Here is a 137,374-nt window from a genome sequence, read left to right as displayed (position 1 = left end):
GGAAGCAGGCTCCCTGCTGAGCAGAGAGCCCGATGTGGGACTCCATCCCAGGACCCTGAGATCATGACCTGAGCCGAAGGCAGCGGCTCAACCCACTGAGCCACCCAGGTGCCCCACAAAAAACCCTTTTAAGTGGGTATTTCATAATGAGGATAGTCAAGATGTGTATCCTTAAACACCCACCATGCCCTGAGTGGTGCCTCTGATGCTAAGGGTTGTGATTTCTTCTGGATTTATCACGCCATGTCTCAAGAGACTAGTGACCCTGATGATAGCGAATGGGAAACTTTTTTAAAGTCAAAGATTCATCTTCAGGATAAACCTGGAAGAACCCAAGATATGAAAGGCTATTTGAGAGCTTTTTACGATCACCAAATTTCTTCTAAATCCAGGTGAAGCAAAGAATCTCGATGTCATGGTTCTTGTTACCGCAAGATCATTTACTTTCATATGTTCATATTGTGATATGTTGCTGTTATGGCATATTTCTGGTAGTATTACTATTTTGAGTGCTACAATTCTATATAGAAAGTACTGTATTTCACTGAAAAATTGATTTTGTTTGCTACTTTAATGTAATGTTATCAAACACAGAGGCCCGAAGTGTTTTCTGGACATAGCACCCCTTATTCTACTCACATTTCTTCTCAATGGCCACCTCCCAGGGGTCAGAGATAGAATGTTGATGGGTCCTAGACTCCCCCTCCGACCTCCTCTCTGTGCTACCTCCTTGTAGTTCCCTCCTTCACAGCTGCTTCCAGTTGGTCCAAATGCCTCACAAAAGTCACTTCCCGGTGGAAGGGAATTTGGTGGTACAAACTCTATTTAGTTAAGGAGTGCCATAAGGACGGCCTCCTGTTTTTAGTTGGTCTCAACAGACTCCACATAGTGACTTGTCCCTTCTCGGCTTCTCTGTTGTCATACCCCTTTACATCATAAGCCCTTAGATCCTAAGACTTGAGGTAACAGCCTCACCTCCAACACACACACACACACACACACACACACACACACACACACACTGATATACATGCCCTCGGCCCATCCAAACCATTACCCTTAATCTGGCACTGTTTCTCAAAGTATCAAAGTATGCAGATCATTTGTATCAAAAAACTTTATGGAGTAGGAAGACTTGTTAAAAATGCATATTCCTGCCAAGCAACCCCCGCCCCCCGACAACTGAAACAGAATCCACAAAGATGAGCCTAGAAGTCTGCATTTGTTAACATGACCCCCATCCATCCAGATGACCCTTAAATGCACGAAAATTTGAGAACCCCTGATTTGGAAGAATCGTTTCCCCTCTTATTTGAGACCTGCTGTTCTCAGATCTAGATTCAACTTCTTTTACATCCATTTTACTTATCTCTGAGGTCAGCATTTCCCTGTCTTTTCCCAAGAAATGTTCTCTCCTCTCTCTGGGCCTTGCCAGTTGATTATCTCTGGGCTCTTTCCCAGCTTCTGCAGTCTACGTTAGCAAATCTTTAATACCCAGCCAGTCACTCCTTTCTCCTTCCTGAGCTGTCCTAAAGAAACCCCCTTGTGGGGCACCTGGATGGTTTAGTCGGTTAAACTTTGGACTCTTTGGTTTCAGCTCAGGTCATGATCTCAGACCCTGAGATCTTTCCTAGGATCCCTCCTAGGATGGAGCCCCCCACTGGGCTCCCAGTTCAGCAGGGAGTCTGCTTGTCTCCCTCTGCCCCTCCCCCTTCCTTCCCCATTCTCCTCCCCCTCTCCCTGCTCATGGGTGTGCATGCTTGCTTGCTGTCTCTCTCTCAATCAGTCAATCCATATTGAGAAAGAAAGAAAGAGGAAGAAAGAAAGAAAGAAAGAAGGAAAGAAAGAAAGAAGAGAAGGAAAGAGGAAAGGAAGGAAAAGAAAAGAACGAAAGGGACCCTCTTATTATCCACCACTCCAGACTGGCTGGGTATAAACTCCCTTTATAACATTTAGCCCAGAGAGTCCCATACCTGCATGTCAAAGGCAAACCACATCTGGACCACAAAACTCATAGTCTTCCCAGTCAAATGTTAAAACTGCTTAAGATCACTTATTTACAGGCCCTCTCCATATTTTTTAAATGCACACATACTACTCCAATAAATGCAGTAAAAACAAAATTCTATCATTTCACCATACTAACCCACTAAATGCCTGCATTGTTTCACCCCACATTTAATCTTCCTTCATAACAAAATCAGAATATAAGTTAAAATTTTAAACCTGTTTTTCTAATCTAACACCATACCAAATATGTTTTCATAACTACCACAAAGTCATTACCTTGAATGATTACAAAGTAGTCCACGGAATTAATGCTCAGAATCATTATTCCTTAGTCAGGTTATGAGTGACTACGTTCCTGCATGTTATCGCTTCCTTCTTTGAATTATTTATTTAGAATAAATTCCCAGGGATAGAATTAAGGGATCAAAATGTATGAGCATTGTAACAGTTCTTTTTTAGAATTAAGGGATCAAAATGTCTGAGCATTTTAACAGTTCTTAACACATATTGCCAAGTTGCCATATTTGTGTTTTCCACAGTTCATTGATGTTATACTGATAAGATGTTTAACCGCCTCCCCTCAAAACAAGTGCGGGGAGCCTGATTTATGGTGTTTGCCAATTTCCGTGGTGTAAACACTCCTACCATGTCCAGGTTCAAGCTACAAACTTGGATACAGAGTTGGAAAGAGACGTTCAGTAGCATATTATTATATGATATTTCTATCAAACAGGTAAGTTGAAATAAGTTCAAGAGCATCGATAATAGTACAGTGTAGTAAATAACTAGGATCAAATGTGTTCTGAGCATTTCCTACCTTTATTTATTATAGAACTTATTGAACTGTAAGTTACAGAATTTCATCTTTAACGGCAGCTGTGCTTAACAAAATTGCAAAATTTCTGAAAATATTACAATCGGCTTTTGCAAACAAGCACAGGCAGGCTCCCTCACCCACTGCAAATACCTCACATGAATATTTTGCAAGAGCACGTCTTTTTTTTTTTTTTTTAACTGAAGCCATTGAAAAGTCACCCTATTCCCATCTGCTGTCACAAACAATAACCATGCTTTTAGGTTAGCAAGTTATGCAAATATATAATGAATAAGGAATAATGAAAAAAATAGAGCAGGAGGTCTATCTGGGCCAGTTAATTCCACCCACCCTCTCCCAATTTGGACAGTAGTCTCTTCGTGCACTTACCCACTAGGGTCTTTTTCATGGGGTCACCTATAATAACTACCCAATTATTAATTAACTCAAGCAATGACTGAGTGCCAGTTCACGCGCAGTTCTCACGGCAAATGTGATTAGAAACCATACTGCCTGTTACTTAACCACTCTCTTCTTTTCTACGAAATGGGGAAGAGGTCACTGCTGACTACAGTATTACAAGAATCTAAGCGTGGAGATAAGAAGGCTCCAACTTGGGCTCTAAGAAGCAGTTGAGTGTTCTACAATGTTTTGAAATTTTCTTCCAAAGGTAATTCATTAGTATTCTGTTTTACTGGAAAAGAGAAATGGAAGGGTGATTTGGCACTTTCTCCCCTGAAAGCAAATTCCATTCTATGGGCTTTCCCTGAGTAACAACAAACAGCCTCTCCGTGTATATATGGTCTTTTTAAAGCGGCGCCTTAGCACTCGAGTGTTAAAATGTAAATATGGTTGATGAAAACTCTAAACTCAAGTCATCCCACCCCCAAGGAATTCACCTAAGAAATCAATTCAAAACAAAGGAAAATACTTTTATATGTCGACATGAATCACAACAAAGAGAAGACCATTTGACCTCATTTCAGCGCTTAACTCAACTTACCATCTTGGTGCTTGGGGCCCCGTTCGAAGAGTTCTGGATTAATGGCTCTCAGATGCTCATCTATAGATCAACTGCCTCCAAGTCATCTGGGGGCGAGGGTTTGCACTGATTATCACACAGATTCCTGGATCAAACCCCAGGGCTGTGAGGCGATTCATGAGAAATTCTAGTTTCTTTAATTCCCCAAGTGGTCTTGATGTCCAGCCAACTTTAGGAATTATGATTCCAGGCCAAAACTGAACAAATCAAATCATCTTTGAGCAACTGTCCACATCCAGGGAACAGTACATCTTCATACACAAAGCAACAAGAGGTTGCTTGGGGCCTCAAGCAGCTGCTTGAGTCAAAGGACCAAACAGCCACAGAGAAGGCGACTGTTTCCAGTGCCCAGCCCCCTGCCTCCATCCACCCTCTCCATCTTGGACACCCTCATTGCCTGCACTGCCCACCCCAGCACCCACTACTGTTGTTCTGTCTTCTGTTACGCCCCAGTTTGGCACCCTATCCTGACTTGGGCTCACCCCTTCGCATACACAAAGCCCCAAACTTCTTGCCTCCCTCCTGTTATGAGTGGGGTTATAGAAGAAAAACGATATTACTATTTGACTAAGGTGATCTGCACATAAAATTGAGCCATCCCTGTATAATGAACACAATGGCCATATTTACATTTTTTTCCAAAGGGTGCTTACTATCCCCCCTCACACACACACCCCCCAACACACACAAAAATCTCTAGTTTGGAGAATGGAACAGGAAAACAGAACGTTTTTCAATTTTGGCTCATCCAAGACCCCAGCATCTAGAACCTAGATAGGCACTTTGGGCACTCCTCATCAACACGGTCAATGAATAGAAATGGATTTTTGGCTATGCCTCGCTACTAATATTACTAATATTAAAATACCATAAAATTACTAATATTAAAATACCATAAAATAAAATAATTTAATTTCAGCTGGCCGGGGAAAAAGAGTCACCCTCTGCCTCTTCCTCTAATGCCAAAAACACCTCTAAAATCCTACCCGAAGCATTCAGAGGGCAACATCAGCCCCAGATAAATAACAATAACATGATATATAACACAGCAGTCCCTCGGAGAGTTCTTTTCTGAGTCTGACAATCAGATATGGAGAGGCTCCAAAAAATCCATTTCTAATCTTGTTTTCCTTTTTTCACATATATTATTGCTATAAAATACCTAACCCTGTGCCTATCCCATACTTGGTGCTCAAAAAAAACTACTGTTTTTCACCCACTAGCCCCCTTTTTCCTTTGAAAGGAACCCTGGCATTAAGAGAGTTACTTACAGATACTTGTTCCCAACCGGGGACCATACGGGCTTCACTCTCATGTCCCCACCAAGTCCTTAACAACAACCGTAATAGCTACATTTCTTGACAGTTTATTTTATGCCAAGCACTAGGCTAAATGCTTTACATACTTTTTATCTCAATAGGTATTTTCAGTTATTAGAGCTACTTTACAGATACATGTTCTTATTCGGAGGATTGAAGAATGTGTGTCCGAGGATCCCACAGCTCAGAAGCAAAAGCACCAGATTCAACACAAGGTAATCTGGCTCCAAGCACCAGATTCTTGTTCACCATACTATATTTTTGTTATTAGGTGGATGCAAATTTTTCACAGTTCAGAAAAAAGAAAAGTGCTCTGAATCACTGGGGGGAAAGTACCAGCTAATCAATAACATCTCATTCAGATATGCAAAGGAAGCAACAGATTTCATGGAATTTTTGGACTGGTTGTTGAAGACTAGAGGCTCACTCAGTCAAACAAATCATCCTTCCAAGAGGAATGCCACTTTAATACTGGATGCTGGACATGTAAGGCCCAGCGATGGAAGTCTTACAGGAACCCCCAGCCACACAAGCCTTTCTCGGCATCAATGGTGTAGTAAGGGAAGCCAGCAGAAGGAAGGCAAGTGGAAGGTCACACACGTGGGGACACATAAAGTAGCCCCCAAAATGAGGAGGACAGGATCTCTGGGCTCCCTGTCACCTGGAATTCTGTGAGACCTGTGAGACCTGAGAAGAGGAGCCTGATGGCCTAAGAAGACCAGAACACTATTGAAAGGCATCTGTTCTGCCCAGCAGCCTCTCAGGGTCCTCTGCAACCTGTCTACACCCGAGTTTTTCAAGCTTATTTCCTGACAATGTATAAAACAATCTTTGCCTCTTTGGGGGGCCCAGTCTCCTCCACTGAACCGCTCATCTCATCAGTCTCACCTGTGGCTCTTTGTTCACATGGTGCTCCCATGCTAATTAACCTCCCCTTTCCCACCTACTCAAATCTCACATCTTTCCAAGGCCATGTCTTCCAAACCTGCTTTAGCTTACCCTCAGACCCCCTTCTTGGAACTCCTTTAACTCACAGCCCACATCACCCCAGGATTCACACAATTCCCACCTTGCACTGCTTCCTGAATTTCACATCTCACCACGACTACTAGATTATAAGTTCCTTGGGGTGGAGGATTCCTTATATGTGTCTTATATCCTCCACACCAGCTTGGAATCATTAAGTGATTATTGACTATTCATTCCTTGCGTGAATATTTTACTGGCAGTTCTAGTTTAGGGAAACACCTAAAACTAGCGATTTTCCTAGTTTTATTTAGCTACAACCCAGGCTATTGATGGTACCTCACAGCACATCTTCAAATCCAACCACCTCAAAAACTAAATTTAATTTAATTCAATTTAAAAATAAATACTTGGACATCATATGCCGCTTGTAGAAAGAGGACTTGAGCATTGACAATAGGTGAAATCAACAAGCTGGGAATTCCAGATCCAAATCCTTATCATCGGGATCTTGGTTGGTTTCTTTTCTGATTTAGAAAAGTTTAAAACTCTTATTTGTACAGGGACACCTGGGTGACTCAGTCAGTTAAACATCTGCCTTCAGCTCAGCTCATGATCCTGGGGTCCTGGGATCAAGTCCCATGTTGGGCTCCCTGCTCAACAGGGAGCCTGCTTCTCCCTCTGCCTGCTGCCACTCCCCCAGTTCGTGTTCTCTCTCTCTCTCTGACAAATAAATAAATCTTTAAAAAAATTCTTATTTGTACAACTGAGAGGATCTTTATATTTACTTATCAAACATAGGGTGATATTTCAACTACCCAAATATTTGAACTCAGTCACAGTCAATCACAAGGGCTTGAATTCTCTAGGAAAATATCTGAAAAAAAAAAAAAGCCAACTATTATAACTTGTAACATTTCAAAAACTACACGCATCTTGTCAGGATGGTGGGGGGGTGGAGTTGGATACCAGAACAACTGCCCTTTCCCCCATAAAACGGTTTCACACTTTACAACAGGTAGGGCAAGATCATTATTGTGTCTAGCCTAAAGTAAAAGCTACTTAAATTGGAGAGATTTCTTGTGACACCGAGGAAATATTTTTAAAGAAGCCAGAGTCTTACCTGTTGTAGATGCCGAAGAAATTTCTTGACACCAAAATGACTGACTCCGGAAGTTAATCTGTTCAGGGCAGGTAAGCAGAAACAAAATCTGCCCGAGCCCTTTCACCGTTCCGATTTCCTTCTGGGATCATCGTTTCCTTCCTCCCCAAGAATATAACTGATTCGCATTGGAAGAACAAAGATGTAAAAGTTGAGCTGGTAGAGAATCCAACCCCAGACGGTCGGGTTTCATGTGCGCGGTGACTGAGGTGGCAGGAACAATCGGAATGTGACGATAGAGATTAGCAAGTTCCTGTGTATAAGTCAATTTCCTGTAGCTGGCTTCTCTGAAGAGGGGATCTCATTTGTGTGGGTTTACCCGTGTGTGTGTGTATGTGTGTGTGTGTGTGTGTGTGTGTGTGTGTACGCACACGTGCATTTCTCTCCGTGACAATATGAAAACTTCCCCAGAGAAGAGGCCTCTCCATTTCCCACCAACAAATTGCCTATGTAAAACTGAGGAAAGGAAGAGTGAAAAACACAGATGATTCCTTAAGGAAGTGAAATAAAACAGAAAAAAAAAAAAAAAAGAGGGGCGCCTAGGTGGTTCAGTGGGTTAAAGCCTCTGCCTTCGGCTCGGGGCATGATCCCAGAGTCCTGGGATCATGCCCCGCATCAGGCTCTCTGCTCAGCGGGGAGCCTGCTTGCCTCTCTCTCTCTGCCTGCTTGTGATCTCTGTCTGTCAAATAAATAAATAAAATATTAAAAAAAAAAAGAAAAGAAAAGAAAGAAAGAAAAAATGTCCACTCCTCTAACTGGTCTTAGTTAATTTAAGTTTAGGGGAGAAAAAAACACCTTAGAACATACATGTCAACTTGGTGAACATACTAACTATGGAAGGAAAACAGTAGGTCGGTGGTTTGTTTTTCTTTGATTTATTAATAACTCTCACATAATAATTTAGAAAGAACTGACTCAGCCAGAGCGAGAGCTCAAGCAGCCCCACCATGAATTCACCCTTTTTTGGACCAGCACCTGTGTTGTGAGGTAGTTGACTGAGTTGTTTTCAGACTCCTCACAGTTTCATTATTTGCCTCCAAACACAAGTTACTCTTTTTTTCCTTCTGTGCAATCCAGGTGTAGAGACCATCTGTATCTAGGCTACGGTGAGGTTGCCTAGACCAACAAATTGAACTTTTATGACGTGTTCACAGTTCCCCGTGCCTCCAAGCCCTGAATAATGACAGATGCTACTGTCCAGGGTGAAAACTTTGTCAAAATATCTATGTGCCAGAGAGACAAAAGAAACTCCATTCAAGTCAACAATCATCTCTAGAGGCCCTACTATGTGTAAGATTCTGTGCAGGGTGCCAGAGTAGGGTAGGAACACGAAGATCAACAAGATGGACTCCCTCACTCAGAATGGCTAAAATCAAGTGAAGGAGAAGGACATGCACATAAAAGAGATACTCTGAATCAGGATTCATTACAGATCTCACTGGAAAAATCCTGGGACCCAGGAGTCAGGTAAAATTTTACCATTTTACCAGTTAAAATAGCCACTGAGCCTTGACATGGATTCTCTTGGATTATTTCAGGGAGACTCACTGGCTTCCCGGAAGCCCCACAGAGCAGTAGCATCGTTTGAGGACCATCCTCATCATTGTAGACTCAGAATCCTGTTACGCACCTCACACTGTGTACTGAAGAGAAGCACAAAGACCGAGACAGATAGATTTCCTGTTGTCACATCACCTATGTCTTAGTTGGGTGGGGGGAGGGGGGAACAAACAGAACCATTCAAATGAATGCACTAATTACAAATGGTAGTGATTATTACAAAGGAACCAGAGGAGAAGCTGAGGTGGACAGCAAGAGGGTATCTGTGTCCTAGAGGTGGCCCAAGGAGGCCTCTTAAGAAGCTAACATTTAAGCTGAGATCTGTGACTCTCAGCCCTGGCTAAAAATTAGAATCATTTGGGAAGCTTAAAAAAAAAAAAAAATACCGGTACTAAGGCTCTGCCCCTAGTTTAATCTATCTGGGTTGGAGCCTGGGTATTAATATACTCTTCTCCCCCCCAACCCCACAACCCAATCATTCTAATGTGCCCCTACAGCCACTGCTCTAATAATGAGAAAGAGAGGCCTGGAGAGAGCAGGAGGAAGGGCCCTCCAAGCAGAGGCAGTTGTATGTGCAAAATCCCTGAGTCAGAAAGGAGTTTGCCATATTCAAGGGATTGGAAGAGGATTACTATATCTAGAGTGCAGCTATGGCAGGCCTAAAGGGCGGAAGAACAGCCTTCTCAGGGAGGGGCACACACTCACTAAGCCCACAAGAGACTCTTACAGGAACCCAAGTGTCAAATTGTTAATGGGCAGGAAGAATTCAAACTGCCAGGTGAAATCCTTGAGCTCTCAGACTAATACATTATCCCCTTCTAGAAAATTCCCTGTGGAAATCCAGATCACCATCATGATATTATTAGATAAGCTGAACACAGGGCTTGTGGATCCTTTAGTTATTTACTTCTGGCTTTGTTCATCAAAAGATTTAGGGCAGCTTATAAAAATATACACGCCTTAGTGAGAGCAAACCAATTAAAAATGCGAAATGAAAAGATGACATCTAGAGAAATGAAGACAGAAATTCTAAAACCAGGGGTAAGGTTGATACAGAAAAGATGTGTCATGTGGTGCTAAGCCTTTAAGCCACCATATAAAACATCAAAAGTTAAATGCCCCCTCAGTAAAATAACTGTATCATTGCTCCGGATGCCGAGACTAGAAAGGAACTTGGCCCCTGGCTTCTCAAAGAGAGGACATCATGGCTGAAATGAAACACTGTCCTTACCCAGCCAGCGACAAGTTTTGTGCAGTGGTCCGTTGCCTTGTTTCTCAGCGTAAGCTGATTTCATGTCCCGAAAGAGTTGACTAAAAGCTACCCCGGGGGGTGGGGGGGGGCAGGAGGCAAGTAGGAGACGGTGTGCTGGAGGTGGTAGTTAATACAAGGAGTGTTACCCCTCATGCTGCTGTGAGGGACCAATTTAATGGAGAGATGAAGATCAAGTTCAGATTTTCTTCAGAAAATGGGGGCTGGAAGAGTTTTCTCATCCATGCTTCTGAAAGATTGGGGGCAGCAAAGGGTTCAAAATTGGTCATACTTCCAGCAAAAGACTCGGGGGTGTTCTGTGTCCCAGCATCCCTTGAGAGAGCAGGGGAGGCATCAGGGCCGGCGGCCTGTGTGGACAGACCCCTCCACCTGCCGTAGAAGGTGAGGCAAGGCTCTGTCCTTTGTGACACAAAGTAAGAGGGGCTACAAGGAGAAGGCCTCAGGCCTTGTGGCTTGTCTCCACAAAAGGGCACACGTACTCCTTGGGTCAGGCTAGGTGGGGTGTGTCCAGAGGTCTAAGCACTCCCAACATTCCCCTTTGCCTCATGGCTGCTGGCTGACCTCTCTTCTTCTGGCGGCCTGGCTCACTCTGTGTACATGAGTATCGTTTCTGGTGTTCTCCTGTAGACTTCGTGCTTCCTCCTGCTCCTGACTTGAGAATGTCTCTCCTATTGCCTCTTCCACACATCTAACTTCCATACACAGTTTAATCCCAGAGGGGGTTATCTTGCTGGGGGGTGGGAGCAGGTTGGGGACAGCAACCTAACTTCCTTCCTTTTCTCTCTTTTTGGTTCTCTCCCAATCTCTCTCTCTCTCCCTCTCTCTCTCTCTCTCTGTTGCCATCTCTCTCTCTCTTGCTTTTGCCCCCTCGTTCTGTTAATAGACAGGGGTCGTGTTGAGGGACGAAAGCAAATGCCTTCAAATACACGTACACATCACACACTCACAGACACACACACACACACACACACACACACACCCAAACCTCTCAGGGTGTCGTTCTTAGGCCACATAAACCGGCTTTGAGACCGAGGTGGGGGGAAATCCTGGGGAATTCAGAGTGACAGCCGGGAAGGAAGCTACGGGTATGAGGTTCCTAATAGGGAACTGACCCTTGTTAAAAGTCACATTCTGGGAACTCATCTTCCATGAGCTCCCACACTAGCCTTGTTGACCCTGCCACAGACACACACCACCCCCCAAATAGCCTCGTGAAGCCCAGTTCCAAGGCCCATGAGCCCCAGGCCTAGCCCTGCTCACTGGCGTCTCTTAGGCATTGACTAGTCAGTCACGCGAGAACCATTTGCTGAACGACAGATTGGTTCTCTCGTCTAAGTCTGGCCATAGCTCTATGTGCTAAACATTTTAAAACATGCTCTACAACCAACGAGACCTCAGCGGGTTGACTGAAACTCTATGACCTATGGAAAGCAGAACTAAGATTTACCCCATCCTCTGTCCTGGTTCTTCACACCACTGTCTCCCAATGGGGCGAGCTGGGCCAAGGTGGGGAGGGAGGGTGTGGCCAGAGCTCCCCCCCCCTACTGGGGGCCACCAGTCCATTTTCTGTGTCCAGGGTGCCCCTCCTCTGAGATTCCCAGGCAAATACCATCCAAACACAAAGCCAGGATTTGCTGTCTAAAAACACCTTCGTTTGAAATGCCCTTTGCTATGGCGAAATGTGGTTTATTTTCTCTTTAACAGTCTCCTAAGAACAAGGACCTTCTTTACTGAGGATTTTTATTTAAATAATAAGAAAGCGGTCTGTGCACCCGGGACTTGTGCAGAAGTGGTATTCTCGTCCATTGCAAAAACATCTTGCCATTTATTCCAAAGAGAACTCTTAATAACTGGTAATCATAACCAACAGTAAGGTCTTGGGAACCTTGCGATTAATATCAATCATTTGCTAAATTATTTCTCCCCTGGGTTAGTAAGATGCCTCCCCCTTCTTCTTACTATTAACATATTAACTGAAATGATTTAGATTTAGTGGGTAGCTTTTAAAGTTTACACAGACCCCCCTCTGGGATATACCACCTAATAAGATAAAATATTGCGGTGGGTTCTGAAGATGGAAAATATGTACTAAAACCTTGTCTGAATGCTTCGAAACCCAGGGCATTAGTCATACTGTAATTATGCTTACCCAGCTCCCCACTGCGTGATAACCGTATTAAGCCAAAACACACATTCCTTCTGAGCGAAAGATTTCATGACGGGGATTGTAAAATGTTAGCCCTTTGTAAGAGAAAGAGCTTAATCCTGCTATATGATACGTCGGGGCAAAATACATTCATGTAAAACGCCATTTAAAATTCTGAATATTAAGCCATCTTAGAAATGTCGTGGGGCTAGACATCCCATGCCCAATTTCTTCCTGACGTGTTTTAACTTATTATAAACAACAGCCGCCCTCAGCCGATAAGAATATCATTTCAAACATCTCCTTGCCTCCCGCTTATTGCCAGAACCATCACTTCCCCCGCCGCTCCGCTACTCATCTATCTTCTCTTCGACTGTTTTAATGCAACACGCTGCCTTTTGTTTGAGCGACTGGGAGGTTCTCAGAATTCTCAACTGCCATTTTTATCCGGGTTTGTGTGCTCTGTGTAAACTGTGTGTCTCTAGCAAACATTGACATCCTGGTTCTTTTTATTGCAGAACCACTGTTCACAGCAACGCAGGGCCTCAGAAGATGAGAGCACCCAAAGTCGTCCTACAAGCGGTGGCTCGAAAGTTACGGGTTTTTTCTTTTTTTAACCATCAGAATAGAGTTCATTTGTTCAGATGACCATTGCCCTTCAAGGCAGTCCCTTAGCAGCTGGACCATTTGTCCGCCCCTGCAGGCATTAGCCACAGCGCTTCGAGAACGTTTGTAGAATATCCCTCTGACCCGGTTTAGTGCACCACAGAAGAAACCCAGAATCACTACGCTCTATTTGCAATGTGTTCTTGACTCCAAACATCAGCTGGCTTGGTCACCCACCTTGGTCACTGGATGAAGTTCCGAAGGGCTGTCTCTCCAAATCACATCCTCCTGAAAAGGACAAAGATGGGCTATCCTCGAAGAGAGGTCAAAGAATGCGCCTCGGGCTCAAAGTAAAGCCAGAAGAAGAGCATGAGACATGAGGTCAGAGCAGCGTCTTGGGGTCAAGTGCATTAAACTCCCAGGGGACCCCTGCGAAAGGTGCAACCTTCACTCTGATGCAGAAACGCTGGGTTGTTGAGAAAAGAGGAAGAAGGAGAAGGCCATCACGGCTTCTTCTCACATTCATATTTGCCTTGATAGGGATCTTCAGTTCGGGTGCAAACATCACAGCGTCTAACTGCAGCTCAGCACACCTGCCCAGCGCGGGGGTTGCAAACGTTTCAGTTATAAAGCAGAAAACGGAGAGTGCTAACTTGCCCTCTCTTCAAAATAACAGATCTCCTGCCCAGTTCTGGAGGGAATGGGTTGAGGCCTCTACCCAAAAGCAATCTGAAATTTTGGAGAAAGTGTCAATTTGAACTAAGACAAAGAAGGATTGAAATCCCATCTCCATTTAATTCAAAGGATGTGGCCCTGATCTTCCTTTCCGGAAGATGGGTATAGTAATATCTATCTTGGAAGGATTTTGTTTAAAAAAAAAAAGAAAAAAAGCTGTAAAGTCCTTGAAATATAGTAGATGGCTCATTACATAGCGACTATTAATAGTCAGACCTCTTTTGGACTTTTGCCTTCTGGAGTTTTTTTCCTCCACCACTATTATCTCTTTGAATAACAAGTGTTAAATTTCATAATTTGAGAAGCTCTGTCAGTGCCCAAATTCTGACTGAATAAAGTCATACAAGTTTATACATCATACATAGGATTCTAATGTCATGTGTTTATGGTCTCAACAGTTTAAAAAGGTTCTAAAATTTCTTAAAAGTAATCTCTACCCCCACCATGGGCTCGAACCCACAACCCTGAGATCGAGAGTCACATGCTCTACCAACTGAGCCAGCCAGTCATCCGAAAGATATAGAAATTTTAAAATCAATTTCCTCCTTTTTTTTTTTTTTAAGATTTTATTTCTTTATTTGTCAGAGAAAAAGAGAGAGAGAGAGAGCATGAGCAGGGGAAGCAGAAGGCAGAGCGAGAAGCGGGCTCCGACTCAACAGGGAGCCTGATGCAGGATTTGATCCTGGACCCTGGGAACATGACCTGAGCCGAAAACAAACACTTAACCGGCTGAGCCATCTGGGTGTCCCCAAAATCGAGTTGGTTTTTTTTTTAAAGATTTTATTTATTTATTTGACAGAGATCACAACTAGGCAGAAAGGCAGGCAGAGAGAGAGGAAGAAGCAGGCTCCCTGCCGAGCAGTGGCTCGATCCCAGGACCCTGGGATCATGACCTGAGCCGAAGGCAGAGGCTTAACCCACTGAGCCACCCAGGCGCCTCCTAAAATCAAGTTCTTAATGGCACTTTATTTCTTATGCATAATCAGACAATCACAGAATCTTCCAACATGCTTCCTGAGGTCATCTGTTCGTACACTATGAACACCTTAAGATAAGTGAAATTTGTCCTTTCTCTTCTCATCCAACAAATATTTATTGAACTCCTGCTGTGATATTTATCAAGCACTGTGCTTGGCCTTGGAGAGATGGCAGTGAACAATCACAACCGCAAAAATAAAACAGCCTGCTCTCTCCTGTGAGTTTGCGTCTGCGGGAGAGCTATGCAATGAACATGATAATCTAGTAATAAAAGTACGTCACAGTGTGCTAATTGCTAAGAAGAAAAAGCAGAAAAGAGGGATACAAAGCTCGGGCGAGATGCATATCCACATATGAAACTGGAGAAAATCCTCACTGAGAAGAAGAGGGAGTTAAATGATGTTTCTTTTTTTTTTTTTCCCTGTAAAGATTTTATTTATTTATTTATTTATTCGACAGACAGAGATCACAAGTAGGCAGAGAGGCAGGCAGAGAGAGAGGAAGGGAAGCAGGCTCCCCGCTGAGCAGAGAGCCTGATGTGGGGCTTGATCCCAGGACCCTGGGATCATGACCTGAGCTGAAGGCAGAGGGTTTAACCCACTGAGCCACCCAGGTACTCCTAAATTCTGTTTCTAAAACACCCAATAGCTATTTCAATGTTCAATGGTCCTTCACATTGGCAACCCCAGGTTTAATGAGCCCTTGCCTTCTGCTCGATGCTGAAATTTCGCCTTCCTAGTGTGTCCCCCATGGGACAGGGGAGCTGATTGCCCATCTCTGGGAGGCAGTTCTCTCCAGCCAGAAGAGGGGGTTCTTGTAGGTGCTCCCCTCGGCCCCAGACCTCCACTCTGCTTCTTTCGCCACCTTTCTATCCTTTCTGAGTCTCTTTGCTAAATCCTTGTAAGTCATTTCTCGAAAGACTACTGACATCTAGAGAGAACTACGACCGAAGCTAAATACCTAATGGAAAATTCCAGGGTGGTGGGTAGGAGCTTTTCAAGACAGTGCCACCAAGCTGCCTTGTCCTCTGCTTCCCTGTTTGTTTTAACCAGTTCATGATAGTAACTAAATAATATTATTCACACACTGGTCTACCATTTATTGAACATTTAACATGTTCTGGTTAAACACTTTATATGCATTTTTTTTTTTTTTTTACTTAATCATCCTAACAAGCATGAGGTAGGTACCATTGTTCTCTCCATTTACAGAGGAGGACACTGAGGCATTGACAACTTGAGTATCTGGTTCAAGATTGCAGAGGCAGTAGATGGCAGGACCTGACTCCATAAACCATTTTTGCAATGGGAGCGGGTGAAATTTTGCAGGTATCTTCAGTACCCTTAACCGCAGGATATAGTTATATCATTTAACTGTTAGTTATCGGGACGGTCGCTCGCAACACATGGGTGGCCCAGGCTGGTATCCGGCCTGTTTGGCTGAATTTCACACAGCTTATTGAAGAAGAGTGATTCTTCAAGAGCTGTCATTATTCTCATCCAAAAAACCAGAAATATTTTCCTCTGCCCTCTCCCTATTCCTGGTGCTTTTAAAGAATGGTTCTTTGCTCCTTTTGTCTTTTTCCAAGACATCTCTCATTTCTTGCTTCTGTGAATAGGCATGAATTTTAGACACGTGCATTTTTAGATCCTGTTTTTATTAACTATTGCCACTATCCAAATAGGCCAGAGGAATTTCAGCCACTACTGAACAGTGGTGCTGACAATGTGAGTGTAAAAATGCCTTCACATACGCTCCAGAATAAAGTTCTGGAAGCCATTGCTGATACACACTGATTTATAGAAGCAGCATGGTCCTGTCTTCTGAAAATCACACAGACTGGAATTGATATGGCTTGTCAATTCATAATTCGAACAGGTGGTTCTCTTAAATGAATAAAATGCATCTTATAGGAACAAATAACGAACACAAGGAATTTGGGATATATTATGGGTTGGAAATAAAACAACCAGTGGTGTTTTAATTACATAGAGCAGTTTAAAAATTTTTTGCGCAAATGCCCAGTTTGTAAGTAGATTTTTGACTTTGGATAAATGTAGTTTCATGTTTTTGTTTTCAGATTCCATCCTCTCGTTAAAACGGGCAGGGTTGGGTGGCTTCAGTCAGTTAAGCATCTACCTTCGGCTCAGGTCATGTCCCAGGGTCCTAGGATCAAGCCCCATGTAGGGCTCCCTACTCAGCAGGGAGTCTACTTCTTCCTCTGCCTCTGAACCTCCCCCAGCTTGTGCTCTCTCTCAAATGAATAAAGAATCTTAAAAAAGAAAGAAAGAAAGAAAGAAAGAAAGAAAGAAAGAAAGAAAGAAAGAAAGAAAAGAAAAAGAAAAAAAGAAAGGTTGAAGTCTGCCTGGGTGGCTCAGATGGTTAAGAAGCTGCCTTTGGCTCAGGTCATGATCTCCAGATCCTGGGATGGAGCCCCACCTAGGGCTCCTGGCTCAGCGGGGAGTCTGCTTCTCCCTCTCCCCCTTCTCTCTCTCTCTCTGTCTCAAATGAATTTAAAAAAAAAAAAAAAATCTTAAAAAAAAAAAAAAAACTGGTTGTAAAAACCAGCTGGGGAACTCTAACCTTACCAGAAAGTAATACATTCCTCAAGCTGGTATTTACGTCAGTGAAAAATTTTATATTTGATCTGTGAGCAAATCTGGAATAATTTGGCCCTCGCTTTGGGAAGCCAGATTCAGATTAACATATTCCCTCTTCCTTACCAATTAACTTCTTGTCTTAGAAATAGCCACTGTTCAAATGATAAATGTTGAGTCACCTCAACATAAGTGAAAATATGAATTCCATTCCCTTTATTACTGATGGAACATTCAGGGAGGGAACGAGCTTGAAATATCTGTGTGAAAGTTTGTACTCATTTATAATAAGTGCAATTAGTTCCATAGATTTAAAAAAAAAAACAAACATGTCATCCAGCCAAGACTTGATGCCAGTTGGCCTGGCTTATCAGGAAAAGTAGTCATGGACACAATGACAGAGAGACAGGTGTGGGCAGCAGAGGCAATGACTTTCTTCTAGAAGGGACTGATTTCATTTCTTTGCTACTAGTGGCTCAGTCTGAAGAAGCAGGCAATTTCAGGTCATTATAAATCAAAAAATATTTAATGACATGGGAAGGTGCTCACAGTACTCGGTTCAACGAAAGAAGCACAATACAAACCTTGAATTTGAACTCAACTTATAATACAAACCTTGAATTTGAACTCAACTTATTATATGCACATATGCAAGTGTTAATTAGAGCTAACCTCTGAGGGACAAGACACCAGGGATTTTTCTGTTTTCCTTTTCGGTATAGCCCAAATTCTCTATAATAAGCATTAATGATTTATATGGGGCACCTGGGTGGCTCAGAGGGTTAAGCCTCTGCCTTCAGCTCAGGTCATGATCTCAGAGTCTTGGGATCGAGCCCCACATCGGGCTCTTTGCTCTGCAGGGGGCCTGCTTCCTCCTCCTCTCTCTGTCTGCCTCTCTGCCTACTTGTGATCTATCAAATAAATAAATAAAATCTTAAAAAAAAAAAAAAAAGCATTAACGATTTATGTAAACCGGCAGGAAAAATCATTGTTGGTTTTATCTGCTTTGGGCAAATCTACCTAAGTTTTCTCCATAAACCCTTGGCACTGCTTCAGCCGTGTTTTGCAAGATAACCAGTGATTTTAGAGCAGGTAATTCTCAAGCCAACTACTGAACCGCAGCGGAACCTTGCAAAGTCATCTTCCTCAGCACTCGGTCTCTCCAGGGTCTCTTTCCAACCAGATGCAAATTCCGCTCCCCTGCCGCCTCCAAAAACAAGGGATCCCAGAGACTTGGGCGCTAACCCCCTTCGAAGTCCCATCTTAAACTTCCTTTAAAATGCAAATCATGGCTAGGAAAGACTTCCTAAGCTATCTAAGAGCTTGATCTTCTCCTGGGAAAGATAAAGGACTACTCAGAAATAAAAGAGGGAGGTTTCCGGAAACTTCGGCTGTCTGAGCTCAAAAAGAAAGAGGTAGTGGGAAATGCTTGATGCTTTATTAGAGGAAAACATGTTTGTGACAAGTGCAGTCAACGATTGCAACATTTGGTTTCAAACTAAACCCTCCGCTTTCTTCTTATTAGTAGTAGTATTACCTAAATTATCATAGTTTTGCTGTTTTTTAAGCATTTAGGAGAAAAGGAAGTATTTTTGTAAATTCTCCTTAATGAACACTCTCTGTAAAAATGACACTGAAAAGGACACATAATATTTCAAGATTAATCATAAATATCTATTCTTTTTACTTTTTTAGCCACATAAACCTTTTAAAAAGCGACACTTCTATTAAAAACACTTCCCAGTAAAAATGTTGAGTTTTCATGTTTATCAAAACATATGTTGGGGCGCCTGGGTGGCTCAGTGGGTTAATGCCTCTGCCTTCTGCTCAGGTCATGGTCTCAGGGTCCTGGGATCGAGCCCCGCATCGGGCTCTCTGCTCAGCGGGGAGCCTGCTTCCCCCTCTCTGCCTGCCTCTCTGCCTACTTGGGATCTCTGTCTCAAATAAATTAAAATGTATATATATGTTTATCATATGTTATCAAAAAGAAAAAAATTAAGATTTATTGATTTATTTGAGAGAGAGAAAGTACGCACGTGCACCCATGTGCCTGGGAGGGGGCCTGGGAGTGGGGACGGGCAGAGTGAGAACAAGAGAAGCAGACTCCCCACCAAACCGGGTGCCCAACTCCGGGCTCAGTATCAGGACCCTGGGCAGAGTGAGAACAAGAGAAGCAGACTCCCCACCAAACCGGGTGCCCAACTCCGGGCTCAGTATCAGGACCCTGAGATCACGACCTGAGCCAGAATCAGAAGTCAGTCACCCAACAGACTAAGCCAGCCCGGTGCCCCCAAAGCAAGATGGTTTACACTAAAATGTTAACTTAATTTCTTCTAATGATTGGATCATAAGGGATTTTCTTCTCCTTTTTTACCTATCTACATATTTTTTAAATTTTATCATAAGAATATTTATTGATTTTATTATAAGAATCAAATAAATATTATTATAAAAGTGAAAAAAACAGGGCACCTAGGTGGCTCAGTCACTTGTGCGCCTGACTCCAGCTCAAGTCGTCATCTCAGGGTCCTGGGATGGAGTCCCTCAGGGGACTCTGCTCTCAGTCGGGAGGCTGCTTCTCCCTCCCCTTCTGCCTCTCCTCCTGCTCGTGTACATGCACTCACTCTCTCTTTCATATAAGTAAGTAAAATATTTTTAAAAAGAAAGATTAAAAATGGTTTTTATAATTGTGAGCAAACCTATCTCTATGGTATTTTTATTTTTTCCTATGGTGTTATTATTTGAAGTATAAAATAAGATTTTTTCATTCTCTGTAATTCCTTTCTTTTAAATTAATCTTCTAAATATAAAATAATGAGGTTTTTTTTAATGCTTTGGAAGAAAAACGTTAAGTTACTAAGGTCTCTTTTAACTTTGGATTTTTGTTCTCCAGATTAATTTACAATTTACAAAATACTTTTTTGTATATTGTATTTGATCATCAAAAGATCACTGTAAAATAGCAAAAAACAGCATTATTATTATTCTCAGCAACCTCTATAAATAAGAAAACTGAAGTTCAGAAAGGTTAAGTAACTTATGGAAGGCCTCACAGCTTGTGAGTGAGAGAACTCTCTAGATCAAGTAAATTCTACAGCATTTCCCCAACAGTTGGGGAAACAAATTACATTTCCCAACTGATTCATAAACACAGTAAAAGGTATACGTTAGGGAAGCCTGGGTGGCTCAGTTGGTTAAGCGGCTGCCTTCGGCTCAGGTCATGATCCCAGTGTGCTGGGATCGAGTCCCACATCAGGCTCCTTGCTCAGCAAGAAGCCTGCTTCTCCCTCTCCCTCTGTCTGCCACTCTGCCTGCCTGTGCACACTTTCTCTCTCTCTGACAAATAAGTAAATAAAATCTTTAAAAAAAAAGAATAAAAAGGTACACATTGGAAAGAGACAAGCAAAAAAATTAAGAAAAACTGTTATTTTAAAAGAATCATAGATTTATTAATATAGAAAATACAAAGCTAAAGTATCTGTACAATAAAATCCTAATTTTATATATAAATGTATTTGTATGTCTAAAAGGATCAAAATAATCAGATCAAATAATAACAATGATTGTCTCTGGTGAAATTAAAGATAATCTTTTCACTTATTTTTCTTTAATCTTTTGTACTCTAAATTTTAACAGGATTAATTCTATAATCAGAAAAGTAAACATTACAAGCTGTTGTTAATAAAGTACTATAAAGGGCCACCTGGGTGGATCTGTCGGTTAAGCATCTGCCTTTGACTCATGTCACCATCCTGGGGTCCTGGGATCAAGTCCCATATCAGGGCTCTCTGCTCAGCAGGGAGCCTGTTTCTGCCTGCTTCTCCCTCTGCCTGCCACTCCCCCTGCTTGTGCTTATACACTCTCTCTGCCAAATAAATAGTAAAAATAAAAAATGTTTTAAAAAAAAGTACTAAAAATATAGTTTACTTTCTTTAGTGACACTATAATGTAATTGGTTTCACTTCAGTTTCTTGGTTTTGCTGCAAATTTTCAATTAAAAAAAAAAAGGCAGATGTGGTTTCAGTGTAAAAAAAAAAGTAATGAGAAATCACAGCACTGTATTTTGAGGACTTGGCTCTCTATTGTAACTTGTTTAAGGATTCAGTTTTGAATTCTAGTTTTGAAAATATGACCAAAAAACTGTTTCTATGGTTTTCTTTGTCTCCACTTTCTTTGTCTCTAGTAAGTCCCAATGTCAACTGTTAATTTGGATGACTACCTGCCCTGTAGCCATTTCTTCTTCCTTGCTAAAAGAACCCATATTTCAGGGGCATCTGGGTGGCTCAGTGGGTTAAAGCCTCTGCCTTCAGCTCAGGTCATGATCCCAGGGTCCTGGGATCAAGCCCCACATCTCATTGGGCTCTCTGCTCAGTGGGGAGCCTGCTTCCCCTTCTCTCTCTGCCTGCCTCTCTGCCTACTTGTGATCTCGGTCTGTCAAATAAATAAATAAAACTTAGGGGGAAAAAAAACATATTTCAGGATGGACAGAGAGTTCCAAATCAGGGGACGAATGATGATGTCCAGTCCAGAACAGTGAAAGAGGATCTTCTGGTTCCTGGCTTCCCAGCTTCCTTGCAGCTCTGGGTAGCCACGTACCCAGTTCTACTCAATAAAATATTTGGAAAAGTCTTCTTGAGCATTCCTGGGGAAGATGTTCCTCACCAGTTAGATCAGGGAGACATGGTCAGAAAGCACCTGCCCTCCTTCCTGTTTTGGGTGTTGGCATAAGAGAATGCTTTGCTCTGAGAGCTATAGCGGCCATCTTGGGACAAGTGGGAAAGCCAAGAAAACGACAGAGACACAGAACCAGAACACTGTTGACTCATGACTACCTCTTAATTTTTATTATGTGAGAAGGTGATCTGCCTGCATTACCTAAGCCATAGTTTGTTATTCTAATACTTGGAACCGAATATTCTCTAACGGAGCAATAACACATTCAAAAATTTGAAGTTGAAGATATCAACACCTCACAAAATGTAAATAAATTTAGCCAGTAACCAGTATTACTGGCCAACAGTATGGAGTGTCATATTTAAATGGTTAGATATACACAATATTATATGTCAATTATATCTCAATAAAGCTGAAAAATAAAAAGAAATTGTTGCTTTACTGGGATAGTATACAGTCATTTAAAAATAATATTTAGGAGGACAGTGTGGCCACATGAGGAGATGCTCATAGTCTAAGATTATATGAAAATAAAAGGAAAAAGAAAACCTGAGATTATAAATACCCTATGATTACAACGTTTTCAAAGACTGTGAGGAGACATACCCAAGCCATTAACAGGAATTGTCTTGGGGGAGATTGGATTGACAATAAATTGTTTTTATCCATTTCCTCTATTTCCTAAATATCAGACTTCACAGGTTACAATTTTTACATTAGAAAATATTAAATAAAGGAACTCGTATAATCAGGTGATATAAATCCCTGGAAGAATTAATATCAGATATAAGACTATGGTTAGCACCCTATTGGCGGACTCCAACTTCCCAATCTGATTGTCCGAACGGTTCCTAACACCGTGCCTGGGTTTCTGCCTGCCCTCTAGCCCCGTCTCCCAGCGCACGTCCTTTCCAGCACAACGAACACTCCTGCATCCTGCGTATGTGTTCTCGCCTTTGCCGGAAGAGCCTTTCCTTGTGTGCAAGCTAAGCATTGCTAGTCATGCTAAGACTGATGGTTATTCTCCAAAATCTCTTTCCTCAGTAATAGAAAATAATATTCAGCTGAGCACGCTGCAACCCTGGTTAAAGGCTACATTACAGTCCAGCCTTCCTTTTGGCTGGATGTAGTCATATGGCTTTGCTAAGGCTACTGCAGTGTGGGCAAACCTTCAGGCAACCTCCAAGAATGTCCTTAGTAGGAAGAGGTGCTCTATTTTCTTTGCCGTTTCCTTCTTAGATGTTCAAGCTTGAACAGCCCACGTGGAGCATGAGATGAAAGCCATGAGCTGAGCGTGAGGAACATGCTAGAAGGAGGCTGGGTCCCTGATGCTCATGTTGCTGCCACACTACTGGCCCTGGAGCGTCTGTCTGTGGGTTTCGTCTCCATGGAACAGAGAGATGGATAACTATCTTGCCCACCCCAATGTTGTTTTGGGGTTTTCTGTCATACACAAACCAAATGCTAGTTGATGAATTAATTTATGAGCTAAGCTAGTAGTAAAAATGGCTTTTAGAAGCCAAATGACCACAGTATCACTGAATTGTTGTCCAGAAGAAATGAAAAGAAAGTTGTCTGTGTGGGGCTGGCATGCAAAGGAAAACAGAAAGGCGGAAGAAGAGAAAGGGCTAGAAATGTGGTGAGAAGTCAGGACTCCCAATGACTATTTGGCGAGAAGATGGGGGCTAAAATTTGACCAAAGAAGTTTTAAGAATAAAGATGACTAGTATGAAATATTACATCACTTATACTTGGCTACAGTGTAATTCCCTGAGGTTAGCAAATTCTTGGTTAAAAATCTAATAATATACACAATAGCTTGGCATGAGCAGGTTTTTTGGAAAATCAAGAAGAAAGGGTCAAGACAGAGTAAAACAACAGGTTAAGTGAAACACTAAAAGCTGTACATTCAGGGGAAGCCAAAAAGAGAGCTTATAATAAGCAAAAGCTTCCCCAAGCCCCCAGAAAGTGGGTGGAAATGCTGTATTTCCAAAATGCAACCACTTTTAGAACCAATATTGTACATATATTAGCATGTTTTAATGCTATTTATGTATGTTTTGCATTATCATTTTTCTTTATACCAGAAATAGAGTCATGTCAGACATATTCTTTTGCAACTTACTTTTGCTTTGTTTTAACCAATCAATATGCCCAGGACATCTTTCCAAATAGATTAACCTCATTCTGGTAAGAACAGCATAGTATTCCTTCATATGGAAACAGCATAATTAATTTAACTAGTCCATATGATGTAAATTCACTTTTTTTGCTCTTGCAAACAGTACTAGACTTGTGCAAAACAGTGTAACACCTGAATGCAATTGTGCATTAACAAATATTCCTAGAATAAATGACAGGAAGGGACTTTCCAAGGTTTCAGAGTAGATATATTTTTATCATAGCAGCTGTTACCAAACTACATTCCAAAGAAGTCTACCAGTGATGTACAGGAGTGCCTGTTTGCCTGCACTCTTACTGCACTAGATATTATAAATCTTACTTTTTGTCAGATGTAAAGCAGTCTCAAGCTGATCAATTAGAGCGATTTAACATATCTTCATATATTTACTGGTCACTTATAATTTTTTTCTGAAATACATATTTATATCTTGTGTCTGATTTTTTTCTATTAAATTGTTTCTTTTGGGGGAATGCTCATGTGGCTCAGTTGGTTAAGCATCTGCCTTTGGCTCAGGTCATGATCCTGGGGTCCTGGGATCGAGTCCCACATTGGGCTCCCTGCTCAGCGAGGAGCCTGCTTCTCCCTCTACCTGCCCCCCAACCCAGTGTGTGCCTTCCCTTGATCTCTCTCTCTCTCTCTGATAAATAAATTCTTTTTTCACACTGATTTAGGAAAAAATGTTTATATCTAAAAGATATCAATAATTGTTCTATATATACTTAACGAAGATATCTCTTAGTCTGTCGTTGGTCTTTTAATTTTGTCTATGGTGTCTTTTGCCATGCTTAAGACCTTAATTTTAGAAATGACTTTGAAAGATTTTGCCACTCCAAAATGTAAATAAAATTTTCTTTTATTTTATGATTTATGATTCTATCAAAATGACATGGCACTAATGTAATAATTAAGAATACAGTCTCTAGCCCCAAGCTGCCCAAGTTCAAATCTTGGTGATTCTGTGTTACCTCGGGAAAATTATTTAACTTCTAAGCACCTTGGTTTCCTCATAAGGTGCTTGTGAGGATTAAATGAGTCAGTACCTACTAGGGGTTCAGAACACTCTTTGCAACACAGAAAGTTTCAGGAAACATTAGTTACTATTACTTTGCTGTGTCTTAATGACAGTTTTCCAAAGTGTTTTTAATATCTGAAATAGCCCACAAATAAACACTCCAGAAATGCCTCCGATCCTTATAATGGTCTTAAACTTTCTGCCACCTGCCTCTATCAGAAAAATGAAACTTGGCACCTGCAGACAGTTAGAAAACTGAAGACAGCAAGTAAGAAGGGCTAAGTGCCACACAGCAAATGAAACAGAAGTACCAGCAAGAAAACTCGACCAGCCCCAGGGAAACAGAAGGACGTAAGGTCGGAATTACGTTTCAACCGTGAGTCTTGCCCTGATGGGTCTCTCACACAGCGGCTGTGCATACTTGTCTCATCCTAACTGGGGCCAATGCACCCTTCCTAGCCAGGGGAAGCTCATTTCCTACACATTGAACCTATACCTTTTTTTAGCTCATCTCAGGGACTACGTTGTGTTCAGTCCTTTCCAAAACTTTGCTTAGTCCCGGGCAACTTTATGTTGTTATTTAGAGAGCCTGATCATCGTCCTGGTTAGCATTGTGGCTGGAAGACTAAGATGGTTCATTGTCTTCACGATGACAAAGTGTGCCCCTGTTTTGTTAATAATTACTGGAATCTCCAGAAAGGCACAGGCTGGCCCACATACCGCTAGTGCATCTTCTAATTCCTGAATCTCTTTCATCTCCTCTCCTCCTTTTTTGTGCCTGAAGCTGAATGGTTTTTTTCCTTTTCTCTTACAGAGAAGCAAGAATCTTCTCTGTAACACTTATATATCATGAGGAACAGATTTGGATTTACTTACCAACTCTTGTTATATTTTTATTTTCTAATTTATTTATTTCTGATTTTATCTGCTTCATTTGCTGATACACAGGCAACAGAAAGGTAATGACAGCTTTTTTTTTTTTTTTTTTTTTTGAGAGAGAGAGAGAGGGAGAGAGCATGTGCATGTGTGGGTCGAGGGCGGTGGGATGGGGCAGAGGGAGAGGGAGAGAGAGAATCTCAAGCAGACTCCATACCCAGCCCAGAGTCCCCTACAGGGCTCCATCTCACAACCCTGAGATCATGACCTGAGCCTAAATCAAGAGTCGGTCACTTAACCGACTGAGCCACCCAGGTGTCCCAAGACAGCTTTTGAATTATGCTAATTTATGAGCAAGCAAGACATCCCCCCTATTATTTTCTTTGATAATCATTCTGTTGTTTCTTTTCTGGTTGCTCATGTGAAATGTTGGGTCTTTTTCTTTTCACTCACTCTCATTTCCTAATAAAAGCATTTGGTTGTGGCAATTTTATTTAAATTTCGAAGAGCAGAGTGACCCCAGCAGACATCTAGACTACAAATGATTTATAAAAGTAGAGTCCTTCTCTCAAAAAAGGCCTGTGTGCCAGGTGAGTGTGGAGAAAATGCTAGTATGTTAGAACTGGGAGCAGCCTCTGGAAGAGCCAAAGTCCTGTGACCTACAAATGGGGGCTGTGATCACAGGAGATGAGATCATTTGTCTGATATTTTAAAAGTTGTATATTCTCACATTGAGTCTGTGCTCCCCTTGAGCAGGAAGTCTTAAAAATCAAAGCAAAGCGACCTCTTTCTTCTTTGTACACAACACCAGACCACCTTTTATCCCAGAAAGAACCTAGATAACTCTTTCCTTTCATAATCAACCCATGTCCAAAGTACTGTTCAAATGCTGTTTTCAAAACTGAGCTTCAGCCAAGCACTGCCCCAAGCCTTCTCTTCCCCTCCAGACTGGAAACTGGAGGAGGATTCAGGAAGGCAGGAGAATAAGGCTTGCTGTTGGTGACCTGCTTTGACCGTGTGTTTTAGATGAAAGCACTTAGAGCTTAAATTTAAAGTTAACTCAGTGTAAAAAAAGATATGTCACAATTATTTGGGCGTTTATTGTGGTTCCTGTCCTCCTCATGTTTTCTTCCAGTCACTGGGATTTCATTGCCTTAATCCTGCAGTTCTTAACCAAAGTTGGTGGAGACAGGGGTGTGTCCATCAGAATCATCTTGGGAGGTTTTTTTGGTTAAAATTCAGGCTCACTTTATAAGGGAAGGTGTTGGGAATATCCTGACCACCACTTTGAGCCTTTAAATACATTATCTCCTTGCACAGAACATGTTTCCCTCCAGCTCCCTCTGTCAAAACCTTGTATAGGTCTTTCTTCTTCCATGAAGCCTTTCCTGGCTGTCCCAGTCAAAATAAAGCTTCCTTGTCTGTCTCCTGATAGCCTTCTCCCCAGTCCTCTAATGTGGTATTTATCATAAATGTGTATTAGAGCAATCACGTGTCCTATTGTCTTTCCATAAATGCTCGAGGGCAGGGACTATCTCCCCACAGTACTGAACACGTTAAGTCACATCTGAGCCCTCATGGAATGATATAAAATCCAAGGCTCCTTGTCATCGTGGTGGGGTTCCTTCCAGAAAAGTCCATGGGATTAGGGCAGTCAATTGCCTTTTGCAACTTTGCTTGCAGATTTGCTCATTATTCAGCCATTTACTGAACCCAGGAAATGAGTGATTTACTTGAGGTGGGAAAACAGACAGGTTTCCAAAACCAGCCCTTGCGAGATGAGGGAGTTGGTCTGATTATAAGAGAAGCCTCTACTGATGGTGCAAGTAGAACTAGATATAGGTCAAGTCCACCCTTTGTTCTTCGGTAGGGGGAGATTAGGGGAGCAAATAGGCAGCATCGGAGTCGTGTCATCAGGACACACTCTGAGAGATACCTATAGGGAACATTGGATGGTATTTTTGCAAAAGGAAAAACGTTCTTAGCTTTGGAACATCATAGACTCAATATAATCATTCACTCATTTAGTCAACAAACATTAATACTATTGTAGTTGGGCCACGTGCTAGATATTGGGAGGCTATAATAGATGACAGACACATGCCGTTGGGAAGGGTACATGAAATGACAGTCATAGACTTAAATACACACAGCTGAGTTGCACTGATTCAAATCCACTGTATTGGTTTGCTAGGGCTGTCATAACAAAGTACCACAGACTGGGTGGTTTAAACAATGGAAATGTATTGTCTCAGTCTGAAGACCGAAAGCCTTGAGATCAAGGTGTCTAGGGATTGGTTCCCTCCACAGGCTGTGAGGGAGGGATCTGTTCCAGGCCATTTTCTTCTTGGCTTGTAGATGGCCATCTTCATCCCATGTCTCTTCATATTGTCTTCCCTCTATGCATATATCCCTGTGTCCCAATTTCCCTTTTTTTGATAAGGACACCAGTGTACTGGGTCAGAGCCCACCCCAATGATCCGATTTTAACCTAATTACCTCCGTAAAGACCATATCTCCAAATAAGATCGTATACGAAGTACTGGGGATTAGGTTTGCAACATGCGAACTTTGAGGGGATGCAACTCAACCCATAATACCGACCCACATCTAGCAGATAATCCAAAGCTAAACCTGTCATCAGACAGCCTTGACTGCCTCTTTGGCCATTGTTGCATGGGGACTACCACCAGCATTACCCCTGGGAGCAAAGGTAGCAGAGACACCAATCACAGTAGTAATAGGTAGGTACAAGATGGCACTCTCATCCTTCCAAGGGGGTTGGCAGCCTTCTCCTGGTGCTTGGCTCCTGTTTTCCTGTCTCATTCTTGGCAGCAGGGATAGGCCCACAGCAAACAATATTCATGATAGCATGTCCTAGCACTTCACTTTGGAGGGCTTTGCCCCAGGCAGAAGACAGGCTGAGAAAAGTTGAAGCCCAGTCTTTAAATACGCAACCCAGAAAGACAGGCTAAACATATCTAAATGCCTCTCCCCAACCCCAACCCAACTAATGATAAAGTTATTAAGCTAGATACCACTAAATAAATCATGCCAATCTGCTTTACTGAAATATTAAGCCTGAATTCTCAAATTCCAAAAAATATTTAAAGCTGTCACTTGTAAACATGTAAAAAAATACATATCACTTACTCCCTCGTTTCAATCACTTTCCAATACACCAAAGAGGAACTAAAGTAGAAAAGACATCATTGAACAAAATGAGGATACTTTAAATACAGTTGCACTGTCTTCAATGGCTCGTTACACATTAAATCAATCATTCAAGTTAATGCATTACTTGATACAGCTGTTGAACAAGAAATTATCTCATTTGGTAGCATCTGGCCAAAAAGATACAGCTGAAAAAATAGAGTCAACAATTTCCAGTAGAACACAAAAACGGATGAGTTCATCCATGTATGCTTACTAGAAGTCTACCAAGTTCATGTTCTGTTTTGTAACCTTTGAATACATTAGCACTATAAACACTTATATTGGGTGTGGTGGGTGCGTTCAGTGCGTAAGTAGGCAGAAAAAAAAATTAAGGTTAATGACTGAGGCTGGATTAAAGACTCCAAGTAATCCAGTTATTAAAATTTGACATAAAAAAGATGCAGGAGTTTCCTTTAAGCCTCAAAGATATCTGGTTAGCATTCTGAACCTCATCAGAAGAACCCAATGAAAACTACATAAAGCAGTAACTACCAGAGCTCGCTTGATGAAGTTGGGAAGGATTCATGGGCTAATTTCTGACCTCTAGTGGTAAAGTTGTACTAAGGTCCTCAAATATATTCTCCATCCTGAATTACTGCTACCATTCAAGAGGATTAAAAGGAAGACAGTCCACCACACTTTCAGAGGGCACTGATCTCTCTGCCCCTAGGTGGCTCAAGGGTATTAGGGAATTCCTTGGCCAACTTCCATTTAAATGTTTGTTTCAAGCAGGCCTATCCAAGAACCTCAGATAAAGCAATAGTTCTTCAGCTTGCGTTCAGATTATTTTCTCTTCCTCTCCCCAACCTCTTCACTAGGGAAAACCCCAAAAAATCAACCATGGAGAGAAAAGAAAGGTGTGTGGTAACTGAGGGCTAATAAGTGAAGATACATGACTTAATCATATATAATCATATATACATATATATAAATAAAATCATATATAAAATTTTTTGTTTTCAGAAACAAAAAGTAATTCAGATAAACCAAGAGGAATATAAATTTAGATGTTAGGAAACAACTCTTCCACTACTATTTAAAACTAGTAAGACTTAAAATTTTGAAGTGATAATAACCATTCAGACATTGACCAGACATTACACCACTAAAGAGAAAGATGGCCAACATGATATCCTTTTTAAAATAATAGCAGAAAAATAGCAAACTTGGAAGGAAAACATCTTTTTCAAGAGAAGCAAAACTACTTTCCCTAATGATAATAGGGTCATGATTTTGAACAAGTCTATTTCTGTTAATCCAGGTGTTGAAACTGGAAATTCCCCAATATTACTTACAAAAGCACCATAGAGATGCCATTGCTTTCGACACCAGCTGCAAATCATGGCCCTTCCCATTGTTCCAGATTTTGTCCTTCAGAATCTACATACACATGCAACATTGCCACACACACACTCTTCACTATTTTTAGCCCCACTACTAGCACTTTCTTGTATTTGTATGTATGTAGGTAGGTAGGTATGCGTGCACTTTTATATTCTCATTTATCTCTGCCCTCCATTTAGGCCCTCAACCAAAGTTGACTACCCACTGGCTCATCTCTCCATGGCCTTCTCTCTATTCATATAATCATAATATACACATATATCAGAGTTGTCATTCACTGTTACAAAAACAGAATTTTACTTATACATTGATTTTATTGTCTGTTTAATAATCATACATCATGGAATGCCCTCAAAGTTAACTGGTAGACATCAGTGGTAAATTTATTTTCCAAAAATAGCCACAATAATATATACCTATCCCATATGCTGTTCCAGTAACAGATCACTCTCCTATAAAAAATGTGGAGTCAAAAAATTAAAAATAAAAATAAAATAAAGATGTGGAGTCTATTTCCCACCTCTTGAACCTTGGTGGGCCTGTGACTGTCTTGACACACAGAATGTGGCAGAGGGACGTTGTGTGACTTCTAAGACTAGGTGAGAAAAGATGATGTAACTTCAAACTGTTTCTATCTCTTCCTACTTCTGCCACTCCCCCTCCCCTTTCTTCTTCCTTTCTCTTTTCCTCCTCCTTCTCCTTCTTGCCTACTCCCTCCTCTTCTGCCTCCTCCCCCGCCCCCCACTCTCTCAGCTACCATGTTGTGCAGAAGTGCAGGTTAATTTGGGAACCCAAGTGTAGAACTTCTAGGAGACAGCTCTAGTTAAGTTTCACCCAATAAGCCAGACAGCCAGATGGAAGTGGATGAGCCTTTGCATAGTTCCCGAAACCTTCCATGAAGTTCCCCTCTGCTTTCCACATAACACCTCAGATACCATGGAGAGTAGACAAACCATCTCCCTTGTGCTTGGAGTCTCTACTGTGCCTCTTCCAAATTCCTGACCCACAGAAGCCATGAGCATAATAAAATTATTGTTTTAAGTCAGTTAAGTTTGGGGGGTACTTTGTTACAACAGATAACTGGAAAAGAACTGACTTGTCCATTCTAGTGGCTGTATGGTGTTTTACAGCTGGCTATAATATGGCTGGTTTGATAATTACACTTGCAAGGGTATTCACTTCATTTCCAGTTTTTGCCACTACAAACATTACTGCAATGAATATCCTTGAATATGTATCTTGAGACTTGTGTTTTTATTTCCACGAGAATTGTATAGAATTGCTGTGTATTTTGATTTTTACTAGTTCTTTTTTTACCCTCTGGTTCATAAGGGGTTATGGGGGGGTGCTTTTATTTATCTTTTTTTTCTAATGTCCTTTATGGTTCTTTTTCTAATTTATTAAGATGAACACTGAATTCTTGTATTTTTAATCTTTGTCTGCATACAATTTTTTTTTTTTTTTTTAAGTAGACTCCACACGCAGTATGGAGCTTGAAGTCACAACCCTGAGATCATGACCTGACCTGAGTTCAAGAGTTGGATGCTTAACCAACTGAGCCACCCAGGCATCCCTGCATGCAACTTTCTTTGGGTCTTGTAGGTTTGGTTATGGTAGGTTTTCCTTTTTTACTTTAAAAAGTTTACAATTTCAATCTTAGTTTCTAATTTGATCCAAGAAATTATTTAGGAGGGTAGTCTTAAGTTTCAAATAATTGGTTAAACTTTTAAAAATTTATTTCTAATTTCATAAATTTTCTTCTAATTTCATCAGATAATGTGAACTATAGAAGTCTCTGCTTTAAAATTTCTTATTTTTTTTTTTTGTGGAAAAGTTTATGATCAGTTTTGTAGATAGTCAATGGCCACTTGGAAATATGTAATCTTTATTTAAAGAATGTAAGATTCTGAAAAAACAGTGTAAGATTCCACATATATTTATTAAAGTATATGTGTTGATTAGATGCCTCGGTATCATGTTCCTTTTTTTTTTTTTCGGTCTACTAGGTCCATCTATTTCTGAAAACAGTATAGTACAAATCCACTCTAATTTCATGTTTATGAAATTATCTTTACGTTACTAATAATATTTTGGTTTACATGTGTTTAGCTATTATGTTGTTTGATGCATATATTCATTATGTTATGCCCTTCATGGCAAATGTTCTTCTTCCTCATGCTCATCAGCCACCTGGCTGATGTTAATACTGCCTCTTCTAGTTTTGTTTGCTTGCATTTGTGTGGTATTGTTTTTCCAATCTCTATATTTTAGAATATTTCTTTACTATGTTAAGTGTTTTCTATGAACAACATACAGCTGGGCTTGCTTTTAATCTAAAGTGACATCTCTGTCTTTGGATGGGAAAACCAAGTCCATTTACATTTAATATAATCTCTGATACTCTTGATTTTATTCCTTCCCTCTTGTTTTTGCTTACTGTTGAACAGACTTTATTCCCCTATTTCCTTTCATTTATATTTACTAGTATGAACAAGTTATAATTTATTCCATTTCCCCCTTATTAATTTCTAAATTATATACTCCCATTCCATTAATGATTATCTTCTTTTTTATTTCCTGAAAAGATGTGTTTCCCCTACACATTAGTCTATTTCCTGATACTTTCCCTCCACCTCAGTAAGATAATACTTCTAGAATGCTTTTACTTCCACTCCCCTTCTCCCAACCCCGCCTTTTGGGTTTTGCTGAGAAATTTTGCAACTTTTACTTCCAGGCTCTCATTAGTAGAGTCACATTTATCTTAAGAGTCTTCATTTAATACATGTAATACATATTCTCAGTCATTCCATTATTATCCACATATATTACAAGGCTCACTATCCACTCATCACTTTTCCCCTTCTCCTTCACCTTCTCCTTTCTTGAGATCTCTATTCTTATTCATTCATTGTTTAGTTACAGCCCTCTTTTCACAGTTTTCTTGGATGGGGTATGAGTGATATATTCTTGGAATCCTTACATTTCTGCAGTCCTTTCCTCCTGGCAGGTGAATGATGTTAGGTTGGAAAGAGACTTACCTCTTGGGTTACATTCCTTTTCTCCAAATAGGGATAGACATTATTCCACTGTCTCATGCCAGTCTGATTCTTTTCTCTTTGTAAATTATTTACTCTTTCTGTCTAGAAACTTAAAAGGTTTTTCTCTTCGACGTTGGTATTCAGGAATGCTGTCAGAATATGTTTAAAGTGTGTTCTTTTCTCATCAACTCTGCCTAAGACTTAGGGCACTTTCAATTGCAAATATAAGTTTTCATTTAGCTCAGGAAAATTTACATCTATTACATTTGGTCTTCCCTTGTAATTCACTCTGGAACTCCTATTACCTACACATTAGATCTCTGGATTTGTCCTCTTTCTTCTAGCAATGAAAGTATCCCTTTAAGAATTTGAAGAGATAATATTAATGTTTTTCCTGATAATACTGGATCATCACCAACATCAATTAAATTATCTGGTTATAACATTTTGCTACTACACTGTAGCCTAAAGTGAAATGTAACAAAATGCATGTCATTTGCATACTAGATAATTCACTCTATCAAGGTTGGCTTTTGGGGCGCGTGGGTGGCTCAGTGGGCTTAGCTTCTGCCTTCGGCTCAGGTCATGATCTCAGGGTCCTGGGATGCAGTCCCACATCAGATCCGGCTCTGCTCATCAGGAAGCTCTCTGCTTCCCCCCCCCCCCCCCCCCCGCACCCCTGGCTGTGTGTGATACCTCTCTCTCTCTCTCTCTCTCTCTCTCTCTCGTCAATAAATAAATAAAAATCTTTAAGTTTGGCTTTTTTCACTATATTTTAAAATGTACATCTATTAATTATGTCTATTTTAAAAATATATATTTAAAGCAATATACACACAGTCTTTTTAAAAATTTGTTCAGATAATGAAAGTAAAATCTTTCTCTCCTACCTCTGACTCCCCAGGCCCACTCCTAAGGTAACCTGTTCTTCACAGTTTCTTACAAAACCTTTCAGAAATTCTTCATGTATAACAAAAATTATTACTATAGGAGTATCCATAGCTTCTTTTCATCCTCCTACCTACTAACAAAGCTTTTTGCCATTTGCACCCTGATCCCTTCCCACCTGCTACGTTCCTGTCTCCCACTGCCTTGTTCTGTGGACGGGACAAACAGGAGTGGAGGACTGAAACATAAAGAAGCAAAGAAGTCCAGGGAGGAGATTTATATCCAAAAAGCCCAGACCTATTCACTACAGGGAAAAGGATTAAAAAAAAAAAACAGGAAAGAAAGGTATCGGGGTGACAGACAAGGACTAGTACTGGCAGAGATATCAGGGAAGGTTTTGGCAAAAAAGACAGGCTTTGGGGTGTGTATTGGATATGAGAGAGTGAGAGACAGAAAGACTAAAGACTATGTGGATATGCAGTTAAAGAAGTGTTCATGCAAGTTATGTTTTATATAACTTGTGTTATATAAAACACAAATGTTTCATAAACAGTTTTTGAGGAATACGAAGATTAGAATTACTTTCACTATCTTATAAGCACAAAACCCTCTGAGGTTGTCATTTGAGGTCCATGATCTATTCCATTCTTTCTATGTGTGGGTTTGCATTCATGTATGTGTGTGTATACGTAGGTCTATGTATGTGTTTAGAAAGAGATGTATAGTATGTAAATAGATTTATCTACACATATCCTTTTTAAAATTTATTATTATTATTTCTTAAGTAAGCTCTACATCCAACATGGGCCTTGAACTCACAACTCTGAGATCAAGAGTCACATGCTCCATTGAGCCAGCCAGGTGCCCCCACAGATATCCTTTCTTAAAAAAAACACAAATGTGGGTGCCTGGGTGGCTCAGTGGGTTAAGCTGCTGCCTTCGGCTCAGGTCATGATCTCAGGGTCCTGGGATCGAGTCCCGCATCGGGCTCTCTGCTCAGGAGGGAGCTTGCTTCCCTCCCTCTCTCTCTGCCTGCCTCTCTGTCTACTTGTGATCTCTGTCAAATAAATAAATAAAATCTTTTAAAAATTTAAAAAAAAAACAAATGTGTAAATACACTTTTGCACCTTGTTTCTTTCCCCCTTAAACATATAGATTGATTGATTTCTATCCTGCCTACTTCCTAAAAAAATCTGAGTTCAGGGGTGCCTGGGTGGCTCAGTGGGTTAAAGCCTCTGCCTTCGGCTCAGGTCATGATCCCGGGGTCCTGGGATGGAGCCCCACATCGGGCTCTCTGCTCAGCGGGGAGCCTGCTTCCTTCTCTCTCTCTCTCTGCCTGCCTCTCTGCCCACTTGTGATCTCTGTCTGTCAAATAAATAAATAAAATCTTTTTTAAAAAATTATTTTAATAAAAAAAAAATCTGAGTTCGTTTACAATAAAATCATAGGCCAATTTTTAACATGACTCCAAGGACAAAGACCAAAACGTAAAAGGACCAAGGGAGAAACTATATTCAGAAATTCTAGCCAATAGTTTCATTTCATGAATGTAATAAAAAATTAATAAGGTACTTTAAAAATAGATTCCGGGGCGCCTGGGTGGCTCAGTGGGTTAAAGCCTCTGCCTTCGGCTTAGGTCATGATCCTAGCATCCTGGGATCCAGCCCCGCATCGGGCTCTCTGCTCAGCAGGGAGCCTGCTTCCCCCTCTCTCTCTCTGCCTGCGTCTCTGCCTACTTGTGATCTCTATCAAATAAATAAATAAAATCTTTTTTAAAAAAATAATAAATAAAAATAGATTCCTAAGTAACCAAATGCCAAACATTATTTTTGAAGGGAAGAAATTAATTTTACCTAAGAAAAGACCAAACAGTGAAAAGAAAACCTTAGCCCAGAGCTTAAGAAGACAGTGAGAGCTCCATCCATGTCAGAACCGTGGCAAAGAAATTCAGGAGAGTGCCATCAGTTCTCGATTGTTTATACAAGCAGAGAAACCAAGATAAACCAAACTAGTGGGTCATTTTTTAAGTATATGTTATTGGCTTTTATATATCCAGATGGATAAGTGATCAGTAAGTAAGTGTGCAAACAGAACAACGAGGTCCTGCTACAAAGAACGGTTCCAGAAGATCTGGGAAATTGTTCGTTTCCCACAATCCTCTCGGTGACTGCATCCATCTCATCCCTCCAGTACGTGTAAAACATTAGATTAAAGCAGAATAATCCTTATAAATCTTTCCTCAAAATGGAGCTGTGTTGAGTCAGATCCTATCAGTGTGAAGGATGGGGACCACACAAATAAAGAGAACAGGTTTTAATCCATCCACACTTTGGGCAGATGGCTTTCAATCTTCCCCTTCCACTTCATTGCCTGTCACTGTCCTGTGGAATACATACCTAAAATGGATGATCTAGAAATCTGATATCACTTCTGTGACCTTCTCCACTCGGATAACCATCACCTCCATGCTCAGCCACAAATGAAACTATGTTGGGAACAAATATCCACAGTCCCAATATCTTGAACTCCCATATTCTCTCCCTTCCTACAACATCCTTCTACCTTCTCTCTCTCCCCCCGGAACTTTCTGAATCAGTCCTTTACCTCCACAACATCTTCACCTCTATTCCCCAATTCTACCAGCCCCCTCTAGGTTCTGACAATCACTAACCTTACTTCACCCAACTGATGTCTGTTTCTCCTCCCTTCTGAAAACTGGAGAAAAATCACTTAATTGAGAAAATAAGCAAGTACCAGGTGTTGAGGATTGACAGCTCTCAATCCAAAACCCGGTTCTGCCATTTATTAGCTGGTAAAGTTTGGACAAGCAACATAATCTCCCTGAACATCTCTCTCCTTATCTGCAAAATGGGATATTAGCCATTAAGACACTTGCAGCTGTAACAGAAAATCCAAGCTTAAGTAGCTTATTGTCTCCCGCAATAAAGTGGTTAGGAATCAGTACCAGGGTTAATTCAGTGGTTCTGTGATGTCAAGAAAAAAGATTCTTTCCTCTTTATGCTCCACCATCCTCAGCAGATTGCCTGGGGGACTTGGGCATATCTCTTCCTGTTACTACATTGGTGACTGCGTTACCAGGCGTCTCATACAGACCCCAAGTCCTGCTGAAGAAGAGTGCACTTCCTCCCATGTGCCTCTCTGTATTAGTGAAGGAAACCTTTCCTAGAATTCTCCTTAGGTGCCTTTGGCTTGGTCAAATATCCACCCTTGAGCCAAGCACTGGCAAAAGGAAATGGGATTGCCATGATGGCCTTTTCAACCAATCGTAACTCACTTTCTGGGGCTACAGAGCAGCCGAGCTTTCCTCAGCACATTGCCACCAGATACCTAAACAAAAGAAGGCTGTGATAGTAAGAATATCTGTTGTGTATGCCAACAACCTCTGCCATTTGGGCAATAACACCTGCCCCACAAGATGGCTGTAAAGATGATACTGGACACATTTGCAAAGTATCTGGGATGCCCGGCACATGGCAGACATCATGGTTTTTAAAGACGTCCACACATTCTTGAACATTCTTTCAAAAAGTAGAGCTAATTCCCCTACCCTTGAATGCGGGCTGTACTTAACTGACTGGGTTCTAATAGAATTTGGCAAAAATAATGGTGTGAAATTTCCACACTAGGTTACAAAAGGCACTGCAGCTTCTGTTTTTCCTCTCCTGAGTGGCCCACTCTGGAGAAAGCTGCAATGTTGTAAGGACACTCAAGCAGCCTATGGAGAAGCCCACACAGGGAGAAATTAAAGATTACCACCAACAACCAGCACCAATGTACAAGTCATGCAAATGAACCACTGCCAATCTACAAGCCATGCAAAAAGGCTGGAAGTGAATTTCTCAGCCCCAGTCAAGCCTTCAATGGACAGATGCACCAAGCCACTTCTTGGATGCAACCTCATGAAAGACTCCTACCCAGAATGATCCCAGCTAAGCCACTCCAAGAATTCTGGGAAACAGAGAATAATAATTTTCATTGTTTTAAGCCATTAAGTTTTGAAATGATTTTTTTACACAGCAATAGATAATTAATATGGATTTTGGTACCAAATGAGGTTTCTGCTCTAACAAAAACTTTAAAATGCAAGAGTAGCTTTGTAACATGGCAGTAGCCAGAAGCTGGGAGAACTTTGACGAGAAATTTAGTGGAGACTTAAAGAGTCTTGAAGAGACTGCCAGTGAGGGAGGGAAGGTTCATGGGTTTTACTCTGACAGACCAGGTAAAAATGTATCTTGCTTTTCTCCTCCATAAAATTTTAAGTCTGACCATTGCTAAGAGGTAATATGCATCACAGATAAATGCACAGGCTTTGAAGTCTGTCTTGATTTAAATCCCGCCTCCATCACCTCTTATCTATGTAATATTAGGCAAGTTGCTTATGCCTCAGTTTCCCTCAGGGGATTTTTTTGAGGATTATATAAGTTGCCGCATATCAACTATAAATAAATAAACAAACAAACAAACCAGGGTTTCTTTCTGTATCCCACGGCAGAGTTGATTATGGTTGAGAACCAGCAAACCAGAATTGGGGTAGAAGCCAAGGAACATTACCTTGACTGGCCAAAAAAAGAACAAAGTCTTTGTGATGGGCTATCCCAACTAGGGTAGCATTTCTTAAGGTGTTGCCCCACCTGCATTAGAACCATTGGGGTATTTACTTAAAACTTGGGGCCCTACCACCTGAGATTGATTCAGGAAGTCTAAAGGAGGGCAAAAAGCTGGATTTTAACTGAACCTTTTGTGGATGATTCTTGTGTCCACCAAAGTTTGAAAACCATTATCCTGGGGAAAGGAGCCCAGGTAAATAGCCCAAAGATTAATCTCTTTGAACCCTACTGTTTTACCTTAAAAATGAATGCAAAATTGCCCATTCTTCTCCACAATTTATCCATTTTTGTTTTACTATACAAATAAAGTACACTGAATAATAATGCACATAATTTGCCATTGACTGAAATTAATATTCTTGAAAGATCTGCTACCTTTATCCAGGACTCGTGGTAGCCCCCGGCATACATCTACATACCCTAGTTGACATACAAGCTTTTGTAATAACTGTATCAATCCATTTTTAGTGTCTGATTTGACAAGTACCATCAGTATTGTAAATATGGACATTTGATAATTCGGCCTCTGCTCCACTTCTTCTAATGAGACTTTTTGTACCACAGAGACTGAGAAGTTTAAAATTACATTTCCTAGACTCCTCTGGCAGGTAAAAATCTGGATATAAAATAGTGTCCACCCATTAGATACACTATTATGAGATGTGGGAGGTAGAAGTAAGTTGAAGGCACTCTGTCTACTGCTATGTCTCATTCCGATAAAATGTCAAGTTATAGAGAGGTCAGGGTTTTCAGCAACAGTTGTTTGTTACCAACTTTGGGTACACTGAGAGCAGGTGTGGCAATGGTGCCATGGTGGCCTTTTCATTAGGGCAGAGGTGACAGTAGGTTAATTCTGCAGTTTTGAAAGTCATTCTCTGAGCCAAGTCTAAAATTTACTTCTCTAGCTCTTCTACCAACTTTAAAAAAACACTTTTTATTGCAGTTTTAAATATATTCAGAAGTAGAACCAAAAACTAATAAAATGCCAGCTTCAATATTTACCAACTTAGGTCAATCTTATTTTATTTTTTAAGTGCCCCCACCCACCCACTTCATCTTACTTCCAAGTAAACCCCAGACATCATATAATTTTAAATATTTTAGCATGTATCTCTTTTTCAAAAAGTGGACTAAAAAATGTAATCTCTGAGATAACAGAACATTTTGGTCTCTTGCCCCCAGTTCTTGGCACAGAACTCCTGAAACCATTGTAGTAATTTCTGAAGTGATAAAAACACTTGGTGATCTCTTACTTAAAAACCCAGTTCTTGGAACAGAACTCCTGAAACCCTTGTAGTAATTTCCAAAGTGATAAAAACACTAGGTGATCTCTTACTGTATTTGTGCTTGACCCCATTCCTGCCCGACATACAGCTCCTAAAACCCGTTTCTAAGTGATTAGAGCACTAGAAGCATCTTTTATTCTATTGAAGTGACTCTTGTGTGGCTCCTGGTTAGAGGCTGGTCACCATAAAGACCATGCATGATCAGAATCTCAATTTTCAGTCCCAGCCCTCCTCCTGAGACAGGAAAGGGGCTGGAAATGGGAGTCAATAACTGTAGGCCTATGTGAGGAAGCCTCTATAAAACTCCAATACAATGGGGTTTAGAGAGCTTCCAGATAGATGAATACATCCAAATAGAAAGGGTGATGCACCCCAACTCCAAGGGACAGAAGCCCCTGGACTCGAGACCCTCCCAGATCCGAGGTCTCACCCGGGATCTCTTCATCAGGCTGTCCGTTTGTGCCCTTTATCGTATCCTTTAATAATCTAGTATATGTAAGGAAATGTTACCCCGAGTTCTGTAAGCCACTCTAACAAATTTTCAAACCATGAGGAGAGGATGTGGGAACCCCCAATTTATAGCCAAGTTGGATAGTTGTGGGTAACCTGGGGACCTACTTATTACTTGCAACCAGCATCTGAGGTTGGGGGGGACAGTCTTGTGGGACTGAACCCTTAACGTGTGGATGTTACCTCCAGGTAGATCATGTAAGAACTGAGCTGAATTGTAGACACCCAATTTATCTCAAGAGAATTGCTTGATGTGGGGGAAAACTCCACACATTTGGTGACCAGAGAAGGGTGTTTTGTGTAAGCAGTAAAGAGACACAGAAAAGAAACACACAGGGGAAGGATTAGGTTTTCCCTACAAAAGAGAGAAAGAGATGGGGGGGGGGGGGACTGTATTTTTCCTAATATGACTACAGTATCAGCATCCCTAAAATAAATAGATAAATGGATAAATAGATCTTTAATATAATTAAGTGTCCAGTCAATGTTCACATTGCCAGTCCTTGTTATTGTCATTAAAAAAACTCAATAGTTTTTGCTGAACAAATAAAGTCCATAAATTGTAACTGGCTGATATGCCTCTTCCATCTTAATGTATAGGTTCCCTTCCCATCTGTGTGTGTGTGTGTGTGTTTTTTTCCTTTTGTAATTTATTTGAAGAAACTGTTGTTAGAGCATCCCACAGTCTGTATTTTGGTGGTCACATCCCATGGTGTTGACATAATCCTCTGTCCTCTGTAATTCATATAAACTGGTTGTTAGATCTACAGGCTTGATCAGATTTAGGCTTGGTTTCCACTGACTTTTGAGTCCCCAGTTGTATATTAGATACCTTTCCAGGAGAGTAGAAACTACCAAAAAAAACCCAAAACAAAACGAAATAAAAAACAAAACAAAAAGCATAATACTGTGCATTCAATCAGACAGACAACCGCAAGGCATACATACCTCATTTCACTGCTTTTGCTGTACTGTAGTTCACAGATACTGCATTTTTACAAAATGAAGGTCTATGGTGACCCTGCATCACGCAAGTCTATTGGTGCCACTTTTCCAACAGCATTTGCTCATTTTTATCTCTTTGTTGTTTTTGGTCATTCTCAAAATATTTCAAGCTTTTTCATTATTATATTTGTTATTATGATCTGTGATCAGTGTCTTTATGTTTCCACTGTCATTGTCTTGGGGCAGGGAGCACAAACCGTGTGCAAACTCAATTAGTAAATGTTGCATGTGTTCTGACCTCCATCATTGGCTGAGCCACCATTTCTCTCCCTCCTTGGGCCTCCCTATTCCCTGAGACACAGTAATACTGAAATTAGGCCAATTAATAACACTATAGTTGCCTCTATGCGTTCAAGTGAAAGGAAGAGTCACACGTCCCTCACTTTAAATCAAAAACTAAAAATGATTAAGCTTAGTGAGGAAGACCTGTTGAAAGCCAAGACAGGCCAAAAGTGAGACCTCCTGTACCAGTTGGACAAGCAGTAAATGCAAAGGGAAAGTTCTCGAAAGGAAATTAAGAGTGCTACTTCAGTGATTCCATGAGTAAGAGAGTAAAACAGCCTTACTGCTGGTATGGAGGAAGTTCTGGGGGTCTGGATAGAAGATCAAACTAGCCACATAATTCCCTTGAGCCAAAGCCCAATCCAGACTCTCTCCAATTCTGTGAAGGCTCAGAGAGGTGAGGAAGCTGCAGAAGATAAGTCTGAGGCCAGCAGAGGCTGGTTCATGAGGTTAAAGGAGAGACGCAGGTAAAGCAGCAAGTGCTGATGGAGAAGCTGCAGCGGCTTCCCCAGAGGATCTAGTTCAGGTCATGAGCAAAGGTGGCCACATGACACAGACTTCCGATGTAGATGAAACACCTTCTAACAGCTAATGCAGCCGGAGTCTTTTAAGTTGAGGCTTCCATTCACAGTTCCAAAACCCGAGGGCCCTAAGTCTACTCTCCCTGTGCTCCATAAACAGAACAAAGCCTGGCTGACAGCACATCTGTTATAACACAGTTTACTGAATATTTTAAGCCCACAGTTGAAACCTACTGCTCAGGAAAAAAAAAGATTCCTTTCAAAATAGGACTACTCATCAACAACGTACCTGGTCACCCAAGAACTCTGACGGAAATGGAGGAGATTACTGTTGTTTTCAGGCCTGCTAACACAAATTCCATTCTGCAGCCCATGGACGGAGGAGTCACTTTGACTTTCAAGCCTTATTATTTTAAGAAACCTGTTACATAAGGCTATCCCTCTTATAGACAGTAATTCCTTGAATGGACCTGAAAGCCTTCTGGAAAGTTCACCATTCTCAATGCCATTAAGAACATTCCGAATTCATGGTAAGAGGTCAAAATGTCAACATTAATGGGAGTTTGAGAGAAGGTGATTCCAACCCACATGGATGACCTGGAGGGATTCAAGACCTTGGTGGAAAAAATAACTGTAGATATAATGCAAACAGCAAGAGAACTAGAATGAGAAGTGGAGCCTGCGGATGTGAATGAACTGCTGTAATCCCATAAAACTTTAACAGATGATAAGTTGCTTCTTCTGGATGAGCAAAGAAAGTGGTTTCTTGACATGGAATCTACTCCTGGTGAAGATGCTGTGAAGACTGTTGAAATGACAACAAAGGATTTAGACTATCAAAAAAACGTCATGGATAAAGTAGTGACAGGGTTCAAGAGGACTGACTCTCAATTCTGAGAGGTCAGCTGTGGGCAAAGTGCCATCCAACACCATCACATGCTACAAAGAAACCATCATAAAAAGAAGAGTTAATCAATGCAGCAAACTTTATTGTCTTATTTTATGAAATTGCTACAACCAGCTTAAACCTTCAGGAAACACCACCCTAATCATCCATGTTGGTTAGTAATATTATTTGAATATTTAAGTTAAAATAGACTGTGATTTCCTTTTTTATTATTCCTACCACAGGGTAATCGTCAACAAAGATATGTTGATAGAATGCAACAAGAACTGATTTTCACATTATTTGCAAACAATGGTCAAAAATGATATGGCAGAAACTGCCATGAATTCCCCTAATGCACATTCTCTTTCCTCCAAGAGAATGCCCAAATTTTAGCTGAACGTATAGTAGACTGAAATAAAGACAATTTCCCAGCCTCTCTTGCAGATAGATATGACCACATGACTAAGTTCCAGCCAATAAGATGTAAGTGGAAGTATTGCATGGCAACTTCCAAAAATCTTCTACAAAAGATCGCTGGCCCCTGCCCACTGCTCCTTTCTTCTTTGTCCTTCCTCCAACAGAATGCAGATGTGATTATTAGAGCTCGAGGTACCCACTACCCTGGTTTAGGAATCGATGACCACACCTGGGGTATGATAAGAGTGGTGAGCTAAAATAAAAGGATCCCAGATCTCCAAAAACTCCGTGGAAAAGAGCACACCCATTGGTCCTGCAGTCCCCAGCTCTGGAATTTTATATGAGGAGAAAAATGAACTTTTATGTTTGTTATTGGGAAAAACCCACAATACCAGCTTCCTTTGTATAAGGGAGGAAGACAGATTTATAAGTGGCAGTTTTTCAAACACATGTACTGTGTAGCCACATCTCTCTTAGTTGGGGGTAATAGGATATTCTTTCTTTCAAAGTAATTATTTTTATTCTTATGAAAATGTAACTCCTCTATAGTTGGAGTTAGAGAACCCAGGTTCAAGTCTTACCTCTGCACTTAATGAGCCAATGGATCACCTTCCCTAAGACTTTGTAAGACACAATGTAATAAGATTCTCTTGAGCCTTAAAATATAACCTATATGGAAGTGTTTCACAATATAAGTAACTACACAGGGATAGCTGACTGGAATTATAAGATACCTGTGGGGAGAAATGGTCTCAGGTTGTATCTCCAGTAACGAGTGCTCAATAAATATTTGTTGAAGAGATATTTTGCAGTCCTTGGTAAATGGGTGAATTGTTCTGCTTTGGAGTGAATAAATGTTCACAAGTCTTTAATATTGATTAAAGTATTACTTAAGTTTCTTAGAGCCAATTCTTAATTTTGCTATCAGTCAAAAGACACAAAGGTGTGAAAAAACAAACCTAGCTAATCCATTTATCTAGTTCAAAAATGGACCCCAATTTACTATAGCAAAATAATTTAAGAACACAGTTGTGGTACAGAAATAAAAGTTTTATGACCCTTTTCTTTTCCTTGAAATTACAAAGTTACATATAAAGACACACTTTAATATTTAAACCACTAACCTTACCACATCAAATGAAGGATTTCCTCACACTGGACTGTGGCTAAAGTATTTTATTAAATTAAGTATGTAATTTGCAAATGGTTTCATAAGAAATTTTAAAAGCAAAGTTATAAAACATTTTCAATAAAAAAGTACAGAGTTAACAGCAAAATTACATTTTCTTTATAGTACAAATAAAAACATTACATTTCTGATACACTGTCTGAAAATCTTATAATATATTCTCCAACTGATAGCTGCAATATTATATTTTAATGAGAAGTTTCACCGTTAATTCAATTATTTGCTAGTAACAGGTTCATCATTTGGACCATAAAAGTCAACTGCTCAACTTTAAGGAAAATAATAAAATTTCTCATTAGATAATGTTAAGTTACAAAAGGCTCTCCAGGATATACATGTATGCCAGCCTTGTTTCTCTACTAAATTCTGTAGAGGCATTAAGTAATATGTAAACTTCAATTACATTTTAAAAATAAGCACCATTAACATACATTCTACATAAATTTACTTTACCTTTTAAATGACACTTTTTTTGGCCACACAAACATTTAAATCTGTTCTCTTTACCATGTAAATAAAAATACGCAATATTTAACCACTCCACAGAAAACTACCAAACTTTACCTCATTGCACAATGGAAAAGCACTTGGAAAAAACACTTGGAAAAAAAAACAGCACACGTTATTTTTGTGTCTTTTTTATAGATTTTGTCATTTTCTTAAATTGAGAGCAGTTAAAACATTGTCAGAGCAATTTCCTGAGTCTCAAAGTTTCTAATATCCAGCTCAGAAATAACCAATCTTGCTATTATACATTTCTTTTTCTAAGAACACACACAAAACATTTTAATTTAAAAAGAGAAAGACCAAAATAAGGACTGGAAACAATCCAACAGAAGAATTGTTTAACTTTTCTTTTCAAAATGTGTTATAATATGCAAGACACTTTAAAGTATAAGTCAGATTTTCTACCATATAATACGTCCTATATTTAAAGGCCATAGAATTGCAAATAGTGTAGAAACACTAATAAAGTGATGAAACCTCAACTTGAAAATAATACAGAACTACAGAACTATATGGACAGCCAATAAATCTAAGACAACATGCTTCCAAGTATCACGTTGAAGTAAGGAAGTGGATGAACTGAAAATACTGTTAAAGAGTTTCCTCAGTCCAACCTACTTCCACTGTGGTTTCCACATTAGTTCTCTTTTTTTTTCCTGGTAGATACAAGTGAGAGACTACCGAAAAAAACTAATTGTTACTAAAACCTTCCAAACTACAGAAGTGTTATACTTTTAGAAGATCGATACACTTGCAAAGAGCCATTTTAATGAGTCCTGGATTAGCACAAATACACCAATACCTGAAAACTTCGATAATCCCCACACTGTCTTTACTTATGACACACAGGATTTGGAAAGCAAGGGAAGAATTTGATAAGCCCTGAACCTTTGGCATGCAGGATTTAGAAACGGGCAAACAAAACAAGAAAAGAGCAACTATAAAATTTTCTTTCATAATTATGTTGTTTAAACTATGCTAGACAGTGGGGTGGGAGTCTGTTTAGAATTAAACAACTTCATAAAAACACAAGATGCTCAAAATTTGCCTAAATACTTACAAATGATGATTAAGAAAAATACCCGAGATATACCAAAATAAAGCCTAAAGTTGAGGTTGGTACAGCAGAAAACGTAACCTCTTTCATTTGGTTTCTGCCCACAAAATACCTCACCCCTTGTTCATTTTTATTGCTCCCATGTTAATCATAATTACAATAACACAAATAAATTTATCTGAAGTGCACAAAAGCGACACTTTCTTAAACGGGGTGAGGAACTATAAAAACATGGAAAGCTAGTATGCAGCTGTACACACTCGAATAACTCCGGGTTTTAGCACTGTTATTCACATTTCCTAAATCATATTAATTTATACATAGAAATATTTTATTTCACTAACAACTGTAGTTTCATAATAAGTTCTTAAAATGAATTGCTTTATTTTTAATTTATATAACTCTTCTAGACGTTACAAAAAATATGTTAAACTGTTGGTTTTTCTTTTTTAAACAAATTATTATCAAACATAAGAATAATATTTCAATACCACTCACTAAGTACTTCTAAATAATAAATTTATTTTTATTTTTGAGGAAGTAAATTTAATGATATAGCTCTTTTAAAAGCATGCTTTCATGATATATAAAAACATGTTTTTGAGTTATTTTCATTAAAATGTCTGTTCTTTTGGGAAACCATTCTATAATTCAGGATTCTTTCAGGAACAGCTCGACCCTGTAATTCCTGATCCAAATGATTTTTAAGCTTATCAAAAAGCAACACAACCATTTGTTAAATTACATATGTTGGAAACAGTCTCCATATCCAAAGTCAATAAGCCATTGTTTCATGTTGGAAAATTATACTTTACCACATTAAACTTGCGTAAATGAAATTATAATTGACATACTAACGGGACTTTTTAGCTCACACACACAAGAAGTCAATCAAAGTTTCCCTTCAAAAAGCTGGCTCATTTTAAAAACAAGGGTAAAAAACTTTCAAATTGTAAAGATTCCTTTTAAGATTATATCAAAAATGTCTTCTATATTTGCTTTAAATTAATAGAGGACTTTAACCTACTGCACTTTAGAAATCATATGCTTCAAATATAAAATATAGCTCTTTAGTACCGTCTTAAATACCATTTACACAGACAGCTCTAGAAGCAGTTCTATAAGCCACCAATACTTGGTAGATTATCTAACCATTTCTCCTTCTCTAAAAACTTTTCTGCCTACAGAAGGCATAAAACTGTAATATAATCTCAAGCTCCAACTTTCCTCCTAGAAAATGCACACACACAAACAAAAGGTAAGAGATCAAGATCATATACAAGACCAAGGAAAGTGCAAATGGCATGCCTTCCTTCCTGTAAGATATGGCAAAATGAAACTTTTTTTTGTATTTAGTTTTGAAATCAAAAAGTATTCAAGTGTTTTTGTTAGATTATCTTTTCTTCACTACTACTACTACTACTACTTCTACTCCTTTTAATACAAGGCTTTGATGGGCATGAACCAGGTCTCAAAGCACTTTAAAATACCTTTCAAAGATGCCTTTAGGATATTACTAAATGTTAAACAATTAATACAAAGGTATTTTTTTCTCTGAGAAAGAGTCAGAGCACTTCAAACTTCGAAACAGCAGCTAATACTTTTCTTAGACATTTTATAATCAATAAAAATTCTCTTTAATATAACAGACAACATATTTGGCATTTGACTCAGTAAAAAACTATTTTTTTCGAGTTCTGAAAAACATCATCATAATGTTTTTACTATAACTGGACATTTCTAATAAACACATGTTTACAGTAAAAATGACTAAATTTACCGCAAATAAAACTAAGTTTAACCTACAAACCTTCACACGTCTAAGTCAAGGACGTTTATTTTACTTTAGCATGACTTTCAAGCATCCTGGTTTAATTTCAGAGAACCTAAAGAAATGAAAAAGACTTATTTTAGGTAAAAACCTCAGAATGGTTAAGGAGTATATCATGCATGTAATCAATTCCAAGTGTCTATGCCAAATACAATATTTACTATCAAAGTATTCTCCTTTATTAAGTCAATCATCCAGGACCAATATCTATGCTTATGTATCCTTCAATCCATTGTAAAAATAAAGAATCCTAAAGCTAGGGGTTACTCCTAACTTAGTAATTATTTAAGATTTTTCAAAACTCTCAAACCTGAATTTGACCTTCATGAAGGAAGAGCATATTGTCTGAAGGATAAGCTGATGTCCGCATTACATTATTTCTACGCATTAAGTGAGTACTAAAAAGAAATATCTAACATAATCGTAAGTCTGATTCCTCAGGCCGTGAAATGCTTCCAAGCCCTTAATGTGAAATTTAAAAAACACTAGTCTCTACAATAGCCCATTAATTCCAACATGATAATGTTCTAGTCCAACTACTTTTTTAACAGACACTCTGAAATGTCACCTGTTCGCATGCTCAGCATTAATGTTACCATTTCCTATAATGTAGCCAAACGACATTTTATTACATGGCATAAATGTAACTAAAACTAGAAGTAAGGGGAGGTTTGGTACTTAATGATAAACATCCTCAGGGAATCTATCCATCAACAGATCTTATTCTTAAGACTTTACTTGTCATTTCCTGTTATTGAATAATAATCACTTAATGAAAAAGGACATGTCATATTCGTTAGTTAAGATCATTACAACACTTGATTTACGGACATGTATAGATTCATAGTGACTGGATGCTTCTGCTAAACTTTAAAAAAATCCAAAATATAATCATATTTTAGTAGAAACCCCCAACTCCTTCCGAAATCTATAAACGCATAAATAGTAATTTTAAACTATGATACATATAATCTCACTATCTTGGATAATACATGATCAAAAAAACACAATTATACTTTCTGTTATATTTTGAATTTATGATAGAAATAGTTTTGTCGAGTGATTGCTTCAACAAGAAACACATCTGTCTTTCATTTCTGGTTTTCTGAACATCATATATCCATCAGGGAATGTTGTATCATAATTTAAGCATAAACTTGTGGCTAATACGAGGTGGTTAAATTTAGTTAACTATTTTAATAAACCATCTGAGCACATGACTAGTGTTTACTATCTGTATATGGGCAATTGCCATTATCAATAACAGAAATCTATACTCACCTGAAGCTATGGCTTGTGAGGTATTTAATGACGGCTGGTTTGATGCGAGCAACTCCTCCTTGGCTGTGGTTTCCTCTCCCCGTAATCACAGACAGATAGGACTTCCCACCATTCTGCTTAAATTCTGTTACAACAGGAATTGGAACAGTTAAAATTCATTTATGTTACATTCTCAATAGAAAACAAACCTGAACTATTCAAACACATATGGAATTATTTTCATGGGGATTTAGATATTTATAAATTCAAAAAGCCCCCAAATTGAGGTTTTTAAATCCATGTTTCATCTATACTGTTTAAGTACAGAAGCCTCAAAGCAACTCATCCACCTAAACACAAGTGAAAGTTCTTCCCCTATGGGGAAGGAGATTTCTGTGTCCTACCAGAATTTCTTTCTAAAATAATGATAATGACAATAACAATATTAATGATATCTTACAATTGTTACACACCTGGAGTGAGGCACTGCTTAAGGCAACTTAATTTATTAACTAAGAATCTTCACAATGGGGGCACCTGGGTGGCTCAGTGGTTAAGCCTCTGCCTTCAGCTCGGGTTGTGATCCCAGGGTCCTGGGATTGAGTCCCACATCAGTTCTCTGCTCCTCAGGGAGCCTGCTTACTCCTCTCTCTCTGCCTGCCTCTCTGCCTACTTGTGATCTCTGACTGTCAAATAAATAAATAAAATCTTTAAAAAAGAAAAAAAAATCTTCACAATGACCCTTTTAATTAAATATTCTGAAGCCAGCCAGCTTTGGTCTGATTAACAGTTCTGCTGTTAATGGCTGGATGGTATGACCATGGACAAGTTATTTAGCCTATCTGTGCCAATTTCCTTATCAGGAAAATGGGATACAGTCTTACTGTTAAAGATAATTGTTAAGAAACTCTTCTAAGGGCAACCTGGCTGGCTCAGGTTGGAAGAAGATGTGACTCTTGATCTCGGGGTTGTGAGTTTCGAGCCTATGTTGAGTACAGAGATTACAAAAAAAAAAAAAAAAAAAACCTTAAAAAAACTCTTCTAAAGAGATAATTTTTAAATATTAAATGAGCCTAGGCCTCTTGTAAGAATATAGATCCTGCTCTGGATATGACCAGGTGAAAATCAAATGTATAAATCCATAAAGTAAGTAACAGCTACAATAAAATAACAAAAACAGTGTTAAGTAAGAGTTGACTTAATGAATTTAATAAATATTTGTTCCTCAATCATAAACAGCACAAATTTTACCTTTAGCATAAAATATACATAATATAAATATTCTATATTCTGCTCATTAAGTTGCCCTAAGACTCCAGCAGATCCACCGTTTTTCAAGTCTCCTATCTCCAAGGCAATATTTAGCCCAAAATTTTAAGAGGGTATGTTGCCCTTGCATTTCTAATTCCTTTTTTGCTTAAGATCTCCATTTCTTTATTTCTTTCTTGCCTTTTTTAAAAAGACATCATTTATTTATTTGAGTGAGAGAGAGTATAAGCAGGGCAGAGAGGGAGGGGCAGAGAGAGAGGGAGAAGCAGACTCCCCGCTGAGCAGGAAGCTCAACACAGGGCTTGATCCCAGAGCCTTGAGATCATGACCTGAGCCAAAGGCAAACACTTAACCAACTGAGACACCCAGGCGCCCCAAGATCTCCATTTCTACTCTAGTCCATACCCATTACTTCAAGCAGTGTTCTGTTCAAAATTCAACTCTTCCTGGGTGCTACATACACAGGATATTCACTTTGAAGAGTTTTTATGCTATACAATTGTTACTTGTGCCCTGTTCTTCATAGATGTGATATTACAAAGTTTATTTTTAAAAAAACCTCAACTCCCATAATAATTCCCTCTCATCACTCCTTCACTGCTGCTCCCCTTATCAGTTAGGGCAGTCATTTATACCACCTCATTTTTAAATTCACTGTTCTGAAAATGTTCCACAGTTAAATTGCGTGCCTCAGATAAAAGTAGGCATTCAAAGGATGGCTACTGAATGAATTAACGTTTATGTTTAGAGGTCCCCAAATTTCACGCTATTCCTAAATTTAACATCCTTAAAAAAAAAAAAAACTATTTAACTCATTTTTAAGCCCAGCTCAGATTTCTTAAATCTGTAAATATTTCTGTGTATATTTCAAAAAGGACTCTTACACACACACACACACACACACACACACACAATATCACCACCATATCTTATAAATAGCTCCTTAATATCATGCTTCTAAAAATGGCTAAAAGTTTCCCTCAACAAAATGTTTTTACAGTAGTTTGCTTAAGTCACAGTTGAAAACAGGTCCACACATTGCATTTGATTGATATATTTCTGAAGTAACTTTTAATCTAAATATTCTCCTTCCTCCTGGGTTTTTCTTTACAATTTGTTGAAAGATTTGGTTTATTTATGGGACACCTGGGTGGCTCAATAGGTTAAGCAGCTGCCTTCAGCTTAGGTCATGATGCCAGGGTTCTGGGACTGAGACCCGCCTTGGGCTCCCTACTCGGCAGGGAGTCTGCTTTTCTCTCTGCCTGCCACTCTGCCTGCTTGTGCGTGCTCTCTCTCTCTGACAAGTAACTAAAAAAAATCTTTAAAGAAAAAAAAAAAACTTTATTTATCCCAGATTTTCACAGCATTGATTGTATGTATCCTCATGGTACTATTTAACCTGTTCCTCTGTTCCCTGTAAATCCCTACAAAGTAGTAAAAACTTCATGGGTGCCTGTGATGCACAGTCCAACCAGAAGGCACATAAAGGTCAGATACTTCTTTTGTTATTCACTCCCAAGTTTGACAATCCCCTTTTATTACTAAAAGTAATGGAGGGCAGAGCCACAGATTGTCCCCTGGATGTATTTCTGTTCAACAATACTACCACCTGGTGGTGACTCGCTGCAACTCCAGACTATCACAGGTGGCAACACGCCCAAGGATAGGCCTGGCGTCAGAAAGGGTTTTGTATCTTGGGTCTGACATTACACAAGTTATTTAACTTTTTTTCTTGTAATCTTTTTTATTAAGATACAGTTAATACAACATAAAGCTCATGATTTTAAAAATGTACAATTCAGTGGCTTTTAGTATAATATTGTGCAACCATAAACACTAACATTCCATCATCTCAGAAAGAAATTTTCTGTACTTGTTGAGCAGTCACTCCCAATCCATACTTTTTAGCCCCAGCAACCACTAATATACTTTCTGTTTCTATTAGTTTGTCTATTCTGAACATTTCATATGAATGGTAATCATATAAAAAGGGGCCCTTGTGTACCTGACTTCTTTCACAAAACGTTTACAAGGCTCATCCATGTTGCATGATGTATCACTACTTGATTTCTTTTTGTGGCTGAATAATATTCCGTTGAATAGATACACCAAATGTTGTTTTCCCTTTTATCAGCTGATAGACATTTAGTTGTTTCTACTTTTTGGCTATTGTGAACATTCACGTTTGTGTGTGAATGAATTGTGCTTTCAATTCTCTTGTGTACATAACCAGGAGCAGAACCTGCTGGTTCATACGGTAACTCTAGGTTAAACTTTTTGAGGAACGCCAACCTTTTCCATAGTGGCTGCACCATTTAACATCCTCACTAGCAACATAAAGGGTTAAGGGATGCCTGGGTAGCTCAGTTGCTTAAGCGACTGCCTTCAGCATAGGTCACGATTCCAGGGCCCTGGGATCGAGTCCCACATCAGGCTCCTTGCTGCCAAAAACTACTAGTTAATTAGAAAGAAAAGGTATATTTACACAGAGAAATCTAGCAGAGTCCCACATGAGCTAAGAAATCAAACTTAACATCACCAATAATGGGCCAAAATGACCACGTTATGGCTTTTGATGTATTTATCAAGGATAATTCAATATCACCTATGTAGTCTTTTTGCCAAAAAAATACTCTGAATCTAATCAGGAGGAAAGAATCAGACAAAACTGTAGGTCAATCTACCAAAAGCTAGGAGTCTTCAAAATGTCAACATAGACAAAAAAACAGGCAACGTAACTATTCCTATTTTTTCTTGAGTAATCTCTACACCCAAAACGGAGCTCGAACTCATGACCCTGAGATCAAGAGTCACATGCTCCATTGATTGAGCTAGCCAGGTGCCCCAAATTATTTCTATATTACTGCAGGCTACAGACACAGGGCAATCAGCTGGAACATATAATGTCTGACTAGATCCTGGCTTAGGGGGAAGAAATGGCACAGCTGTAAAAGACATTTCCATATAGCTGGAGAAATGTGGATGTGGCCTGTATATTAGACAATATTGTTAAAACAATGTTAAATATCTTAAAAGTAACAATGGTACTGTGATTCTGTAGGAGGATGCATTTGTTCTCAAGAGATAAACATGCTAAGGTATTTGGAGGTAAGGTACCACAGTGGTTAACAACTTATTTTCAAATAGTTCAGCAAAAACCAGTTTTAAACAGATTAAGCAAATGTGGCCAAAGGTTAACAACTGATCGATCTGGGTAAAAGATATATCTTTTACAATTGTCTATTATACAATTATTTCAACTTCTCTATGGGTTCTTAATTTTTCAACATAAAAAGCCAGGAAAAGGGGCTCCTGGGTGGCTCAGTGGGTTAAGCCTCTGCCTTCAGCTCAGTTCAGGATCTTGGGATCCTGGGATCGAGCCCCACATCAGGCTCTCTAATCAGCAGGGAGCCTGCTTCCCCCCCCTTCTCTGCCTGCCTCTCTGCCTACTTGGGATCTCTCTCTGTCATATAAAATCTTTAAAAAAAAAATCCAGGAAAAAAGACAGCAATAAGAGTACACATGTTGATATGCAAAGTAAAGCTCACTGTGACATAATAATTAAATGTGAGTAGAGGAATGGATACATTATGATGTACTCAGAATATTATACAGCGGTTACAATAAAAAAATGATACTATCAACATGAGTATATCTTGAAAACTATGCTGAGTGAAAATAAACAGTTTTGTTGAAGGCAGTGTGAAACCATGTACATTTATTTCTTAAAATTCACAAAAGAAATACTACAGAATGATTATTGATGAATGTACATATAGTAAAGGTATTTTAAAAACTAGACAGGAACCAAACTGAAAGATGTTGATTTCCACCAGAAAGATAAGGAAGAAAGAAAAAATGATTGGGAAGAACAGAGGTACCTGACTGGCTCAGTTGGTAGTGTATACCGACTCTTGACCTAAGGATTGTGGGTTCAAGCCCCACACTTAGTGTAAAGATTACTTTAAAAAAAAAAAATCTTAAAAATACCTGGAAAGACTACAAAGGGAAGAGTAAAAACAAAATGTAAAGTATACCTGGTAAAATGTTATCACTTGTTACTTGGATTCATGGGGACACAGGTGTTTCATTATATTACTGTAAGCTTTTCAACATGGTTTTTATGGTAAACAGATGAATTTCCAACCTCTATATTAATCATATTTCATCAAGGATTTAATTGATAAACTTAAAATGATACATTGATAAACTTGCATAAAGTATAAAGCCTCCCTATAAATACTATATATGTAATATCATATATGCATAAGTTAACCAGAATAATATAGCTATCAGAGACAAGGCAGGGTTATGGAGTTCATACCTGGGGCATGGACTCCCATGTCTCCACAATAAAATGGAAGATAAAGAAAAAGCCAAATTCAGAATTCAAAAATAGTCTAGTAGTGGTAAAAGAAGATGACTTCTGGAATTGGAGTCTGGAGTAACTAAAACAGATTGACTTTTTCTAAATGCTACCATTATCCAAATGATAATGAAAAAGAAACAAGATAATTTAATGCATATGAAGTACATGACACTGAATGGAAAAAGATCCTCATCCAAACCCCTTGGAAGAGGTAGAACTTAGAGAAGAGGCAGGTAGTGGCCTTTCCTGAACCTGCAAAGACAAAATACAAGCAGAAAGGGAGAAAGGGAGCACCGCATAATGCACACACTCCGAAAGCCTGCCTTCTGTGATAATTCTGTAAAAATCGTCACTTTACTTCCGCATTTTACTGAACACCTATTGAACAACTGGCATCTAATACACATTCATTAGCTTTAATAAATGTCCACTGAACAAAGATGTCTGATACTCCTGAAAGGTCCCATTTATAAGTCACAGAGGATTCTCAGATTATACCATGCCCCCCCTTTAATATACAGCAAAGGAATACAAATAAAACTGAAGTAGGGAGTCACCTAACAAGAATTAAAAACTTGAAACAAAAAAATATGAGATATGGAAATAAAAAGAAAATGTTAATGACTATGGCAATGAGTTTTCCAAGAAGGTCCCCTTGAAGCATGATTCTAAATACAAATATCCATAAACATGACACAGATATCCTCAGCCGGTGAACTGAGAATCTCCTGATTGGCAAGTTTACTAATATAAGCAAAAACATATTTTCTATTTACTTCCTTTTTAAAAGATTTTATTTATCCATTTGACAGAGAGAGAGAGAGACAGTAAGAGAGGGAACACAAGCGAGAGTGGGAGAGAGAGAGAAGCAGGCTTCCTGCTGAGCAGGGAGCCTGATGCAGAGCTCGATCCAGGACTCTGGGATCATGACCTGAGCCGAAGGCAGGTGCTTAATGACCAAGCCACCCAGATGCCCCATATTTTCCATTTTAAATTTGTCATTACCGCAAGTTTTACCTTCAGTTTTCTGCTGTAAAACTGTCATCAAGTGTTCTATAGCTTCATCCACATGCAGCCCATGGAGGTCTAAAACATTCTGTGGCAGCAGGGAGGCATTGACTTTCTCGAAAATCTCCACAGCAGCAAGGTGATTGGCTTCTTTCATCTTCTGCTCATGGAGGCTACCCTTTTATTTTAAATAGACCACCAGTAAACACTTTTGCTATTTGCTACTTAGAAGACAAGTGAGGAAATAAACAGTGCCCCAAATAAAAGGTAAGACAAAAGAGGGAACAACAAATCTAAAATTTAAAATAATGCAGTGGCCTATGCAAGAAGGCACCAAAGTTTAGGTGAATTTAGGTGAATCAGTAACGTAGTTCTTAAAATACTAAATCATCATTTCTAACAGATTTCCTAATCCAAAAACCATAGAAGAGGAAGACTTAAATAAACATCGCCTATCTCAAGAAGGCTCCATTAGTTATCCTTCAATAATCCTGATCTCATTCAACATCTTGTGGTTACTCCTGAAGCCATCCCTCAAGGTATGTTATTTGGGCTCACGAGGTTATACCAGTTTATCTTTCTCCACTCAATGACAAAAAGCAATCCATATTGGAACCACAAAGCTAAAAAGGAAATCAGATAGGTTTCTTATAATACTATGTCCAATAAGCCTGAGTCAAAATTTTACTTCCCTGAAAGATACTAATGCAACTTTCTTTTTCTGGACCTAAAAGTGATATATTACTAAAAATTCAAACATGCTAGAAAGCACAAGTCCCCCATAATTCCACTCTGACATGGTCAATATTAACATTCTGTTGTCTTTCCTTCAGAAAACCTGTATCTGTTTAGAAGTAGTGCTAAATGACATATTTTATCCTAAAAGAAAATATGGACTGACAGAATAAACTGTAATTCATGTGAGCCATAAATGCAAAAGCAACCATAGAAACTGAGCATTTCAACAGAGAGGAAATTCTCAGAACCATACATTTCTTATATATTAGGCTATCTTATGTCATTTATATAATCTACATGCCCCAGAATAACTTAATCTAGTCACAATAAGAGTATTACCTGCTTTAAGATTAATCAGATATCATAAATGACAATAAAAGAAATAATAATCTGTTTTCCTCTTTACCTGTTGGGCATAAAATGTGGCAACGTGTTTTTTCCCCATCCGATAAGCTTCTTTTGCTTTGCTGTAGCATTCAATCCTCTTCTGCTGGTGCAGGAAAGCCTCTGCTCTGTAGTCATTATACTCTGGGTACTCAAAATCCTGGAAAGATGGTTCACTTGATATGTCTTCAGTCTCTTTTGATTTCTTTGCCTACAAGATGTTAGACAATAAATAAAACACAAAAAGAGTAGAAAAATATAGGCTTTTTCTTCAGAAAGTGAGATGCACTATTTTTTGTCTTTTCTTTTAAAAGATTGTATTTATTTATTTATTTGAGAGGGAGAAAGCAAGAGAGCACAAGCAGGGGTTGTGTCAGAGGAAGAGGAAGAAGCAGACTCCCCACTGAACAGGGAGCCCAATGTGGGGCTCGATCCCAGGACCCTGAGATCATGACCTGACCCAAAGGCAGAGCTTAACCCACTGAGCGACCCAGGCATCCCTATTTTTTAACCCTTCTTCTCAGGAAAGGAGACTCTCCCCAGAGTCGACTTAGTAAGTCATGTATTTAGCAACTACATTAACTTTTTCATGGTATAAGTTACCTCTTCTTTAACCACTCTTATCTTAAAAGATGTTGCAAAGTTCTCTAAAATTATCAAAATATAATTAGGTCACAAAGCCAAACCAAAAAAGAAAACACAAGATATTCAAAGAATAAAACTCATATAGCTAATGCAAAATTTTCCAAATTTTAGTTTGTAAACCCAGAGAGTCCAGTCATTGAAGGTAGTAATGGCATATTTCAATTTTTATTTTAAAAAAATCAATAAAATCATTAAATAAATTCTTTTTGCAGGGACTCCTGAATGGCTGTCAGTTAAGCATCTGCCTTTGGCTCAGGTCATGATCCCGGGGTCCTAGGATCAAATCCACATCAGGCTCAGCAGGGAGTCTGCTTCTCCTTCTGCCTGCCACTCCCCCTGCTTGTGGTCTCTCTCTCTCCCCCTGACAAAATCTTTCAAAAAATAAAAAATAAAGCAGAAGGATATATGGAATGCCCACAACTATTAGTAAAAATTACAGGTAGGTTTCAATTTTTCAATTGCAGTTTTTCAATCAGCTCACTACTACCAACTAGCCACTATGCTAGTGTTGACTTCTGAGCTTTCTGAAACACCATCAATCAAGTACCTGCTATTCAAAATGGACTTTAAACAAGCAAAAGTAACTCTAAGACACAAAGTAATGAAAATAATAATTATGCTCCAATACTCCCCACTGAACAGAAAACTACATGTTTCTGAAGATGTCTCTAAGTATCAAAAGTTGGTGTTTAAAAAACAGCAAAATATAGTGACTTCTACATCCAATTTGGTTTTTGATTTAGCACATTCCTAAAGAGCCACTTGCAGAAAACTGCTTGCAAATGGCAATCTGATACATTTCTTAGCATGTCACTAGGGGGTGGGAGTGGGTATTAATTATTATGATTTAAGTGGATTTTCTTAAAAGCTTAATATAATTCCAAGGGGCGCCTGAGTGGCTCAGTGGGGTAAGCCTCTGCCTTCAGCTCAAGTCATGATCTCAGGGTTCTGGGATCAAGCCCTGCATAGGGATCTCTGCTCAGCAGAGAGCTTGCCTCTACCTCCCCCTCCCTCTCTGCCTGCCTCTCTGCCTATTTGTGATCTCTGTCAAATAAACTAGTAAAATCTTTTAAAAATTAAATAAATAAATAAAAGAATTCCAAGTATCAGGTGCCATACCAAGTAATTTAATGAACATTTTATGAAAACTCAATCCCAAAATTCCTCCAAAAATATAATTTTTAACTTCTTAAATAAATCATACTTTTCCGATACAATTAATTCAAAGTAAATTAAATAGTGTAGGCTCTTACACTTTCCTAAAAGCTGAAAACTGTCATTAAATTAGAAATATAACCAAAAACTGTAATTATAATGTACTCTACAATACAATCTTTAATAAAATGCCACTTTAATTTTTTAAAGTAATATCATTTGATATATATTAAATATTACATTTAAATTTTATGTATATATTATATAATACCTACATTACTAATTGATCATTTTTTCAAATTGCCTGCCTGTGAATTGAGTTCCGAAATCACAAAAGGTTGGTTAAAAATACTGGTCTAATATATAATAGTTGATTATATTATCTTTTTACTCATTACATTTTATTAAACCCCTAGAATTCTAGAGGTTGAAAACAAGTTAAAGAATAAAATAAAGGTATCACCATATTCCTGACCCATTATTAAAGTCAAAAAATTTATAAATAGCATCACCTAGGTGGCTCAGTCAGTTAAATGGCTGACTCCAGCTCAGGTCATGATCTCAGAGTCCTGGAATTGAGCCCCAAGGCAGGCTCTGCACTCAGTGGAGAGTTTGCTTTTCTCTCTCCTTCTGACCCTCACCCCCTCATGCTCTCTCTCTCTTTCTCTCTCAAATAAATAAATCTTGAGGAGCGCCTGGGTGGCTCAGTGGGTTAAGCCTCTGCCTTCAGCTCAGGTCATGATCTCGGGGTCCTGGGATCGAACTCCGCATCAGGCTCTCTGCTCGGCAGGGAGCCTGCTGCCCTCTCTCTGCCTGCGTACTTGTGATCTCTCTCTCTCTCTCTGTGAAATAAATAAATAAATAAGATCTTTTAAAAAAATTTTTTAAATAAATACATAAATCTTTTTAAAAAATTGTTTGTACAGTTGATTTACTTTTGCAACAAATAGCCAACTTATTTAATGAAAGAATACAAAGCTCTCTCTCACATAAGAATATGCATGGACCCTCTGTCACTCTCACCATTACTTAATCACAAGCTTGTTTCATATTAATGTTAAGTATTCTATGAGTATATGGTTTTGCATCTGATAAAAATCAAAGATTTGGTAAGGAGAGGATAATAAAAATGCTTTCTATGACTTCTGAAAAGCCAAAGTGCTTAACAGTATAAACATAAATATTTCATAGCATCAGAGTCTCTGTTGGTGTTCATACTTAAAAAATGCAAATCATATTTGGATCTCTCGGAAGAGACCCTTCATTTCTTATTCTTAAAAAAGAAAAAAAAAAACAGTATGCAATGAGAAATGCTTTCCCAAATAGCTATTCTCTTTCAAAATAAAACCAAGATTTATTTTTATAACCATTTCATAGGGATGTGGTTTATTACTATAACCCTATTAACAAGGGCCAAGAGAAACATGCTTCCTAAGAATTCTCCTCATTAATGCCACTTACTCTCTTGAAAGTATAATGTACTATAATACCAAAACCATTTCCCCTGGTAACAAGCTTGTAAAATTCATTAAAGGCTAAAGGGAAAAACAGTAGTATTAACAAAACAACAGTTTTAAATGCTAGTTTCTTGAAAAGAGACAAATCAACATATTAGTGGTACCATGATACCCCTGTTTAATATGTGTGGTCCTTTAGAGTCCTAGGATATCAAAGACAGAGTATTCTGCTCAAAAATCTGAAAATATTTTTTATCAGTGTTATGATACCTGCCTATATTTTGTGTAAAAAGCTAAGAATAATGTCCAGAATAACTTAAAAGGTCTACATTTTGGCCAATGTTTACATAACTCATAAAATCCCCTTTTCTTATTCAAACATCTTCCAATCATCTCCCATTTTGAGCAAGCACACCTTCCTCCCATTATCTCCTCTACCACCATAATGACCCACAGTGCCTCGCTCTATTATCAGAAGAGAGAAGAAATAACCTTCATTCCTAAGTTGGTCTTGATGGTCTCATCATTATCTTGTATCCTCTCTGCATCTTATGAAATAATACAATACACTTATCTATCCATGATGAACAGAGGCATGTATAGCACTAACAGATCACATAAATACAAAAATGAACTGAGTCCTACATGTAAACAAAATGGTGAAATATTCAAAGAAAAATGGGAGCACATAAGTTATTCCTGGTGGTCTCAATTAATAAGTAAGAAAAGCAGGATAATGAAGGTCTGTGAAAAAAAAAAAAAGCCTAAAGGTAATACAAAATTGATATATAAAAACAATTGTATTTCTATGCAATTGCAATGTTCAATCCAAAAATAAAACAATTTCATTTACAACAGCATCAAAAAGAATAAAGTAACTCAGGAATAAATTTAACAAAAGACATGCAAAACTTACATTCAAAACTACAACATAACTGTGGAAGAAATTAAGACCTAACTAAACTGAAATTCATGATCCAGAAGGCAATAATGTTAAGATGGCAATACATCTCAAGTTGATCTACAGACTCAACGCACACCACATAAAAATTCCAGCTGGCTCTGAAGCATCTGGCTGGCTCAGTCAGAAGAGCATGCAACTCTTGATCCTGGGGTTGTGGTTCGGAGTTCGAGTCCCATGTTAGGTGTAGAGATTATTAAAATAAATAAATAAACTTGAGAAAAAAAAAATCCCAGCTGGCTTCTCTACAAGCTGATCCTAAATTCACATGGAACTGCGAAGAAGAAAAACAATCTTGAAAAAAGAACATGTTGGAAGCTCATACTTCCCAATTCCAGAACTTAACTACAAAGCTACAATAATCAAGGCAGTGTGGTACTGGTACTGGTACGATGACAGACATACAGATCAATGGAACAGAACTGACAGTCTAGCAATTAACAGTCAATTCATTTTCAACAAAGGTGCTAAGAAAATTCAGTGGGGCAAGAACAGTCTTTGCAATTAAGTAGTTCTGTGACAGGGGATATCCACATGCAAAAAAATGAACTTGGACCCCTATCTCACACCCTATACACCAATTAACTCAAAATGGATAAAAGATCTAAATGTAAGTACTAAAATTTTAAAATTTTAGAAGAAAACATAAAAACAAACCCCCCCAAAAAAACAAAATATACAACATAAAAAACAAAAAAATAACCTCATGACCTTGGATTAGGTAATGGTTTCTTAACTAGGGCAACAAAAAAGATAAATTGTACATCATCAAAATTAAAACTTTGTACTTCAAATGAAAGACAACATCAAAAGAGTAACAAGACAACCCTCAGAACTGGAGAAAATTTTGCAAATCACATGTCTGATAAGGGACTTGTAACTAGAATATAAAAAGAAATCCTATGACTCAAGAATAAACATTTTAGGGGGGGCGGGGTTATGGACACTGGGGAGGGAATGTGCTACAGTGAGTGCTGTGAAGTGTGTAAACCTGGCGATTCACAGACCTGTACCCCTGGGGATAAAAATATATGTTTATAAAAATAAAAATTAAAAATTAAAAAAATAATAAACATTTTAAGGGGCACCTGGGTGGCTCAGTCAGCTGAGCATCAAACTCTCGATTTAGGCTCAGGTCATGATCTCAGGGTCATGAGACAGACCCCACTCATGTAGGGCTCCACATTCAGTGGGGAATCTGCTTGAGATTCTTTCCCTCTGCCCCTCTCCTTTTTCTTGTTCACACACATACACACTCTCTTTCAAATAAATAAATCTTTTTTTAAAAAACAAGAATAAAATAACATTTCTCAATGGGCAAAAAATACAAATAGATATTTCCTCAAAGAAGACATACAAATGACCAATAAGCACATGAGAAAGTGCTCACCATCACCAGTCATCACGGAAGTGCAAATCAAAAGGACAGTGAGATAACCACTTCTTTATTATTCAAATAAATAAACCGTTTATTAATGTTTATTTACAACCATTTATAAACGCTTATTAACCGTTTATTTCCTGTTTTCTGATGCTTTGACATCTGGGTTCCTTGCTAACCCCTGGAGATAAAGTATCCCCAGCCCTGGGGCTGGCTAATTCCTAGAGATAGCAAAAAACTCATCTGCTAGCATACCTTACAGAAGTAAACCAATCTCAAGCCCATATTCCCAACCACTTCCTTTATGGGGTTCTCACCCTCAAGGCCATCATCCACATTGCCTAATCACCTACACCAGAGAGGACAAAACCAGAGACGGTTCCTACGCTCCAGAGCCTGTCGCAACTGTTCAAACCGGCCAATCCTAAACGTGTTTGCTCTGCCTCACCCATTCCTCTCCACAGAAACCACAGAAAAGGCTCTTGTCCATGTTTCCCCTCTGCTCGGTCTCCTGACTCTGGTGTGTCTCATTGTGGCCCTGGGTGGCAAGCCATGTCTCCTATTTCTAGAGATCTGTGAGTATAATAAACTTCTTCCTTCATGACATTGCCATGACTCAGTATCTTATATACCTGATTAAAACAAATCCCAGGTACCCTTAAGACAACTTCACACACACCAGGATGGCTATAATCAAAATGACAGATACTAACAAGTGTCAGAGACAATGCGGATAAATTATAATCCTCATACATTACTGGTGGGAACATAAAATGGTACAGCCACTTTGGAAAAAAGTTCAGCAGTCTCTCAAATGGTTAAAAATCTCTGCCCACATATTCAACATACTTACACCTAAAACCCACCATACTATCACCCACCGTGCTATTCAATTAAGCCTCATACTCTACCGTATACAGAGAAAGTATCTATAAAGAAAAAGTTAGACATTCAAGTGCTTGCCATACATAACAACACTGAAGAAAAAAACATAATCAGCTATAAATTCATTATTTTGAGCAAACAGACATCCTAAATCAAATATACTGCTGGTGGTTAAATTTCTAACGTAGGTAAAATGTTGAGAAATAATCACTAAATTATATCAACAAACAATTACATTTCCATATACAATCATTTACCATTATAATAAAAATAAATAACTCCATACCTTTTTCTCCTTAGACTTCTGTGTAGTATGAGAAGGGACATTCTCATTTTGGTGAACGAACTCTTGCGCTACAACTGTTTTTACAGGGTCTCCTTCAAGGACACAGTTTAGAAACTGAACTGTGTGTTCTAATGAATAACTGTAGAGAGTTACAAACATAATGTTAATTTAAAAAGCAAAAATTATGAAAACAGTAACACTAGCAAACCTTCAAACATTTTAGAAGAATATGAAAAATTGGTTTACTTCTGAGTTTTAAACATGGACACTATATGCTCATTACGTATCTCAGAGACTCAAGAATGATCAGAAGGAAACTATTAAATAATAAGCTCTCAAAAACTAATTTTTGTAAATGAAGACCAAAAGGTAACATACTGATAATTAATTTTTCTGATTCTTTTTTCCAGGTAGATCATCCACAACAAATCTTACTTTCATTTTATCATCTATACTTCTCAGGCCCCTTGTTGGGTTCACACATGGTTTCAGTTTCCTCCAAACATCAAACACAGACAATATATCTTCAAATTGACATTTTTATTGCATGAAATTTCACTTTTTACTTAAACTATAAGGTTCTAATCAAAGAAATTCTAAGTAGGGACACAGAAAGGAAAATATACTATCTTACCTCTCACCCCTAATTATTTAGGCACATTTCCATGGAGATTCTATATTTTATGTAATATAAAATTTTACAAATTGACATAGACTTGAAATACTTGTGTTCCAATCTCGAAAGAAACTCACTCCAAAGCAAATGATTTTATACTGCTATTATTTCAGGCTATTTATGCTTCTGATCGCTCCCAGTGACTACATAATGAAGAGCTGACCACAAAGGAGTATTTGTGAAATGTGCTAAACAGTGATCCAAAGTACTGTGATATTTTGCTATTCTTCTTGATGGAAAACCATTTTGGACTACCGGTTTAGCCCTCTGATATTGCGGCCTCAGATATGCTCCCCAAGGAAAGGTTCCTAGGGGCTGCAAGCTACCAGCAATTACCACCCTAAATAGCCCTTAAAATCACATGCTTTCTTACTCATGGGACCAGAAGGCAATATCCACCAGTGATGGTGGTAGAGTAGGATGGCCCTGGAAGATTACAGCACAGGGACATGTAATCAGTAACTGAACCCATCTACCCTTCTGAAGGGTAAATGTGAAGCTACTGCTAACTGAAAAAATTATCCAGCTGCCAGCAAACAAATGGAAGCAACTGATCACCTACCCTAAAGGGCCTGACTGACCCTCATGAACCTGGGCCATCACCAGAAAGGACTCACTCAGCCCCCCTTCCTTGCCCAGGGAACCAAAACTCTGGGTTGTCTCACATCAGGCCATCTTTTATCAGCCCATAAAAGAGAGTTGCCATATATCAGTGCACACTCTCCTAATCCCCATAACCTTGGGAGATTTTAACACATAAGTCTTAAGAAAACAGCCAGTTAGGGAGCAAAAATAAATGGAGAAGTTGTTTATTAGAATAATACCATTTAAAACCTGATTTAAGTGAATGTTTAGAACTCTACATACTTAAAAGAGAATATTCTTTTTCAAAAGCACCTTTCATGTAATATCTGTAAAAACTGATCATGCATAAACCACAAAGAAAATCTTAAATTCTAAAAAGAACTCTTCAGGCCACATTCTTGTACCTCAATACAACAAAACAAAATAAATAATAATCCTCACTCTACCTACCACTAGAGACATCAAACCATTTAGAAAATTAAACCCTCTTAAAAAAAAAAATTAAAAACTTTTGGGGAAATGAGAAAATCAACTTGAATTAGAGATTATTTTAAAATAATGAAAATGAGGGATGCCTAGATGGTTCAGTCAGTTAAATGTCTGTGTTCACTTCAGAACACAGGACCCTGGGATCAAGTCTCATACCGGGCTCCTAGCTCAGCAGAGAGTCTGCTTCTCCCTCTGCCTGCTGCTCCCCCTGCCTGTGCTCTCTCTCTCTCTCTCTCTGACAAATAAATAAATTTTTTTAATGGAAAAAATAAGGAAAATGAAAATATTATGTATCAAAATCAAAACATTATATATATATCAAAAACACTATACAAAGAAAAATTCATATCCTTAAATGTATTTTTTATTAAAGACTGAAAGGAAACAAACTAACCAGAGTTGAAAATATATCAACAAATTTTAAGAAAAAGGAACTATCAAAAATGGAAAGGAATTACCAAAATTAAAAACAAAAATAAATGATGTGAAAACACAGATCAATAAACCAAGAGCTTGTTCTTTACAAGGGCCAATCTGATAAAGAGCAAAAACAACACAGAGAAAAAAAAAACATCAGGAAAGGAAAAAAGGGATACAACCAAATACAAAATGTTTTCAATTATCAAAGAATATTTATATAACTTAACAATAATAAACTCAAAAATTAAGGTAAAACTGATTTTCTAGCAGACAAACTACCAGAAAAGATTCATGAAAAAAGCAATCTGAATAAAGCAATAACCTTAAAAAGATACTAAAGATTCTAAAGACCTTCTCTCTGAAAAGGCACAACTCCAGAACTTTCAAGGTACCAACTTTAAATTTTCTAGAGCATAGAGAAAAATGGCAGTCTTTCCAGATTATTTTATTAAGCCTAAAGCCAAATAAGACCCTGAAACCAAAATCTGACAAGGACAGCACAAGAACAGAAAATCAGAGACCAATCTCATTTAATTACTGTTGTGAAATCTTGAAATCAATTCCTACACTGCATTTAGAGGGAAAAAAATCAGGGGTGCCTGGCTGGCACAGTGTGTAGAGCATGTGACCCTTTTTTTTTTTTTTTAAAGATTTTATCTATTTATTTGACAGAGAGATAGAGAACACAAGCAGGCAGAGCAGCAGGCAGAGGGAGAGGGAGAAATAGGGTCCCTGATGAACAGGGAACCTGATGCAGGGCCTGGGATCATGACCTGAGCTGAATGCAGACGCTTGACCTACTGAGCCACCCAGGTGCACCAAGGGCACATGACTCTTATCTTGGGGTCATGAGTTTGAGGCCCACATTGAGTATAAATATTACTTAAATAAACTTAGAAAAAAAGAAAAAGAAAAAATCAAAAACAAAAACAAAAATCTGAAGGTAAAATAGGTTTTATTCTAGAAACTCACTATTATGATTAAAATACACTAAAACTAAAGAAAAAATTTATATTAGATTCTCAAACGATTATAAAAAGGCATGTATTCAAAAAACCTCTTGGGGCCTGTGGGTGGCTCAGTTTAACCGTCTGCCTTCGGCTCAGGTCACAATCCCAGGGTCCTAGGATTAAGCCCCGCATCAGGCTCCCTGCTCAGTGAGGAAGTCTGCTTCCTTCTCTCCATCTGCCTCTCCCCCTGGCTCATGCTCTCTCTCACTCTCTAATAAATAAATAAAATCTTTAAAAAAAAAAAAAAAACCTCTTGCTAAAATACAAATTTAATACTAAGATTTAAATACATATTATTCAAACCAGAAGTATCCCTAACATGCCAAACATCCAATACACTGTAATACTATGATAATTAAAACAACATAGTGGAAACCCAGGACCAAAGAACTCAACAGAATTGAAAAGTCTTTAAAAGAAAACGTATATTTTGGAATATAGCAAATAGTAGTGTTTATATTTTATATCAGTGGGTAAAGATGATCTATTCATCTCAATTAAGTTAAATCTCTACCTCATACCATACACATAAAATTTAGAAAATTTAAAACTCCTTGGGTAAATGGGAAATGCTAGATATGTTAAAACTTTTTAGCTATTAAAAATACTGAAGAGAGGTGCCTGCGTGTCTAATTGGTTAAGCGTCTGCCTCCAACTGAGGTCATGATCCCAGGGTCCTGGGATGGAGTCCCAAACTGGGCTCCCTCCTCATCAGTGGGTCTGCTTCTCCCTCTCCCTATGCCCACTCTCACTGGTGCTGTCTCCCCCTCTCTATCTGTATCAAATAAATAAATAATCAAAAAATAAAATAAAAAAAATAAAAACACTTAAGGAATATTTTTATAATACTGTGATAGGACACATGAAACCAAAAAGGAAGTGATTTTCTGATAAAACATAGGAATTAAAATATGTATAGACGCAAAGAGACTATCCTAGGTTAAACAATTAAGTATCAGGGTAGAAAAATAATTATAATCTACAGAAATAAAGATAACTACACATAACATATAGTGAGTTCTCACAAACGTCAAAAGAAATACAAAGAACCAAACAGAAAACTGGCCAAAATTAATGACGAGAAAAATAAATTAATGAAAAAGGCTCAACCTTCCTAGTAATCAAGAAAATTAAAATTTAGGGCGCCTAGGTGGCTCAGTGGATTAAGTATCTGCCTTCAGCTCAGGTCATGATCCCAGGGTCCAGGGATCAAGTCCCACACTGGGCTCCTGCTCAGCAGGGAGTTGCTTCCCCCTCTGTCCTTCTCCCTGCTTGTGCTCTCTCTCTCTCTCAAAAATTAATTAATTAATTTTTTAAAAAGAAAATTTAAATTTAAACAACAATTTTATCCACTAGAATGGCGAAAAATTTAAAGATTCTTAATATCCAGGATGGGTTACACTATCAGTACAGAAAGCCTCTATTAAAAAAAAAAAATTGACATTAGCTCTAAAACTTTTCAAAGCGTACATTCTAAACCAGCAATTTCACTTTAAACTAGCATACAATAGCATTCATCCATGTGTGCAAAAACGTATGCTCAAGGAGGCTTCCTGGAACTGGTTACCAATTTTTCTTGCAGTCAAAAAGGCCATAAAGAGGAGCACGCTCAAATTATAGTACTTCTGGGGGGAAAACATCCACCTAAGAATGACAACTGGGAATGTATTTTACATGTCTTTTTTGTCTTTGTAAAAAAGAAAAGTTGGAAAGACTGAAAGAATACATTTTATATCTGGATTTTTATAAAGATGGCCATTAGAATGGAAAGTAAATAGATAAATCTTTAAAAAAAAAACTTTAAGATTACTATGGAATACTCTATGGACTTAAAGCAAATTACTAAGTATGGACTAGAAAAATAAATACCAACAAAACTACAAAATAGTATATAAAGCAACCTATTTTTGGTGAAATATATATATTTTACATAGACAAAAAAGCAAACAATACACATGTAAGCACATACACATCAGTGGACCATGAACCACCTGTCAAAACCTGCTCACTTTCTATATTATGTACATTGCACTTAAGTAGTTTATAATATGCCTATTATGATTTGTTATCAGAAAAATTAAAATGATATGCTTTCAATTACATCATAATAGAACCTACAAATAATCCTATCACTCACTTGTGGTCCTTGAAAATGTCCACCAGAAAATTTTGGTTAATGGCTGGAAAGATCTTAAAGAGCTGCTTCTCCTTTAGTTTAGTGGCACAATCTTTTTCAAACAGAAGTGCCTCCCTTTTCTAAAACAAACAAACGAGAAAGACAAAAGTCATCCTTCAGACAGAATTTATAAAACTAATTATGCTGATCCAAAAGCATGGTTATTTTGTTGCAAAAAGATTAGTCATTTAAAAGCAATCACAGACTTTCTTCACTGATTAAAGACTGAAATTAGTAATGTAAGTATGCTTGCATTATTTATTTATATCCCATTTTTTGCAAAGTATTTGAAGCTGTTCATTTATATACATACACAATCACACATATACAAATGTGTACAAGTGTATATAAATATATATATACTCTCACATATACACACTCAGCACAGTCATATTATATTAAAAAAAGATGAAGATACATATTCATATACGTATTCATATACATACACACACACACATATATAAACAGGATATAAATAAATGAAGAAGTCAGAGTACAGAAAAAAAAGCAAGAATATAGGATAAAGCTAGCAAGTAAAATTAGTATATAAATGCATGCCATAAAATCCTGTACATTGCTAAATATGGGCCACAAATTCAGTTCTGAGCTTCTCAGTGGCCAAAGCAAAGGGGGAAACAAAGATTCTCAGTGTCCATAAAATAAAAACAAACCAGTTGCTCAGGAGAAGTACAGCTTTTTCTGGTACTGAGACCTGAGAGAAATTTCTCCCATGGGTCCTCATAAAAGGGACACTGTGTGATGCTGTGAACAACGTCCTCAAAAACATATTCTCCTCAATGGGCAGAAACTACAACGTACAAATAAGTTGCAAATTCAGGTTGAGAGAAAATCTTAAAATTCACAATTTAAAAAATTTTCACAAACATATTTACTCCAAAATAACTGTATGAGAACTGTCGCTGATTGTTATTTTTTTCACAATTCGTAAATGGGATCTGTTTAAATTGCCAAACTTACCTAAAGAACTTACCTAAATAAAACGTGCTTTTTAAATTCTAATCTAGGATTATGGTAAACACTCTTAAAGTTGATTTCTAACTCTAAAACAATTTGTTGACACTCTGATGTAAGTAGTAATATTTTTGTTTGCTATGAAGCTGCTAATGTTTGAAAAATAACTTCTTATAAAATTTCAAATGTGACTCAAAAATATGAAAATTACAATAATCTAGGACAACCCTAGAATAGTTATTGCTTTTGAAGCCTAATGTATTTAGGTCATTTATAACACCAAACAACAATAAAAGAGGATCCACAATAGGTGACAATCTGACCAGAAAGAGAGACTAGTAGAGTTGAACACATCACACATCACAAGAGTAATGGAAACAAGCCACCTCAAGAATTAAAAATATCTCATGTTTTATTTAAGATATACATTATAATCTGAACTTAATAAAAAATTCAGTTATCAGATTTACTGGCACTCTACCAGGTCATAGAGTTTCTAAACTACAAATTCTAAGGTCTCATGACTGAAACTCATGACCTTAACCATCTTATTATTATTCTACTCATATATCATGCCTAATGTTTTATTTTATATTCTTTGCTTAAAAAAATACAAAGCATATTTCTCCTTTGGAGACAAAGAGTGAAAAGAAAGCAGCAAGAAATTCTTTTATTGAGGTTCTACCTACAGAGAAGTCCTTGGGACAAAATAAGTACAGCTTCTATCACCCAACCCATAGAAAGATAAGCAAAAATCACTGATAGAAAAAAAAATGCATTAAGTTGGGAAGTCAAAGATACTCATCTGTTCGCTATTATACTGAGAGATTAAAGGGCAGATTAGAACCACAAAGATAAGTTTCAGTAGTAAAAAAGGCATTTCAACAAAAGGTGTCACACTATTTGGGCCTAAGTTCTAAAATTTCCTTATTTCTTTAAGTAAATGCATTTCTCCAATTTATTACACATATAAATGAAGAGGATAGGTGAAACACCACATTATAAGACCCTATCAAAGAGATTGTTCCTCAGGTTATGTAAACATGCAAAAATGGCAGCATATTTCCAACTGATTAACAAGATAACTGGGGAAAATAAATACGAAGGTGGAGGAATCCCACCATTCTTCTAATGTCCCAATTCTATGTATTTCAGCCAAATGTAAAGACGCTCCTTTGAGTAGTCAAATGAGTAAGAAAGTAAAATGTTTAAGATCACCATCTAAATATTACTTCTTTTCTTTGAGAATTGGACTAACTAACTTCTAAGGTTTTTCCCTTTTTGGTTTCTGAAATTCTCTAATACTAATTCTCAGAATTTAAAAAAAGGCTAAGAAGAAATAGAAAAGAAACCAAATTCACTTATGGCTTCATAAAACTTGATATGGTGAATAAAGAACAAAAATAAAGTTTCTATTTGAACTTGTTTGATTAAAAAGTTAGAAAAAGAAGAGTACTTAATTTTTTTTAAGTTTCTAGATTTTTCTCTAAAAAACTTTGTTTTAAGGCGCCTGTATGGCTCAGTTGGTTAAGCATCTGACTCCTGATCTCAGCTCAGGTCTTGACCTCAGGGCCATGAGTTCAAGCCCCTGTCCCACCCCCCAGGTTCCACGCTGTGCATGGAACCTACCTAAAAAAATATATATATTGTTTTGAGGTTGGAAACATCATTAATAGCAAGACAGAAGACATTTCTTTTTACTAATTTATGAATAAAATTATCTTTAAATAAAAGATTTCTTTCATGTTTTTCAACAATTAAAAAATTATTTTTAAAAATTAAAAAATTATAGAAATAAATGCTAAAAGTCAAAAAATATATATGCAGCTCAATCACCTGCAAAATTAAATCTAAAAAAATTAACACAGACTGACTTATTGTTATAGAATATCAACTAGTCTCCCAGAAGCAAAAAATTTCAGCTTCAAATTTCAAAACCGTTTCAATTTTAACATTAACTTCAGTCAGGTTAAATAAAGATTCCAGACTAGGAAATACAGAATCAAATGAAAATCACAAAGTAAACATATCATCAACCTAGAATCAAGAGATAAAAGCTTAATAGTTATACTAACTCATACCAAATCGTGTTTTTCCTGTAAGGCAATCTCTTCTGACATTATTTCTCTGAGTGACACTTTTTTAGTTTGAGTGTTCCAATGATCCAGTAAGGGTAGCATTTCAGGTGCTGCTAACGTCTTCAGTAATTTTTTGCCCGTTCTCTGAGATGACTTTTGTTCAGGATTATCAAGACCAATATGCCCAACCAGGGAAGGATCTACAAAAGCAGTATAAATAGAATCAGACTCTCAACAATAAACACACAATGCACTACTCATTCTGTTACAACTACCTCGGAAAGACCAAAGAAACATGAATTTTTTTTAATTTCTAGCTTATAAATATAACTCTGAGGTTTCAAAATGTATCTTCACATAATTACAAACAGGAAATAGGTGTAAATGTAGGAATATTTCAAATGAGCAAGGATCTGAGTATCACTGTAAATCAACGCGATGGTCCCCACTCCTTTCTGCACCGCACGAGCACAGACAAACCAACACACACACGCTGGTGAACAAAGGCAGCTGTGGCCAGGTGGAAGCCACCAGCCGAGCAGCTCTGCACAGCTCTGCGCAGCTCTGCTCAGCCACTCCAAACACTGAAAGGACCAGTATTTTGGCAAACCCATAAACCCATTAAGGCACACAACACATACTGAACAAATGATATTCAACATAAGGAAGAAACTGAACATTCTAAGTTCACAGGAACAAGCTTTAAGTGTATACTATCTCAGCATCTCTAGGGGATATCAGCACATTCTGATACACTCCTGTGCTTTTCCAGAGAGTGAAGACTGGAGATACTGCCACCCACCTAACTCTGATACCCTTTCGGTACCTGGTACCTCTAGCTCTCAAACAGCTCTAGTTCTCGAAGATGCAATTATACCCAAAGAACCTTCAACCAGAATCCCGGTGTGGCATGGGGAGATCTGAAGGCAACGTGCACAACAGGAGACCTCTGTTAACAGCTCTGCCACCCTGCGCTAATCACGGAGGACAATGCTACCTAAAAAGTCTTCTAGAATCAAATATTTCAATTTGGCAGATGTTCCAAAAGCAAGCTGACTTTTGTGCTCTAATAAAATTAACATCAATACCCATTTTGAGTAACCAATTAACAGCTGAATGATGCTCTCAATAAGACACATGAACATTTTATCGCTCTCAAACCAGAACAGTTTTCTTTCATTCAGAGCAAAATCTTAAACAGGAAACACCTTGACCATATGTACTACCAGATACATAACCTAAGGCGTTCCACTGTACTCATGAAAGTTAATTATAGGCACTTTTTAGTTCTTCTAGTTTTATTTTACATCAATATTAAATGATAAATATTTTAAAAGAACTTTTATTTGCAAATCGAAATGCTTGGGTAACATATTTTGTGGAAGTACATTTAATAATGAGGTAAAATTCATACACATATACTAAGTTTTGACATCATGACAAGAACATCAGAAGTAAAAAAAAATATGAGCTTTACCTCTCATCAACTTGCCACAGGATACCTCTTCTTGTCTTTGTCGCTCCTAAACACAAATGCAGGATGGGGGATTTACAAAGGGAGGGTGCATTAGAAAATAAGATTATATTATTTTTCTCTAGAAATCACTTCTCCTTGTAAAACTATTAATCATCCTTGCTAAATCTAAGTGAAACAATAAAATAAGCAAGATTATGAAATTGACCCTATCAATATATTTTTTTCCACTTATAGAGCTCTGAGGCTATTTATCTTTAGACTGTTTTTGAAATTTAATCAACTAGTACTACAAGTCTTTAGAAAATAAAAAACTATGATTTTTGTCTTAAAAAAAAAAAAGCCAACAATCACATTGAGCTCCACCATTAGTTCTATATCTGGCCAGTCTGGAAATATTCTAAAATATTGGGAAGACAAAAAAATATCACTAATCTCTTTACTGGAAAAAGTTCATTCTCTCTCAAAGTCAAAATTCAATAGAATTCTTTCATACAACAGATTTTATTAAGAGCAAAGGTGAAGACAAAAGGAGCTCTTGATAAAAAAAAAAAAAAAAAAAAAAGCCTACCAACCATTACAGATTCTTTCCATTTCTCATGAATCACTTTAGCCAGATTCAGATCTATATGAACCACACAATCCTCAACTGTTAGAGACCCTTGTGAGGGGGAGAAAAGAAAAGAAAATATAATCATTACTCATATGTTTTCAGAAAACATACTCAACCACCTTATGTACCATTAAAATTAATTTATATTAATTACTAACCTAATTCCTAGTTCTAAATCTCTTGGAATATATTTGTTTAAGTACTATGTCATTGTTTTCACACTTCCTGGCAGGTGCAATTATAAAATACTTCATATATTTAAGTTATTCATGTCCATTAGTTTAAATGTATATATTCATTTCCACTACTCAAGACTTTTCAAGAAGTGTGTTCTAAGAAATTAATCTTGCCTTAAGTATCTCTGGAGTAGCACCAGAGATTCAAAAAGGTTCATCTGTGCAAATAAGTATGAGGTAAATACCACAGAAAATATATGAATGGGATGAACACAAACTCCATATAAATACTATTTCTTTAAATTACGGTTTTTAAAAATCCCCTACAAACAGATGTATCAAAAATAAGGTAGGCAACACAAATTACTTTTATATTTCGATTAACAAACAATTTTAAAATTAAGACAGAACCCTGAATCTGTATTCTAGTCACACAAAGACACACACACACGTAATGTACTTTTTTCTTTACCTGAATCAATACCAACAGGGCCAAATAACTCATTGAGCTGAAAAGCCAACTCAGGCGGTAATGCCAATTCCAGACAGTCTATGGTCAGAGATTTGGGCATCACTGGCATGGGATTCAACGTCTCAGATTTATCTTCTTCACTAACTCCAGCTGACAAAGTACTCTCAGCCATTAGAATTTTTTCCATTTCCTGTTCATCTTCATTCATAAATTCTTCGGTGTTTGGAAATCTCACACAATCCTTTGGGAAGTTTTCATTTTTCTTTATTTCAAGAGAGTCAATAAAATCAACTTCTTCATTTAATTCAAGATTTGAAGTGCTCAGTACAGAGTTTAAAATATCAGACAAATTCAAAGAAGAATGTATACTGTCTCCGGTCTCTGTGACTTCTAGGTGCTTCTCCATTTCACTCACATCTTGAGCACCAGGAGCTTTGAGAGTACCTGGGAAAGACTGCTTCATGGTATATAGACCCGGAAGTTCTGCCTGGCTACTGGGAAGTACTTCGTTAGTATTCTTTAAATCTAGAGTGGCTTTCGGAAATAAACCTGTTATTAATCCAGGTTTTTCAGTAGTGATAGCTCTTATTTCTGCCTGCTCTGAATTTCCCTCTTCGGAATCACAGGAGGACTGTATGTTAGTGTTACTGTCAGCAGTGCCATGGCTAAATTCTGGCACAGAAGAATTAGAATCTTCTGAAGTTCCTCTTTGGCTAATAATTTCCTTCAAATTTAATCCCAGAGAAAATGGCCCAATTTGTGCTTCATCATATGATTTTTGGATATTCTCAAATTCAGTATCTTCGCATAGTTTAGTTTCAGAATCCAACAAAAGGCTTGTGGCCCAAATAATATCTTTGTTACACCTCTCATATAAGTCTTTCAGGGCTTCTAATGAAAAGGATCCAAAGAGTTTACAAAGAATGTTAAGATTTTCAGATTCATCAGCACTAGTAAGCTCACTTTCTTCGACATACGTGCTTTTGTCATACATGACCCTATATGGAATTGTTTCTTGAACATCTAATTTTGTGTTGCTATTGAAAGCTTTTGGTTTAAACCCATCTAATCGTCCTGTTAACACTCTCACAGAATCCGAAACACTAATTTTATTCTTTTCTATTTTCCATAAGAGAGCAAAATCCCGTGGTTCAGTCTGGGTACACATCCCTTCTTCTATTCCAGGAACTCTTTTAGGTTTTCCTTCTGGAAATTCAGCTAAAGTTTGTGGTCCTACTACTCCAGGAATAGTTGGCTCACTTTTGGTAAAAGTAAGAGACAGTGTATGCTGTCTGTGACTGTTTTTACTTGGACAAGTCTTGCTCTCACAGGTCATTTCATTGGGCAGCGTTTCAGAATTTCCTAGAGTGGAACTGCCCAGGGTTTTTAGCTCTTCAGGGCTTGTGCCCCAACAACAGGTCTCATGGGCTGTGCAGAAGGGTGTCTCATTCATACCGTCATTAGTTCCAAATTCTAGGTTGGGTTCCTTTAAATTATTCTTTGGCATTCTTGATCTGTGCTCTCTCTGAGCTAAGGAATCAGATGAAGGCCAGTCACCCACAATGGTGAATGACTGTTTTTCAGTATTTTTATATGTATCATATTGACAGTTATTGAAAGATTCTGAAGCATCATCATACTGTGACTTCCTGTCATCCTCTGTACTTTCATGTGGAGATTCTCGTTGCTGGATATGATCCATATTCACAGATAGGGTACTCTCCAATCCTCTGCGTGACTGAGGGCGATTATATTTTTTGTCACTTTGTATAGATGAAGCTTTTTCAGTTTTTCGGTTTCTTTTTGTCCTCTGACCAATAGTCTTATCAACTGGCCAGTCACCAACAAAATTTGACAGTTCAGGTCTTGGGAACTTTTCCAAAGTTGACTTGCTTTTTTGTTTTCCGAAGGCTTTTTTCCTTACTGTGGCTCTTTCTTCCAGTGTTTCACCAGGTGAAGATCTTTCATTATGAAAAGGTGTAGTATTTGAAAGATCATAGTCCTCTTGGTTATTTTCACCATAGCAAATACTTGACAACACTCTCTCTACAACACCAACTGCATCTACTTTACTGCACTCTTTTTCAGAAGTCAGTTCAACCTGTTCTTTTTTACTTTTTTCTGTTGCTTGTTTGCTTTCAGAATCAGAAATATCCATGTCCGAAACTTCCTGAATGAAAGCACTCTGAATGTTAGGATTCATAGTATTTATTTCTTTTCTTCCTTTTTTTAAATCTGCATTAGAGAGAGCTGTAACATTCTCGGGTAATACAGTTTCTTTGGTCACTTCAAGTTTCTTCTCTTCAGTCAATTCTAGATGCTTCAAAGATGAGGATAAAACATTTTCTTCTTTTTCAGAGGTAATATCTTCATTGTCTTTTGGGCTGCAAGATTTTTTTAAAGTATTATAAGGAAGTCTCTTAATGTTGCCGTTAACATTATGATTTAAATCAAAGAAGCATTCAACTGAAAGATAAGGCACTTAACATTCATTTTAAAACTTCTATAAATAAACTACATTAAAATTATAAAAGCTCATCTTGATCCTTCCCTGTACATTATGAATACATCCCTTTATTGTAACCCTAACACCTAACATAATACTTGGCATATAGGAAGCACTCAAACTTTTTTGAATTAAATAGTAAACATGAGATTTTTCAGTTAAGGTGTTCATATGCATTAAATATTAAAGTTTTGATTCTGGGGCACCTGGGTGGCTCAGTGGGTTAAGCCTCTGCCTTTGGCTCGGGTCATGATCTCAGGGTCCTGGGATCGAGCCCTGTATCGGGCTCTCTGCTCAGCTGGGAGCCTGCTTCCTCCTCTCTACCTACTTGTGATCTCTGTCTGTCAAATAAATAAATGAAAATATTTTAAAGCTACGATTCTAAATTTGTTCCCAGAAGAGGACACCACCTCCCTGGCTTTTATCAGAACTATTTTAGCTTAATGTATGTGAAAAGAAGTCTACCTCTATAACACCTGTCATTTGCTAGAGGGTAATGCTTAAGCTTCATTTACAAAGGTACAAAGAGTACACAACTAAAAGAAATGAGAGAAAGGGAAGAGAGCTGTCATTTGAAATGTCACCTGTTAGTTTTTTTAAAAACCATCCTCAATGTTAATTTCAGACTTAGAGAGCTTTTGCCTAATTATTACACTTTCAACTTCAGTGTTTTTTCCTTAGTCAATATATCAATTCATCTTCCCCTCTTTCTTTATTCTGGAGTTCTCAAAGTCCCAACTCTCCCATGAAGCTTTCCTAAATGAAATCACATCTAACACTGAGTCTTCTATATGCCAGATGCTATTCTAAGTCTTAAAGTATTCATAATCCTTATATGATTCGCTTGAGCAAAGTGTTATTATTGCCATTTTAGAAATGAAGAGCTGAAGGATAGAGAGATTCTATAATTTGTCAAAGATTACAGAACCTTGGGATTTAAATCCAGGAAACACAGTTCAGGGGGCCCATCCCCTAAACCACTTTGCAACACAACTCCTCAATAAAAGAACATTTATGAATTTTCTCTTCCCAGCTCCTTTCTAATAAAGCCTCACCATTCCTTATGATCAAAAAGTGTGGGCAATTTAGAGCTCTATCTATATTTAAGGTTATTTTTTAACTCAAATATCTGTTGATATGCCTTAAATGTTTAATAGAACCAGTACTATGCTGGACTACAAACTTTCAAAAGGCTGTGACCTGTATTACTTAGACAAAGTATACCATTAATAATTAATTTTTATAATACTAACTTGAAAGAGTATTTTTACAAATACCTAAAGAAATTAAGAAGTGATGCAATTATATACAAAATAACCACAGCCAATCGCAGATACATACTGGAATCGTGGGCAGTTACATAAAGAAGGCAGGAGTATTCACAGTATAAACACAAAACCCTGAGGACAATGGAAAAAATCCCATGTCACTGCATATATAACTTCACTTCTCTTGCTGACCATACACAACTTGCTAACCATATATATCTTGCTTTAGGTAAGACTATATCTAAAACCCTACAAATAATAAAAGTCTACTTATATTTTTAAGTTGTTTGGCAGAGATTTCACAAGCTCAAACATTATTCTTTTTATATTTCAAATTGAATTTGTGTACAGAGGGACTTTAACCTACCTAGTACTTCTGTCCTCACAAGAATAGGCACACAACTCAATACGTTCAATTTTCTCTGGAACTGAAGAACTCATGATTATTGGAACTGAAACAAAACGCTGATAATGTTCCAACATTCTTGATATTTTTTCTTTGCTTATACCATGAATATTACGCCTAAAAATTCCAGGGGAGAAAAGGGTAGAAAGGATATTGGTAATTAAGTTTTTTTCAAAATTGGAACATAAAATGTCAAGAAAATCAGTATTATTAATAATATGTAAAAATAGCTAAGCTGGTTTATTATGACACAATATATACTGCTCAATTCTAATTTCATCTTATTCAGGATGTCTGAAATGACTATTTTTTAAATCACTGCATACGAACTTTACTAAACATCATTTATCAATTTAGAAAAAGCCAGCAGATCCTAATAACTTTCAAAGAAGTTATTCTCAAGCTCTGCAAAAAAACATTTCGTAACAATATGACCATCACTTCAAGACTAATTATTAACTAGGAGGTAAAAAAAATTCCACTATAGTCTTCTACTTATGCCACTACGGCAGGTTAGATGTCCAAAGGGCTCTCCTATTACAATAAAACTGGATCCCAAGTCAATTAAAGCACACATATATTTTAATACATTTTAAGTCCAAACAAAGAAAAAAATTCCTAGTATACCAAGTCTCTGGATGACCAAATATGAAATCTGTCATATTTGTGCTTTCACTCATGGTAGCTTATTTGTGTGTTTTTATGGACTCATGTTTAGTTGAACCTAATATATGAGAATCCTCGGGCCTTAAACTGGGGTGCTTTCCTTCGTGCAATATCTGGATTTGCATCTGCCAGGAGGCCGGATGAATATGCTTTAGTCCCTCAAGGATCCTGTATTAATGAAAACATCTTAGTTGCAACAAATTCCTATCTTGGGTTGGACCCAAGGCTTAGTGTCTATCCCAGAGCTAATATTAGTATTTGCCACCTGGGCAAATCTGGCTTTCATATTTACCTACCTCAATCTTGTCTGGTTTCAGATCACAGAGAAGCAAAGAGATAGAAAATATGAAAGAGAAGTTAAGAGTTATGACATAGAGGACAGAATAAAAAGGTAGTATACATCCAATCCAAGTCCCAGAAAGAGAGTACATGGGACAGAAGCAATTTAAAGAAAAATGGCTGAGGATTTTCCAGAACTGATCAAAGACATCACTGATGTCCCCTGATCTCAGAAGCCCAACAAATCCCAAACAAGACACATATTAAGAAATCCACTAGAAACATGGTACTAAAATTGTCATTCACCAAAGATAAGGAGATGATATTAAAAGCAAGCAGAAATTAAAGGGAAAAAAACGAGTTATCTAAACCAAGTATTGGAATTATAGCTAACTTAACAAGAATAACAGAGGCCAAAAGAGAATGAAATGTTATCTTCAGTAACAGAAACTGTCAATCTAGAATATGCACACCCAAAGTATCTTATAAGAATGAAGGCAATAAAAGAATTTTCAGATTAAAAAAAAAAGAGTTTGACATGAAGCAGAATTATACTGTAAAGAAAATCCTAAAAGATGAATGTCAGACAGAAGGAAATCCCAGATGAAATATCTATGATGAAAGAAAAATTAAGCACAAACCAATAACTATATGAGTGAAAACACATACTGTCTATACATTCTGGACAATCATAGTATGTAAGTCAGAAGGGAGGTAAATATCAGAGTTAAAATGTTTGAAAGTCCTTATATTTGTGAGAAGGAAGGCTAAGAAAATGGCTTGACTTTAAAGTTTGCATGATCTAAGTTTTAATATAACAACTAAAAGGATAAAAATACTGTATATAATTTCTAAATTAAAAGGAAAAAAATAATAAAATCTGCATTCAGTGAAAAAAATCCAAAATAAGGCATGTTTATAAAAAGGGAGAAAAAATCAAATATTTAATTTTCTGTGATAGGAGAAAAACAATCACAGGAAAGGTGAAATAAAGAGAAAGTACACAGAGTGAGGTAGTAAGAAACAAGACTAATTATATGAATAACCAAAATAACCATAAAAGAATTAAGCTTAAGAATGAAAAGCCAGAGATGGACAGAGAAGATTTTTTAAAACCCAGTAATGGTTATAAGAGATACACCTAAATGTAAAGACACAGAAAAGTCAAAAGTAAAAGTATGGAAAAATTGAAATAACACTCAAATCCTAAAAGGAAGCTGGTATAGTTCTATTAATATTAGACAAATTAGACTTCATAACAAAAATTAATATTAAGGGTAAAAGAAAATCACTTGACAAGAATAAAAGGCTCAATCAGACAGATATAAAAACTTTAAGCTTATAAGCACATCAAAAAATATCCTCAGAATACATAAAGTGAAAATAGGTAGATTTATAAGAAGAAACTTGAACATACTCAATACAATAAGGGGAGATTTCAACACATCCCTCTCACATCAATTTCCTCATTCCTCTCTTATACATTAAGCCATCAAGCAAATTTTTTTAAAAAAGTAAAGCTAAAGAAGATATGAGCAACAGAATTGATTTAATAATATAACATACTATAACCAGTATACATTTTTATCAAGCAAACATGAAACATTAATAAAAAAAAAAAAAAACAGACAATGAAGGGCATCTGGGTGGCTCAGTGGGTTAAGCCTCTGCCTTTGGCTCAGGTCATGATCTCAGGGTCCTGGGATAGAGCCCCACATCAGGCTCTCTGCTCAGCAGGGAGCCTGCTTCCCCCTCTCTCTCTGCCTGCCTCTCTGCCTACTTGTGATCTCTCTCTCTATGTCAAATAAATAAATAAAATCTTAAAAAAAAAAAAAAAACCACAATGCAGTGGGTCATCAAATGCATCATTTAAAATATCAGGGAATTAGTATCACACAAATGCACAATCTTACCCACTACAACTAAGTTGAAAATGATTTCTTAAAAGAGAAATATAAAAACTATCTGCTCACAAACTTAAAAACATAATTTTAAATAACCCAAGGGTTAAGAAGTGAAGTTAATCATAATGCAAATTAGAGGATAAATGATAAAAAGAAAGTATTATATATTAACATTACATATTAAAATTCTAGGAGCATCTAATTTCCTAGGGAAATTTATAGCCTCAAATGCTCATATAAGAAAATAACCTAAACTTTCAGATGAATCCTTATAAAAATAATAGAATAAACAAAGCAAAATGGATTTTTTAAAAAGCAAAGAAGGTAGAATAAAAGAGAAGCAGAAATGAACTGAACATAAAACAAACTTATAACAAAAAGATCAAACAAGCAAAGAGATGTTTACTTGAAAAGGCTAATAAAAAAATCTTGTATCTGGTGAGAATAATCAAGAAAAAAAGAAGGAAGATACATATAAACATATCCAGATTGAAAAGAGGAACTTAAGTATGGATGAAACAGATATAAATGGTAGGAGAATATTATAATTATTTTAATAAAATCTTAATAAATTTGGAAACTTTGGTATAATGGACAAATTCCGACCGAAACTTCTCACAAAGAAAACAGCAGGTCCAGAAGTTTCAAAAGTAAATTCTATCAAACATCCAAACTTACACAAATTCAGAAAAGAGAAAAAGAAGAAATACTTTCCAATTAATTTTATCAACCATGATACCAAAGCCAGGCAAGAAAGGGCAAGGAAGAAAAAATTATTGATCAACCTTACTCTTTCATACAGATGCAAAAATCCTAAGCAAAATACTAGAAAACCAAATCTAGTAACGTACCAAAAACATGTAAAAAGGAATGAAGTACTGATACATGCTACAATACAAATGAACCTTGAAACATTATGCTAAGTGAAAGATGTCAGACACAAAAGGCCACAAACTGTATGATTCCACTTATATGCAATGTCTAGAATAGGCAATTTCATAGACAGAAAAGCAAATTAGCAGTTGCCAAAGGAAAGGGAGAATTGGGAGTGACCAACAGCAGGTACGGGGTTTCTTTGGAGGTGACGGAAATGTGTGCTAATTAGATAGTGGTGATGGTTGCACGACATTAGGAATATACTAAAACTAGGTTGTCCTTTAGTTAGAAGTGAAATTAGTTAAAATGGCCAAGAAAAAAATAACCCTGACCAAAATCAAGTTAGGGTTCTCTCCAAGGGAACACAGAGCACAAAGCAAACTGTCACTAGGCAGCACAATGATTTGTTCCTCCCAGCCCATGTCGCTCAGGTATGCCAAACCTCAGGATCTAATTTCAGATATTGATATTATACTACTAATAAGTGATAAAGTACTGACTATATAATACAACTGGAATGTTTGTTAATTAATTCAATCTTAGGAACAAAAAGATACAAACTTCATAAACTGAAAAAAGGTCTACAGGAAATACAAAATTTGTTATCAAAGCTGCAATCTAATCTGTTTTGTTTCATTCATTATTTATAGGGAGAAAAAAGTCTAGATGGACCTTCTATCACAGCCATAAAATTAAAAACATGTTAAACAGTCTCTAAATTTTACCTTGCAAGTTCCTTTGGTTTGAACTTCCACCATGTATCCGGTTCCCGGAAGAGGACTTTATATTTATGTTTTTGAGACTACATACAAAAAAGACAAATGTATTTAAAAATACTACTTCCATGAAATTAAATGCATTGTTCCCAAATTCACAGCATGTAAAAACTGAAAGAACCTAAAGGTTATGTAATTGTGTTGAATTTGTTAAGCTGGCAAAAGGTACAATCTCTTTGACCCAGCAATTAATTTCTAGAAAGTTATGCTAATAAATTATGTAAGTGCAAATACACACACATACACACACAAACATGCACATAGACACAAGCTATCCAGTTCACCATTATTTGTGGTTAAAAAAAAAAGAGGACTGCACAGTGACTATTAATACACAACTGGATGAAGGTACAACCATACAATGAAAATACAGCAATTTAAAAAAATGCTTTATGTGTTAATGGGAAAAGGTTCCAATACAAACTGTCAAGAAAGTAAGATACAGAATTTTCACTTGGGTAAAAAAGAATTATTCACACATTTTTATATACTTTCTTCTACAAAGATTCTCAAAAATATTACTAAAAGTATCTACCTCAAGGGAGTAGGAATTTTGGCATTCTTTTTTATAATTTTACTATTTATCTTACATGTATTACTTTTATAATTTTAAAACTATTGTAAGTAATACTTCATTTTATTTTTCAAAACTCTAACATGGCTATAATCTAAAAGCCATGCCTTACACTTGTACACTAGTACACTTGCACACATTTCCCCTCTGCATCTCAAGGATAACTTGAGTTTAGCAATTCAACCCTCTCTCTGAGGTGGTTTCACCACCCTGAACCAGTCTCATCACATTCAGTTATTTCTCCCATGTTACTCTTAATCCCCTTTCCCCTGCCAGCAATCTCCCCATTTTCCTGCTCCTCTTTGCAGGAAGAAATTCCTCAAAATAATTATTACACTTTGTCTCCAATTCCTCTCCCCATATCTCTTAAGCCCACTCCAATTGGGCTTGGCTACCCCACTGAAACTGTCCATCAAGACCACAGATTACTTCCACGCTGAAAAATGCTCCGGTTAATTCTCAGTCCCCTCTTGACTTTCAGCAGCGTTTGTCACAGGTCATCACTCCCTCTCCTGATCCTTTCATCCTGCCCCTCTGGAAGGGTGTTCTCACTCTTTTTTGCAAGTCCTTTTTTGCCCAGACCTCTTCCCACTTGGTCCTTCACTTAGTCCTTGGTCCTCTACTCTTGATCTATACCCACTTCTTTGGTAATATTATTCCATTCCCTGGCTTTGAGTATCATCCATATGATAATAACTCTCAGATACTTATCTCTGGCTCAGATTTCACTCCTAAACTCCAAACTCACAGATCCAATTACCTATTCAACAAACTTAATATATTCAAACCTAAACTTTCAAAATCCATTACCACACACCTATCATAAAACTATTTTTTCTGAACCCTTCTCCATCATTCTCACCTCCTGACAACCTCTAATTACACAGGCCAAAAACCAACCTTGATGTCACACTGAACTCTTCTCCCTCTTTCACATCCATTTTCAATCCAATACGAAGTTCAGTTGGCTCTACTTTCACAGTATACCCAGAATCTAATCAGTACTGTCACTTTCACTGCCACCATGTTGGTGTAAGCCATATGATCTCTTACTTTAATTATCACTGCAGTCCTCTAATTAATCTCCCACTTCCACCCTTGCCACCCCACCCTGCCTCTACCCCAACTCTAGTCTCAACACTGGGATACAGCAATCCTATTAATAGTAGATTATGTCCTTACCCTGCTCAAAATCCTGTTATGGTCTGAATGTCTGTGTCCCTGCAAGCCCCATTATGTTGAAACCCCACTCCCACCATGTAACTGTGTTTGGAGAGAAGGCCTTTATGGAGATAATTAAGGTTAAAATGAGAACATAAGGGTAAGGCTCCAGTGTGACAGAATTAGTAAGCAAATAAGAAGAGACACCAGAGAACTCATTATATACCATCAGAGAACACAGCAAGAAGGCAGCCATCTGCAAACCAGGAAAACAACTCTCACCGAGAAACCAGCCCTACCAAACCTTCACCTGGGACTCCAAGCCTCCACAACTGTCAGAAAATAAACTTGATGTTTAAGGCACCCAGTCTGTGGTATCTTATGGCAGCCTGAGCAGATTAATACACCTTCCGTGTCACTCAAGGTAGAATCTAAAATTCCACAGTGATCTATGAGCCCTAATATAATCTGCCCTATCTCCCCAACTACCATTACATCTCTGACCTCATCTCCCACTACTGATCCCCTCAAGTTTTATGACAAGATGCAAAGTACTCATTGCTATTTTCCATTATTCTGACAGAAAAGCCCCCAAATCAACCTAGGTAACAAGTGACCAAACACCCTGTAATGCATCTACTCACTTCCAACTCCTCATCTCAGTACCAAACCGTATACACTTTATTCAGGGGCTGGCAACAGCCCCAGTCTCTTACCTTAAGGAGTGTCCTATAGCTCTTAGATCAAATTAATTTTAAATGAATATATACATACAGAGGGGAAAAAAAAAAAGAGACTATGAATTTAAAGACTTTTTCAACTCCCATATCAATAGGCAAATCTTAATAACGTTTTATTACTTGGGAGGATTCTGATTTATGTTAAGCTATATGACAGCTCACAAGGGAAACTATATATTTTTTTTTCTTAAAGTAATAAGCTTTTGCTAGATGCCACTGAGCATACCTGACTGCTTGCTACTTAGCCCCAACTCACTTCCAAACTACTTCTGTAAATGAGTCATGTTAGTAATAGACGGTTATCTCCAACCTATTCACTCCCCGACAGCTCTCATTATCTTGCTACCAAAAGGAGCAAAAAGCGATCCTCTTCTCTACAGTAATTGCTGTATCTACTTCTTTTTGAAGAAAAAATGAATTTGATCATAGAATGATCATAGAATGACCATAGAATTTGAAATATCATTCTATGATAAGCACCAGTCCTTTATACTTCTAAGCAGAGTTGGGAAGAGCCAAGGAATCAATAATGGAAAAACAGCTTTATAATTTCAATTATTATATAATAAAAAAAGGAAAGAAAGATACTACTATGGAAGCCTGAAGGCTAAATGAAAATCAGTAAGACAGTAATGCAGAGGCTTTTTATTTTCTACATTGGGAAAATGGGTGTTAAAGAACCTCCATATGATAAGAGGAAGCTAAGGAAAACACACAGAGAAGGCAAGTAAAGTTAAGAGAGAAAGCATTCCCCATGATAAATATGTTAGGCTAGAAACTGGGAACTCCTGAGGCCAGAAAGCAAACTGACTTTCACTTGCCCATGTACTAATATTGAGTCTTTCTTCCCTCTACTGCCCCTTCATAAAAGTAAAATCTCATTTGTTCTCAAAAGGCATTAATTTTCTTCAGAAAAATGAAGAGTCACACCCTCAAAACTGTATAAGTGCATAAAGCACAGCAAAGGAGGTACAGGCTGGATATGCTGAGGACATTAAAGAAGCACAATATTCATTAACTGAAGAAATATAAATTGAGCTTTAACATGCCAGACACACGTGTGCTAATATTGGGGGAATAAACAATACCCATAATCACAAAAGCTTCATTCGTTCACCATTTTAACCCAACAAATATGTATTTATCATACGCCAAGCACAGTGCTAGGCCTTGAAGATTCAATGATAAATAACACAGACCTATCTTCAAGAATATATAGATGGCTTAGAGCCAAATTTAGGCCATCAGCCAGTATTTGTATAGCCTAAGAGCTAAGGACAGTTTTTTGTTATCTTTAAAGGATCATTTAAAAAGAAAAGGAAAAAAAAACCCACAACAGAGACTATAGGTGGCCCAAACCTAAAACATTTACTACCTAGCACTTTATAGACAAAAGCTAGCTAACCCATGGCTTAATGATAAAAGCAGCATGTTAATGGTATCACAGAATTAAGTCAGGGTACCATGAAAACAGAAAGAGTACTCCACTCCACTTTTTAGTAAGTTCCTGAAAAAAGTGACATCAAAGCTGGGCAAAAAAAAAAAAAAAAGAATCTGGCAAATTTGAAGAACTGAAAAGCGTTGAATTTATAAAAGTCTGAATTTATCAGAAAAGCAGAATCAAAAGAAATTTGGTTATTAACAAAGGACGGCCAATTTTGTTTCTGCCGAGTAATGGCAATAAGGAAAAATATTTGTGTGTATACACATTAACACACAGACACATATACCCATATAAACATAACATTATAATTTATTATCTATATACACACAAACATAAAATGATAATTTAATACCACTATTTTTTCATAAGACATCAAAAATGAAAATAATCACAGGATTTAAAAACTAAATCTCAGAATCTGAAAACTGATTAATTTTAGCTTTATGCAAATACTACTCCTATTTTTCTCATTTCACTTAAGACCAGAGAAAGTTCAGTTACAGACAGTCCCAAACACTGTTTGCTTAAGATTCGGTTATCTAATCACATCCCCCAACAATTTCAAACTTACTACCATAGACTTATGATAATTTATGGTACAAACCAAAGAAACATATGGCTTCATTTCCCATGCCTGTAGGTTTGTATTGTCTATTATTACAGGAGACACCTTCTTCTCAAACGCTTCTTTCGCTGAAAAACACAAACAGAAGACAACAAATCACTTTTTATAACAGTATTAAGTATTCTCTGGAAATTTTAAAAATCTGATCTTGTTTTCATAATTTAAAAATCATAGATATGTGGTAATTTTACTCACAACTCTACTACTTTTTTTTTTTTTAAGGAGGGGAAAGGGCAGCAGGAGAGGGACAGAAAGAATCCCAAGCAGATTCCACACCCAACTCGGACACCAATACAGGGCGTGATCCCACAACCCTGAGATCACAACCCAAGCCAAAATCAAGAACTGGTTGCTTAACCAACTGAGGCACCCAGGCCCCCCACAACTCTACTTCTGAATGTCACTTTTGAGTGTATGAAAAATTAAAGTACAGGTAAATGTCAGATAATAAAAAATAAATACTAAAGTTATAATCAGAGAAAATTATAAAACAAAAACTGTCTAAATTTTATGTGTGTTACATGTATAAATGGCATAAATGGGGAAAAAAACTATCATTAAAAACAATATCATGCTAAAAGCAACATGGTATCCTGGATTAGATATTAGAAGGGAAAAGAACTTAAGTAGAAAACTAGTATCAGGGTGCCTGGCTGACTCAGCCAATAGAGCGTGCAACTCTTGATCCCAAGGTTGTGAGTTCAAGCTCCACATTGGGCATGGAGCCTAATTAAAAACAAAAATTGTAAAAAAATAATAAAAATAATTAAATAAATTAAAATTTTAAAGAAAAACTAATACAAATAAGGTCAGAGTTTAGTTAATAGCAATATACCAGCACTAATCTCTTAGTCTTGATAAATGTACCACGATCATATAAGATGTTAACATTAGAGGGAAATAAATGAGAGGTATACAGAAACTCTACATTGCCTTTGCAACCTTTCTATAAATCAAAAATAATTCCAAAATAAAGTCTTAAAACAAACAAGTACAAATTTTAAACAAACACATACAAAAAGATGTAATGATGTAAAATAAAGAAAACATTATTATACACTGTCATGCGAGAGATTTTTTTTTTTTCTTAAAGATTTTATTTATTTATTTGACAGACAGACAGAGACTACAAGCAGGCAGAGAGACAGGCAGAGAGTGGGGGGAAAGCAGGCTCAATCCCAGGACCCTGGAATCACCACCCAAGGCGAAGGCAGAGACCCCAACCCACTGAGCCACCCAGGCATCCCTGCAAGATATTTTCTTAAAAAACTATGTTTTTTTCCCAAGGACTTGAACCATTCAGGAAATTAACAATGAAGCACAATAAATAAGCTTTACAAGGAAATTATGTGGAAGTTTTAAAAATTCCATGTACTCTCTTATAAGTCAGTAATAAATGGGCAAATAATCCAATTTAAAAATAAGGAATGATTAAGGAACTAGAAAAGGAAGACAAAACTCAAACACAGGAAAAGGAAGGAAATAATAAAGATTAGAACAGAAATAAATGATACACGGCACCTGGGTGGCTCAGTGGGTTAAAGCCTCTGCCTTTCGCTTGGGCCGTGATCCCAGGGTTCTGGAATCAAGCCCTGCATCGTGCTCTCTATTCAGTGGGGAGCCTGCTTCTTGCCCTGCCTGCCTCTCTGCCTACTTGTGATCTCTGTCTGTCAAATAAACAAATAAAATCTTTAAAAAAAAAAAAAAGAAAGAAATGATATAGAAACTAAAAAAATAATAGAACCAATCAATGAAACCAGAAGCTGGTTCTTCTAAAAGATCAACAAAATTGATAAACCCCCAGCCAGACTCATCAAAAAAGAGAGGACCCAAATAAACAAAATTATTAAAGAAAGAAGAGAAAATACCACAGAAATACAATTTTTACAAAATATTATGAAAACCTCTGTGCCAAAAAACTGCACAACTTAGAGGAAATGAATAAATTCCTTGAAACATATAACCCAACAAAATTAAAGCAGGAAGAAATAGAAATATTTAACACACCAATTACCAGCATGAAATTTAATCACTAACCAAAAAACTCTCAAAAACGAAAGTTCAGGACAATGGTTTCACAAGCGAATTCTACCAAGCTATTACAAAAAACTGAAGAGGAAGGAAAACTTCCAAATTCATTCTATGAGGCCAGCATTATCCTGATACCAAAACAAGATAAACACTACAAAAAAAGAGAGGGTTTTCTCTCATGAAAAAACCCTCAACAAAATATTAGCAAATCAAATCCAACAATACATTAAGAAAATCATACACCACAATCAAGCAGGATCTATTTCTGGGTTGCTAGGATACTTCAATATTCGCAAAACAATCAACATGATACATCACATCAATAAGAGAAAAGATAAAAAACACAGGATCATTTCAACAGATGCAGAAATAGCATTCAACAAAGTACAATATCATTCATGAGAATAATCATCTGCAAAGTAGGTCTAGAGGAAAGATACCTCAATCTTAATTTGCAAATGACATACCAATAAAGAGTTAGTATCCAAAATATATGAAGAATTTATACAATTCAACATCCAAAAAACAAATAATCCAATTAAAAAAATGGGCAGAAGATACAAAGGGACATTTCTCCAAAGAAGACATACAGAGGGCCAACAGACACATGAAAAGATGCTCATTCATCATCAGGGAAATACAGATCAAAACCACCATGACATACCACTTCACACCTGTCAGAATGGCTGAAATCAAAAACACAAGAAACAAGTGTTGGTGAAGATGTGGAGAAAAAGAAACCCTCGTGCGCTGTTGGTGGGAATGCAAACTGGTACAGCCACTGTGGAAAATGGTATGGAGATTCCACATACACACACACAAAAAATCAAAAACAAAAACAACAACAACAAAAAACTAAAAATGGAAATGCTCTATGATTCAGGAATCACACTACTCGGTATTTACCCAAAAAGTACAAAAACATTAATTCAAAGGGATACATGCACCCCTATGTTTATTGCAATATTATTTACAACAACAAATCTATGGAAACAGTTCAAGTGTCCATTGACAGATGAATGGATAAAGAAGTGGTGTACACACACACACACACACACACACGCAATGGACTATTAATTCAGCCATAAAAAAATGAAATCTTGGGGCGCCTGGGTGGCTCAGTGGGTTAAGCCGCTGCCTTCGGCTCAGGTCGTGATCTCAGCGTCCTGAGATCGAGCCCCGCATCGGGCTCTCTGCTCCACAGGGAGCCTGCTTCCCTTTCTCTCTCTCTCTGCCTGCCTCTCTGCCTACTTGTCATCTCTGTCTGTCAAATAAATAAATAAATAAAATCTTTAAAAAAAAAAAAAAATGAAATCTTGCCATTTCCAACAAAATGGATAGAGGGATAGAGCTAGGGAGTATACTGCTGAGCAAAATAAGTCAATAGAGAAAGACAAGTAACACGTGATCTCACTTATATGTGGAATTTAAGAAACAAGCAAAGGAAAAAAAGAGAGAGACAAACCAAGAAACAGACTCTTCACTCATAACAAACTAATGGTTATGAGAGGGAAGATGGGTAAAATAGGTGACTGGATTAAAGAGTACAGTCATCATGATGGAAAAAAAATACTTTTTCAAAAAAGAACACAAGATACTTTAGAAAAAGTACAATTTTTTTCAAGGATATATTATTTTTTCATTTAAGTATTTTTTAAGGGAAAGACTGTACCTGAATATAACTAATGTATTAAAAATTTTAAATCACATCTTAAAAAAAAAAAAACTTAGATAACTCTCCAAAGAAGATAAAGTAATGGCCAAAAGGATACACCAAAGAAAGCTTAACATCATCACCCACCAGAAAAATGTAATCAAAATCACAGTGAAATACCACTTCACAACCACCAGGATAGGTATAATCAAATATATAGATAAAAACTAGTATTGGTGACCATTTAGAGAAGATGGAACCCTGATAAACCCCTAGCAAGAATGTAAAATGGTGCAGTTGCTTTGGAAAAACAGGCTGGTAGTTCCAAAAAAGTTTAGACATAGACTTGTACATTCATACCAACATTATTCATAATAGACAAAAAGTGGAAACACCCCAAATGCCCACCAACCAATGAAAAAATAAATCAAATGTGGCATATTCATACAATGGAGTATTATTCAGCCATAAAAAAAAGAATGGATTACTGATACATGCTACAACATGAGCCTTGAAGATGTTACACTAAGTGAAAGAAAGCCATTCACAAAAGACCATGAATGATATGATTCCATTTATATGAAATGCCCAGAACAGGCAAATCTATAGAGACAGAAAGTAACTTAGTGGTTGCCTAGGGCAGGGAGAGGTTGGGGAGAAATGAGGAGTGACTGTTAATGGGTAAAGGATCTTTTTTGGATGATAAAAATGTTCTAAAATTGATAAAAATGTTCTTAAAAGCGATCGTTGTAGAGCTCTGAATATGCTTAAAACCATGTGATTCTTCTCTCAATAAAGCTATTTAAAAAGAGTTCTGCCTATTAACTTAATATTATTACTGTTATGGCTCTTACAGTAGTGAGGACATGTTGAACCACTGCTAAACACTTATTTTTCAATCTTAACCATCATGGGGGTAATATTAAGCCCTTTTACAGACGAAGACAATGAGCTCTAGAGAGTATAAATAACTTCTACAAGACAACACAGCTAGTAACTGCCAAATCCAAGATTATTCTTCACCACATCCTACTGTTTTCATTTTTTGTTGTGTTAGTATTTTCATTTCTTTTTTTTTTTTTAAGATTTTATTTATTTATTTGACACAGATCACAAGTAGGCAGAGGCAGGCAGAGAGAGAGAGGGAAGCAGGCTCCCCACTGAGCAGTGAGCCCAATGTGGGGCTCGATCCCAGGACCCTGAGATCATGACCTGAGCTGAAGGCAGAGGCCTAACCCACTGAGCCATTTCCTGAGTTCTCAATTTAATATTCAGTTCAAGAAAAAAATACAGAAAAATTTAAAAATGTCTGAAGATGGCAAAATCAAGAATCACTTTCATGTTGCCTTTATCATAAAATAAAGGCTAACATAGCGTCTATGTGTATTAAAAATTCCTCATGGGATGCCTGGGTGGCTCAGTCAGTAAAGCTGCTGACTCTTGATCTTGGCTCAGGTCTTGATCTCAGAGTCCTGAGTTCAAGCCCCATGTTGAGCTCCACATTGGCGATGGAGCCTACTAAGAAAGAAGAGAAAAGAAAAGAAAATAGGAAAGAACAAAGAAAAGAAAAAGAATTCCTCATATGAAATTCAAACTATTTGTAACTAAATATTTCATGATAAAACCATCTTCAGTGAACAGATCATTGCATTAATAAAAGCAGTAAGGTCGGTTTGAGGAGAGAGCCATTTTTACTCTCACACTGTCCCCCCATAACAATAAAATCAATCTAGGGAAGAGCAGGGGTTAACAATACAAATTCCATTCTAGGGGGCACCTGGGTGGCCCAGTCGGTTGAGCATCTACTTTTACTTCAGGTCATGATCCTGGAGTCCTGAACTGAGCCCTGAATTAGGCTCCCTGCTCAGCAGGGAGTCTGCTTCTCCCTCTGCCCCTCATCCCACTTGTGCTCTCTCTCTCTTAAATAAACAAAATCTTTAAAAAAAAAAAAATCCATTTTAGGAAATAGAAACTGAAGCATACCAGACAACTGGAGACATCTTGAGCTATTCTGAGACCCATATAGAAAATATGATACACTTTTAGCAAGATCCCCACTGATTAAGTAAAACTTAAACATGCTATGCGATGTTCTAAGCATTTTACAAAATTTAACTTGTTTAATCCTAACAATTCTGTAACATAAGACTAACCTCTTTCACTTCTTACTCTGTAATGTAACAACTGCTACAATTTTATATATTATATATAGTTAAGTAAATAATTCACTTTAGTAATTAAAGTTGGGGGGGCACCTGGGCGGTTCAGTCAGTTAACCAACTGCCTTCAGCTGGTCATGATCCTGGGGTCCTGGGATCAAGCAAAGCATGGGGCTCCCTGCTCAGCAAGGTGTCTGGTTCTCCCTCTCCCTCTACCTCTCACCCCACACTCATGAGTTCTCTCTATCAAGTAAATAAAATCTTAAAAAGGAGAAATAAATAAAGGGAATTATACCCTTTTTAAAAACTGTCTCCCTCTCAAAAGACAAATATTTCATAGTGCTCTTAATATTACTCAAAATCTAATGTCTATTCTTACCACGATTCTGGTTCCATTCATGTGCTTCTCCTAAGTACTTTACATCAAACTGGTACTGTCCATTAATGTAAAAATAATCATCAGTACTCAGAATAACTCCACTTGGATTATCCTCTTGCAAAGTCCTGTGAAAGATAAATGGAATTATTTTCATTAATTTTTCTCCTAAATTCCCTCTCCTAATTTTTACAAGGTCATAATCCAAATAAAGAATTCAAGTATTGGTACTTAAAAGTGAGAATACAATAATATCCAGACAACTCATATTGGAAATCCTCTTAGCAGAAGTTTGACTCCCAAGAACATTGACCTAAAACAAGTCTATTTTATTCCTTGAATTGAAAATCAATTATGGCTTTGTAACTCTGTAATCAAAGTTGAACTTCTCTTTTTTCCCATTCAAAGTAGTTCTCTTTCACATAAAGCTATTTCTACTGATTTCAGAAGCTCACAGTCTTGGAATTATCTTTGAATTTTTCTTCTATTCTATCTCCCAAAATGAAAGTCTAAGATAGAAGACTTCAATAAAAACTTCTGGAGAAAAGAGTACTGCTATTAGCTACAAAGAAAAAAAATGAGTAAAAAGAAAAAATTTTAGTGGTTACTAAACATCTCTATTAAGCAATAGCATTTCACATATTCATACTCTGTTAATGTTCACGTTCAAGCACTACACTGTTTTAAAAACTCAATTAAACCTCATACCTTGCCAAAAAGGATTTTCCTGATCCTGGAAGCCCTCTGAGAAGAACAAGAACTAGTCCAACATAAGATGACGTCTTCTTTCTTACAATCTGAGAAACTGGGGCTTCTTGCACTTGATAAGCACTTGTTCCCTCTTGATTTCTCCATACCTTTGTTGGGGAAGTGTGAGAAATAATTGGAGGGGGAAACGTGTAGTTGACCGGTCTCCAGTGTGTAGTGGTGGTTACAACAGGAGCTACAAAGCCATGATTTCCTTGAAAGAGGTCAAAAGCAGGAATCATTGGATTCCACATTGGTGGAGGTGGAGGAGGAGGCAGCAGTAGAGGGAGAGGGGTAAGTATAGGGCAGTAATTCACATCCTTCCCCTTTGACGGCAGTTCAGTATGTTTCTGTGGCTTGAAACCAAATTCTTCAGAAGGTACAAATGCATCAGGGACAGAAGTAGATTTCTGATCCTCACTTGTACCTAGTAAATCAAGCCCCAGATTTTGCACGGGAAGGCTTAAAGGAGGCTGAGGTTCGTTGGCATCCAAATCTACAGGGGCTGGAGAGAACGGAGTCTCGACACACTCAGATTCTAAAAGCTCTTTCTGTCTTTGACTGAGATCGCTACCACCCACCACAGTGTCATTTGCTACATTTAAAGAACTACTGAGAAGAGAATCTTCCAATGCCAATGTGTCATTCTTTATAAAACTTTTGGACTCATTAGAAACAGAATGTGAAATTAAGGTGTTTGAACTTAATGCAGAGGCAGAATTCTCTAAATTTTCACTGTTCAACTCCACATTTTGTGCAGAAAGAATGGGAGTCATACTATTTGAATCCGAATTTATAAATGCACTCGGGTCACTAACACTATTAACATCTTGCAAAGGCAAAAATGAGTACACTTGGTCATCAGAAGAGTTCAATTTCTCAAAAGCATTCTGTATCAAAGAATCCAAGTCTTCAGTTAGCTGCATGTCCAAAAATGAATCCATTTTTGATTCTTCACTCTCTTCTTCAGGAGGATACTTTTCCATTATTTCACGTCCCACAACACTTACTTGGTTCTCAGAAGCAACAAAGCTTTTTGAAGATGATTCTTCTACCTTGGCGTCAGTGGCAGATAATTCTAATAGACAATCCATTGCATTTTCAACTGTACAACAACAAGAGCAATATACATGTGTATTGAAAACAGTGAAGTATAATTTGATTAAAATCTGGGTAAATTTATACTTTTGCACTGAATGGAATATAGAAATTTATAAATATTCAAGTCATTTTTAATTAATATTTTACAAATATACCAGTCTATATTAGTGAAAGGTTTGAATGAAGTCATGTAATGCTGTTACTATCAGACAAATTGCATTAAAGTAGGACAATAAATTGCCATCAAGAAGATAATCTCTGACAATTGTGAATAAACGTAAATATCTATGAATTATATCTAAAGATACCTGTAAGTTGTATCTAAAAATTATCTGTAAGTGGTATCTAAAAATATCTATAATTGCATATATTATGGTTATTTATAAAGACCCAAAACCAGTTAATTCATTCAATAAGTACTTAGCTACTTGCCTATCTTTTTAAATATTAAGCATTTTTAAGCACTCTCCTATAAACCTGTTTATATGGTTTATGCTATGAATTTCACTTAATACAAAAAATAGGCATCAGCGTATCAGACATACTCTGTTCAAAGTAAATAAGACATAGTTTTTACTATACTTAAGGGATTTTTAAAGCCTAATGGAGGTAAAGATAATTAAGTTAGAAAACAATTACATTATAATATAATGTAGATTAAATAATACACACTTTTAGTAATACACAAATGCCATAGCAGCCTTATAGGAGAATAAAAAAAATTTTCACATAAGGTAATAAGTGAACTGGGACTTGAAGATTAAAAAGAAACTCGTCAGACACAAAGGGTAAAGTAAAGACAGTCTTGAAAACACAAAGCATGTTTAAGGTATTAAGAGAAGTTGGTTGGAGTATGAGCACACAGTAGGTATGGAAGATAAAAGGAGACAAAACTGGAAAAGATCAAGCAGAATTGGAAAAAGTGCTACATGTCATGGTAGGACATATCAATTTTACTTTCTACAAAAACTACCTGTCACCATATTTGAGCTAGGAGCTTTTTTTTTTTTTTCTTTTCAGTGTTCCAGAATTCGTTGTTTATGCATCACACCCAGTGCTCCATGCAATATGTGCCCTCCTTAATACCCACCACCAGGCTCACCCAACCTCTCAACCCCCTCCCTTCCCAAACCCTCAGTTAATTCCTCAGGGTCCACAGTCTCTCATGGTTTATATTTATCACCTCAATGAACCATCAAATAATACTATGAGGTACAGTATTTCTAGCAAATAGATGAAGAAAATGTAGTTCAAAAAGTATATTAAGTTGGCCCAAGTCACACAGGTATTAAGTGACAGAGTCAGGACTGGCATGTCTGACTCCAATGCTGAGCTCTTTCTATTATAATACAAATACAGAATTAGAATTGTTAAGCATTTGAAATTTGGGGTTTTGCTTATTTTTGTGTTGTCATCTTTTGTTTTATGGAAAATATATATGAAAAGGAAGCAGAGCACAGGAGGTAATAGCTCTGGTCTAGAGTCAGAAAACCAACACCTAAATCTCCACTTGCTGCCTAAGACCCTCTGAACAAGTTACCTAACTTTCCTAAGCCTTGATTCTCTCATTTGCAATATGGGGATAATAAAAGTACCTACCTCATAGGGTTGTTGTGAGGATTAAATGAGATAATCCGTGAAAATGTGCTGTGCACAAGGACTGGCACCTAGTAAGCACCCAAATAATGTTCCCTTAAGAAGAAAAACAAAGAGGAATTGGAGGGGCAGGCCCGGCAGAGATCAGTTAGGATATTATAGCAATAGTACAAAGGTTAGAAGCCCTAAACATGGAGGGGAAAAAAAGAAAGAAAGCACGCAAGCAAACACAGAAGTAGTTCTACGAAGAAAATCTACATAATAGAAAAACACAAGGTCAACCAAAAAAATTATTAATTATTCATGAAAAATTTACATATAACTAAAAAAATTAGAGCACAACAATTCAGTGAAATATTAGAAAGCTATTAAAAATAGTTATAAAGATCAGAGCAACACCGGAAAAAATGCTTAGGTTAAGTTTAAAAAGCAAAATACATATTTTCATCAATACTATTATTCAAAATACTCAAAATATCAGTATTTATGAACAAGGTGTAGAGAAGATCCTGGAAAAGAGAAATATTTTTGTTAGGATGTAAGGGTAATATATTTTTCTTGTAATTCCTCATTTCTATGTTAGTGTATGTGAAACAAATTTTAAAGTACTGCAACATCAGGAAATAAATATTGAAGTCACATAAAATTCTGTACACTATCATTTCTGAGCATCATATGAACTGCTGAAAACTGGTTTTCTGCATACATATCATAACAGGATAGTTAAAATATGCTCACATCACAGTCCATGTGATAAGTAATAATGGAAGTTTCTCATGCATTAGCAAAACTTCCCCAATCTTGAATAATTTTATCTTATACTGATCATATCAACACTAAGCATTAACATTTAATTTACTCATTTAGTCAACTTTGATTGCTTGTCCATCTGCCAAAATACTTCCAAACAATTTATTACAAGTTATTAATAATACTAAAGATAAAGACTTTACAAAAAAAAATCTCAATTCTCACCAAAAAAGTCATATGAGATACATATTATTATTTTTCGCATTAGCAGATAAGTAAACAGACCCAGAGAGCTTAAGTGGCAGAACTAGAAATCTAACCCAGGTTTCTTGACTCCAAAGCCAATATTGCGAAACACTACCCTATTAGCATCAACTCCTAATCAGCTCTTATTCCCACAATTACAATTATCTTTTCATTCAATAAATATTTACTGAGGTCCTATCTGAATCATTTGTTATTTTAGGGGCTGGGGATACAGCATAAAAACAGTTTATAAAAATCTGTCTTTATGGAGCTTACATCCTAAGACAGTGGTTCTCAGTTGGGGATGATTCTGGTCCCCAAGGGACATATGACAATAGATGGAGGCATTTTTAATTGTCACAACAGGCTGCTGAAGGTTGCTACTGGAATCTACGGAGAATAGGCCAGGGATGCTGCTAAACATCCTATGAGTTACAGGAAAGCCACTCACAACAAAGAATTATCCAGTCCGAAATGTTAATAGCGCCCACCTGTTCTAGGGGAAAGATTAAAAAAAAACAAAACATAAAATATGACATCTATATATACATCTTACATCTAGAACTGTATATTTCTCAAAAGCAGAAAAAACTATGCTTTCTTCTTCATATTACTCACAATACCAACTTAGTACCTTGCCCATAGCAGATGCTCAATAAATTAACAAAACAGAAATAAGGCAATCATTTTTCTATATTACTACTAGTCATGGCACAGTACATGGAATCTTCTTACATGATGCAAAGGGTTCAAACTAAACTTTTTCTCACCTTTGAAATCACATTCAGAAAGCATCAAATACACTACATCGGGATCCAGATCAGAAAACATCTCTGAGATACTGGTGAAGAGTTCCTCCTGATCAACTTTTGTCTCACACATGGAAGGAATAGTAGTTGGCTCCTCATGACTAGCAACACCGGATACGACAACTTCCTTAGAGTTTGCAGTCTTCCGAATAGGATTTCCCCCAAGATTTTTCCTTCTCCTTGGCATTCTGACTTCCAAAACTAAAATGTTTCCCTTTTCTTATTTAAGATGTTTGATATTTAAGTCATACCTCAAAGAAAACATGGTTAAATATCTTGCACAATCCAGCAGTAATAGGACCTAAAACAGAAAGCAAGTAAAAACACTCAGACTATATAGTTACATTTCCATTTCTAAAATTGGAATGACATCTTTATTTAACTCTAAGAAAGTACCACCAACTCTGGTAGCAAAGCCAAAAAGCAGTCAGACAACTTCTCTCTCTCTAAAATACTCAAGTTTGCCAAGATTGAACATGTTAAAACTCAAGATATTAACAACTGTAATCAATTTTCCCAACAGTGTATACACTGTTTTAATGTCATTATTTTATTTTTTGAAAAACATAAAACAGTATTCACAATGACAATGCCTACTGAACACCAAATCTGGACGTCTAACAGGCATTATAAACTTAACATGTCCAAAGCTGAGCTCTTGGTCACTTCCTTCACACCCACTCTTCTCAGTCTTTCCATCCTCAATTAATACAACTCTATGCTTCCAACTGCTCAGATCAGAAATCAGATCTTAGAAAATTCCTAACTCCTCTCATCCCACATCCAACCAGTAAGCCAACTTTGTCAATACAACCCTCAAAATGTATCCAGAATATGACCTTTCCTCACAATCTCACTGCCACCACAGCCTATTGCCCAGATTACTATATAAGTCTTAAACCAATCTTCTCGTCCCTTCTCCTATTTATATGTAGCAGAGCAATCAGTAGTGACTCAGTTAAACTATAAGTCAGATCATACAGATCTGCTTAACTATCTACCGACTTCCCATTTCACTCAGAGTAAAAGCCCGAACCCTTAAAACCCATAAAAGTAAAAGCCCATAACTCAGACATGTGTTACATCAGTACTGTCATCCCTAAACCTCTTTCCCTTGCTCAGTGTCGCTCCAGCCACACTTTGCCTCCTTGTTCTTCTCCAACACACCAGCCATGTTCCCTGTGGGGAACTTTTACATTTGGCTCCCTCTACCTAAACTACTAGTCTCTCAGGTATCTATAAAAGTTTCTTTCCTCAACCCCTTCCTATCATTACTTAAACATTACCCACTCAAGAAGTCAATCCCCCAACACCACTTATCCGACTTTCCTTATTCGAATTTTCTCATAAGACTTATCATCTTCAAAGAATGAGTATGTTTTACTCATTTTTTATTGTATTTACTACCCATAATTAAGAAAGTGTAAGTAAGCTCCACAAGGGCAGGGACTCATTGATCTAGAGAACCCCAGATAGTCTACTTGCTTTCTCTACTTGGATGTATCTAATAAACGTTTCAAATTTAACATCTAAAACTAAATGTCTGATATTTTCCCCAAAATCTACTCTAACCATTTGGTCTAGCTACTGTCCTCATTCACTCATATTCCAGGATCCTAAATGCTCTGCTTCCAATCCTTGTCTCCTACAGTCTATTTTCAACACACTAAGCAGAATGATCTTTGTACAAAATACAACATACATATATACAACAACCTACAAGTCAGAATGAATCAAGATCTGCTCTAAATCCTCAAGTGGTTCTCCACATCACTCAGTAAAAGCTAAAGTTCTTGCAGTAGCCCATCTCTCTGCTGGCCTCTGATAAACTCCTCCCCCAAAATTTGCAACTCCTTCAAATCTTTATTCAAGTGTCACAGTCAATGATTTCTTCCTTGATTAACCAATTTAAAATCATGTCGCCCCAATCCCTCTCCCCCAATCTCCCTTTCTCTGAACCAACCATTGGCCCTTAACACCCATACTATAAAATTTACCTTTTAATTAAATTTATTGTGTCATAGCTCTCTCCATCTTCCAGAACTGCACTGTCAATATGGCAGCCACTGGCCACATGTGCCTATTTAAATTTAAATTAAGTTAAATTAAGTTAAATTGCACTTTTCTATATTAATAGCACATAAAGTAGAATGCAGAGGGGAAAAAATTATCAGAGACAGAGAAGGACATTATATGATCATAAAGGATCAATGCACCAAGAAGACATAGCAACCCTAAATGTGTATGCACCAAACAAAAGAGCCACTAAATAAGTGAAGCAGAAGCTGACAGAACTAAAATGAAACGGACAGATCCACAATTAGAGAAATTTCAAACTCTTCTCTCAACAATTGATAGAATAACTAGACAGAAGATGAGCAAGGATACTGAACACAGTAACGTCATCAATTAAGAATAATTGACTTTTATAGAACACGCCACCCAACAATAGCAGAATACATTATTTCCAAGTGCCCACCAAATATGTACCAAGAAAAACCATATCCGAGGCCTTAAAACAAACCCAGAAAATTAAAAGGACTGAAATCATACAAAGTGTATTCTCTGACCACAATGGAATCAAAGCAGTAATCAATTAACAGAGATAACCGGACCTTAAGCAATATACCTAATAATCCATGAGTCAGAGAGAAAGTCTTAAGAAAAATTTAAAAATACACTGAAATGAATGAAAATGAAAATAAACCATATCAAAATTTGTAGGACACAGCTAAAGCAGCAATGCTGGAAATTTATAACCAAATGCATACAAATCACAAAAGAGGAAAAGTCTCAAATTAATAATTGAAGCGCTCCCACAGCAATTACCTAGAAAAAGAAGAGCAAAACAAATCCACAGCTAGCAAAAGGGAATAAATAAAAATAAGAGCAGAAATGAATAAAATGGAAAACATAAGAACAAAAAAGAAAAATCAATGAAACAAACTGATAGTTCTTTAAAAATAAAAATGGCAAACCTCTAACATGACTAACAAAGAAAAAAGGAGGAAAGACACATAGTACCAATATCAGGAATGAAAAAAAGGATGTCACTACAGAACCTTGTATGCTGAAAACTATAGAACACTGATAAAAGACATCAAAGATCTAAATAAATGGGAAGACACAGGATGTTCACGGACTAGAAAACTAAACATAGTAAAGATGTTAATTTTCCCTAAACTGATAGAATTCCTTTCAAAACCCCAGCAAGAGTTTTTGTGAATATGGACAAGATTATTCTCAGATTGTTTTTTGTGGATACGGACAACATTACTCTCAAACTAAATGCTACAACAATTTTGAAACAGAGGAATCAGTCAACTCAATTTCAAGATTTATTGTATAACTACATTAACCAAGACTGTATGGTATCAGTAGAGGGACAGACATATAGATCTGAAAACAGATTATACACTTGGAAACAGAAGAGAGAACCCAGAAATATACCAACACAGAAATATACCAATACGTTTTTGACAGGTGCAAAAGCAATTTAATGGAGAAAAGATAGTCTTTTCAACAAAGAGAACTATAGCGAGTGGGCATCCACAGATTAAAAAAATAAATGTTGACCTCATTTTCACATTTGATAGAAAAATTATCTCAAAATGGACCAAAAACTCAAATCCATAAAACTATAAACATCTTAGGAAAAGAAGCAAACAAAAACAAAAACAAAAACAAAAGAGGAGAAGATCTCTGGGACCTAGAGCTAAACAAAACACCAAAAGCATAATCCATAAAAGGAAAAGCAGATAAACTGTATTTCATCAAAATTAAAAACTTTCACTCTCTGAAAGACCTTGTTAAGAAAATGAAAACATAAGTTATAGATTGGAGGAAATACCTGCATACCATATATCCAACAAAGGACTGATATCTAAAATACATAAGGAACTTACCAAAACTCCAGAGTAAAAACCAAACAATTCAATTAGAAAATGGGCAAAAAGCATAATACCAAAAGGATATATGAATGGCAAATAGGCACATAAAAGATGTTCAACATCATTAGGCATTAAGTAAATGCAAAATTAAAGCTACATACAATGAGATATTACTTACACAGCTATCAAATGGGCTAACCTAAAAACTAATGACAACACAAAATCCTGGCAAGGTTACAGAGAAAATGGATGGCTCATACACTCTGCCGGGAAGGTAAAATGGTACAGTCACTTTGGAAAAGAGTTTGGAGATTTCTTTAAAAGCTAAACACACAACATCATACAACAATTCAGCAATTGCATTTCTGGGCATTTATCTAAGATAAATTAAATATTAAGTTCACCCAAAAACCTGTACACCAAGTTTATAGCAGCTTTATTCATTATAACCAAAAACTAGAAAACAATTCGGATGTCCTTCAGTGGGTGAACTGTTAAACAAATTATGATACTTCCATTCCATTCCACAAATTACTAGTTAGCAATAAAAAGGAATAAAGTAATGATACACAAAAATAACCTAGATGAAATTCCAGAGTTATGCTGAATGGAAAAAATCCAATCCCCAAAGGCTATATATTGATGATCCCATTAATATAACATTTTAAATTAGAGATAGAGAACAGGGGCGCCTGGGTGGCTCAGTGGGTTAAGCCTCTGCCTTCGGCTCCGGTCATGATCTCAGGGTCCTGGGATCCAGCCCCGCATCGGGCTCTCTGCTCAGCGGGTAGCCTGCTTCTCTTCCTCTCTCTCTCTGCCTGCCTCTCTGCCTACTTGTGATCTCTGTCTGTCAAATAAATAAATAAAATCTTTAAAAAAAAAAAAAAAAAGAGATAGAGAACAGATTAATGACTGCCAAGAGTTAAGGAAGGGATGGGGAGAGGAGGGCAAGTGGGTGTGGCCATTTAAGGGTAAGTTGGGGGATTCTTGTATTGATGGAAATGTTCTATATCAATGACAATATCCTGGTTATGATACCATAGGACAGTTGTGCAAAAATGTTCCATCGGGGGAACTGGGTAAAGAACACAGGAGATTTCTCTGTACATTTATTAGAGCCAGATGTGAATGTATAATCCCAAAATAAAAAGTTTAATTCTGAAAAAAAGCATGTTAAATTAAAAATTCATTTCATCAGTCATACTACTCATATTTCAAATGCTCAGTTACTACATGTGGTTAATGATTACCATATTGGAGAGCAGAAATAGTAAGCTTTTCCCATCAGTGCAGAAAGTTCTAGTGGACAGCAATGTTCAGCAGTATAAGATCCATGGAACAAGTGAATATCCTATCTTGGGAAAATAAACTATATAAGCAAAAAAGTACAAAGAGGAAATCATAAGGAAAAAAAAAATACTAACAGATCTAGCCACATTTAAATGTAAAAGACCTATGTATCAGAAACAAAATTAGGGGAAAATACGTACAACATACAGCAACTGTTTTCAATTTTTCTCCTTCCATTCTTTCATAGATTTTTGCCTCCACCATTTCTACAACTACCCTAAAATTGCTCTTATCTACCAACAGTGCGCAAAAGTTCCTTTTTCTCTCCAAATCCTCATCAACGCTTATTATTTTTTTGACTTTAGTACTTCTGACAGGTATAAAGTGGTATCTCATTGTGGTTTTAATTTGCATTTCCCCAATGATTAGTGATGTTGAGCATCTTTTCACTTGTCTGTTGCCTATCTGTATGTTTTCTTTAGAAAAATGTCTATTCAGGTCCTTTGCCCATTTTAATCAGATTATTCAGTTTTTAGGTATTGAGTTATTTGGAGGTTCCTCAAAATATTAAAAATAGAATTACCATATTATCCAGTAATTCCACTACTGGGTATTTACCCAAAATGAAAACACTGATTCAAAAAGATTCATGAACCCCTATGTTTATTGAAGCATAATTTACAATAGCCAAGACATAAGGATGCCTGGATGGCTTAGTCCATTAAATGTCCAACTCTTGATCTCCGCTCAGGTCTTGATCTCAGGGTCATGAATTCAAGCCTCTATGCCCAAGAATCCATCAACAGATGATTAAAGATGTGGGATGTGTACATACACACAAACACAGTGGAATATTACTCAGCCATAAAAAAGCCATGAAATCTTGCCACTTGCAACAACATGGGATGGACCTAGAAGATATAATACTAAGTGAAACAGACAGTCAGGGAAAGACTAATATCATATGATTTTACTCATATGTGGAATTTAAGAAACAAAACAAATGAACCAAGGCGGGGGGGAAGCCAGACTCTTAAATACAGAGAACAAAATGGTGGTTGCCAGAGAAGAGGTAAGTTGGCAGATGGGTGAAATAAAGGGGATTAAGAGTATGCTTATATTGATGAGCACTGAGAAATACATAGAATTATTGACTCATCATACTGTATACCTGAAACTAATATAACACCGTATGTTAATTATACTTGAATAAAAAAATAAAATTTTTTTAAAAGGAAAAAAATGTTTTAGAGATCTTAAGCAACCAAAGGTTTTGGTATTTTCTCCCATATTCATTTCAAAGTACAAGCCAATCTAAACTAAACTAAGTGAAAAAGAAGCCCAGAAAGGTTCTGATTTTCCCTGTGATTTATGTTGTTCTTTTTACATCAAATATTAAATCATTTTCAAAAAAAAATAAAAATTGCTCTTATCTAAATCACCACTGATGTACATGTCAATGATAAAATTCACCAGGAAGATGTAACAATTCTGCAATTCTAAGTTTGTATTCAACTTGTAAAAATGCTCCCTCTATAACTATTAGAAAAAAGAGCCCCCCCCAACAAAATAAAAAAAAATGAAGGGAGGAACAATAAGGACAGAGAAGATCAATAAATAACTTGGCTTACTATCTATATAACATTGAATCAAATAACCACAGAATATACTTTATTTTCTAGTACATATGGGATTATATTAAAATTATTAACTAAAACAGAACTAGAAGACACAGTTGTTTGAAAATATACTCCCGTACTTAAGTCAAAGAAGAATTCCACTATGTTAGTGAAATGCTAACATCAATTCAAGATAATAGTTAAAGGGCACCTGGGTGGCTCAGTGGGTTAAGCATCCATCTCTTGATTTTGGCTCAGGTCATGATTTCAGGGATGTGAGATTGAACCTCGGGTCTGGTTCTGCACTCAGCCCAGAGTCTGCTTGTCCCTCTCTGTCACTCTGCCTTCCTCACCCCCCACAAGCCCTCTCTAAATAAATAAGTAAAATCTTTTTAAAAATAAATAAATGAAATTTTAAAAAATAAAATAAATTAATATTAGAAAATATTTTAACCAAATAAATATATCCAAATTTGTGAGATACAACTAAAGTCATGCACAGAAAAAGATGCATACAAATAAATGCGGGTGCCTGGGTGGCTCGGTTAGTTCATCTGCCTTCGGCTCAGGTCATGATCTCAGGGTCCTGGGATCTAGTCCCACCCAGCATCAGGCTCCCTGCTCAGCAGAGACTCTGACTCTCCCTCTCTCTTTCCCATCCCCCCATTCATATTCTCTCTCAAATAAATAATTAAAATCTTTATTTTTAAAAAAAGATGCATATAAATGCATATATTAGAAAAAAAGAAAGGCTGAAAAATCAACTGTCTAAACATTCAATAGGCCATTTAGAGAGGGGCGGCAGCAAATCAAACCCCAAAAAACTAGAAAGGAAATAACAAACAGCAAATACAAAATAGAAAACAAATACATAGTAAATGGGATCAACAACATCAAAAGACAGTTCTCTGAAATCTACTAGTCTTAAAAAAAAAAACTATTAAAAATAACAAATCTCTGGCAAGAGCGACCAAAGAGAGAGGAGGTACAAATTACCAATATCAGAAATGAAAAAGGGGACATCATTATCAAGTCCAGATACAGCAGAGTTGCACAGTGGAAGTGTGCTGGGCCCATCAAGTCGAGAGACATGTGTTAAAACAGGGAGAGAGATCATAAATAATTTTATGCCAATTTTAAGCTTTAAATGGAATGTACATTTTTTTAAAAACATATATCATACCATATCTGAAATAACAAGATCTGATAGTCCTGTATCTATTAAAGAAATGGATCTTTAACTTAAAACCTTCCCACAAAGAAAACTCTAGGGTCTAGATGGCTTTATAAGTAAATCCCACTAAATAACCTATAATATCAATCTTACACAAACTCTTCTAGAGACTCAGTTAAAGAGAAAACACTTCCCAACTCATTTTATGAGGCCAACCTAACCTTGATACCAAAACCTTACAAGGATATTAAAAGAAAAAAGTTCCAGGCCTATTTCAATCATGAAAATAAATGCAAAATTCCAAAGCAAAATATTACAGTAGAAAGACATAAATTATGAATGATATATTATACAAAACACAAAAATATTAGTTATTTATTAAAAAAAAAGTATCACAATTAACCTGAATTTATTTTTAGATTATAAAGCTGTTTTAATGTTTGGAAAATTAATCAATGCAATACCCAGTATTACCAAAATAAAGAAGAAAAATCATATAATCAACTCAATATACACACAAAAACTATTTGAAAAACATCAACATCCACTCATGATAAAAACTCTACACACTGGGGCGCCTGGATGGCTCAGCCATTAAGCATCTGCCTTTGGCTCAGGTCCATCCCAGGGTCCTGGGATCGAGCCCTCCCCCACCTCTGCCACTGGCAGGCTCCCTGCTCACCAGGGAGTCTGCTTCTCCCTCTCCCTTTGCTGCTCCCTCCAGCTTGTGAGCTCTCTCTCGCTTGCTCACTCCCTAACAAATAAATAAAATCTTTGAAAAAACAAAAAGACTATTCTTTCTCCAATGAATGGTCTTGGCACCCATGCCAAAAATCAACTGACCATAACTATAAGGGTTTATTACAAATTCTCAATTCTATTTCGCTGGTCTATATATCTACTCTTATGCCAGTATCACATCATCTTGACTTGTAGTTAAGTTTTAAAATCAGGAAAAGTAAGGATGCCTGGGTGGCTCAGTCAGTTAAGTGTCTGCCTTTCAGCTCAGGTCACAATCCCGGGGGATCCTGGCATAGAGTCCCACATCTGGCTCCTTGCTCAACAGGAATCCTGCTTCTCCCTCTGCCTGCCAAACCCCCTGCTTGTATTCTGTCTCTCTGCATCTCTCTCTCTTTCTGACAATAAAATCTTTAAAAAAGTAAAATAAAATCAGGAAAAGTGAGTCTTTGAACTTTGCTCTTCTTTTCCAAGACTTCTGACTATTCTGCGCCCTTTGGATTTACATGCAAAATTTAGAATTCGTTTACCAATTTCTGCAAAAAAGCCTTTTGGAATATTGACAGGGACTCTGTTGAATCTGTAGATCCTAAGTCAAAGTTTTGATTTAAAGCCTCCAAGACCTCTGCATTTCATATAGAGTAAAACCTCAAATTCTTAAAATGGCCTAATTAAGATACTAAACAGTATGGTTCCCTAAGAACTCTTTCAAATCATTTCTTGGTACTCTCCCTCCTGCTCTTTCTTAAATTCACCCAGTATTCTCCTGTTTCACTGCCCTTATACTTAATTCATAGCCTGAAATGCACTCCCCCAGATACATACCTGACTCACTCCTTACAAGATTTAACTTATGGCACCTTTGAAGCAAGGCTTCCCCTAACCGTACTATGCAAAACTGCACACACGAATGTTCTCTCCATTTCTCTCTCATTATTTTTTCCCTCCAAATCAATTACCACTCTGTAATTTCAATGTTTATGTTGGTTAATGCTTGTATATACCCTGACTCTAGGAAGTAAACTCTTTGAAACCAAAGGCTTTTGGCAATTCTGTTCACTCCTGCACTGCCATCACTAAACTAAATAATAAGTACCAAAACTATATACCAATACCAAAACAATGTCTAGCACATAGTAAGCACTCAATAAATTCCTGCTAGATAAATAAAGGATTAAGGGGATTAAGGTAAGCAAAAAGAAATAAGAACAGGAAAGCAATAGGTATAGAGTTCTAGAAAGAAATTGTAATACTCAATAAAAATTTAAAAGTTTAACCCCATTAATAAAATGAAGTTAAAAGAGGAATGCATGGGTGATGTCATCAGTAAAGCTTTGGCTCAGGTCATGATACCAGGGTCCTGGGATGGAGTCCCATATCGGCCTCCTTGTTCAGCAGGGAACCTGCTTCTTCTGCCTGCCACTTCCCCCACTTGTGCTCTCCCCGCCCCCCAAATAAATAAATAAATAAATCCTTGTTTTAGAAAGTGAAGTTAAAAGAATATTACTGAGGTGCCTGGGTGACTCAGTTAAACGTCTAACTCTTGATCTCAGCTCAGGTCTTGATGTCAGGGTCCTGAGTTCAAGCTCCACATTAGGCTCCATGCCCATCCTCTCTCTTTCTTTTTTTTTTTAAAGAGAAAGAATATTACTGTTACGTCAGATATGACTGTTATGTTGCTTAATAGATAAAAAAATAATCTTTAAATAATAATAGCCATTGTTGGCAAGGCTATAGTGAAATAGGAATTCTAATACACTGTAATGAGAATAAACTAGTAGAACCTTTCTAGAAAGCAAACTGGCACTGTGTATCAAGAAATCTCAAATTAGAGTTGACCTTTGAACAATGTTGGGGGAGGTGGTAAGAACACCAACCAGGTAATCAAAAATCCACTGATAACTTTTGACTTAACTACTAACAGCCTATTGTTGACTGGAAGCCTTACTGAGAATATAAACACAAGTCAATTAACACAAATTTTGTAAATGTATTATATGTATTATATATTATATGTATTGTTTTGTTACAATAAAGTAAGCTAGAGAAAAGAAAATGTTTTTAAGGAAAATATAAAGAGGAGAAAATATATTTGCAGTACTATACTGTAAGAAATCTGCATGCCAGTGGATCTGGGCAGTTTAAACCCGTGTTGTTCAAGGGTCAACTTACATTCTTTGATCAAACAATTCCACTTTCAGAAATTCATGATAGAAAAGAATCAGATTTACATATTTAAATAGATATTTATACAGAAATATTCAAAATACAGTAATTTTTTTACAAAGAAAAACTAAAAAACAATAAAGTAATGAGAAAGAAATAACAAAATAATTTCTGGTGATAGCAATTATCGTTTATTAAATACTTAACATACATCAGCTAGAATGTTATGGCCATGATTTTACTTAACTTTTAAAATGGTAAGTAATATTATGCCTATTTTGCAAATAAGAAAAATAAGAACTAGAAAAGATAAGTATCAAATTTTATACAGTCATTAAAGACTATATTTTGGATAATATTTGAGAGGGTTTTTTTTTAAGACAATGTTAGAAAATAAAGCAAGACACAAAGCTAAATATAATTTATACAGACACCCAAATGGAACTAGTTTAGATTACAATATTAGACTAGAAATCTCTTGTTTATGGGATTATAAATTACTTTATATTTAGCATACTACTCTTTTTAAATACTACTTTTGCATTTTCCAAATAATCTATACTATATACATACTTTAATAAACAGGAGGGGAAAAACAACCACTATTAATAAAGCTGAATCTTAGATTTCCTCTATACTTCCTCTACCTGGCAAGCCATACATCCCTTCTACCTCTTTTTCCATCATGTCCATTTATACAGAAAAAGATCTAAACATGTAGGCAGCTTAAGTGTCCCAACTAATATTTAGTATAGTGGAGCACCTCTATGAAAACATACACTACCACCAAGTACCAGTTTTACTTTCTGTACCCAGATTATTTCAATTCCATTTATCCCCCTGAGTGATCTTCAACTCTTTTATCAACTGATCCAAGGCATCTTTCTTCTTCCATAAAGAGAGCCTTATTAATACGCTAGTTTAATCAAGGTTATGTAGCTTATTCACATACATACCTGACCTATAGAGTGTATTCTAAAAGGATATGGGAAATAAGGATGGGTAAGTAAGGTTTGATATATTATGGAGAAATGTGAAACTGGCTCAAATGAAAAACCTAAAAACAAGTAATATAAATTTTTATTAATAATGAGGCCATGAAATTTTAAATTTCATATTCTGTTCATTTTCTAAGCTCTTCTATCTCTATAATTCAATTTTAACCTGATAGAGAACCAATCAATATGTATTTGCTCACTGATTACCATCAGAATATTCCAGCAGGTGGCCTTAACAACTCAAGGTTTTTTTTGTTTGCTTGTTTGTTGTTTTTTTTTAAGAGATAAAGATACATGTTCTTTTAAATATTAAAAAAAAAGTCTGGGTTAACATGAAATTTATAAACGTAGAAGAGTGAACACAAACTCTAACACTGGTATGGCAATAGTCAGTACTGCCATTAAAGTGAATATACCAATAAATACCACTTCAAAAAAAAAACCTTCCTATCGAAAGCTACATCATCAACACAATACTAAAACACTAAAGAAATTCCCCATGTCATTTACAAATAAATCTGCTATATTTATACAAAGGCCACTAATTTTAGAAAACTTAACTTTATAGAACAATATCAGAAAATAAATTTCTGTAACAAGAAAGATATTCTATTTAATATATGCAATATCAACCATCTAGAAAGAAGAGGCCTAAGAAAATTGATACGAACAATCAAATTTATTAATAATACTTTAGCTCCTTAAAGCCATCAAAAAAGAAAGAAAAACAAAAACATCACTCTATAAGGAATATATATGGAAGTCACAGAACCCAAAACATTCTATCATCCCAAACAAGATGAAGAAACATCTCTTTCAGAAATAAATGCTACCCAAACCAAACAATCCACCTTTACTGGGGATTAAGTTACCTACAAAATGATTTTAAGTGTACCACTATGATAAGGATAAGATAAATACTAAATCTCATGAAGGTACCAAAAGGTGTGTCACTAAAAAACAAACAAACAAAACACCAGAATTTATACAAAATGTAATCAAATTAAGGTGACCAGTAATCTTAAAATGTATTTATCTGACATAAAAACTACCATAACTAATCATTGAAGACATCCTAAATATCAATGGATAGAAGTATGGCTAAATAAATAATGGTAAAAGTCACCCTTTAGAATACTAGACAACTATTAAACAGTTTAAGATAAAGAAACCAGACATATGTAGAAACCAGAATGACCCCTGAAACATATTTTTAAGTGAAAAATCCAGTTGCTAAATAATATACAGCTTTTGGCCAAAAAACCCAGGAAGATGTAATTCTCTAGAGTTCTTCAACACTTTCTATAATCCTCCATTACATACTGCCAGTATTAGTCTTGCTTGGTTATTTTAGGGCCTCACACTGTTGGTTTTACCAACATATTTTCATCTATGTGTGTATATTTCCCTATTAGCCATGTTCCTTAGTAACACAAGTAATGATACATACTCCAGTCTGTCAGTTAGCTGTAGTCCCACACATAAAATAGGTGCACAAATAATATTTGCAGATGGAGAATATATAAAATATGAAGAAGCATTTTAGAAGCAGAGACTCTAATACATTAATAAAGGGGAAATATTAAAGAGGAAAAGCAGAACTACAGTACAGTTTTTTATACAACCACAAGCTCTTTGAGAAGTTCTAGTAACAAAATCCACGATTACCTTTTCTTTCTGAGAGATTTTTTTAAACCACTAAAACAGCTTGAGAACCTAAGTGCAAAAAATTCATACTCTATGACTTTAACAATACTTACCATCTGTCTGACACAGACGCTAAGAATGTGCTTACTAAGGCCACAGTTGATATCTGCAAACTCTATAGCTCTTCCTGTTATTCAACATGTCTTCTCACTACAAAAAAATAATATATTAATATATTTTATATATACAATAAAGGCAAATCTACATCGATATATAATCCTAAATGAAACCAAAGTTCAAAATATGTAATACTTATAAGTACATATGATATTCCACAGAGAAAGCCACAAAAGTAATTGCCAAACTGTGGAAAGAGCTAAGATGCCCTTCAACAGACAAATGGATAAAGAAGATTTGGTCCCTATATACAATGGAATATTATGCCTCCATCAGAAAGGATGAATACCCAACTTTTGTATCAACATGGACTGGAGGAGATTATGCTGAGTGAAATAAGTCAAGCAGAGAGAGTCAATTACCATATAGTTTCACTAACTTATGGAGCATAAGGAATAACTTGGAGGACATTAAGAAAAGGAGAGGAAAAGTGAAGTAGGGAAATCCACAGGGGAGACGGAAGCATGAGAGACTGTGGACTCTGAGAAACAAACTAAGGGTTTTGGAGGGGAGAGGGGCGGGAGGTTGGGTGAGCCTGGTGGTGGGTATTAAGGAGGGCATGTATTGCGTGGAGCACTGGGTATGGTGCATAAACAATGAATCATGGAACACTGAAAAAATTAAATTAATTTTTAAAAATAAATAAATAAAAGTATACATCAGCCAAAAAAAAGGAAAGAAAGTAAGCCACAAAAGTTAAAAAACAAAAACAAAGACAAAAAAGACCCAACCTCATTTGTCACCACTGGAGGCAACTGTAACCCTCCAGAAAAGGCTATATTAAAGGAACAAACTAAGCATTTATTCTCCAAGTAGAACATCATTTCAAGATAACAAAATAGCCCTAACTGATGAGGGAAACTTCTTCACAGAACATGACTATGCTAAAAGAATGTAAAAGGAACAAAAGAATCTTAATATTTGTAACGAGGAGCTGAACAAGAATCAGCCATCACCAAAGAAGGTTAAAATTATTAGTTGAAACAGGTTGATAGATTTACCCAGTGCCGAAGTGCCATTCACAGATGACTTACAGATGCAAAAAGAAAAAGATAACCTTCAATAAGATGATCTGGTTGTCACCACCTCAGCGTGGTGATGAAACACAGCATCAGAATGATGGACAAGTAGGGGCGCCTGGGTGGCTCAGTGGGTTAAAGCCTCTGCCTTCAGCTCAGGTCATGATCCCAGGATCCTGGGATCAAGCCCAGTGTCGGGCTCTCTGCTCCGGAGGGAGCCTGCTTCCTCCCCTCTCTCTCTCTGCCTGCCTCTCTGCCTACTTGTGATTTCTCTCTCTCTGTCAAATAAATAAAATCTTAAAAAAAAAAAAAAAAGAATGATGGACAAGTAAACATTATGTGCTCTTAACATGAAGCAATATGAATACAAAGCATTGCTAAAGTACTCATCTAAAAACCTTTAACCTGAATCTGAAACACTGAGTCTGTTTCTCCCTCCCATTCTCCCTTTGTCTCTCCCCTTGGCTTGTGCTCTCTCTTGCTCACTCTCTCTCTCTCAAATAAATAAAATCTTAAAAAAAAATAATAACTTTCACTTGCCACCATTAATATCCTTTTAAATGGTGCAGAAAACATCTGTACATACACAGATATGTAAAGTAAATATGGCAAAATTATTAAAAATTATTCGATCTAGAAGGTGGGTATACACAAGTTCAATGTACTATTCTACTTTCCTATATGCTTAAGTATTTTCCATTTATAAAAGTCTTTAAATGTACCATGCTTCAAGTAAACTACTCTGTCTAATCTATAAAGAAAAAAATTATTTTTAATCCAAATACCAACACTTAATTTGAAACTTCTAATTCAAATATGCCAAGTTTTCATAAAGCAGAGTAAAGGTTATATCTGGTTATCTATCCATGCGTGTTCTGAGAAGAAAAATTCAACTACTCCGTAAGTAAAGAGAAGGAAGAAAATGAAAGAAAAAAAATTTTTTTTAAAGATTTAATTTATTTAGACCAGGGTGAGGGGCAGAGGGAGAAGCAGACTCCCCACTGAGAAGGACCTCCACTCCTCACCCCCGCCCCCCGCAACCCGGAACTCTGGGATCATGACCTGAGCCAAAGGCAGACACTTAACATACTGAACCACCCAAGTGCCCCTGAAAGAAGAAATCTTAAATGATAAAACTGAAGAGGGGCTCCTGGCTGGCTCAGTCAGTGGACCATATGGCTCTTGATCTCAGGTTGTGAATACAGAGCCCAGAAATAAATCCTCACATATACAGTCAAGTGATCTTTATTTATTTGAGAGAGAGAGACAGAGAGAGAGCGAGCGAGCACGAGTGGGGAAAGGGGCAAAAGGGGAGGGAGAGGAAGACAGAAAGAATCCCAAGCAGACTCCTCACTGAACATGGTGCCTGATGTGGTCTCATGTCCCTAAGATCATGACCTAAGCTGAAACCAAGAGTCAGTCGCTTAACCAAAGGCACCACCTAGGGACCCCTACCTTCAAGTAATCTTTGACAAGGATGTGAAGGCTACACAATGGGGAGAGGATAGTCTTTTCAACAAATGGTGCCTAGAAAACCAGATATCCACATGCAAAAGAATGAACCTGGAACCTTACCGGACACCATATACAAAAATTAACTCAAGGGGCGCCTGGGTGGCTCAGTGGGTTAAGCCGCTGCCTTCGGCTCAGGTCATGATCTCAGGGTCCTGGGATCGAGTCCCGCGTTGGGCTCTCTGCTCAGCAGGGAGCCTGCTTCCCTCTCTCTCTCTCTCTCTGCCTGCCTCTCCATCTACTTGTGATTTCTCTCTGTAAAATAAATAAATAAAATCTTTAAAAAAAAAAAATTAACTCAAAATGGGTTAAAGACCTAAACATAAGAACCGAAACCATAAAACTTGGAAGAAAACAGGGGAGGAAGGCTTCATAACACTGGACTGGCATGACTTCTTGGATATGGCACCAAAGCACAGGAAACAAAAGCAAGAACAAACAGGACTACATCTAACTTAAAAAAAACCTTCTGCACAGCAAAGGAAAACAATCAACAGAGCAAAAAGCCAATCTACAGAATAAGAGAAATATCTGCAAACCAATCTCTGATAAGATGTTAATATCCAAAATACATACATCTTAAAAGTCAAAAAACAAAACAAAACAAAACCTCAATTTTCAAAATGGGCAAAGGACTCCAATAGTTATTTCTCTACAAGTGATATACAAATGATCTACAAGTATATGAAAAGATGTTCAACATCACTAATCATCAGGAAATGTTAATCAAAACCATAATGAGGTATCACTTAACAACTTTTAGGATGGCCACTATCAAAAAAGGTGGGGGGGGGGAAGCTGGGACAAGCGTCGGTAAGAATGGGAAGAAACTGAAACTCCTGTGTACTGCTGGTGGGAATGGAAAATGTGCAGCTGCTGAGTAATATAAAGAATTGCTGATGACTATGTCGCATACCCGAAACTAATTTCACACTGAATATTAACTATATGGGAATATAAATTTTAAAAATAAAATAAATAAAATGTGCAGCTGCTACAGAAAACAATATGGAGGTTCCTCCAAAGTCAAAAATATATTATGATCCACCAATCCCACTTTTTGGGTATATACCAAAAAAAAAAAAAAAAAAAACAAGACCCCAAAGAAATATTTGCACAATCATGTTCAATGCAGCATTATTCACAACAGCCAAGAAGTAGAAACAACCAACAATGTCCATGCAACATAAATGTTCTTTAACAGAAAAATGGATAAAGAATAATCGGTGTACACACAAACACACAATATGCAATATTATGCAGCCTCAAAAAAGGCAGGCAATCCTGTCAAATGCTATAACACGGATAAGCCTTGAAGACATTATGCTAAGTGAAATAATCCTGTCATAAAAATACAAATACTATACGATTCCACTTTTACGAAGTATCTAAAGTAGTCAAACTTTAGAAACAGCAAGTAGCATGATGGTTGCCAGGGGCTGGAGAAGAAGGAGAAAAGGAGAATTCTTTGGGACTAGAGTTTCAGGTCTACAAGATGAAAAAGTTCTAGAGATCTACTGTATTAACAATGCACATATGCACACCAACAAGACAGAAGAAAGAGAAATTAAGGAAATGATCCCATTTACAACAGCACACAAAACCATAAGATATGGAATAAATCTAACCAAAGAGGCGAAGAATTTGTACTCAGAAAACTATAGAATATTCATGAAAGAAATTAAGGAAGACAAAAAGAAATGGAAAAATGTTCCATGCTCATTGATTGGAAGAACAAATATTGTGAAAATGTCCCTGCTACCTAGAGCAAACTACACATTTAATGTGATCCCTATCAAAATACCACCATCAACTTTTTTCAAAGAAATGGAACAAATAATCCTAAAATTTGTATGGAACAAGAAAAGACCCGGAATAGATAGAGGAATGCTGAAAAAGAAAACCAAAGTTGGTGGCATCGTAATTCCAGACTTCAAACTCTATTACAAAGCTGTAATCATCAAGACAGTATGGTACCAGCAAAAAAACAGACACATAGGTCCATGCAACAGAATAGAGAGCCCAGAAATGGACCCTCAATTCTATGGCTTACTAATCTTCGACAAAGCAAGAAAGAATGTCCAACAGAGAAAAGACAGTCTCTCTTCAACAAATGGTATTGGGAAAATTGGACGGCCACATGCAGAAGAATGAAACCGGACATTTCCTTACAACACACATAAAAACAGACTCAAAATGGATGAAAGACCTCAATGTGAGACAGGAATCCATCAAAAACCTTGAGGAAAACACAGGAAGCAAAGTCTTCAGCCTCAGCCACCGCAACTTCTTCCTAGAAACATCACCAAAGGCACGGGAAGCAAGGGCAAAAATGAACTATTGGGACCTCATCAAGATCAAAAGCTTTTGCACAGCAAAGGACATAGTCAACAAAACCAAAAAACAGAATGGGAGAAGATATTTGCAACTGACATATCAGATAAAGGGCTAGTTTCTAAAATCTATAAAGAATTTATCAAACTCAACACTCAAAGAACAAATAATCCAATCAAGAAATGGACAGAAGACATGAATAAACATTTCTGCAAAGACGACATCCAAATGGCCAAGCAGACACATGAAAACAAACACATCGCACAGCATTAGGGAAATACAAATCAAAACTTCAATGAGATACCACCTCAAACCAGTCAGAATGGCTAAAATGAACAAGTCGGGAAACAACAGATGTTGGTGAGGATGCAGAGAAGTGGGAACCCTACTACACTGTCAGTGAGAATGCAAGCTGGTGCATCCATTTTGGAAAACAGTATGGAGGTTCCTCAAAAAATTGAAAATTGAGATACCCTACAAACCAGCAACTGCACTACTGGGTATTTATCCCAAAGATAAAAATGTAGAGCTCCAAAGGGGCAAATGCACCCTAATGTTTATAGCAGCAGCATCCACAATAGCCAAACTATGGAACGAGCCCAGATGTCCATCAGCAAATGAATGGATAAAAAGATGTAATATATATAATGAAATAGTATGCAGCCATCAAAAAATGAAATCTTGGGATGCCTGGGTGGCTCAGTCAGGTAAGTCGCTGCCTTCTGCTCAAGTCATGATCCCAGGGTCCTGGGATTGAGTCCCACATCAGGCTCCTTGCTCAGCAGGGAGCCTGCTTCTCTCTCCGCCTCTGCCTGCTTGTGTGCTCTCTCTCTCTCTCTCTCTCTCTCTCTCTGACAAATAAATAAAATCTTAAAAAAAAAAATGAAATCTTGCCATTTGCAACAATGTGGATGGAACTAGAGGGTATTATGCTAAGTGAAATAAGTGAATCAGAGAAAGACAATTATCATATAATATCACTGATATGTGGAATTTGAGGATCATGGGGGAAGAGAGAAAAAAAATGAAATGGGATGAAACCAGAGAGGGAGACAAACTATAAGAGACTCTTAATATCAGGAAACAAACTGAGGGCTGCTGGAGTTGAGAGGGCTGGACAGGGTGGGGTGGCTGGGTGATGGACACTGGAGAGGGTATATGCTATGGTCTGCGCTGTGAATTATGTAAGACTGATGAATCACAGACCTGTACCCCTGAAATAAGTATGTGTAAGTTAATTTAAAAAAAAGAAAAGAAAAGAAGCAAGGTGATTAAAAGAAGGTATTTCTTTTAATATTGCTTCTTGCCAGTAAGATTGCTAAAGCTGTTTAATAATACATAATAAAAACATACATTCACACAAAAAAAATGCACATACAGTTAACACTACTGTGCTTACTGTACATCTAAAGATGATTAAGATAGTTAATTTTATGGTATATGTTTACCAACTTTTTAAATAAAATTATAAGGGGTTTAAGTACAAAGGGAAAAAAAAAGAGAAGGTGATTTTAGCAGGGAAAGAAAATGTTCACTGAAGAGTTGGAGTCAGAACAGAGAAGAAAATCACAAATAGAAATCCTGAGAAGTGAACTACATTGGTTACAACTACATAATGAGTTATCAGCTTTGAGTCCCAGGATAGAATAGACCTCCTGGATCTTTACAGCTCCAAAAACTATATGCAAAATACTCTACAATCTACGAGGATTGTACATACGCTATATCCATATCCTACTCAACCACTTCTTTCCTCAAAACTCCTTCTTCTCCCCTACTCCACCAGGGGTCTGTTTTCTGTTAACAGACCCCTGACACATAAACAAGCACATTACGTGATCTAAACTCAACAAAGCATAGCACCTTAGCACCTCAGCTCTTCAGCTGCAGGCATCGGTCAAGGTATGGACATGTGACCAAATCTACCCAAAACCTCATAAATAAGGCTCTAAATAGAGCTGTGCTGGGAGGAACCAGGTCCTACCACATGAATATAGCCACAATAGGAGAAATGGCACCAGTATACACAGATTTTAGGTATAGGAAGGACCGACCTACGGGCAAGTTCCTAACTTAGCCCATACGGCCACTTCTAGCCATACCATTTCTGTTGTGTGGTTAACCAGTAACTTCTCCTTTGAAATAGGCTATTTCTAACTGTATCTCTGTTCCTTGCAATCTAAAAAGTCCTAACAGAGAAACTGAATATATGGAAATTTTACGTAAAGATGTATTTCACTGACACTATAAAAGGGCCTACCTAGTATCCCTTTCCTAAGCGAGAGAACTTTCATCTGGGGCATCTGGGTGACTCAGATGGTTAAGCATCCTCCTTCAGCTCAGGTCACGATTCCAGGATCTTAGAAAGGAGCCACGCATCAGGCTCTCTGCTCAGCAGGGAATCTACTTCTCCCTCTGCACACACGCTCTCTCCCCCCACCTCTTCCTCTCTTGCAAAAATAAAATCTTCCCAAAAAGGGAGGGGGGGACTTTCATCTATTATATATAGTGTCTTCTTCCCTTCTCTACTAGGTAAACCCAAAAATAACTACGTAATTCCCTCCATGCAAATCACCTCATTTTTTAAGATAGCCAATACACCTCTTTCTTTCACTAACCCTAACCACTACAGGGTGAGATGACAGATAAGCAAAGTAGAACAATGTGATAATACAGGTTGGCTAGGGAAACAAAACAGAAGAAATAGGACAAACCTGAAAAACCAGGCCTTGAGATATCAAAAAAAGCTTCCCCACAGAGGTATGATCCTCACTGAGACCCAAAAGACAAGCATAAGACAACAAAACCAAAGGGAAAGGAAGCGGGGAACCAGAGAAGGCAATGCAGAGGGAAGCTCCTGTACTCAGGCTTAGATTGAACGAACCCGGCATCCTAAGGAAGAAATGCTGTAACCGAATATGTTCAGCACACTGAAGGCAAAGGGAAGAGGTGAGAGAGGATGAAGACGAAGAGGTGAACAGAAATTAGATCATGAGGATCCTGAAAGCCAAATTAAGAAGCTGACTTTATCCTAAAGATGATGAAAAGCCACAATAAAGGTTTATTAGCAGGGAAGTAAAATATGCAGCTGTGTCAGATTATTGTGGCTACAATGAGGGGGTGGGGGAGAAAGGCAACACTGGAAGCAGGGATACAACCTTAGGAGAGGACTGCAGCAATCCTAGTGAGAGATGATGCTAACCTTGAGCAGGATGGTAGCCTTGGGGAGAGGGAAAAGGCAGGCACAGAGTCAAGAAATACTAAGAAGTATCCAACAGGGCTCAGTGATCAATCAGAATGTGAAAGCAAAAAGAGAGGACAACGGATAGCCCATGTTTCTGCCAAGTTATTATTATCAATCTCTAGCATTTACTGAATTTTTAACACACGTGCATTATCTCATTTAATCTTCCACTAGAAAGAAGACTGAGAAGAAACAGTCTGTTCTGTATTTTTGGTTTGAGGATAAGAGACGGAAAGTTGTTAATGACTACAGTTTGAGATAGGCTTAGTCCCGATGATAGCATACAAATGGACATGTCATGAAGACAAATGATACATGAGTCCACTTATCAGGAAAAGAGCTTTGGGTTGGAGACAGAGAATTATCAGAATATAGATGGTAACAGAGAGAAATATTTTCAAAAGTAAAATATCTCCTCTATTCATGCCAGTATTTATTTAATACTTACATACCTAAAGTAATTAGGTTGGGACCAGTGTTAGCAGGAAAAAAAAAAGGAAGATTCAGTGAGGCTCAATTACTAAAGGGAGGGAGGAAGAAGCTTAGCATAGCATTAAGTGTATATTAGAAATATATCAAAGGTTCAAAGGTTAGGGGGAGGAGGGCAGAGAAAGCAATAAAACACTCTAGGCAGAAGAAATAAAATTCAAACACAGAATTTTTTTTAAAAAAGATGCCCTGTTTTGGGGTGCCTGAATGGCTCAATTGGTCAGGCAACTGACTTGTATCAGCACAGGTCTCAATCTCAGGATTATGAGTTCAAGCCATACGTTGGGCTCCACTTTCAAATAAATAAATAAATAAATAAATAAATAAAAAGAAACCTTGCTTCAGAACAACAAAAAAGTATCATTGTCAGTTCTCACAGTAATTCTTAAATTTAATGAATAGAAAATGTACAAAAATGTTTTTCGTCAAAAAAGTAACATAGGGGGGCGCCTGGGTGGCTCAGTGGGTTAAGCCGCTGCCTTCGGCTCAGGTCATGATCTCAGGGTCCTGGGATCGAGTCCCGCATCGGGCTCTCTGCTCAGCAGGGAGCCTGCTTCCTCCTCTCTCTCTCTGCCTGCCTCTCTGCCTACTTGTAATCTCTCTGTCAAATAAATAAATAAAATCTTTAAAAAAAAAAAAAAAGTAACATGGGGAAATTCCCTCTACCAAATACTATTGCATATCATGAAGGCGTGCCTGGGTGCCTCAGGGGGTTAAGCAACCAACACTTGATCTCAGCTCAGGTCTTAATCTGAGGGTTGTGAGTTCAAGCCCCACACTGAGCTCCACATTGGGCATGGAGCCCACTAAAAAACAAACTAAGCATGCTATGACAGTAACAATAAAATTAAATGGTACAATCACAAAAGTCCAATAAAAGACTGAAGAACTATTATAAAAAATGCAAGAATCCAGAAAAAGTCCTAACTATATCTCAAAATTTACATGTAATAAGATAGGCTTTCCAAAACACGAAGATTCAAGTTTTTAACAGTGATAAATGATTTAATAATAATCTGTAAAACAATTAAGGTGGTATTACCTTAGAATTATGAATTTATGCTTCGAATTTATTCTAAATTCTGATTATAAAGTTAATTTTAGGAATATTAGGAAAAAACTGATTATCACAGCTGCAGAACAATGAAATGTTTTAATTTAGAAATGTGAAACAATGGGACGCCTGGGTGGCTCAGTTGGTTAAGCCGCTGCCTTTGGCTCAGATCATGATCCCAGGGTCCTAGGATCGAGTCCTGCACTGGGCTCCTTGCTTGGCAGGGAGCCTGCTTCTCTTGCTGCCTCTGCCTGCCTCTCTGCCTGCTTGTGTGTTCTTTCTCTCTCTTTGGCAAATAAATAAAATGTTTAAAAAAAAAATGTGAAACAATGAGAAAGGAAAAGAATGATGGATTCATGTATGAACATTTTAAACTTCTGACAAATAAAAATAATCAAAAAATAAAACCCCAAGCTAGAGAAAAATATTTCAAGAAAAAAAAGACACTAATAACCATATATTTGGACCATTCTCAACATTTTAAGAGAAACTGATGTAATATATGATCAAAGGATTCGAACAATCCATGTTTAGAAAAATGGTGTCCACTATCAGTCTAGTGGGGTTTATAGAGACTGGTATACCCAGAACCAGTGCTCAGTCAAGGGCAACATGTGGGTTCTTCCTGCTACTAATTCCACTAATAGTCATAAAAACCTAGCTCGCATGGCTAGTTTCCTCCTCTGTGGAAATTAACAAAATGATTTTTTTTTAATTTTCAAAGTTATGTGAGTTTGGATAGCACAAATTAATTAACCTGAACCTAGATGTATTACTAAAATAATTTCTGGAGAACAAGGCTGAGATTCTTCCAACAGTCTGCCCACCTACACATATTTTAAAACTTCAGTTCAGGGGGTAGGAAGGTACTTAAAAGAAACTTCAATAAACCAAAATTCAGAGTAATGTTAAAATCTATATATGATTTTATATAAGCAAACTGAACTATAATGTAGAGGGAAAAAATGTTTATGTGACAAACCAATATAACTTATTTCACCAATTTTAAGACATTTTTACATTTTATGTGGTAAGGACAACCCTAAAATAAATGGCATATCACAGTTACTTGGGAGTTTTTTTGGTTTGGGGGGGGTTTTGTAAACGTACATAAAATAATCCATCTTATAACTGATGCAAGGAATGGTAGATATTTGGAAATGTCACGATTTACTTGATATCAAAGCTTTTGTTTCAGAGGGCCACAAAAAGAATATGATAAGAGTAAGGTTTGGGGTCAGAAAGATCCAGAACTGATAGAATCCTGGCTCTGCCAAATACCAATTGGCTGATGTTGGGACAACTTTCTTCGCATTTCTCATATTGTCTGTTTCCCCATCTGTGAAATTGTACCATTACGTAATAATGAAAATCTCATAGAACTGTGAAAATTAAATACAGTAGTCTATGCACAGTGCTTAAAACAGTGCCTGGCATACACGCACATATACGCATGTATACATTTATATACATATGCACAAATACAAACAGGTATTATTGGTAGCCACTTTTATTACTGTAAGGATGAGGGTGATTAGGCCGATAATGACTTTTGGCTTACTCATTGCCTAGCATGGTAAATATTTTTCCAATCATTCAATCTCTTCTTTAATTCCTAAAGCTACTTCTAAAGGCATTTAATAGGGATCTATTAAGATTCAATATTTGGCCTGACCTACTCTTCACAAGACTTACAACATGAGTTTGCATATAAAAAGCTGAAGGAAGGAAGGCAAAGAGATAGCTGTTCCCTAAAACTCAGAGTGACTACTAAATGGTTACTGTTTTGCGTATCAAAAGGCACCCACAATCACGGATAATGGTGAAGCCAAACAAGGAGATTTTAAAAGAAGGAAAATCCTCAGTTAAAAAAACATGCACCTACGCTGATATTTATTTAGCCTCTACTGTGTACAAGATATTATACCTACTTCAATAAAGAAAAAATACTCTTCCGTAATAACTTAAGCCCACTTTTTCTATTCGGTCCAACACCTGGTCCTCTTTACTCTTCCCTTCAAAGCTATGAAAATCAACAGGTACACAGACTGACATTTCATCAGTACTGTATGCTAGGTTTCTGCACTGGGATTTTACACTGGTTTTGTTGTTGGTCCCCCCCCACCACGTTAATATAGTAGTCTTTTTTCATGAAGTAAATTGTAGGCTCCTCGTACAAAAGCAGCCATTTCTTCCCTATTCTTCCCACCATCTCCACCACTTCAGCCCCCCTGTCCGGACACAACCACTTAAATGATAAAGGCTCTATCTAGCATCTAGCATAGGACTTAGAAATTGTTGACTGAATTTCTGACCTTTAAAAACGTACATGTTAGAAAACTGAACCACGCCGGGCATCCAAACACATGACGTTTACATTTCTTAAAGCATGTAAGGATTCTTTCATTGAAAATTGAAGGATGGTTAAAAGGAGTTACAAAAGAGAGCTCGGTGTTTGAGAGAAAAAGCCATAGAAATAATAAAAACGTAACGAAAACCTGATGCTAGGATAAAAGGTAATTTTTTTTTTTTTTTTAAGTGAGAGAAGAGAGGCATCTGCAAATCAGTCATTGTTTTCCCAGAGACGAGGTTGATCACCAGGATTTTCTTCTGTGCGCTCAGCCAATCCCTACCTTTTCTGAGTTAACCAGTCTCCAGGCAAGCAGCGCTTCGTGATTGGCTTAAAGATGTTGTGTAGAAAAACCAGCCAATCCTGCCCGCAAGTCGGGACTGTGCTATGGAGACATTACAACCACTGCATGGCGAGAATGTGTACAAACCTGTCCCTGCCACAAATAGCAGATTGCTAGTTCTAAAGGCTGCTGCGGAAAGGAACATTCTTTAAAGCGACACCAAGCGAGATCTAGCATCTACACGTTATTACTCTAGCTCTCTTGGGGGGGGGGGGGGGGCTGTTTACTGTTTTAATCAAACGAGCTTAAGGAATAAACTGTGCCCCCGGTCGGATGACTCACTCTATGGAAGACGAATTTGCACAGGGACAGCTCGGAGAGGGTCCGGATGACAGAAGGGTTCAGGCAAGGTCCCACAGAGGATCAAAGTTGCGGTGGGGGAGGGGGGTGCGGACGAGGGTCAAAGAGGCACAAATACCAGGGACCTGGGGTGTCTCCCCACGGTGTCCAAAATCGGAACGTGCGGAGTGCGAGGTTGTGTTTGGATACGAAGTGAGTAAATAAACGGCTTTGCTAGGACTACGGGAGGGTGGCCCGAAGTTCCGAGAAGGCTCCGCCTGGGAAACGCCGAAGGTGCTCGGAGAAGCACGAGGTCAAGTCCCGGCGGGAACCCACACGGAGGCAACCCCGGGGGGTCGAGAGGGGTGTGTCTGGGGCCTGGAGGCCCGCCCGGGACTGGGAGGCCGGGGAAGCGGCCGCGGCGCCCGCCTTCGCCCGGCCTCGGCGGCACGCCAGGACCCGCCTCTCCCCGACGCCTCACTTCCCTTCCGTCCAGGCGGCCAGGCCCGCGGGCCCCGCGCCGGCCCCCACGTTCGGGGATTTGGGCTTCGGTCGCAGCGCTGCCCGCCGCTGCCTCAGGCCCTTCGCTTCGGCTTGGGGCCCCGGAATCCCTTCCCTCCCGGACCCTCCGCCGCGCCTACCACCCGCCGCCTTTACCTGCTCCGAAAGCGGGTGGAGGGCGTCGAGGCCGGGGCCGCGTCGTCGAGTGTGCGACGCGGCGCCGCGGGTCCGCAGCCCTTTCCCGCCGCCGCCACTGCGCTCTCCGGCGCGGCGCTGGGCTGGCGAGCAGCGGCGGCCGCGGGGCGGGGGGGGTGCTGCGGGGTGGGGGGGGACGCGCGGCGAGTGCCGGGCGGGGAGACACTGCCGCTCTCTGTTCGGCCCGGGAAGAGCAGCCTCGCAGCAGCCAGCCGCGAGAGGGCGGGTGGGCGGCCGAGTGGGGAGGGGTCTCGGGAAGTAGGGAATGGCTGCCACGTCGTTCAGGTGGCTCGCTGCCCTCCGCCTCCCCCCACACACCCTACGGCTCCCCCGCCGCGACCTCTGGTTCGTCCCCGAGTCCGCCGTGGCGCATCGGCCCGCCCCGCGGGGCCGGCTCCGGAGACCGGGCCGGCGGGCGCGCTCTCTCCTGCTCCCTCAGGAGAGCGAGTCCGGGCCTGGCCGATTCTGCCCTCGGACCCCCGCCTTCACCAACACCACCACCAAAAAGCTCCCCCGACATCCTGTGTTTCCCCCTTTCCCGGTGGAGCGGCCACAGGGAGGAGCAAACCAAGTGTCGAGTTTTCGGGGAAGACGGGCGCTGTTTTGAGCTCGTGAACGTTATCGATCAGGGGCCCCAAATTTTTGCCGAAGTAAACGGCGCGGGAGACCACGGCTGTTTCTAGCCCTCGGCACGCTCCCAACCCGAAAACCAAGGCAGAAACCCAAGGTCGCACTCGGCGCTGGTCGAGGCGGGGGAGGAAACGACAGCCAGGGCGGGCCCGCCAGCGCGCGGGTCCCGGCAGCAAGTTGGGAGGGACAGCCGGGCCAGCCCGACCGCCTCAGCATTGCCTCACTGGGCTGTTGACTCGGGGCTCCGGGCCGCGGCGGCGGCGGCGGCGGGCGCGCGAACCCGCCGTTGCGCGCGCGGCGCTGCCCGCGTCGGTTTCCGGGCCGCGCCGGCCGCCTCGGCGCGGGGAAACAAAGGGGTAGACGGCGGCTGCGGCCGGGACGGAGGCTGCGGGCTCCCAACCCGCGCTGCCCGCTTGGGTCCGAACGCGCTGGCGGAAGCACCGAAACGTGTGCTCGTTTGCGGCGCTGGACTGCAGGCACTGACCTTGCCCTCCAGTTAGAGCTTCAGTTTCCAGATGCCAAGAAAAAACGAGGTTTTCTTCCCTTTTGCGATCACTGTACCATGAGCCTGTCGCCTACGCCTGCTCCGTTTCTTCCCCTAAACTCTGCTTTCTTTGGTTTGTTTCTTCTGGGATGGGACGTGAAGTCAGTGTTTTCAGGTGCATGAATTTTTCACGCTTCCTTTCTGCAGGGGATGGTGGTTTTGCTAATCCTTTTTTTTTTTTTTTTTCTCGTTCTGTTCGACTCCCTTTGCGATTGCTTTTTATTCCACTTTCATTGTTTTTCATAGAGAAACAAAACAGCTTCCTGACGAAGTACTCCTCTGCGTCGAAGAGGCAGACTGTCCATGTTGTAGTAATTGCTTTAAAGTGAGTGGAAAATTGGGAAAAGTTCAAGTGAATTTTTATCTTCATCTGGATCTCATTGGAATACCTACTCACACTCAATGGAAACATTCTAGTGGGTTTTTGTTTTTTTTTTTAAGAATCAGAAATATTTAAGCAGAGACCTCGGGATGGTAGATTTTCTAATGAAACCAATACACAATTTTACTTTTGTATGATTTTTTTTCTATTATTAGAGATCCTTGAGTCCCAATTAAGAAACTACAATACAAAATCTTTACTAATGCTTTTATTAAATTTCAAAACAGCAAAAATTTTAATAAAGAACCCAGAATCTCAAGATATAAATAGCTATTGCTGAGAACCTAACATTAACTCTGCCTCTGAACAGCCATTAAAAGAGGCTAATAACAGTGATATATGCCACTTTAGAAATGAAAGAACCCTAGTAATTATGAACTTCAAACAAATCTAGCAAATTAGTATCAATTTTGTTCGTATGAAGTATGTTCACCACGGTAATAACACATTTTAAATTCTTGATTTTCCTTTGAACACTGTTAAAGATTCATCACTTCTTGCCTGAACAATAAGAAAGTGTTTTTAACATTGGAAAATATATTTGAAGCCAAGACATCATCCAGCTTGAATTTTTTAAAAAATGAGTGCTTCCTACACCAATAAGAGAAAAACATCGATATTACAAAATTCTGAAAATCAGACTCAAACGAAGAACAAAGCAATCTTTACTCAATATTCACAATGCCAGCCTTTCTTTGTGAATATTTATAAAAATGTTCTCCTTCCTTATTGGTTTAAATTCTAAGCCAATAGCAGAAGTACAACACATCTTTGAAAGGATGAGATATTAGCACTGGCTTAAAACATTGGATAAATAGATTGTTTTTCATGCTCGTTCTCATTTAAGATCATGTATCTTTTCATTTCAAAGAAGAAATTTAAGAATATTTGAATGGTTGAGTATCTTGATGTACCTTAAATACCAAATTGCTACTCTTGATCACACTCTGCTCTCTGTAATCTTCCAATGGGTTACATTACAGTTTGCTAAAATATTTTAATTCTCTAAAATGCCAGATGAATCTAAAGAATGACTAAATGCCTACAACCTAATACTTTAAGTAAGATGAAAACTGCCATTTCTTTCTATGAAAGATAACCTTTAAGGAAATAATAGTTTCTCTTTTAGAAAATGTCTTGGATTTTTGTAAATAAAATGGCCAATGCATCATAAGTAAATCTTTAATATTTCTCTAAAGCCATCTTTGGCCTATTTAATGGCTAAATACTAAACCTGCTTGTTGATGTTTATATTTATGTTTAGAACATCAGTATGATTTCCTCCCAATCAAAAATAATCTCTGCTTTCACATTCTTTGATTTTGACTCAGCATTCTGCTTAATTATAATTATTTACATATTTATAATTTCCCTCAGTAATTCATCAGTTCCTTGAAGATAGATTCCATTCCCCATTCAATCTTTTATTCCTCAGAACCTTGTACAATATAAACAATCCAGGAGGAAAAAGTCAAATCAAAGAAAATCTGTCTCAGGACTTTTTCCTCCTGTACATAATAACTGATAAATACTTGTTTTCATTCCAATTAAACTTAGAATAACATTGTTCCATTGCTGTTAAGTGGGCTCTACAACCAGAATGGAGCCCAATGTGGGGCCGAACTTACAACCCCAAGGTCAAGCCCCCAAGATAAGTACTGAGCTAAGATCAAGAGTCAGACACTTAACCATTTAACCACCCAGGTGCCCCTAGAATAGCATCGTTGCAAGAAAGCTACTGAAAGAGAATAAGACCAACATATGCTGGAGCGCCTGTATTTTTCAATTTTAAATCTAGTGGAAACTGGATAGTGGGTAATATTGCTGTCATCTAAAGTAAATAAGTATCAGTGGACTTATCTTTATAAAGGATTGCTTTACCATGCTTAACAAGAGCTACGAGCTCTGTGACTTCAGGAAGATTATTTTAAGCCCTCTAAAACTCACTCATTTCTCAAATGCATTCATTATATTCACTTTATGATTAATTGAAATAATGAAACCATGTAAAAATACTCAATAGAAAGTAGTTACTATTACTTGCAAATATTAGTGGGCTCAATCATGAAGAAAAATGACTTTCTGTGCAATTATCTATAAACGGCAGGCATAAAGTTGTGTTTAAAAGATTTTTAAGGGGCACCTGGGTGGCTCAATGGGTTAAAGCCTCTGCCTTCAGCTCTCCATCATGATCCCAGTGTCCTGGGATTGAGCCCCACATGGGGTTCTATGCTCGTCGGGGAGCCTGCTTCCCCCAACTCTCTCGGCCTGCCTCTCTGCCTACTTGTGATCTGTCAAATAAATAAAATCTTTAAAAATAAATAAATAAGTGGGGCGCCTGGGTGGCTCAGTGGGTTGGGCCGCTGCCTTCGGCTCAGGTCATGATCTCAGGGTCCTGGGATCGAGTCCCGCGTCAGGCTCTCTTCTCGGCAGGGAGCCTGCTTCCTCCTCTCTCTCTCTCTCTGCCTGCCTCTCTACTTGTGATGTCTCTCTGTCAAATAAATAAATAAAACCTTTAAAAATAAATAAATAAATAAGTAAAAGATTTTTAAATGAGGAAACAAATATCCTGAGGGAAGGAATAGAATACTAACCACATCTACTAATGGGAGATAACTTTTGAGAATTGAAGTTTGCTAGGAGAATAGATCTTAAGTATTCTACGCATATGTACCCCCCCACACAAGGTAATCATATGAGGTGATGGATGTGTTAACCATTCCACAATATATGTTAAATCACGTTGTACACACATAAGTATGTATAATTTTATCAATTGTATATCGGTAAAGCTGGGTGGGGAGGTAGAAGGAAGAGAAAAAAGTCAACCTACTATTGAGAAACCAAAGAACAATAACAAAAAATAAGCAAGCAAAAAACAAAAATATGCAAACTGGAACAAGAAAATATAAGAAGAAAGAGGGCGTTGCAGACTGAGTGAAAACTTCATGAAAAATGAAATCTGACTGCATCAGAAACTTCACAGCTCCCCACTATTTATTTTAGCTTTTCTCAAAATTGTAAGAAACACTGTATGAGAAAATCTGTAAATGAAGGGTAAATAAATTATACCTTTCCTTTAAACTGGAAGGCTTCTCATTGCATTCTGTCCTTTGAATAAATTCTAAGAGATTTTAATATAACATGGTACACTATGAAAGGGAGGAATAGCATTACATATTACATATTTCCATGGAGAGTATCTCAGGGCATAAAATTTTATATCATGCTTTGGGAAGAAACACTCATTTATATGTTTGAAGATAAAATCCCAGCCCCTCAGCCCATGCATCCAAATCCTGCCACTAATTCTACAGATATGGACTTCAAATGGACCCTCAAGCCTAGAAACACTGAGGAATGCTCTTGAGAAATGTATCCCTGTTTTACGCAATTTCTCCATGAGTAGGCAAGCAGGCATGAGACAGTCTCCAAAGCTGACAGGGAAGGGTAGAGACGGGATTGGCAAAGAGAGTATTAAAAACAAAAAACCCTAAGAGAACTAGAACTGCAGTATGGCAAGGATAGCTTTCTCATGCCCGGGAGAATCCTGTGGGTATGATAGCGACCATAGTCTGTCTTTGTGGGGGATTTTTACAGGAAGCCACGCTTCAGTCCAGAAGCATATTGTGGTAGCTCCAGTTTATGTAACTGTTAAGATTTTATATCATTTAGGGGCGCCTGGGTGGCTCAGTGGATTAAAGCCTCTGCCTTCGGCTCAGGTCATGATCCCAGGGTCCTGGGTTTGAGCCAGCGGGGAGCCCGCTTCCCCCTCTCTCTCTGCCTGCCTCTCTGCCTACTTGTGACCTCTCTCTCTTCAAAGATTTTGTATCATTTACCAATAAGGAAATAATACATCCCATAGCCATTCCTGGTGACATCTTTCTGTCAGTCACATTACTCTTCCATTTGTGACAATCATACATTTCCCAATATAACCTACTTTCGATGATGTTAAGCCCCTGGCCAGCAATCATTCATTTTCACTTATTTCTGTCTTTACACTCCCGGCTCAAATTCCTTTTCTCCTATAAAATTCTCCCAGATATCCCAAACATAATGAACTGCTGCTGCTTCTATGCCCACATGAATTTATATATCCGGTTTTAAGCGATTGTAGTGGTGACTATGTGTCACTGTGTATCTTCCCTAAGCTGTGAGCTCTCTTCCCCTAGGCAAGAAGATGTATACCCAGTTACTAGAAAGGGTTCTTTACACATTGAAATTAGTAGACTCCTTTTAGGGTAACTTCCTCACTCACAATTTCCCCTTAGTTTTATTTACCCCCATTCCATAAAGTGCGCTCCAGGATTAAAAAAAAAAAAAAATGACTCTACCTCCCCAGCCACAGTGCATTAACCAAGAGTAGGTGTCTTTATCCAATTAGCTCTTCCTGGGGAATTTTAGAATTAGGACAAAGACAAAAAACATCATTAGTAAAATCAAATGATAAACAAGAAAAAAATGCAATTCGAATTGGAGACAAATGACTGATTTCTCTAATATATAAATATGTAGAAATCAATAAGAAAAAGACCAATAATCCAATAGGAAAAAAAATGGATAATGCATAAAAAAGATTGCTCACAGAAAAAAGAAAAATTACTCTTAAATGTGTGAGTGTTCCAGTTTTTATTGCAACATTATCTGTAATAGCAAAAAAGGGGGGAAACCTAGATGTTTATCAACTCAGAAATGGTGAAATACGTTACCTCACAACGTCAAATCCTAGGGCATTCTCTAAATGCTGATACTGTAGAGTTTCCAGAATAAATTGCTCAGAGAAAATGTGTGTATGTTATACTGCCATTAGTGGGGAAAAATGTCTCTAGACAGAGAGATAGATAAATGTGTTTTATCATATATACATAAAATAGGTCTGGAAGGAGCTGGAACAAACTGGTACCATTGGTTGCCTTGGAGAAACAGAAATAGGTAACTAGAGGGAAAAGGGCTGGAAAGACTTTTCACTGTACCTTTTTGAAACAAAAGAATCTATTTACTATTTTTAAAAAATATCATTTAAGTAAGAATAAAATACTCTAGAGAGATTCAGTTTCTTTGCACAGCTAAGCCTGTTAGAGGATTAACTCAGAAATTGAAGCCAGATATATTCTGCAAGAAGGCTGGGGAGCAAAGGAACCTTTCCTGGAAAGAATGAAGCAGACGAAGCAGAGAAAACAGATTGAGAGATGGACAATTTGGTTGTAGTCTTTCCTGGGGCTAGCTGCAACCCTCTCCTTAGTTTCTTTCTTTCTTTCTTTTTTAAAGATTGTATTTATTTATTTGAGAGAGAGAGAGAGAGAAAGTGCACAAGGCAGGGGGAGGGGCAGAGGGAGAGAGAGTAGCAGACTCCCCACTGAGCAGGGAGCCTGCTGAGGGAGGGGCTCAATCCCAGGACCCCAGGCTAATGACCTGAGCTGAAGACAGATGCTTAACCAACTAAGCCACGAGGTGCCCCTCTCCTTATTTCTCTTAAAACATCTCTTTTATCACAATAAACCTCCCCTTTGTGGGCCTAGGTTAACTTGAGGTGTTTTCTAATAGTGGTGTCCAACAGAGTTTAACTATTTAGTAGGTTTTTTGTGAATGCTTGTTAAAATAAAATGTAATGTTCTCTATAATGAAATCCATTTGGGTTCTCAAAATCTGATTGTATTATTTAACAATTTAAAAAAGGGGGGGGGCGCCTGGGTGGCTCAGTGGGTTAAGCCTCTGCCTTTGGCTCAGGTCATGATCTCAGGGTCCCGGAATCGAGCCCCACATCGGGCTCTCTGCTCAGCAGGGAGTCTCCTTCTCCCTCTCTGCCTACCTCTCTGCCTACTTGTGATTTCTCTCTCTGTCAAATAAATAAAATAAAATCTTTAAAAAAACAAAAACAAAAAAGAAGCACAAAAAATACTTTTTTCAAGTTAAGAGAGGGCTAGCTCAGCAGATTTTCACCCTAAGCAAAAGTAGTGTTTGATGGTGGAAAATATAACCTGGGCCTGGGGCCAAAATATAAACTGTGGCCTGGGGCCACATTCCACCTAGAAGACCTTCCTCTCTAATACTGCCTAAGAGCTGAGACTTCTCAGTGAATGTTTGGTGATAACATTTCTGAAACATGAAACTTCTTGAATTTTGCTAATTAGGACAGTTTGAGGATTGAGTACAAGTTTGTTGGTTTGGTTTAAGCTGATTTGTATTTTAGAAAAAGCATTAGGGAACAGAGCAAGAATAGCACCAATCCCAACACAATTATTTAAGCATTTTCAAATATAAATTTCCAAGACCCAGAACTACTTACTACTTTGAAGCTAAACATTTCTGGAAGTGGTTTCCATTTCTTTTAACATTTTTTCAAATCTGTGGATAGTACTATTTATCCTTCCCGGAACTGAAAATGTGGGAAGTACTTGGGAAATTCCTAGAAGGTCCCGAGTGAACTTGTAAAGCGTCTTCTAGAATTAAAACAGCCTACACGTGAAGTTAAATGTATTCTGTATGAGCCTGGTATTGTAATGCACATTCCAAGAACTGTAGCATAGAAGCTTCATTTGTATTTATAACTTTTTTTTTTTTTTTTTTTTTTTTTTGAAAGACTGTGAGAGAGAGAGAGCTCCTGAGCAGGAGCCGGGGGAGGGGCAAAAGGAGAGGGGAAAGCAGACTCTCCACTGAACAGGGAACCTCACTCGGGGGCTCGATCCCAGGACCCTGGGATCATGACCTGAGTGGAAGGCAGACACTTAACTGACTAAACCACCCAGGCACTCCTCTACACTTTTTATATAAGGTGAATTTAAACAGGATGATGAAATGATATCTGCTGTAAAGTCAGTCAGAATAATTGCATGTATACACTAAGGGGTAGAACAGAACAATTTATTTGTATCAATTAAAATCCCATTGAAAAATTAAATAACATTAAATAAATATCAGGAGCTATGCTTTCTTCAACCAATATTTCTTGAGAATTTAGGGATATGATAAAAGTAAAAGACACAACCCCTGTCTTTAAGGAGACTGTGGCAATTTTTCTGAGGTAAGACATACATACAGAGCATAATCATTGTCATTTTTACTAGGGGGAGTAGGATAGTGAAATGGAAAATAATATTGACTTTTAGATTTCTTTTTAAAGATTTCATTGTTTATTTGAGAGAGAATGAAAGAGAGAGAGAGAGCAAGAGGTGGGGAGGGTCAGAGGGAGAAACAGACTCCCCACCAAGCAGGGAGCCCAATGCAGGTCTCGATCCCAGGACTCCAAAATCGTGAGCTGAGCCGAAGGCAGTCGCTTAACCAACTGAGCCACCCAGGTGCCTTTTCAATCATTTTGAGAATCAAAATTTTAATTGCTTTAAAGCTAAAACTCAAATATACAGGGGTTTTTGTTGTTGTTGTTGTTGAAAGATTTTAATATTTATTTTAGAGAGAGGGAGCATGCACAAATAGAGAGAAGCAGAGTGAAAAGGAGAGAGAATCTGAAGCATACTTCTCACTGAAGATCTCCCCACAGATCCCAGTGCAGGACTCAAGACCTGTGCTGAAATCAAGAGTCAGACACTTAAATAACTGGGCCACTCAAGCACCCCATACAAGGTTTTAATCAAGTAAACTAGGTAAAGAAAAAACTAAGAATATAATTATGTTCCTAGGAAAATGGTATTAATAATTCCAACTTGCTCTTTGAGTAGAATAGTATCACCTAACATAAGTGGTGTTTTTCTTTTTTTTAAGATTATTTATCTGAGACAGAGCATGAGAGAGAGAGAGCATGCATACAAGCAGCAGAGAGGGGCAGATGGGGACGGAGAAGCAGACCCCCCACTGAGCAAGGAGCCAGATGGGGGGCTCAATCCCAGGATCTGGGATCTTGACCTGAGCCAAAGGCAGACACTTAACTGAATCAACGACCTAGGCGTTTCCATAAGTGCTCTTTAAATATGTAAAACAGTTCCAGATTTTGCTTTGGATCCGCTATAGATGTAGATGTTTCAAAACATGTCCTTCATTGAATATTCGTTCATGATAGAGCATAGGAATTTCTCATTGTTTTGATGGGTTGCTGCCAAAAAACCTGTTTGAAAGAGGAGAAAGACCTATACTCTGAAAACTATAAATCACTGATGAAAGAAATTCATGAACAAAGAAATGGAAAGACATTCCATGCTCATGGACTGGAAGAAAAAATATTGTTTAAATGTCTATACTCCCCTCCCTAAGCAATCTATACATTTAATGCAATCCCTATCAAAATATCAACCAGCATTTTTCACGTAATTAGAACAAACAATTCTAAAATTTCTTTGCAATCACAACAGATCCCAAATAGCCAAAGGTATATTAGCTGTAGTAATCAAAGCAATATGGTACTGACAAAAACAGACACATAGATCAATGAGACAGAATAGAAAATCCAGAAATAAACCCATAGCTATTGGTCAATTAATCTTCGAGAAAGCAGGAAAGAATATACAATGGGGGGAAAATAGTCTGTTTAACAAATGGTGCTGGGAAAACAGGACAGCAACACCTAGAAGAATGACACTGGACCACTTTCTTTTTTTTTTTTTTTTTTTTTTAAAGATTTTATTTATTTATTTGACAGAGAGAGATCACAAGTA

The 137,374-nt window shown here is 37.7% G+C and overlaps 2 protein-coding genes across 7 annotated transcripts in view; both read right to left on the bottom strand.

The window, feature by feature from the left end:
* The window catches only part of RHOH (ras homolog family member H), a 47,367-nt gene extending 33,899 nt beyond the window's left edge, over positions 1-13,468 (bottom strand). The window contains exons 1-2 of one of the 3 annotated variants that reach the window (XM_059382825.1): positions 7,275-7,693; positions 3,828-3,913 (exon numbers count right to left, since the gene is read on the bottom strand). The gene's annotated coding sequence lies outside the window, so the exon portion shown is untranslated. Of the gene's footprint in view, positions 1-3,827; positions 3,914-7,274; positions 7,694-13,132 lie in introns of those variants that run through there. The other 2 variants (XM_059382836.1, XM_059382815.1) reach the window with 2 other exon arrangements.
* Positions 13,469-45,011: 31,543 nt separating this feature from the next.
* On the bottom strand, positions 45,012-128,794 carry N4BP2 (NEDD4 binding protein 2). Of its 4 annotated transcripts, none has more exons than XM_059382797.1 (19): positions 128,327-128,794; positions 113,829-113,925; positions 102,191-102,273; positions 100,155-100,494; positions 95,653-96,796; positions 94,948-95,072; positions 88,704-88,792; positions 84,130-84,206; positions 79,641-79,796; positions 75,500-77,883; positions 74,814-74,899; positions 74,242-74,287; positions 72,768-72,964; positions 69,676-69,794; positions 64,359-64,497; positions 57,611-57,799; positions 56,476-56,644; positions 49,842-49,965; positions 45,012-48,615 (listed from the first exon to the last, which is right to left on the bottom strand). In XM_059382797.1, the coding sequence occupies exons 4-19, from the start codon at positions 100,378-100,380 to the stop codon at positions 48,570-48,572; spliced, it is 5,316 nt and encodes a 1,771-aa protein (XP_059238780.1). In that variant the 5' UTR covers positions 100,381-100,494; positions 102,191-102,273; positions 113,829-113,925; positions 128,327-128,794; the 3' UTR covers positions 45,012-48,569. The 4 variants fall into 4 exon arrangements, with proteins under 4 accessions (XP_059238780.1, XP_059238770.1, XP_059238773.1 ...); XM_059382787.1 differs by lacking the exon at positions 128,327-128,794 and adding an exon at positions 127,174-127,295; XM_059382790.1 differs by lacking the exons at positions 102,191-102,273; positions 128,327-128,794 and adding an exon at positions 127,174-127,295.
* Between the last annotated feature and the right edge of the window lie 8,580 nt (positions 128,795-137,374).

This window comes from Mustela nigripes, chromosome 1 (genome assembly GCF_022355385.1).
Source record: "Mustela nigripes isolate SB6536 chromosome 1, MUSNIG.SB6536, whole genome shotgun sequence".
Taxonomy (NCBI): Eukaryota; Metazoa; Chordata; class Mammalia; order Carnivora; family Mustelidae; genus Mustela; species Mustela nigripes.
The sequence above is the reverse complement of the archived record's forward strand: the minus strand, read 5'-3'. Positions and strand labels throughout refer to the sequence as shown.

Excerpts from the sequence above, each read along its gene's own strand:
- N4BP2 (XM_059382797.1), bottom strand. The coding sequence starts at position 100,380 with ATGCCAAGGAGAAGGAAAAATCTTGGGGGAAATCCTATTCGGAAGACT. Across the intron at positions 96,797-100,154 it reads TTCTGAATGTGATTTCAAAG|TTGAAAATGCAATGGATTGT; the intron begins GTGAGAAAAAGT and ends GTTGTTGTACAG. Across the intron at positions 72,965-74,241 it reads CTGTGGCAAGTTGATGAGAG|ATCCTTCCCTGGTTGGGCAT; the intron begins GTAAAGCTCATA and ends CTGCTTTTGTAG.